The 144,179-nt window shown below is 42.0% G+C and overlaps 3 protein-coding genes across 3 annotated transcripts; 2 read left to right on the forward strand and 1 right to left on the reverse strand.

The window, feature by feature from the left end:
• Positions 1 to 1,531: 1,531 nt before the first annotated feature.
• pcmtd1 (protein-L-isoaspartate (D-aspartate) O-methyltransferase domain containing 1) lies at positions 1,532 to 26,580 on the forward strand. The gene is made up of 7 exons (XM_021589230.3): positions 1,532 to 1,708; positions 20,265 to 20,580; positions 20,737 to 20,903; positions 21,169 to 21,271; positions 21,546 to 21,717; positions 22,611 to 22,734; positions 23,441 to 26,580. Exons 2-7 carry the CDS (start codon positions 20,441 to 20,443, stop codon positions 23,818 to 23,820), a joined length of 1,086 nt encoding a protein of 361 aa, XP_021444905.2. The 5' UTR covers positions 1,532 to 1,708; positions 20,265 to 20,440; the 3' UTR covers positions 23,821 to 26,580.
• Positions 26,581 to 29,231: 2,651 nt separating this feature from the next.
• Positions 29,232 to 86,030, reverse strand: LOC110508596 (gamma-1-syntrophin). Its single transcript, XM_021589231.3, is given in 20 exon segments — positions 29,232 to 29,402; positions 29,404 to 29,529; positions 29,730 to 29,840; positions 30,820 to 30,912; positions 31,278 to 31,430; positions 33,854 to 33,925; positions 43,106 to 43,222; positions 45,280 to 45,318; positions 47,399 to 47,528; positions 47,834 to 47,964; positions 48,318 to 48,400; positions 48,721 to 48,823; positions 49,146 to 49,187; positions 49,595 to 49,638; positions 49,733 to 49,790; positions 50,021 to 50,077; positions 51,182 to 51,316; positions 55,354 to 55,408; positions 56,452 to 56,782; positions 85,259 to 86,030. Coding segments are annotated over 18 exon segments (1,584 nt in total). The 5' UTR covers positions 55,381 to 55,408; positions 56,452 to 56,782; positions 85,259 to 86,030; the 3' UTR covers positions 29,232 to 29,339.
• A 2,110-nt stretch (positions 86,031 to 88,140) lies between these two features.
• snai2 (snail family zinc finger 2) lies at positions 88,141 to 90,720 on the forward strand. The gene is made up of 3 exons (XM_021589232.3): positions 88,141 to 88,381; positions 88,712 to 89,233; positions 89,769 to 90,720. Exons 1-3 carry the CDS (start codon positions 88,303 to 88,305, stop codon positions 89,948 to 89,950), a joined length of 783 nt encoding a protein of 260 aa, XP_021444907.1. The 5' UTR covers positions 88,141 to 88,302; the 3' UTR covers positions 89,951 to 90,720.
• The last annotated feature ends 53,459 nt before the right edge of the window (positions 90,721 to 144,179 follow it).

Genomic DNA, 144,179 nt, shown 5'->3' on the forward strand with positions numbered 1-144,179 from the left:
GCCTGGTATTCATGGATGACTTTGAAAGGCCTTTGATAAAGTACAACTGGAATTTATACATAAATGCATGGACTATTTTAATTTAGGAGAATGAGTTAAAGTTATGTACAGTAACCCCAGGTGTAAAATAGTAAATAATGGCTACTTCTCAGAAAGTATTAAATTGTCAAGAGGAGTAAAACAAGGTTGTCCACTATCGACATATCTATTTATTTTGACCATTGATATGTTAGCTATTAAAATGAGATTCAACAATAATATCAAGGGGCAAAAGATCCAGGACAAAGGTGTCATTGTACGCTGACGATTAATGTTTTCTTTTAAATCTGCATGTTGGATCCCTGCACAACCTCATAGATTATCTAGATAATGTATCTAACCTCTCTGGATTACAACTGAATTATGATAAATGCAGTATGCAGTAAAAACAACACATTTCCAATATCCTCGCCCTCACTGAAATTCTGTAATTATTTGATGGTCCGACCCCCTATCAACACTCTAACTTTTGAGCCTTGATTGAGCCTTGAATGAGCCTTGATTGAGCCTCCACCATGAATACTTATGTAAAGGTAATATTTCCTTTTTTTATATATATATATATAAATTAGCAGACATTTCTAAAAACCTGTTGTTGATTTGTCATTATGGGGTATTGTGTGTAGAAAATGTGGAAAAAGTCAAGGTGTCTGAATAATTTCCAAATGCACTGTACACTAGGATCAAATAGCCACAGTAACATACTTGGCCACTGGTAAAACTATAACTTAAAGTGGATACAGCCTCAGTGCTCACAGTAGACAAGCGCTGGAAGTTGCACAGAACTTTCACAATTTTCAAGTTTTCGCTCAACAGACCTGAAATTCTCCCAGTGACAAAATAAATTAGAGGGAACATTGCCCATTAGGTTTGCCGCCTTCTCTAAAAGTTGGCGTCTTATAGTAGAGAAATTAACATTAAAATCTCTGGCAACAGCTCTGGTGAACATTCCTGCAGTCAGCATGCCAATTGCACACTCCCTCAAAACTTGAGACATCTGTGGCATTATGTTGTGTGAAAAAAAATCACATTTTAGAGTGGCTTTATATTATCCCCAGCACAAGGTGGACCTGTGTAAGTATCATGCTGTTTAATCACCTTCTTGATATGCCACACCTGTCAGGTGGATGGATTATCTTGGCAAACAAGAAATGGTCACTAACAGGGATGTAAAAAATGAGTGTACAAAATTTGAGAGAAATAAGCTTTCTGGGATATTTAATTTCAGCTCATGAAACATGGGACCAACTACATGTTGCGTTTATATTTTTGTTCAGTATAATTGAAAAGCCCAGAATGTCCTCTCAAAGGGAGAACAGGACTTCATACAGTGGCTTTTATGCCCTCAGAGATAAAGACCAATAACTAATGTCCACTAGAGAGGACAGCAATGCATTGCTGGGTCTCAGGGGGATATGTCTTAGATGTTTTACCCTGGTTCAAATTTTCCCCTTGGGGCAATCATTAGGCTGTTGCACACGTCTGTCTGCCTACAGCACGTGACATGTGTTTACATCCTCTCAGCTGTGTTCCTTCGGAGTGAAGAACTTGCTGGTAGGCTAGTCACCACTTCACAAACTACAGCTCGTTAAACTAACTGACCTTGTTTTTTTTCCCCTTTGAAGTGCATCCACCCCTGGGACTGAGTTGATTCATTTGACTCGGCGCTGTGAGTATTTTCCAATCTAAAGTGCAATGTCAACGTTTTGTATGTTGTTAGAAAGTGGCTACTCGATAATGGTAGCTGACCAGCTCTAGCTCGTTAGCTACCACTGCTTTGTCTGAGTTGGTGACGCACAGACTTTGTTTGGGCCCGCATAATTAGCAATGTGCTAAACCTAATTTCAAGAGACTGTTGACATCTTTTTACAACAATGACTAGCTGTCACCTCGACTTAACCAACCCTTCCACCATGAATCGCAATGCATTTCTTTGCCGATTATTTCGTCAAGACTTCACTAGCTATTTTAGTTAACTAAGTTAGTTGATCATGGCCATCATTCGACTGAAAAGCAGCCATCGAGCAAGCTAGCTAGCGTTGGCAACGTTCACGATGTGACATGCTATTTGGTCCACATTTTCTAACGTTAACCTGCAATGCTGGTAGATATTAGCTATGGCCCTAACGTTGTGTGAAATGTGTTTTGTCACACTTTGCTTACATAACAATTACTAACCTGAAATGTTAGTTAGGGTAACTAAAATGTGTTGTCTGTCTTTCATGCATGATTAAAATAACGCATCACAACAACACGTACAGTAGGTTTAACCTAACGTTGGGTAACGCGTCGTTAGCAGATGCAATTTAGATAGTCAGCGGGCTACATTATGAAGCTAAATTCAATGTTATCAATGTGATAGTTATTAACCATAAATTATATCCTGCCCATTTCCTGTTATTGTTTTTCGGCCCCACCACACACAGTGCTGATATAGCTAACATGGTACACTCGTAAGATGATTGGCTAGAAAACGTTCACCCTGTGTCTGTACTAGAAAGCGGCTGATTGGTTTCAAATGTGTTATGTCAGACATGGATGCGAACTAGCCAATTAATACATTGTATCATCAGACTACAGTAGCTGCCTACAGAGGCTAAATTGTAATGTATCTGACAAAAACTCGCTGAGTTTTTTTCCCCCTCTAGATGTAGCTAGGCATATTCGTTTTAGCAAAATCCCATAGCTAGTTTGGAGAGCTACGTGAACAAACTAACATTAGGGTAGAGGACAGCCTACTGTCAAGTGTTCATTGACAAATTACTCTGTAGTACCAGGGGAAATAAAATTATATTTAAATTTCTACTGTCCCTGAATGACCCCTGACTTATCTTTTAATCATAATTTATTTACTATTTTCCCCCATCCGCACTTTCAGTAACACTGTACAACCTAGCAGCCTACATCTTGGCCCCATCCAGATAGAGCATGGCATTGTGTATAGATAGTTTCACTGAGCATGTTATTGGGTTGTCCCAGGATCGGTTACATGTTTCATCACCCTGCTCAGCCGGTTGTCCCTGTCTCGTTCTTAGATAGGCACATGACATGTCACTGCATGCTCTCTCCAGGGGTGATTCTCGAATTTGAAGACATTTGGGGCTTAGCCCAAAGCCATTAGGGGGGTCTGGGGGCATTCTTCCCCAGAAAAAAAAGGAATTTCAACAGCTAAATGCATGAATTTAGGGCACTTGGAGATGAACATTGAGAGATTAGATCTTCCCTCCTCCCAAAGCAGACACTGCCAATACTCAATTACAGTAGCAACTGTGAGACTCTGGAACACTCTCTACTTTGGAACACATATAGTGCATTTGGAAAGTATTCATACCCCTTTACTTTTTACACATTTTGTTACGTTACAGCCTTATTCTAAAATGTATCATTTTTTTCATTTTGTTTTATCTCTCATTGATCTATACACTACATAATACCCCATAATGACAAAGCGAAAATAGGTTTTTAGAACAGTGCATGTCAGAGCAAAAACCAAGCCATGATGTTGAAGGATTGTTCATAGAGCTCCGAGACAGGATTGCGTTCAGGCACAGATCTGGGGAAGGGTACCAAAACAATTCTGCAGCATTGAAGGTCCCCAAGAAGACAGTGGCCTCCATCATTCTTAAATGGAAGAAGTTTGGAACCACCAAGACTCTTCCTAGAGCTGGCCACACGGCCAAACTGAGCAATTGGGGGAGAAGGGCCAGGGAGGTGACCAAGAACCCAATAAAAGAGCTCCAAAGTTCCTCTGTGGAGATGGGAAAACCTTCCAGAAGGACAACCATCTCTGCAGAACTCCACCAATCTGGCCTTTGTGGTAGCGTGGCCAGGCTGAAGCCACTCCTCAGTAAAAGTTACATGACAGCCTGCTTGAAGGCATGTAAAGGACTGGGAGACTACTCAGGATCAAGGGAAAGATTAACAGAGCAAAGTGCAGAGAGATCCTTGATGAAAACCTGCTCCAGAGTGCTCAGGACCTCAGACTGGGGTGAAGGATGACCTTCCAACAGGACAATGACCCTAAGCAGACAGCCAAGACAATGTAGGAGTGGCTTCGTCTAAGCCTCTGAATGTCCTTGAGTGGCCCAGCCAGAGCCAGGATTTGAACCCATCGAACATCTCTGGGGAGACCTGAAAATAGCTGTGCAGCGACGCTCCCCATCCAACCTGACCGAGCTTGAGAGGATCTGCAGAGAAGAATGGTAGAAACTCCCCAAATACAGGTGTTCCAAGCTTGTAGCGTCATACCCAAGAAGACTTGAGGCTGTTATCGCTGCCAAAGGTGCTATAAATTTGCTAACATTTCTAATTGGGTTCAAGTTATTATGGGGTGTTGTGTATAGATTGAGGGGAAAAAAACGATTTAATACATCTTATAATAAGGCATTAACGTAACAAAATGTGGAAAAATTCAAGGGGTCTGAATACTTTCCGAATGTGCTGTACGTCAACAGTGTATTGCCCAAAACCCTTCAACTTCAAACAGACTCTGACCTGTCCAATGAGTATCTCTCTGTGCAGTAATTAGAATGCATAGAGCAGCTTTAGGTGATACACCCTCCTCTGCCTTTCTCCATCGCATTCTCTGTCTGTTGCTGTCTCTTGTCTGCCCTCCTCTCTTGTCTGCCCTCCGCTGTCTCTTTATAATGTCTGTTTTTATAGTTCACTCCGTTTTCTACTTGAGTCATCTCTCTCTCTCTCCCCCCCTGCGGCTGCATGCAGCTAACCACACCAAGCCCGGCCCCCTGTCACTCAAGGAGAGAGCAGTTGCTCAACCATGGAGTTACGAGTACTTTCTTGCCTTTAACCCTGCATGGTCAGATGAATGCAACAATTTTGGTGACCTGTATTATTTCACAATAGAGGTCGACCGATTAATCGTAATGGCCGATTAATTAGGGCCGATTTCAAGTTTTCATAACAATCGGAAATCTGTATTTTTGGGCGCCGATTAAATTATTATTTTTTTTTTTTTATGTTTTTGTTTACACCTTTATTTAATCTTTATTTAACTAGACAAGTCAGTTAAGAACACATTCTTATTTTCAATGTCGGCCTAGGTGGGTTAACTGCCTCGTTCAGTGGCTGAAAGACAGATTTTCACCTTGTCAGCTCGGGGGATCCAATCTTGCAACCTTACAGTTAACTAGTCCAACGCAATAACGACCTGCCTCTCTCGTTGCACTCCACAAGGAGACTGACTGCCTGTTACGCAAATGCAGTAAACCAAGGTAAGTTGATAGCTAGCATTTAAACATATCTTATAAAAAACAATCAATCATAATCACTAGTTAACTACACATGGTTGATGATATTACTAGATATTATCTAGCATGTCCTGTGTTGCATATAATCTGACTGAGCATACAAGTATCTGACTGAGCAGTGGTAGGCAGAAACAGGCGCGTAAACATTCATTCAAACAGCACTTTCGTGCGTTTTGCCAGCAGCTCTTCGTTGTGCGTCAAGCATTGCGCTGTTTAACTTCAAACCTATCAACTCCCGAGATGAGGCTCGTGTAACCGAAGTGAAATGGCAGGCTAGTTAGCGCGCGCTAATAAGGTTTCAAACTTCACTTGCTCTGAGCCTTGAGGTGGTTGTTTCCCTTGCTCTGCATGGGTAACGCTGCTTCGATGTGGTGGCTGTTGTCGTTGTGTTGCTGGTTCGAGCCTAAGGAGGAGCGAGGAGAGGGACGGAAGCTATACAGTTACACTGGCAATACTAAAGTGCCTATAAGAATATCCAATAGTCAAAGGTTAATGAAATACAAATGGTATAGAGGGAAATAGTCCTATAATAACTACAACCTAAAACTTCTTACCTGGGAATATTGAAGACTCATGTTAAAAGGAACCACCAGCTTTCATATGTTCTCATGTTCTGAGTAAGGAACTGAAACGTTAGCTTTCTTACATAGCACATATTGCACTTTTACGTTCTTCTCCAACACTTTGTTTTTGCATTATTTAAACCAAATTTAACATGTTTCATTATCTACTTGAGGCTAAATTGATTTATTGATGTATTTTATTAAGTTAAAATAAGTGTTAATTCAGTATTGTTGTAATTGTCATCATTACAAATATTTTTTTTTATATAAATCGGGCCGATTAATCGGTATCGGCTTTTTTGGTCCTCCAATAATCGGTATCGGCGTTGAAAAATCATAATCGGTCGACCTCTATTTCACAAGCGTTCTATACACTATTAGTTTGTGTATCTTACAGTCTGCAAACTATCTGATAGTTTATTTTCTTAGCAACCATGCTATTTTGTTTGTTTTTTCACGTTGTTCGTAACTTGTTTTGTACGTAATGTTTCTGCTACCGTCTCTTATGACCGAAAAGAGCTTCTGCACATCAGAACTGCGATTACTCATCTCAGGTTAGACAGAGTTTTTCTTCAATGAGTCGGACGGGAGGGATATACTACAGACACCCGACTGGGGCCAGATCCTCGCTGTAAACTGAGGAAAAAGATCAGGGTGCCTTGGCAGGATCAGGCGACGAGTGGCTAATCTGCCTTTGCCTTCTGTCCTGCTAGCTAACGTTCAATCGCTGGAAGATAAATGGGATGAACTGAAAGCACTTATATCCTACCAACTAAATACTGTAATGGCTTGTGTTTCACCGAGTCGTGGCTGAATGACAACATTAAGAACATACAGCTGGCTGGTTATACACTCTATCGGCAGGATAAAACAGCAGCCTCTGGTAAGACACAGGGCAGGGGCCTATGCATATATGTAAACAACAGCTGGTGCACAATCTCTATAAGGAAGTCTCAAGGTTTTGCTCGCCTGAGGTAGAGTATCTCATGATAAACTGGAGACCACACTATCTACCTAGAGAGTTTTCATCTGTATTTTTTTGTAGTGGTCCACATACCACCTCAGACCGATGCTGAAACTAAAACCGCACTCAATGAGCGATTGCTAGCACAGACTGGAATATGTTCTGGGATTCTTCCAATGGCATTGAGGAGTACACCAAATCAGTCACTGGCTTTATCAATAAGTGCATCGAGGACGTCATCCCCACAGTGACTGTACGTACATACCCCAACCAGAAGCCATGGATTACAGGCAACATTCACACTGAGCTAGAGGTTAGAGCTGCCGCTTTCAAGGAGCGGGACTCTAACCCAGAAGCTTATAAGAAACCCCGCTATGCCCCCGAAGAACCATCAAACAGGAAGCGTCAACACAGGACTAAGATCGAATCATACTACACCGGATCCGATGCTCGTCGGATGTGGTATGGCTTGCAAACTATTACTGACTACAAAGGGAAGCAACAATGAAACACGCATGAGTGTATCAGCTGTTCCGGACGACTGTGTGATCACGCTCTCCGCAGCCGATGTAAGACCTTTTAAAGAGGTCAACATTTAAAAGGCTGCAGGGCCAGACAGATTACTAGGACGTGTATTGCGAGCATGCACTGACCAACTGGCAAGTGTCTTCACTGACATTTTCAACCTCTCCCTGTCTGAGTCTATAATAGCAACATGTTTCAAGCAGACCACCATAGTTCCTGTGCCCAAGAACACCAAGGTAACCTGCCTAAATGACTAGCGGCCCGTAGCACTCACGTCTGAGGCCATGAAGTGCTTTAAAGGCTGGTCATGGCTCACATCAACACCATTATTCCAGAAACCCTAGACCCACTCCAATTTCCATACCGCATCAACAGATCCACAGATGATGCAATCTCTATTGCACTCCACACTGCCTTTTCACATCTGTACAAAAGGAACACCTACGTGAGAATGCTGTTTATTGATTACAGCTCAGTGTTCAACACCATAGTGCCCTCGAAGCTCATCGCTAAGGACCTTGACACTGAACACCTCCCTCTGCAACTGGATCCTGGAATTCCTGACAGGCCACCCCCAGGTGGTAAGGGGAGGTAACAATACATCTGCCACGCTGATCCTAAACACGGGGGCCCCTCCGGGGTGCGTGCTCAGTCCCCTCCTGTTCACTCATGACTGCACGGCCAGGCATGACTCCAACACCATCATTAAGTTTGCTGATGACACAACAGTGGTAATAGGCCTGATCACAGACAATGATGAGACAGCCTATAGGGAGGAGGTCAGATACCTGACTGTGTGGTGCAAGGACAACAACATCTCCCTCAACGTGATCAAGACAAAGGAGATGATTGTGGACTACAGGAAAAGGAGAACCAAACACTCGCCCATTCTCTTCGACGGGGCTGTAGTGGAGCAGGTTGAGAGCTTCAAGTTCCTTGGCCTCCACATCACCAACAAACTAACATGGTCCAACACACCACGACAATCGTGAAGAGGGCACGACAAAATCTACTCCTCCTCAGGAGACTGAAAATATTTGGCATGGGTCCTCAGATCCTCAAAGTTCTACAGCTGAACCATCGAGAGCATCCTGACGCGTTGTGTCACTGCCTGGTATGGCAACTGCTCAGCCTCCGATCGCAAGGCACTACATAATCTAGTGAGTACAGCCCAGTATATCACTTGGGCCAAGCTTCCTGCCATCCAGGACCTCTATACCAGGCAGTGTCAGAGGAAGTCCCTAAAAATTGTCAAAGACTCCAACCACCCTAGTCATAGACTGTTCTCTCTGCTACTGAACGGAAAGTGGTACCGGAGTGCCAAGTTACTTTAATAACTACCTACATGTACATATTACCTCAACACCGGTGCCCCCTCACATTGACTCTCTACCGGTACCACCTGTATATAGCCCCGCTATTGTTATTTACTGCTGCTCTTTAATTATTTGTTATTCTTATATTTTTGTTTTGTTGGTATTGTTTACCTGCATTGTTGGTTAAGGGCTTGTAAGCATTTCGCCTGTTTTATTTGGCGCATGTGACAATTAAAATTTTATTTTAAAATAATTTGTTCTAGCCGCTAATCGCTAGTTGGCTAGCTTGCTAAATGTACTAAGAGTCAGAGCAAACGTAGCTAGCTAATTCTGCCTGGTACCAGTGCTAGTGTAGGCCTAGATACGCATGTTTGAGCAATGTTATCTTATCAGAGAGGAATAGGCGAAGTATGAACATGTTGGCTAGCTAGGTACATGAAGTAAAAAGAACAATGTAAAAGTAGTGTAGCATCTAATTAGTGTCACCTGGAAACACTGAACAACACTTTGGTTCATACCCTGTTAATAATTCCTCCCTGGTTAATTCCTTCGTTGTCATGTCAAAACAACAATCTATTGAAGGTGCTGCCCGCTATATTCCAACTCTACAATTAGAATAATCATTATTTCCATGATTCCAACTAGAGGTTGACCGATTAATAGGAATGGCCGAATAATTAAGGCCGATTTCAAGTTTTCATAACAAACGGAAATCGGTGTTTTTGGACGCCGATTTTGCCAATTTAAAAAAAAAAACATACACTGCTCAAAAAACTAAAGGGAACACTTAAACAACACAATGTAACTCCAAGTCAATCACACTTCTGTGAAATCAAACTGTCCACTTAGGAAGCAACACTGATTGACAGTAAATGTCACATGCTGTTGTGCAAATAGAATAGACAACAGGTGGAAATTATAGGCAATTAGCAAGACACCCCCAATAAAGGAGTGGTTCTGCAGGTGGTGACCACAGACCACTTCTCAGTTAATATGCTTCCTGGCTGATGTTTTGGTCACTTTTGAATGCTGGCGGTGCTTTCACTCTAGTGGTAGCATGAGACGGAGTCTACAACCCACACAAGTGGCTCAGGTAGTGCAGCTCATCCAGGATGGAACATCAATGCGAGCTGTGGCAAGAAGGTTTGCTGTGTCTGTCAGCGTAGTGTCCAGAGCATGGAGGCGCTACCAGGAGACAGTCCAGTACATCAGGAGACGTGGAGGAGGCCATAGGAGGGCAACAACCCAGCAGCAGGACCGCTACCTCCGCCTTTGTGCAAGGAGGAGCACTGCCAGAGCCCTGCAAAATGACCTCCAGCAGGCCACAAATGTGCATTTGTCTGCTCAAATGGTCAGAAACAGACTCCATGAGGGTGGTATGAGGGCCCGACGTCCACAGGTTGGGTTTGTGCTTACAGCCCAACACCGTGCAGGACGTTTGGCATTTGCCAGAGAACACGAAGATTGGCAAATTCGTCACTGGCACCCTGTGCTCTTCACAGATGAAAGTCTGGAGACGCCGTGGAGAACGTTCTGCTGCCTGCAACATCCTCCAGCATGACCGGTTTGGCGGTGGGTCAGTCATGGTGTGGGGTGGCATTTCTTTGGGGGGCTGCACAGCCCTCCATGTGCTCGCTAGAGGTAGCCTGACTGCCATTAGGTACCGAGATGAGATCCTCAGACCCCTTGTGAGACCATATGCTGGTGCAGTTGGCCCTGGGTTCCTCCTAATGCAAGACAATGCTAGACCTCATGTGGCTGGAGTGTGTCAGCAGTTCCTGCAAGAGGAAGGCATTGATGCTATGGACTGGCCCGCCCGTTCCCCAGACCTGAATCCAATTGAGCACATCTGGGACATCATGTCTCGCTCCATCCACCAATGCCACGTTGCACCACAGACTGTCCAGGAGTTGGCGGATGCTTTAGTCCAGGTCTGGGAGGAGATCCCTCAGGAGACCATCCGCCACCTCATCAGGAGCATGCCCGGGCATTGTAGGGAGGTCATACAGGCACGTGGAGGCCACACACACTACTGAGCCTCATTTTGACTTGTTTTAAGGACATTATATCAAAGTTGGATGAGCCTGTAGTGTGGTTTTCCACTTTAATTTTGAGTGTGACTCCAAATCCAGACCTCCATGGGTTGATAAATTTGATTTCTATTGATAATTTTTGTGTGATTTTGTTGTCAGCACATCCAACTATGTAAAGAAAAAAGTATTTAATAAGAATATTTCATTCATTCAGATCTAGGATGTGTTATTTTAGTGTTCCCTTTTTTGAGCAGTATATATATTTTTTTATACCTTTATTTAACTAGGCAAGTCAGTTAAGAACACATTCTTATTTTCAATGATGGCCTAGGAACGGTGGGTTAACTGCCTTGTTCAGGGGCAGAACGACAGATTTTCACCTTGTCTGCTCGGGGGATCCAATCTTGCAACCTTACAGTTAACTAGTCCAATGCTCTAACCACCTGCCACCACTCTTGCACTCCACGAGGAGCCTGCCTGTTACTCGAATGCAGTAGAAGTCACGGTAAGTTGCTAGCTAGCATTTAAACTTATCAATCATAATCACTAGTTATAACTACACATGGTTGATGATATTACAATTTTATCTAGCGTGTCCTGCGTTGCATATAATCGATGCAACGCTGTGGGATGATTTAACAAAAGCGCATTTGCGAAAAAAGCACAATCGTTGGATGACTGTACCTAACCATAAACACCAATGCCTTTCTTAAAATCAATACACAGAAGTATATATTTTTAAACCTGCTTATTTAGCTAAAAGAAATCCAGGTTAGCAGGCAATATTGACCAGGTGAAATTGTGTCGTTTCTCTTGCGTTCGTTGCACGCAGAGTCAGGGTATATGCAACAGTTTGGGCAGCCTGGCTCATTGTGAACTAATTTGCCAGAACTTTACGTAATTATGACATAACATTGAAGGTTGTAACAAGAATATTTAGACTTAGGGATGCCACCCGTTAGATAAAATACCGAAAGGTTCTGTATTTCACTGAAATAATAAATAGTTTCCGGATTCGACCATATTAATGACCAAAGGCTCATATTTCTGTGTGTTATGTTATAATTAAGTCTATGATTTGATAGAGCAGTCTGACTGAGCGATGGTAGGCAGCAGCAGGCTCGTAAGCATTCATTCACACAGCACTTTCGTGCGTTATGCCAGCAGCTCTTCGCAAGCACAGCGCTGTTTATGACTTCAGCCTAATGGCTGGTGTAACCGATGTGAAATGGCTAGCTAGTTAGCGGGGTGCGCGCTAGTAGCGTTTCAAACGTCACTCGCTCTGAGACTTGGAGTAGTTGTTCCCCTTGTTCTGCATGGGCAACGCTGCTTCGAGTGTGGCTGTTGTCAATGTGTTCCTGGTTCGAGCCCAGGTAGGGGCGAGGAGAAGAATGGAAGCTATACTGTTACACTGGCAATACTATAGTGCCTATAAGAACATCCAATAGTCAAAGGTATATGAAATACAAATGGTAATGGAGAGAAATAGTCCTATAAATACTACATGAACTACAACCTAACACCTCTTACCTTGGAATATTGAAGTCTTATGTTAAAAGGAGCCACCAACTTTCATATGTTCTCATGTTCTGAGCAAGGAACTCAATCGTTAGCTTTTTTTTACATGGCACATATTGCACTTTTACTTCTCCGACACTTTGTTTTTGCATTATTTAAACAAATTAAACATGTTTCATTATTTATTTGAGGCTAAATTGATTTTTATTGATGTATTATATTAAGTTAAAATAAGTGTTCATTCAGTATTGTTGTGTTGTAATTGTCATTATTACAAAAAAAATAATAAAAAATAAGTAAAAAATCGGTAGATTAATCGGTATCGGCTTTTTTTGGTCCTCCAATAATTGGTATTGAAAAATCAAAGTCGGTCGTCCTCTAATTTCAACAGTTCACTAATTAACTAAGGCTATATTTCTTTGGCCCGCTGCGTGGCACAGTGTTACAATTTTAATAAAAGTGCATAAATTGATGAATGCAGATTTGAGTTTTTTATGTATGTGTATATATATATATATTTTTGGGGGTTGGGGGGGGGGGGGGGGGGGGTAGATTTAACAGTATAAATGGAGAAAGCCCAATTGTGGAGAAAGCCTAATTGAAATTGCATATACTTTGTGTTGCTACCCTAGGGTCATGAACTACTCATAAAGCAGCAGTGCTAGCTGTGCCACCAGAGACTGGGTTCGCGCCCAGGCTCTGTTGCAGCCGGCCGTGACCGGGAGGTCCGTCGGGCGACGCACAATTGGCCTAGCGTTGTCCGGGTTGGGGAGGGTTTGGCCGGTAGGGATATCCTTGTCTCATCACGCTCTAGTGACTCCTGTGGCGGGCCGGACGCAGTGCACTCTAACCAGGTCACCAGGTGCACAGTGTTTCCTCCGACACATTGGTGCAGCTGGCTTCAGGGTTGGATGCGTGCTGTGTTAAGAAGCAGTGCGGCTTGGTTGGGTTGTGTTTCGGAGGACGCATGGCTTTCGACCTTCGTCTCTCCCGAGCCCGTACAAGATAGTAACTTTTAACAATTGGATACCACGAAAAGGGGGTTAATTGTTTTGTTGTTTTTATAAAAAAATGCAAGTGTCCACATGACAGTGCAACACAACTCCAAACATGACTGACAAGAAGCTATTCTTCAAGAATCAATATGTACATATCATTCATTTATAAGTCCAAAAATGGATGTAGCAACTGCTGATTGCTCCTCTAAGGGACTATGCATTTTCAATGTTTTGTTCACCTACAATCTAACCACAAAGCTGTTCAAAGTTTATTTGTCATATATACATGGAGTATATAGTACAGTGAAATGTTTACTTGCAGGTTAACCTCTCGACAATGCAAAACAATAGAACAAGTAGCTAAGTGAATAAAGAGAAATAAACACTCAAGTAGTGACAGCCTATATAAAAAAAATATCAGACATGAGCCAAGCATGTTTACATGTAGAATGGAATAGGTTATGATTCATTTAATTTTGTTAGTTCTACCACCTCAACATAGCTCATTTTAAACTGGGTTAAATATTGTCTGTGTGTGTGTGGTAAAGTTCAGCTTCAGTCCACAGGGGGGCACAGTGGCACTGTCGGAAGATACTTTTGGTCATGTAGTGCATGTGGACACCTGCTCATAGAACATCTCATTCCAAAGTCATGGGCATTAATAGGGAGTTGGTCCCCCTTTGCTGCCTGCACTCTTCTGGGAAGGCTTTCCGCTAGATGTTGGAATGTTGCTTGGAGGACTTGCTTCCATTCAGCCACGAGCATTAGTGAGGTCGGGCACTGATGTTGGGTGATTAGGTCTGGCTAGCCGTTTGGCGTTCCAATTCGTCCCAAAGGTATTCGATGGGGTTGAGGTCAGGGCTCTGCAGGCCTGTCAAGTTCTTCCACACCAATCTCACCAAACCATTTCTGTATGGACCTTGCTTTGCTCACAGGGGCATTGTCATGCTGAAACAGGAAAGGGCTTTCTCCAAGCTCTTGTCACAAAGTTGGAAGCATAAAATCGTCTAGAATGTAATTGTATGCTGTAGCGTTAAGATTTCCCTTCACTGGAACTAAGGGGCCTAGCCCGAACCATGAAAAACAGCCCCAGACCATTATTCCTTCTCCACCAATCTTTACAGTTGGCACTATGCAATGGGGCAGGTAGTGTTCTCCTGGCATCCGCCAAACCCAGATTCGTCTGTCAGACTACCAGCAGGTGAAGCGTGATTCATCACTCCAGAGAACGCGTTTCCACTGCTCCGGAATACAATGGCTTTACAACTCTCTAGCTGATGCTTGGTATTGCACATGGTGATCTTACATGCTGAACACACCACCTGTGTTGCGTGTGTTGCAATTTTTTTTTACACATACATGTTATTCAATCATTGCACCCACACTGCTCGCCCATGTCAACAAGCGTCTGAGTAGCCAGGCGCTAAAATAGATCTTGTTTCTGCTAAGCCTGCTTCTCCCTTCTCCTCATTGGTTTTTAGGAGCATATACCCACGTGGGTGATTTGAAAGATGGTCCACACTCCAGTTGTGGTAATGCACCTTTTAAAGCTGTTGCCAACTGCCATATTAAGTCCAAAGAAGAATAAACCTGAAGGATGAGAGATTACTAGAAAACAAACATTTACCCTTCTATCTGTGGATTAATTGTCAGAGTAGAGGACCTTGTGCATTTCAGGTGAAATAACAACCCAATGTTTATATCTCCAGGACAAATTATCTAGCAACAGAAAGCTAACTAGCTAAATTGTCATAAATGTTTAATGCTTTTTGACCTGTCCCCTAAACAAGGCAGTTAACCCACTGTTCCTAGGCCGTCATTGTAAATAAGAATTTGTTCTTAACTGACTTGCCTAGTTAAATAAAGGTTAAAAAAAAAAAAAATACAAATATGGCTGGTTCAGAGTTCGTTTTGATATTTCAACCTGCGTGTCCTGATCGCGTCTGATGTGGGTGAACAAAATCCACATGCTCGCCCGGCCTAGTCAGCATGTTACGCTTGTGTGCGACTGCTCGGCCATGGAAACCCATTTCATGAAGCTCCAGATGAACAGTTCTTGTGCTGACGTTGCTTCCAGAGGCAGTTTGGAACTCTGTATTGAGTGTTGGAACCGAGGACAGACGATGGTGGTCCCATTCTGTGAGCTTGTGTGGTCTACCACTTCGTGGCTGAGCCATTGTTGCTCCTAGATGTTTCCACTTCACAATAACAGCGCTAGTTAGCTGGCTAGTTAATGTAGCCAAAGATTATAGGGTCCCCTAGGAAACACTGAACATCACTTTGGTTCCTACCCTGTCACAATAACGCGTCATTCGTTGTTCAACACTATGCAAAGTGCCCACTGTTATTTACATTACAAGTATAGAATCGGAATAAACATTCTATTTCCATGATTTCAAAAGTTCACCCAAGTGTTTTGATCTAAATCGCAATTGAAACATTTGGTTAAAAATAAAGCCTAATATTTTTGCCCATATCTTGGCAGTGTGGAAATTATCTGAAATGAGTGCAGGAAATGCAGAAATTGATGGAAATACAGGAAATAATTTTAGGTTGAAGTTGAATTGAACAGTATTAACCAATCAAAATGGAGAAAGACCCATTGAAATAGTTTAGAATATATGTGTTGCCACCCTAGAGTCATGCACTACTTATAAAGCAAATGTATAACTTTTATTAGTCAAAACATAAGACCAATTTGAAAAATACCATTATGATATTTTGGCCATATCGCCCAGCCCTACTCTAGCAGGGAGGATATTTGACAAACTGACTTGTTGGAAAGGTGGCATCCTGTGATGGTCCCATGTTGAAATCCACTGAGCTCTTCAGTAAGGCCATTCTACTGCCAATGTTTGTCTATGGAGATTTGCATGGCTGTGTGCTTTATTTTATACACCTGTCAGCAACCGGTGTAGCTGAAATAGCCAAATCCACTCATTTGAAGTGATGTCCATATACTTATAGATATATCATACATATGATAGAGATATCTCTATATCTAAAGGTTCAAGGCTGAATCAAAAACATGTAGGGATGAAGCCCAGGCCTAATGATGCCACTGGCTCTCTTGACTTCACTAAAAGCCCAGTAGGTCAACTCAGGCACACATTCTGTTTAACCATGTCAAATGATCACGATTTGTCGTTAAATCTGGGTCACGTTATGTAGGCAAATGTTAGTTTTGCCGATTTTAGAAATGTATCTTAATAGAGCTGACTATTAACTTCTACCTGTTATAGTCCACAACTTTGTGCCCTGCTGAATGTTTAGATAGTTCCGCAGCCAGTCCACAAGGTGGCGCAGCACCACTCTTACTCTTTGTGGTGCACCCTGCATGGCTATGCATTTCAGGGAGGGTTTAAAGAGCAAGGACAAAAAGCTGCTTCTGTAACACCGTACGGTACTATCACATGTCGGTGAGAATGAAGCAATTATTTATTTTTCCAGTGTGTGAACGAACAGCCAATGGAAAATGACCTCTCCACAAGGCCTAGCCTGCTAGCTGCTACTTCTACAATGTCACCTCCGAATGTAATCTTTATTAGCTGACTCGGGATATGTCAGGTGGAGATGCTGAGAAAGCAAGTAGAGAATTCAAGACGTTTCTTCTTCCTCTGCTGCATCTCTCATAAATGGGCATTATAACTTCAATTATTAGTTGCTCCCTGTCCTGTAGTGATTTTCATGCTTCATCATAAGACTATACTTACGTTTTATGGTATTATGAATGAATATCTCATTGTGGTTAACATGCATGAACTCATGAGGATTTTGGATACATTTTGCCTCTACCGTTTAATGTGCTTACGAGGTAGTTCACTAGATATCAAAGACTGAGCACCAAAGGGACATAACTGACGATATCTGAATTGAAGTAGAGTTTGAAAAACGTATATAAGTGTCACTCCACAATAATTGACAATACAAAATACAGTTAACACACACACATTGTGGACCACTCAAATAGGGTTTTGAAATGCACACAAAAATCTGTCAAACATGGTACAGTATTTCCTTTGGCATCATCTATAAAACTCACCTCAATGCACATGTATGTATAAACAAAGTACAGTAGATGAAAAGATATTTAGGCACTTTAAAAAGAAAGGGTGTTGTTACCTGATGAAATGCCGCACTTTGTTTTAATCTAGACTGTTAAAATGATTGTTTTGGCTGGGCAGCTGATGAAAAATACATTCCCTAATGTCATTGTATAACCCACAGTAAAGCAAGGCATGGGCTTCCAATACATTTGATTTATCATTTTATTTAACATGGCAAGTCAGTTAAGAACAAAATCTTATTTACAATGACGGCTTACCAAAAGGCGAAAGGCCTCCTGTGGGGACAGGGGTTGGGTTAAAAATACATTTTTAATAAAAAATATATGACAAAACACACTTCACGACAAGAGAGACAACACTACATAAAGAGAGACCTAAGACGACAACACATGGTAGCAGCACAAAACAGGGTACACTCATTATTGGGCACAGACAACCGCACAAGAGGTTAGTGACAACAATACATCACGCAAAGCAGCCACAACTGTCAGTAAGAGTGTTCCATGATTGAGTCTTTGAATGAAGAGATTGAGATTAAACTGTCCAGTTTGAGTGTTTGTTGCAGCTCGTTCCAGTCGCTAGCAGCAGCGAACTGAAAAGACAAGCGACCCAGGGATGTGTGTGCTTTGGGGACTTTTAACATAACGTGACTGGCAGAATGGGTGTTGTATGTGGAGGATGAGGGCTGCAGTAGATATCTCAGATAAGGGGGAGTGAGGCCTAAGAGGATTTTATAAATAAGCATCAACCACTGGGTCTTGCGACAGGTATACAGAGATGACCAGTTTACAGAGGAGTACAGAATGCATTGATGTGTCGTATAAGGAGCATTGGTGGCAAATCTGATGGCCGAATGGTAAAGAACATCTAGCCGCTCGAGAGCACCCTTACCTGCCGATCTATTAATTACGTCTCCGTAATCTGGCATGGGTAGGATGGTCATGTGAATCAGGGTTAGTTTGGCACCTGGGGTGAAAGAGGAGAGATTACGATAGAGGAAACCAAGTCTAGATTTAACTTTAGCCTGCGGCTTTGATATGTGCTGTGAGGACAGTGTACTGTCTAGCCATACTCCCAAGTACTTGTATGAGATGACTACCTCAAGCTCTAAACCCCAAGAGGTAGTAATCACACCTGTGGGAGAGGGGCATTCTTCTTACCAATCCACATTACTTTTGTTTTGGCGGTGTTCAGAACAAGGTTAAGGGTAGAGAACATCTTGTTGCACACCCTAAGAAAGCTTTATTGTAGAGCGTTTAACACAAAATCTGGGGAGGGGCCAGCTGAGTATAAGACTGTATCATCTGCATATAAATGGATGAGAGAGCTTCCTACTGCCTGTTCTATGTTGTTAATGTAAATTGAGAAGAGCGTGGGGCGTAAGTTTGAGCCTTGGTGTACACCCTTGGTGACAGGCAGTGGCTGAGACAGCAGATGTTCTAACTTTATACACTGCACTCTTTGAGAGAGGTAGTTAGCAAACCAGGTCAAAGACCCCTAAGAAACACCAATACTCCTTAGCCGGCACACAAGAATGGAATGTTCTACCGTATCAAAAGCTTGGGCCAAGTCAACATTGCTTAGAATCAAGGGCAATGGTGACATCATTGAGGACCTTTAAGGTTGCAGTGACACATCCATAACCTGAGTGTAGACCAGATTGCATACCAGAGAGAAAGCCAGTCAGTTTATTATTGACATGTTTTTCCAACACTTTTGATAAAAAGGGCCGAATAGAAATAGGCCTTTTAATAGTTAGGATCAGCTTGTTCTCCCCACCTTTTAAATAAAGGATGAACCGTGGCTGCCTTCCAAACAATGGGAACCTCCCCGGAGAGGAGATACAGGCTTGGCGATTTATAGGGGCAGCAACCTTAAAGAAGACAGGGAGAAACTTTGTAGTAGGGCAGTGGAAAAAGAGGTCAGTGTAATTGAGAGTCAGAATCCCAAGTGTGGGAACCGTCTGTCCCACGGTTGGGTAAACAAGAAAGTTCATAGTCAACAAAGCATGCAGGAGTTATGAGGCAAAATGCACAGGGAAAAAAAATATAACGACTTGGGGCTAGCCATTGTAAGTTCAGAGTCACTCGCCCCAACAGTGTCTGTGTGCTTGGCAGAGAGGGGGGAGTGTGGTGGGGGTACCTGTACCAGACAGGGGGAGACAACCAGGGAAGACGGTGAACAGATCACCAGGTGGAATCCAAGCAGCAGCGCAGCAGGCAACGGGAGTAGGTGTCACACCCACTTGGGAGAAGCTTTTATTACAGTAGATGATCTCTGAACAGCAGGAGGGGGGCTTCAAGGCCTCCGGATTTGGGTGGGGTAGCCTGCGATTTGTTGGGCTCAAAGGCTTCGACATTTGAAGTTGTATTTGGTCTGTCTCAGTTCCAGGTTGGATGGTGTATTAATCATTCCAGGTCATTTTTTCCAAAATTAGGTTGTAGTTTTGTAGTTTAGACCTGGAGTGAAGGTTATGCTGTGGAGGGTAGCATCCTGTATTTGTCCCTGCCGAAGAATCCAAGTTGATCTATCTTTTTGTAAAAAAAACATGTTGAATAATGTGAGCTCACATGCAGCTGTGTCTCTCTCTTTCTCTCTCTCCCTCCACTTCTACAGTTAAAATGGATGCATAGTTACAAAAGGTACAGACACATTTATCTAGAGGAATGTTTGTGTATCGACCAGTCTCAATAGTGAAAGGGACCACTCCACATCAACATTTAGCAAAAGAGCTTTGATATTGCTTGGATAAATCTCTATGCACATATGGTTCTGTCCCAAAAGTGCATTTAAAAAGGATTGTTTCTTCCGGGTATTGACCAGTTGAATAGCATGCCTATGCATTTCTCTGCGTAGTTTCCATCTGTAACTACATGGATCATTCCTTCTGGGTCTATCCACAGACTGACATCCCCTGCTATCTTCTAATCTTACACCTCTCAACATTGTCTCCCTCTCTCTCTCAATTCCCTAGAGTTAGCCTGTCTTCATATGACGATGGTGTGAAGTGGCCCCAAGGGAAGAAGAAGAACACAATCCCTCAGGTGTCCTCTTCATCTTTCCATGCCACATTAAGACAACAACCCAGCGCTCCACTTGTGGAAAGAAGAGTTTTGCACCTGCTTTTTGTTCTACGGTTTCTTTTTCGCCATGGGGGGTGCGGTGAGTGCCGGGGAGGACAACGATGATCTGATTGACAACCTGAAGGAGGCACAGTACATCCGTTCGGGCTACGTGGAGCAGGCCTTCAGGGCCATCGACCGCGGGGACTACTACCTGGTTGGCTGCAGGTACTACAGTACCCATAATGCTCTGCACAGCATATTCAGTTTTGTCTTGGGGGAGAATCCTAACTTGCATTGATGTACATTGAAGAATTGAGTGGAAGTTACGATTTGCCTCTTAGTAAAGATGTTCCTGAAGCTAACACTTTATCAATACTGCAGGGACAATGCCTACAAGGACCTGGCTTGGAAGCATGGCAACATTCACCTGTCTGCCCCCTGTATCTACTCTGAGGTGATGGAGGCGCTGAAGCTGCAGCAGGGACTGTCCTTCCTCAACCTGGGCAGTGGGACTGGGTACCTCAGCACCATGGTGGGACTCATCATAGGTAATGATGCTGCTGTCCCCCCCCCCCCCCCCCCCCCCAAATTTAACCTATGCTTTCAGGGAAATCTTGATTTGATTATTATATAGTGATGATATACATTGATGCTCTAGCCCTAATGAGTTAACCTATGCTTAAATAACACACATGAACAGCATATGAAGTCAACCACAGACTCACATCTTCTTTCATAAATGATATGTAATTACTGATAATGACATTTAAAAATGCTGATTATTATTATTATTTTTTTTTTTTTAATGTGTAGGTCCATTTGGAGTGAACCATGGAGTTGAGCTCCACAGGGATGTGGTGGATTACGCCAAGGAGAAACTGGATAACTTCATCAAGAATAATGACAGCTTTGATAAGTGAGTTGGATGCTTAATCAAAGTGTTACAAATGTTATGTAGCGTGTAATGGTGCATGCAGTGAAACTCTAGTTAAATAACTAGCTGCAGTTCAGTTAGTATTTATGTGCCTGCCAATTCCCAAACATGGAAATTGCCGCCTTAAGATTGTGTCTTGCAAATGGAATGCATTTGAAAGTGTTCAAATCTGTTTGTTTATTTTTACACTTCTTCTCAGACTGATAGAAAAACGAGTTGGCTTACTTGTATTACTTTTTTGTTTTGTTTTTGTCAGGTTTGAGTTCTGTGAACCCATCTTCACAGTGGGCAACTGTCTGGAGATCTCGTCAGACAGTCGCCAATACGACCGTATCTACTGTGGTGCGGGGGTGCAGAAGGATCATGAAAATTACATGAAGATCCTGCTCAAAGTGGGGGGTATTCTAGTGATGCCTATAGAAGATCAGGTAAGCGGTAGAGAACGCCTCTGAATATTGCAGATGCTGATGATGATGATGATGATGCCGCCCCCATCGGGAATCACTTCATCTGCATCCGAAATGGCAACCTATTCGCTGTAGTGTACTATTTTTGGCCCTGTTCAAAAGAAGTGCACTATTTGGACTAGTGTGCCGTTTCGGACGCAGATGAAGTGAAATCGCCGTGGCCTGCAATGACCAATGATGTTATGATTCCCAACTATCGTTATTGTGCATCAGAAGCCCCTGAACGGGGACTTTCACCATCAGTCTTCTCTATTTTGTCCTCCACGAAATTGGTAAATAGCAACAACACTTGAAAAATAATGACGTTGTGTGGCACTCAAGCAGGGAAGGGAACCCAAAACGTGTTTTTAAGGGCTTGCAGAAGCCCACACAGTCCTCCATCCTGTGAATTGAAAAGTCAAGCTGCTTATGTTGTTTTTCTGAAAACGGCTGAAACTCCTACGTTGCCAGGTTGGTTTGGTGGTTCAATAAGGAGATACAAGGTTTTGATGAGGAGAAATTGAGGCCAAAGGGCTGTGGCAGCTTAAGAAGCTTAGGTCCACCACAGTTCCTCTGGATCAACGCCTCTACATCACGGCCAAAACCAGCTTTTTGTCAATTAGACATTTGATTTGAAAGCACCAATGTCCCTTTCTGGTGTGGAACTAAAAATGCATATAATACATGTGATGTTGTCCCTCTGTTGTCATGGTTATCGACTGTGTTGTTATCATGGCTGGTATAAGTTCCCCATTAGCTAGTGGAATGGTGGTGTTATTGTGGTTGGTATAACTTCTCTGTTGTCTCAATGGACTGATGCTGTTGTTATCGTGGTCGCTATACAGTAACTGTCACTCTTTTGTCTCTTGTTGCAGCTGACCCAGATCACCAGGACTGGTCAGTGTTCCTGGGAGAGTAAGAATATCCTGGCTGTGTCGTTCGCTCCTCTGGTCCAGCAGAACAGAGCTGATGGAAGCAAGCCTGATGCAGTAGAACTGCGTGAGTCCTCTACTCTATCCCCTGTTCTCTACTCTAACCCCCGGGTCTTATTCACTAGGCACCAAAAGGAAAATAACTGAAACGGGGACAGAGTACCTGAATTCGCCCCCCCCCCCCCCCCCCCCCCCCAAAAAATACTTGTTTTCATTTTCCCTTTGCCACATTTTGCTACGGTGTGCATTAGTGAATATGAACCTGTTATTTTCTGTTCTGTTCTCTGTGAAAAGCCACATTAGAACAATTCCCCCTTTGTTTAGTTTTTCTATCTTTTGAAGTGTAAAGTAATTTATTTAAAGTTAAAAGATGGATGTTTCAAAAAAGAAATTAATTAATAATAATAATAATATCTTTGCTTTGACTCTAGAGGCCTCACTGCCCTGCAGGTTGGATACATAATACTACAAATTTCAAGCACTAATGGATTTTTCCATTACTTATTTTTCTGTAAATGAAGATGAAGTTTGTGCATTGATGTGTATTATTGATGTTTATATTCATTTTTTTTGTGTTTGTTGTTGTGAATGCAGGGCTCTTTTGAGAACGAGACTTTGGTCTCACCATGATTCCCTGTCGAAATAAAGGTTAAATAAGTATTGTCCCCAAATGACCAGACAATATCTGGAGCTCTTGTGTGCTGAATCGTAATAGAGAATTATATTTTGGTTAATGTGATTTGACCTGCCATCTTTTCCCCTCGTCTCCTCAGCCCCGGTGACGGTCAGGAGTCTTCAGGACCTGTCTCGCATCTACATCCGCCGCACCCTCCGAGATCTGACCAACGAGGAGAGCCCTGACAAAGGCCTGGTGCAGAGGGCGCCCCAGAAACGCAAGCGCAGGCGTTGCCGGCGGCGACGTATTAACACTTACGTCTTTGTGGGCAACCAGCTGATCCCCCAAGCCGTGGAGAGCGAGGAGGACGAACGGATCGAGGAGGAGCAGCACAAGGAGGTGCAGGAGAAGGAGGAGGAGAGAGACATTGGCAGCATTGAGATACTGAAGGCAGTAAATGTACTGCGAGATAAAATCATGACTTTACCTCTGCCTGAATCGCTGAAGGCCTATCTGTTACACTACCGAGACAAATGACTGATGGCTCAACCTGCTGGCATCCATTCTAATGGATGCAATGCCTGCTGAGATGCTTTTCCTCACTTTCCTGTGTTCTTTTTTTCAGTGCAGAATGATGTAGCATTATTTTTAATTTCTCTTAAAGGTGAACCTGGAATGGAGACCGAGAGACTTCCTGCTTGTCTTGGATACTATGATCTGTTTTTTTTATGTTGTCTATTGTTTTTGATTTTTGGATTTGTATATCAAAGCTTTATTTAAAAGCCTACTGAACGTTTTTCAAAGATTATATTTTGAGGATGTAGATTTTATCACATGTTAATATTCCAGCAAATTGTCACTAAATAAAATTGTATAAAATAAAAAATGCTAACTATATTTGTTAAGAATATGATAATGAAAATATCCATAATTTTACTGCAACTTTTTCTAGAAGCTTTAAAGAACTTATTACGGAATAAAGATGTACAATTACTGAATGGAAGAACCAGTGACAAATGCATGTACACCTCATATTATTTGAATCAAAGACTATTATGGAACATTTTATGAAACATTTTTTCTCATGAATCTTTGAAGGGGCAATTCTTTCATTGTTCTTTCCTCACACTGTTATGTTTGAGTAGAGTGATTTTTTTTTTAATGCTGCGTGATGACGAGAGATCAGTGGGACTCGGACTAGATTGCTTTGTGATTTCACCTAGAGGGCATTCGTAAATCTATCAGAAGTGTTACTTTTAGAATGGTTATATCCTCATATTTTATCTCACTTTGCTCTTAAGTAACATACATTAGGCTTTTATATGACTAGGCATTTTCATTTGGTGATACATTTTTATAGCCTTGAGTGATTTGTCCGGCAGACTTCTTTCCCCATATTTTTTTGCTGACTTGCAGAAGGGTTTATAATCATCATGCCAGCGGTTAGGCTACTGGGAAATCTAATTAATGAACATTTCTCTAATGGTGAATGAAAATGGCCTTCTCATAAATGTCTTGATCCGAGAATCTATTTTTCCCCCCGGCACAGCATCTCTAGTTCTTTATCATGACCTTTAGCACTTACAGTACTTCAGAACAAACAAGAACCCGCTTTGAACTCACAGGGGTATATGAGTCATATAATAATATTGTGCGGTGATAAGTGGTATGGATTCTCTTAAAGGTCATGTTTGTCATCTTTGGCCCACAAGACATCCACTCATGATCATTTGGAGGTGATGTCCAACATGATCAAAGGTGTACTATTACTTTCTATATTAAAAGAGGTGGTGTGTTTTTAAACCACAAAGAATGACCCGAGGCGGGTCATGGCACAAAAACCCACAGTACGTTCTTTGTACTGCATTTTCTATTTGCAGCAGTGCAAAATCACAACGATGGGAGATTTTTGTCATCCTTTCTCTGTACTGTTGGTGTATTCAACATAGCAAGCACCTTTTATTCTGTTGTCCTAAATCATGAAAAGAGAGTTGTCATCCTTGGGTTGATGTATGTGTTTTTACTGTGGACTGGATCAAATGACAAGACACATGGTATTTGAGTCAGGTAGCTGTACGTGTATCAATTACCATTTTATTGTGAGACTCCCAGTTTAAGAGATGGCTTTTAAAATGCCAAAACACCCCATCACATCCGCTCCTTCTCAAGTGATTCTTGTTTTATGGCAAAGTAAAAAGGGGACATTCTGACCACAGTGGCGTGCGTCTAAGAATGATTGGGTGCTTCTACAGTGCATTCCAGAAATGCTTGAAAAAGAATAGCATGCTCAATACCCATTGGTAGATGTCACGTTTGTATTAATATTTGACAGTTGTGTCACATTACTTGGAAATTCCTGATTGATCTGGCTTTGAAAGCATTTTTTATATTTCAATAGCTGAAATGATAGTTGTTGATTTATTATTGAGGTGAAATGTTGTATGAACATGACAACAGTACAGTAGCTGGTTATGATACGTTTGGTTATAAAATCATTTGGATTAGGTTTGCTTTGTTTGTTGTTGTAGCGCCTTCTTGCTGTCACAAGGCACTGCGGAGTCTTCTTGTATGTAGATCCAAACTCCACTTGTGTTAGTTCTATGGCTAAACAGGCATGTGCTCAAAGCCTTCCATCTTGTTCTGGTGTAGTGTATACTATTTGGGTTTAACATGGGGTTAGTTGATTTCTATATATTGGTTATTGTATTTTGTGAAGATCCTGTAGACCTTTTTCCATCATGACCTGAGCAGTGTTCGTATTGCCAGGAAAACATTTGAATTGTAAGCAATAATACATAAATGACTTTAACTACAAAAAAAGAGGAAGCAGCAGAACCGTATGGCTCTGATTGGCAAAAACAACACATTTTTTATAGTCATCCTTTTGAAAAATCAAATCTCTGAAAAATGCAGAGATGCTAAATTATGTACACATGAAACTGTTGAAATCATTATTTACAATTGGTAAAACGGCAAAGTTATGGTTGGACATAGTTCAGGAGTCATATTACCCCCATGTACCAGAGGTGATGCGTTATCATATGTACAGTAATACTTGATAGGATTGTTTGGTTCCCCAAATGGTCCCCACAGTAAAGACCCAATTCCAAGCCTATGTTTTGGTCTTGCCCTCAATCTATTTGTAGTAAGGCAGAACTATTGTTCTGTTTTTTTTCTCCTTATCAGGCTCTTGTTGATATCTCAAAGTGTGATTGATGGCAGTTCATTGTTGAAATGGTGTCAGTTGTTCCCTCTGTACATGTTTCGGCATACACAAAATAAAGGTCACAGACTTCATATTTTGCCTCTGTTTAAATCATTAATGCCTTCCCACTGTCATCGAGTCCCACAGCTACTTCTGTAGCGCCATGCTTTTCTCACCCTAAGTATTTCAGTTTCAATTCTTCCTCTTTGCCAAGGACTCAGTGAGTCGGGGTTTAATCTTTGTCTAATTTCTGTCTACAGAAGTAGCATAGCAACAGCCTTAACCCAGCACTAGCCCAGCACTGACTGTAACCCAAAAAATAGTCAATTGTGGTCATAAAATACATTATTCACAGGTATGTGGCTTTACATCTTTGACTTTACTGTCAAACAATGTGTCTATTAGCTCAAGTTAGGATCAAAATGTTATTCACATGTCGGCCACATGTCATAAAATGTTTTATTTATAAAAACATTTAATCAATCTCTTGTTTTGAAGTGTTCCAAGCCAAAGGGTATGTGAAAGAGATAAGTTACGACGCCGAACTGCAGTCAGGTCAAGACCCTGGTGAAGACGACGAGCACGCAGATGAGCTTCCCTGAGACGGTTTGTGACAGTTTGCGCAGAAATACTTTGCAAACCCACAGTTTCATCAGCTATCCGGGTGGCTGGTCTCAAACGATCCCGCAGGTGAAGAAGCTAGATGTGGAGGTCCTGGGCTGGTGTGGTTACGCGTGGTTACACGTGGTCTGCGGTTGTGAGGCCGGTTGGACGTACTGCCAAATTCTCTAAAACAACGTTGGAGGCAACTTATGGTAGAGAAATTAACATTAGATTTTCTTGCAACATCTCTGGTGGACATTCCTGCAGTCAGCATGCCAATTGCACGCTCCCTCAAAACTTGAGACATCTGTGGCATTGTGTTGAGTGACAAAACTTCACATTTTAGAGTGGCCTTTTATTGTCCCCAGCACAAGGTGCACCTGTGTAATGATCATGCTGTTTAATCAGCTTCTTGATATGCCACACCTGTCAGGTGGATGGATTATCTTTGTCAAAGGAGAAATGTTCACTAACAGGGATGTAAACAAATGTGTGCACAAAATTTGAAAGAAATACACTTTTTTGCGCATATGGAACATTACTGGGATCTTTTATTTCAGCTCATGAAACATGTTACCAACACTACATGTTCAGTATATTATAGAAAATATATATTCAAAATTCACCATGGGTCATCATCATTGGTCACTTGGTAAACAGAGCATAAAGGTGCCAACTATTTAGTCTCTGTTGAAGACATCCAATTAATAAATGTCTTAATCCTTTCAAGTAATATTATACATAGTCCTTACTTTCTTTTTATTCATTTGGATGTCAACCTTTATTTACATCTTAAAGAAAGATAACGAAAGAAAAACATTACAGAAAGGGTTTATTCAGTTTTTGCAGGTTGTACTAAGAGTAATATCTTCCAGTGAGTATAGGTAAAGACATTTTCACACAACCACATGTTCTGAATCTGGCTGACTGTGTTGGCTGTAGCTAGCACTTAGTCTGAATCCTTCTCAGTGATTCAATTGACTTAATGATTGTGAATCCGCCCTTAAAACGAGTCCTGACCAGGTTGGGTGTGTTAGAGATTACTCTTCGCTGAATGCCTTGATTAAAAAACACCTCTCGGCTGCCCCTCATCCTGACAGACTCACCATAGCAGCGCTCATCCCTTTCCTCTCCTCCACATCATTAAAAAAGCTGTGCTTACATCCAAAACCTGAGCCATTTCTTCTCTGCAATTCTCCATTCATTTCTGTTCTGTTGAAAGGGAACTTGTATATAATTTGACATGATTGTGATTTATAGCATATCGGAACTACCTCAGGGGCAACAAAAATAATCTATATGACAAGAACACAGAATTAAAAGGTGCCATAGGGTTGATTAGTGTATACATGTGTGTATAATCCATAATGCGCACACATTTCACCGTTTATTTGTTGAATTAAAAGGATGTTTTCAGATAAATCAAATAACATAGACTGGAGAAAACTAAGTGCTTTCAACTTCACCATACAACCGCACAATAAAAAATATTAAGTTATGTAACACTGTAGTTTTACATTCCCATCTTTTCAATAATCATGAATCTAATAATTATTCATGATTATTAGGAAATCAATCGGTTTAAGTGATGAAAAAAATTACTAACATTTCTGTATGACTAATTAACACTTCCCGTGATAAATGTTGGCAATATTAACTTAGTGACTGTCCTTAAAATTGCTATAATAATCAGAATTCAAATTGTCTTGAAATCTTTTTTTGTCAGGAAGAAGATAACAATTTGTTCATAGTCCTCACCTTCAAGAAAATGACACAATATTGTAGAAAACAGTTGGAAATAAGATTGTGGAAATAAGATTGCGTTATCAGCAGTGTGAACAACACGTGTGAATCATTGTGAATTATGTCCGAGGTCCTACCCAAAGACAAAAAAACTCAATTGAGAATTGTTTTGTCATCCATTCTCCATTCATTGGTTCTGCGTTCACTCCCCCGTATTAGAAAGTCATTTGAAGTACAGTGCAATGTACAGGTCCTAAAGTGCACACAGTTATCATCCCTTTCTCTGATAAAATATAAAATGTGTCTTTCTTGGAAGAAAAGAAAGAGGTCTGCCAATAATAGTTCCATTTACATGTGGGATTCACATGTCTTTGTTCGCTGGATGACCGTAGAACATACTCGTTTGTTTCGTCTCCTCCTTCTCTCTGGTCCACCATGTAGTGAAAGTGCAGTGTCAAGAGGGAGTGCTCAGGGGAAGGGAAGGAGAGGGGGTGTACAGGCTTTGTCAGGTAGAGTATTTGATTTGGGATGTCTGTGTGTTACAGGAGACACTGGTGAGAGTGGGAACCCACCCCCCCCGTGGTCGTCGCAGCACCTTGGCTCTCCAGAAACATTGGATCCAGGCAAGCAACTTTGGCAGCGAAGAACGCATGGATACAGTGAAGCACGGCAAAGAGGTTTGAAAATTCCAGCTCCTGGGAAACAAAAGATAGACAGTAAGTATTTCATTGTTTTGGTATAATAATACAAAAAAAATTGTATGAATGCACAATACAGTACATCGTTGTTCACATTGGTATCAGGTGATAATGGCTAGGAAAACATGATACAAATATGATATCTGTATTGGCTGATTTCACAGAGAGGATTTTACAGAGTCAGGGAGGTTTGTTACCTTGGCTTCAATAGCTTTATTGTCCTGATTTTGGAACAGAAATTTGATCTTGCTCTTCCCATCATCAGAGGACCCTTTCAGTTGGGAAAACTTATATCTCCATAGCACTGCCTATATAGGGGAAGGAAGTAAATGTGGTTGGACTTGGTTTATAAAGAAGCTTATCTTCTCCAACTAAGATGGAGTCAAGCGTTACGGTAAACTAGCTGTTTATCTATCTATTTGATCCTGATTAGTCCTCTTAAATTAGCTACCTATACTTATCATATAACTGAATTGCAAAGCTAAATGGTTCCCATAATGTTTTTCCACCTAACATTTGAAAATGTACCAGACAGTGCACTTATAAGTCATAACCTCAGCAGGAAACACAGTGTGGATTGTAGAGACACCTGGAAGATGACATCCTGTTGTGAATGACGATTGGAATCTACCACAGAGTGACGATAAACTTCCTCCTAATTGTCAATCATTTTGTTTGGCCTGTCTAGAGAACGTGAAAGCGTCCACGCCACCTTGTTCTAAACCAGTAGCCTGACTTTTCAACATTGGGTAGGTCGGTTTTAATGTGTGTCAATAGAGATCGAGCTCTCCCTCTGTAGCACTGTCTGTCTTTTGAATAGAATGTATGTTTGAGTCAAATATGCTAATTCATTTATTCACATTCCATACAAAACAAGATATACATGTACAAAACACAATAGGAAGCAACAATCTTCCCCCTAGGGGCTCCACACAGATCTGAATCCTGTGAGTACAGAACAAGGCCGGTCTCCTATCTGATTCAATTATTAAACATTCCCCACCATGTGTATAGTTTTACAATTGCCGTTTAAATACGAATTGTAATTTCATGCTTGTTTTGATAAACAATACCCTGCCTAGCAGCAGTAGCCTAGGCTACCGCAAGACTCTCTGGGGAGAGAAAAATAATATGCCTCGCTGTGTAGGAATTAGGCCAAGAAACACAGAGAACAACATAGCTGTCGATGTGTCCTGTTTGTCCACATTATGTATTCTAGTGGAGTAGTTCTGGTGGCTCTCAGACTTGGTAAATGTCCAAAGTTGATGTACCAGCAATGTAACTTACCTTTGAAGCAGCATCGAAGCAGACAAAGCCCATACTGAAGTCTACGGTCAGTCCCATCAGGTGGCTCTCCATGATGCAAGCGTATGTTTTACACTGTGGAGGGGAAACAACGCAAGACGCTAGTCACTAGAGGCATATATAATAGACAGCATAATCTTCCACAGCTAAACGCACATAAATCAGTTGTTGTGAGAGGATGAGAAGGCTTGGCCTGTATAGTAGAGTATGCCACTGGTTCTCTTTATCACTTATCGGTTTATCTCCTACCATTGTTTAAGCAGGATGAGCCCTCCAACATAGCTCTGCCTCACTCCCCACCCCTACCTAAAAGAGTTTGGTTTTGATTGGTTTCAAGTGACAATTTTGATGACAGAGAGCTTGGATGTTGCTTTGGGGGGCATTGAAACCTGCCTGGAAATTGATTTATGAAAAAGTTCTGCCTCTCATCTATTGTGTACCTGTATTCTCTCCACCTCCAGGAAGGTAGCCATCTGAAAGGCCTTCTCCCAGATGAGCAGCTCACACTCCAGCTCTACGCTGTAGAACATGTCCTCCCCACACTCCGTTTGGACACTGAAGCAGTGCTTCCGCTTGTCCAAGAGGTCACTGTCCTGAGAGAACCATGTTAGTCATGCCTGTGTTCAATGCCAGTCACACATGGGTTCAATTGGTATTTGTTTTCTTTTAAATGCTTTGAGTGGTTTCATTGAGCCTGCCTGGAATGCCAGATGGGCGGGGTTTCTGCATTTGGGACAATTCTATTGGTTCCGATGCTCCTGACAAGCTCAATCATAATCAAGTACAGTATTTTAAATGTTTCAAATATTATTTGAACCCATGTCTTGATATCATGCTGATAATGTGCATAATGTGCACTCATACAGTGGTTTGCAAAAGTATTCACCCCCTTGGCATTTTTCCTATTTTGTTGCCTTACAACCTGGAATTATTATTATTTATTTATTTATTTATTTTGGGGGGGGGGGTGTTGTACCATTTGATTTACACTACATGCCTACCACTTTGAAGATCCAAAATATTTTTGGGATGTTGGATGGGTTCCGCTGGTGTACAGAAATCTTTAAGTCATACCACAGATTCTCAATTGGATTGAGGTCTGGGATTTGACTAGGCCATTCCAAGACATTTAAATGTTTCTCCTTAAACCACTCAAGTGTTCCTTTAGCAGTATGCTTAGGGTTATTGTCCTGCTGGAAGGTGAACTTCCCTCCCAGTCTCATATCTCTGGAAGACTGAAACAGGTTTCCCTCAAGAATTTCCCTGTATTTAGCGCCATCCATCATTCCTTCAATTCTGACCAGTTTCCCACCCAGACCCTGCCGATGTAAAACATCCCCACAGCATGATGCTGCCACCACAATGCTTCACTGGGGGGGATGATGTTCTCGAGGTGATGGGAGGTGTTGAGTTTGCACCAGACATTTTCCTTGATGGCCAAAAAGGTCAATTTTAGTCTCATCTGACCAGAGTACCTTCTTCCATATGTTTGGGGAGTCTCCCACATGCCTTTTGGTGAACATCAAATGTTTTAGCTTATTTCTTTCTTTAAGCAATGCTTTTTTTCTGGCCACTCTTCCGTAAAGCCCAGCACTGTGGAGTGCACGGCTTAAAGGGGTCCTATGGACAGATACTCCAATCTACGCTGTGGAGCTTTGCAGCTCATTTAGAGTTATCTTTGGTCTCTTTGTTGCCTCTCTGATTAATTCACTCCTTGCCTGGTCTGTGAGTTTTGGTAGGCGGCCCTCTCTTGGCAGGTTTGTTGTGGTGCCATATTCTTTCCATTTTTAAATAATGGATTTAATGATGCTCCGTGGGATGTTCAAAGTTTCTGATATTTTTTTTTATAACCCAACCCTGATCTGTACTTCTCCAAAACTTTGTCCCTGACCTGTTTGGAGAGCTCATTTGGTCTTCACGGTGCCACTTGCTTGGTGGTGTTGCAGACTCTGGGGCCTTTCAGAACAGGTGTATATATCCTGAGATCATGTGACACTTAGATTGCATACAGGTGGACTTTATTTAACTAATTATGTGACTTCTGAAGGGGCTTATTTAAGGGCTTCATAGCAAAGGGGGTGAATACACATGCAGGCACCACTTTTCAGTTTTTCATTTTTTATATATTTTTTTATATATATTATATATTATATTATATATATATTTTTAAAATTTCACCTCACCAATTTGGACTACTTTTGTGCATGTCCATTAAATGCAATCCAAATGAAAAAGCTATTTAAATTACAGGTTGTAATGCAACAAAATAGGAACAATATCAAGGGGGATGAATACTTTTGAAGGCACTGTATACTGTACTGTATGCAGATAAGAAACCCAGTGATACCCTAAGAGGATGTGACAGACATTGGCTGGAATTCAATCAACATGCATTTTAGGATTTCAGAAAATCTGTTTCACATGTTGAGAAATGCTGTATCACATTTGTAATTCAATGTGTTATCGGCGGACGGACATAGCTGACAATACATATAGAAATAACCAGTTATGTGCACGGCGCAAATGACCAGCTCACTCAGTATGTGACGACGAACCTGGCTGAGTGAGAAATGAATAAGCGGAGCTGCTGTTGCTGCTGTGAGGATTTCAAAATCAAGTGTCAACTCCCTCGTCCCAGCCGAGACATGCTGCTGTGCATACCAAACGCACTCGTGAAAGAGCATTGCAGAAAATTTCAATGATACCAGCCAGAGTTTCAGAAAGTATAACTGTTTCCAATAGCAGCATTTTGAGTTTTACTGTTTTGCACTGTCATATGAAAGCGAAACCAGTGGTCAAGAAATTGATCAACTCTAGCCTTGCAAAGACGCAATGTGCGTAGAAATTGTGCAATATCCACACATTCTACGTCACAACTCTTTCCATTAAAATGACAAAGGACACATAGCACAGATCTCTTCTCTTTTTTCATGTCATCTTTCAAACACAGACCCTGACATTTGCTACTCAGCACTTTCTAAATACAGTACCTCAGGCGTAAAAGTTGTTGACATACCTTTAAAACTTTACACATGATCTCATACACAGTGTAGCTTTTCTCTGCCCTCGTCCAGTCCCATGTAGTCACCTGCAACATTACACATTAAATACCCTTTAGTCATATATTCAGATGGGTCCCTTCGAAATCTTTTTGAAGTGTAATTACATTGGTCTGTTTCAGTTTCCTTCACTTTAATCTTTTATGTCCTACTTGCACACTCTGTGTTCCCATTTTCACACTTGTTACGGGTTTGATTTTTCTCTCCACTTCGATGTTGGTTAGCATGTTAGCACGATAGCTGAGGTGCGCACTGATAGGAGTCACCTCGTTAGCCACCTGTGCTGGACCAGCTGGTTTTTAAGAGCTGCTGACCCAGTGCATCAGGGGAAAGGAGATGTTGAGAGAGCTAAACCTGAGGTAAGATTTCCAGCTCAACCACTTTAGTTAAGAAAGAAGCCTGAGTTTTGATGTTTCCCCTGTTTGTTTTGCTCTATATTCTCTTTACAGGTACGGTGTAAGCTGCAATCTGTATTGAAAAGTGCTTACGTGCTCCAACAGATTTGTTTTCATGTTTGAGGTGTTGTCCTCCAACAACCTCTCTCTCAGCAAGGTCAATGGACCTCTGACCAGGTCATGACCATGGCCTTATTTCTATTACAACATGACTGTCATTCAGATTCCATTCACCCAGTTAAATGGAACAGCGATAGGCTTAGGCTACTACATGATACTCTAATTTTCCCTACACCCATCATGAGGTTGCTACAACCTAGTCCCCCATACTTATCTGGTGGACCTCAGACCAGATTCAGATGCAGAACGGGCTCAATACGGACAGCGGGTCCCCCCAAAAAACTAGTTCGGGCATCGACCCCTGGTATCATATAAACACACATAAGACATGGAAGAATGCATAGAATTGCAGGAAATAAGCTGCAATAAAACAGCAAAAAAATCTCAACTACTCACTATATTTTATGCATCGCAGTGCTAACTAGCTGTAGCTTATGCTTTCAGTCCTAGATGTATTATCTGATCCTTTGATAGGGTGGACAATGTCAGTTCATGCTGAAACAGCTCTGGTTGGTTGGAGGACGTCCTCCGGAAGTTGTCATAATTACTGTGTAAGTCTATGGAAGGGGGTGAGAACCACGAGCCTCCTAGGTTTTGTATTGAAGTCGATGTACACGGAGGAGGACGGAAGCTCGCTGTCTCCCGGCTACACCATGGTACTACCCTACAGAGTACTGTTGAGGCTACTGTAGACCATCATTGCAAAATACTGTGTTTTCATCAATTATTTGGTGAAGTGATTATATTAAGTATAGTTTTATCTAAAAAGATAACTTTTTAAATGTTTGCATTTGTATTTTTATGAAATTTAGTGAGGAGGATGGTCCTCCCCTTCCTACTCTGAGGAGCCTCACTGCTTCTCACATAAAGTCCAAACACTAGCTTGTTCGGACTGAAACCGAGAGACTCCTGAACAACCTCCTGTGCTGCAAATAGCACTAGAGGCATCCCTTCATCCCAGTCTTTCTCGAACTCAAAGTAGTAAGCTCTCAACATTGACTGCAAAGTTTGATGAAATCTCTCAAGAGCGCCTTGTGACTGGATGATATGCACCGGAGGGGCAATGGGTAACACCCAACTTCTGTAGCACTTGCTGGAAGATCTTTGACATTACATTTGAACCTTATTCAGACACTATCTGAGGATATAAACGTTGAAAAGGTTTCACAAGGCCCTTAACAATACTGGGAGCCATGATGTTGCTCAGTGGAATGGCCTTGGGGAAACGAATGGCAGCACACACGATGGTTAAGAGAAAATGGTTACTACTCGTTGCTTTGGGCAAAGGACCAACACAGTCCACCAGAACCCTGCTAAAAGGTTTGTCAAAAGCAGGTATAGGCTGCAAAGGTGCCACAGGCAGAGTTTTGTTCGGTTTAACAGTCAGCTGGCAAACGCTACAGGATTTACAGTAAACCACAACATTATGTTTCAGACCAGGCCAGAAGAAGTTACGCAGGATACAATCACCCATCTTGTTCACCCCAAAATGGTCTACCATACTTCCATCGTGAGCCAACCTCTGTATCTCTTGTCAGAGTGTAACTGGAACGACAATTTGAGATACACTGGGACTATCGTTTGGACCAGAAGTGGCTTGAGAATGCCATTTCCTCATCAGAACACCATCTCTGTCAAAATGACCCATGAGAACTTCATCAAACTCCTCCTCTGCATGTATCTCAACAAAAAGACGGGAGAGGGAAGCATATTTTCTCTGTTCAGCAATTAGCTGCTTCCTAATTCAACTGTAGGGAACCTATCTTCTTTCAGCGGTCCTACTAACTCGCTCACCTTAGGGGTTTTCAAAGGAGAGGTCAACTCAGGAGGTTTAATGAAATCAGGACCACACAAAGGTCTCAGACAGATTAAACATGGTGGGATCGCTGACATTCCCGAACACTAGACTTGCTCTCTGCAATCTTCTTAAACATAGCACGTGTAACAGCAAAAACTGGGAACTGGGAACACAGACAAAAGGCAAAACACCCTCCAAACTGAAGGATTGGGCTGCCCCAGTGTCTCGCAGTATTTTCACCGGCTGCTTAACATCATCGCCACTCTGAAGAGACACAAACCCATCAGAAACAAAAGGTTCATACGCAACTGATAAAAGGTCTTGCTGCACACTCTTCTTGTTCTTTTCTGTATTCTAACTCAAGTTCCCTTTTCTTGGACTCAAACTTACATTTCTGTTGCTCTAATTTTGCCTTTTAGTTCCTACTCCCGCAGTGGCACGTCTTCAGGGTTTATTCTACCACCCGTATCACCCTTTTCATCAGCCTCTCTCTGAGAGTATTTCCTTCAGCGCCAAAGCAGCATTGAGTACATTTTTGACCACTACTTCTGGATGGACAGATAACACACTGATGTCATAATGCTTTGCAATGATGATCAGATTCGCCTTCGTACAGTTATATTTTATTTCCCAAGTTGGGTCTTTCACAATGCTTCCGAATCAAAGTCACTGGTTTTCTTTTTTTCATGTGTGTTTATGCAACTTTCACACCGATTTCACCAATCTTATAACACCTATGTTGGTTGTCAGTGACAGAAAGTCTACAACAAAAAGTTATATTCTATTGGGCTGTTGAAGGTAGGTGCACCCGAATCAGCTGCCCTGCGCACCGGATAGGCAACTTTTGCAATTTTTAACAATTTCATGTTTCTGAAGGTACAAACGTTGCCTTGACTGTCAATGAATACAGCAAAGGGCTGCTGTTTTTATGAGTGAGTTCATGCTTAAGTTCAATACTTTAGATTGAACACTTTAATAAGCCACAAATTTGAGCGTTCTTCCTATTTCCACTCAGCGCTAAAACAAGCACAGTAATGAATGAGTAGGTAAGTGTATCTATAGGCTTGCTCTTTTTTAATATCGAGGAATATTTCACTTTCTCTGTTCATAGGAGTAACAACATGAATTTGTGCATGAGGCAGAAATAATGTGGTGCGCCTGGATAATGTGGTCCACCATTAGCTGAAAGACGATGTCCCTTTTTGGTCAGTGTCAGTGGAGGAAATGGAGAGTGGAGGGATGTTGAGAGGTGGACCCTCAGTCTGCTGCTCTCTCCCTCCACTGAGACTGACCATCAGATGAAGGCACCATCAGCCCTGTAAAATGTAATTAAAATGTAAATATTTAAATTCTCACTCAGCTGTGCCTCACAGGTAATACAACAAAGGATCTATTACCAGTGTGATCATATTGTTTACCTCAAATGTTGAAATATAATTATTTTAAATGGCCCGAACAACAATATATTGGCAGACAATATGGGGTGATAACACATACATATCCCAACCAGAAGCCATGGATTACAGGCAACATCCGCATCGAGCTAAAAGATAGAGATGCCGCTTTCAAGGAGCGGGAAACTATTCCGGGCGTAATAGGAAATCCCACAATTCCCTCAGACGAACCATCGAACAAGCAATGCGTCAATTCAGGATTAAGATTGAATCCTACTACACCGGCTCTGACGCTCGTCGGATGTGGCAGGGCACAAAAACTATTACGGACTAGAAAGGGAAACCCAGATGCGAGCTGCTCAGTGACGCGAGCCTACCAGACGAGCTAAATGCCTTTTATGCGAGCTTCGAGGCAAGCAACACTGAAGCATACACGAGAGCACCAGCTGTTCTGGATGACTTTGTGATAACACTCTCGGTAGTCGATGTGAACAAAACCTTTAAACAGGTCAACATTACACGGACCAACTGTCAAGTGACATTTTCACCTCTCCCTGACCGAGTCTGTAATACCTACATGTTTCAAGCAGACCACCATAGTCCCTGTGCTCAAGGAAGCGAAAGTAACCTGCTTAAATGAGTACTGCCCCGTGGCACTCACATCGGTCGCCATGAAGTGCTTTGAAAGGCTGGTCATGGCTCACATCAACAGCATCCCCCCGGACACCTTAGACCCACTCCAATTCGCATTACGCACCAACAGATCCACAGATGACGCAATCTCAATCGCACTCCACACCGCCCTTTCTCATCTGGACAATTGGAAAACCTATGTGAGAATGCTGTTCATCGGCTACAGCTCAGCGTTCAACACCAGAGTGCCCACAAAGTCATCACTAAGCTAAGGACTCTGGGACTAAACACCTCCCTCTGCAATTGGATCCTGGACTTCCTGACGGGCCGCCCCCAGGTGGTAAGAGTAGGCAACAACACGTCTGCCATGCTGATCCTTAACATTGGTGCCCCTCAGGGGTGTGTACTTAGTCCCTTCCTGTATTCCCAGTTCACTGACGACTGCATGGCCAAACACAACTCCAATTATTCCAGTTATTCTTATTGTGTTACTTTTCAGTCCCCTCAAGAGACTGAAAAGATTTGGCATGGTCCCCCAGATCCTCAAAAGGTTCTACAGCTGCACCATCGAGAGCATCCTGACAAGTTGCATCCCCGTCTGATATGTCAACTGGTCGGCATCTAACCGTAAGGCGCTACAGAGGGTAATGCGAACGGCCCAGTACATCACTGGGGCCAAGCTTCCTGCCATCAAGGACCTATATAATAGGCGGTGTCAGAGGAAAGCCAATAAAATTGTCAGAGACTCCAGTCACCCAAGTTATAGACTGTTTTCTTTGCTACCGCACGGCAATCGGTACCAGAGCGCCAAGTCTAGGACCAAAAGGCTCCTCAACAGCTTCTACCCCCAAGCCATTAGACTGCTGAACAATTCATAAAAATCGCCACCAGACAATTTACATTGACCCCCCCCTCTTGTACACTGCTGCTACTCGCTGTTTGTTTGTTACCTATGCATAGTCACTTTGCCCCCACCTACATGTACAGATTACCTCAACTAGCCTGTACCCCTGCACACTGACTCGGTACCGGTGCCCCCTGTATATAGCCTTGTTATTGTTATTCTTATTGTGTTACTTTTTATGATTTGCTTTTTATTTTAGCCTACTTGGTAAATATTTCCTTCTTCTTGAACTGCACTGTTGGTTAAGGGCTTGTAAGTAAGCATTTCAAGGTAAAGTCTACACTTGTTGTATTCGGCGCATGTGGCAAATCAAGTTAGATTTGATAATGTATTGGGCCTATAGCTTACTGCACAAACCTCATTGACACAGTACTGTTTTTAAATGCTAATGTTGCAATTAAAAATAAAATCTCAGCAGTAAATCCCGGCTTGCATTTTAACACAATGTGATCGTGACTCAGAAAAGGTTGATGACCACTGTTCTAGAGTTTTCCCTGTTAACACTATCAACGGTTCCCTTTACTGTTGCAATTGTGATCTAATCAACGCAATATTAGCCACTTTCAATACTGAAAGATCCCTCTCGTAGGCCTACGTTGCATTCAGAAAGTATTCAGACCCCCTTGACGTTTTCCACATATTGTTACGTTACAGCCTTATTCTAAAATCAATGAAACTATTTTTCCCCCTCGTCAGTCTACACACAGTACCCAATAATGACAAAGAGAAAACAGGTACATGTATGTAGACATTTTTGCAAATGTATAAAAAATAAAAAACTGAAATATCGTATTTACATAAGTATTCAGACCCTTTGTATGAGACTCGAAATTGAGCTCAGGTGCATCCTGTTTCCATGGATCATCCTTGAGATGTTTCTACAACTTGATTGGAGTTCACCTGTGGTAAATTGAATTGATTGGACATGATTTGGAAAGGCACACACCTGTCTATATAAGGTTAACAATGCATGTTAGATAAAAAAGCAAGGAATTGTCCGTAGAGCTCCGAGACAGGATTGTGTAGAGGGACAGATCTGGAGAAGGGTAGCAAAAAATGTCTGCAGCATTGAAGGTCCCCAAGAACACAGTGGTTTCCATCATTCTTAAATGGAAGAAGTTTGGAACCATCAAGACTCTTCCTAGAACTGTCCGCCCGGTCAAACTGAGCAATAGAGGGAGAAGGGCCTTGGTCAGGGAAGTGACCAATAACCCGATGTTCACTCTGACAGAGCTCCAGAGATCCTCTGTGGAGGTGGGAGAACCTTCCAGAAGGACAACCAGCAGCACTCCGCCAATCAGGCCTTTATGGTAGAGTAGCCAGACGGAAGCCACTCCTCAGTAAAAGGCACATGATAGCTCGCTTGGAGTTTGCCAAAAGGCACCTTAAGGACTCAGACCATGAGAAACAAGAATCTCTGGTCTGATGAAACCAAGATTGAAATCTTTGGCCTGAAATCCAAGCGTCATATCTAGAGCTAAACTGGCACCATCCCTACGGTGAAGCATGGCTGTGGCAGCATCATGCTGTGGTGTTGTTTTTCAGCGGCAGGGACTGGGAGAATAGTCAGGATCGATGGAAAGATGAACCGAGCAAAGTACAGAGAGATTCTTGATTAAATTCTGCTCCAGAGCGCTCAGGACCTCAGACTGGGGTGAAGGTTCACCTTCCAACAGGACAATGACCCTAAGCACACAGCCAACACAGCATAGTAGTGGCTTCAGGTCAAGTCTCTGAATGTCCTTGAGTGGTTCAGCAAGAGCCCGGACTTGAACCCGATTTGAACATCTCTGAAGAGACCTGAAAATTGCTGTGCAGCGACGCTCCTCATCCAACTTGACAGAGCTTGAGATGATCTGCAGAGAAGAATGGGAGAAACTCCCCAAATACAAGCTTGTTCCGTCATACCGAAGAAGACTCAAGGCTGTAATTGCTGCCAAAGGTGCTTCAACAAAGTGCAGAGTAAAGGGTCTGAATACTTATGTAAATGTGATATTTCATTTTTTTGCTTTGTCATTATGGGGTATTGTGTGTAGATTGATTAGGGGAAAAAACTATTTAATCGATTTTAGAATAAAGCTGTAATGTAACAAATTGTGGAAAAAGTCAAGGGGTCTGAATACTTTCCGAATGCACTGTACATTAGGATCAAATAGCCACACTAGCCACGGTTAAAACTGTAACTTAAAGCAGGTACAGGCTGGAAGTTGCACAGAATTTTCAGAACTTTCAAGCTCAGAAAACCTGAAATTCGCTCAGTGCCCCAGAAATGAGAAGGATCATTGCCCACTAGGTTTACCTCCGAAAAGACAAACTAAAAGAAAAACCCACAGCAACTTATTATAGGGAGCACAAACAGAATATGGAACAAAACAAAATGAGGGAAAAACCTAAACTCACTAATGTGGTTGAGCTAGAAATTGGACCTCAACTGATGTAAGGGGTAGCTGGGGGCTCCTCTGAGATAAACCTACATCTATCTCAACATCAATCTCACTTTATATTTTAGTTTAATACCAACAAAACAATTGTCATAATAACTAATATTCTGAGTTGTGGATATATATAAACACAAGTACTGATATGGTTGGCATAACATAATAATACTGATGTGGTAATAATTATCAATCAAATGAAAAGCAAGGGGCCACAGACATCAATCAGGTGTGGAATTATAATTGTTGTCCAGCTGGATACATGTACGGTTTAATAGACAATAACAAAGGTGGAAAATGTGTGTAGGACTCATTATAGGCTGGACAACAATGTACACATTTTCAAAAACATTTGACACATATTTTCAGAAACTAGTTTAGATACATTTAAGTGATAACCTTTTTTTTTACAGCCCGGTATTTAGCAGGTAGTTAGCTGGTACTGTAAGTACCAGTACCAGAAAGTATCCATTGTTGACACATAGTTTCAAAGTGAAGTAACAGGTAACAGAGAATTTGTATTCTTGTGAGTAAAATAATTAGTTGTAATGGATAAGGAATATAGGAATTTTATATGTATTTTATAGCTATGAAGATATATTTACCGTATTTATTTTTGATGGGTTAATTGTATGTTACCTCCTGGTGGTACCTACCAGTGGTGGAAAAAATACCCAATTGTCCTACTTGAGTAAAAGTAAAGATACCTTAATAAAAAATGACTCAAGTAAAAGAGAAAGTCACTGAATTAAAGACTACTTGAGTAAAAGTCTAAAAGTGTTTCGTTTGATATATACTTAAGTATCAAAAGTGCGGCAGGTAGCCTAGTGGTTAGAGTTGGGCCAATAACCGAAAAGTTGCTAGATCGAATCCCCGAGCTGACAAGGTAGAAATCTGTCCCTGAACAAGGCAGTTAACCCACTGTTCCTAGGCCATCATTATAAATAAGAATTTGTTCTTAACTGACTTGCCTAGTTAAATGTAAAAGTATAAATAATTTCAAACTCCTTATATTAAGCAAACCAGATGGCAAGATGTTCTTGTTTTTTAAATTTATGGACAGCCAGGGTCACACTCCAACACTCAGACATAATTTACAAACAAAGCAATTGTGTATAGTGAGTTTGCCAGATCAGAGGACGTAGGGATGAACAGGGATGCTCTCTTGATAAGTGCCTGAATGGGACTATTTTATTGTCCTACTAAGCATTCAAAATATAACTTTTTGTACTTTTGGGTATCAGGGAAAATGTATGAAGTAACAAGTACATTATTTTATTTTGGAATGTAGTGAAGTTGTCAAAAATATCAATAGAAAAGTACAGATACCTAAAAAAAATTACTTAAGTAGTACTTTAAAGTATTTTTTACTTAAGTACTTTATGCCACTGGTTAGTACCAGCTTAAAACAGACTGTAAAATGAAGTGTTACTTAAGTACTTTACACCACTGGTTAGTACCAGCTTAAAACAGACTGTAAAATGAAGTGTTACTGTTGCTACTAAAGGGAAATTAGGATATAAAACGTACAGGAGGTGCTGAGAACTTGAAGAGTGAGGAACCCCTCAAGGCAAGGAACTGTGATGAATACATTCGGTCCTGAACGGAGTCCTGCTCCTTCTCATCTACCCAGCCCATGTAGATAATCTATCAGAGAAAGAGAGAGATGGAGGGAGAAAGAGAGGGAGAGAAGGAGTGGAAGAAATGGAAATGGTGAGGGAGAAAAACACTTTTTAGGGAAAAGGGAAGGCAGCAGACATCAAGTCTTTCTGCACTTATCTCAGTCAGGAGAATTGCAGCGAGCCACAGTGGAAATGTTTGCTTGCATTTCTCTCTCTCTATGGACATCTTGATGGATGAAAACACTGAGTGAAAGATTCAGGACCAGCATGAGCAGTCGGTCTCTTCTAATGTACTTTAATTGCCATGACGATACGGGATGTCAAATGATTTCATGCTTTTGTCATTTGGGGGCTGGAGATGGATTAATTATAAAAACAGTTAATTCACTATCCATGTCTAGGCTGATGGAGGGATTGTTGCTGAAGTGAGGACCAAGGGAACTTGTGTTGTCCTCTCTTCCTGATGATTTCTCTTTGCTTTGAATTTATGATGCAAACATTCTCCCTCCATCTGCAATAGTTGCCACTGGCACAGCCAGTCACCCATGGCCTTTCTGTGGACTCTCAAACCTGGTTGGAATGAATGAATTAATGAATGAATGAATGAATGAATTACATTTTATTTTCATGTCAAATCGCCAGTTGGCAACCGATACCTTACGGGATTAATTGACAAACAAACATTTCTTTCACAGTGATAATTCTTCCAGTGTTCTGTGCATTCAGGTTGGATTGACATTCAGAGAGCCTTCTAGAACAGTAAACCGTGTAGAGTGGAGACGAATTGGATGAAGCATCTTTCGGGCATAGTCTGTCATTTCTTTTAACCTTGAAACTGTGCTTTAAAAAAATGCATTGAATAAAAGACCATGTCATGACAATTTCATATCAATGGTGAGGATTATTTTGTAAGGTATAAATAGTAGTATTAGCAGCAGGGGTGAAAGTATATTTCATTTCTTACCGGTACGGAACACCCAAGTGTACCACAAAAATTACAGGGTAGCCTACTCTGGAGGATATGGCCGATGTTCTCCTCTGGTGCCAGTAAGATAGGCTACTGTTTGCTCAATTAAGTTCATTTTGATAACTAAAAGACAGATTGGATCTCTTTACAGCAATAGCGATTTTGCTTTCCAAACAGTTGTTCCACAATTGTATTTTTAAATGTTGCAATATTCCTTGGCTGGGTCTCTCTGCTCTTCACTGACAGTCACAGCGCACACTGGCCAAATTGTGGGCCCTTCCAACTGTAGGCTATGCGATTTAAAACAATCAACAGCTCTTTTTTTCGTCTTTTTTTTAAGCGAATGATTCTCTGTGGCAAAATCATGCTTTCTGGTATAGTTGCCCATTTTGAATAACGTGATATTAATTTCTGTATAGAAAGGAGTAAGCTAATTAGGCTATACAATTTGGGCAATTTCATTTAAAGCTTAGCTTCCCCTAGCCTTATGGACACAACGCCTACCGTATGCCTTTTTAACGTGGCTTAAACATAGCCAGTCACTTAACAAAGGCACTCATGTAGGCTACCCGTGCACATTCGTTCACTCACAAAATAATTACAGCATCCAAAACCCAACAGTGCACTTTGCACTTGCAATTTGATGAACGGAAAGAGATATCTGTTACAAAACACCTACGTGTAGTGTAATGAAATTCTGCGATTGTCATTAGGCCTACACTTAGCCTGAATTGATACATCATCCACTGTTGTCCACGTGCGTCTCGATCTCGGCAACTTATCTCCGCCTTGTCACAAGCGCCTCAGCCACTCAAGATGTAAGTGTTCTCCTTAAACCACAACGCAATTTGGAGTGTATACCACCCGGTTTCCAGTCAATTCACAAATTGTTAGTGTGTCTAATATGCAGTAATGTTAACTAATAGGGTAATAGCCTATAGTTTTTGGGCATGTTGTATTAATTGTGATAGGCTCATGTTTTACTGGTCAGGTACCCCCACTATTTATTTTACTGGGATGATGTACCGGACCATACTGCCTTACTACTACTAGTAGTAGGCCTAGTAGTAGTAGGAGTAGTAGTAGGAGTAGTAGTAGTAGTAGTAGCTGCTTACCTGTTGATTAACTGGGAAGTTTCTGTTTATCTTCTTCACCTGTAAAATCAAACATTAAACTCATTGCCACATAATACACAAAGATTACATTTGGTTGCACTTGATTTTATAATCCAGAGACTATTATTTATGTTGCGTATTTAATACTATGGAAATAGTAACCTCTTACTCACTGGTTAGTTTACCTGAAACACCATTTGTTGGCTGTATAACATTTCATTAAGTATCATCATACCAGTATAATATGCTCCTCTTTGAGAAGCACACACACTCAGTCTAGCATGGGCCCACCAAAACCAACGACTAACTCTCTATTTACAACATTCTTATGTTATCCCCACAGACATAAAAGAACACTGTTGAAGTGAAACTACTTAATGTATTCAATGTACAGTAGGTCAGATCAGGTTTGCAATGAATAACTTCAATCAGACCCCCTCTCAACCGCAGAGGGGGAGGAAAGAACTAATGCTGATTGACAACTCATGTCTTGTAAATCAAGGGGAGAAGATGCAGGTATCCCTCTCCAAATTTACCAAAAGAATGTGCTTTGTCTCAACAGACCTTTTTTCTGCTGAAACTCTAACACGTTCAAAAGCAACTACTGAAACAATATTTCTAACATAGAACGTGGGGAATGGTCAGAGGCGATTTCTATAGAAAACTAATGTTATTTTGTTTGTTATTTTGTGATGTCATTAAAAATGTTTAAAAAGGAAAGACTGTAACGTAGTGTATATGCTTTCTAAATGTACAAAGTTTCCATTCTATGCATTGTGCATGTAACATGAACAATTGTGAAAGTGTTTTTGTTAAGAAAGGGATGTGATTTGAGATATATGTTTGTTATAACTGTGCAGAGTAAGTAGTCACCGCCCCTGAGTGAGTTCAGAGAGCGTGTCATCTTGATGGAACTGTCCATTTCGAACAAACTGTATAACATGATGGGTTAAGAAATTGACATACTAGACCACAAAAGCGTCAAACTGCAGCTGCACGTTTTAAGTGGTTGAACAGTGAATCTCAATACGAGGTAGAGACGATAAACTCACCTCCTGGACAATCACTGGTACGTCTGATTAGCTGTCCCAAGTAAAGTATCTTCAAAAGCGAATTTAAGTGGGGCCATTCTACTACTCCGCTCAAACCATCGTATTACGCGACTCTCATCACACCACTTGGAACCATCGACACGGCTGGCTAGCCTATCTTCAAAGAAGCATCTTCGAGAGCGAATGGAAAGAAAATAAACTCTGTAGTTTTGTACTTCCTCGCCTGATCTTTACCAGGTCCACTTACTCATTAAATACTAATGGACGACATGGTATTCATTTGGAAAAATCTTCTTTGGTGCTCAGAGGTAGCAACACTAAAAAACAAAACCTCTAATTTGCTTTCTGTCAGGAGGATGCAAAGTGAGGACAGTCCAACCAGTAAGATACAGAGCTGACTGGTACACACACATTCCTGGCCCTGTTTGTTGAGCACTATCCATCTGGAAGTAAAACAAAGCACTAACTTGTTCCCCACACACCCAGCGAGAGAAAGCTTTTTCCAAGATGTCCAAACAGAGAAATGGAGCATAGGACACAGTTGCTATCTCCAGAGTTCTTTTCAATTTGCTTGCCACCTCTCGGCATTATTATTATTGCATAATGCATCATTCTGAATTATAGATGATACAAATGCCTAGTTAGCTTGGGGTTATAAGTGTATGCCGTTGCTGTCTCTAAGAGACAACTCTGATATTGTGACCTACGGCTCTAAAAAATAAGTGGATGTTTTCATGCCCCATAGTATTAAATGACATTCATATATATAGAGTATGTGACTTATATGATACATCTGACACATTTATTGATACAGTTAGCTGTTTTTCCTCAATTACAATCTTGTCTCATTGCTGCAACTCCCCAACAGGCTCGGGAGAAGTGAAGGTCGAGTCATGCATCCTCCGAAACGTGACCACTAAATCACTTTAACAGCCAAACGCAATCCATATTACTGTAGTAATACAGTGCTCTATTGTATTTTTCAAAACCAAACCTGTTGATATTGAAGGCTATGGAAAATCTACCTATCTTACTCATGTTTCTGCCTTCAGTTTGATTGTACTCACATTGTGCTTGGTGAGAGCTGATATGTTAGTTGTGATTGATTGGAGCCAATCTAGGCAGTCTTCAGCAGCGGGGCACGTGATAACTCCACTGCAAACCCCATCCACAGCTATGACTTGAAATGCATTTCTCCTATAGAAATCAGAATCACTATACATTCAAGAGAAATAAGTAACAGTCAAGCCAGCTTTGCAGCAAAACTGCCAGTGTCTGACTTCTTAATTTGAATAATCGCAAGGTATTTACAGGAGACAAGTCATCTTAACACAGAGTCACCAAAGTCCCTTACCAGGGGACCCCTCTCAAATAGCAGAGGCACCGGGGTCACTGAACCTTCAGCAGCAGTGACAGTGTGCCAGAAAATGGACCATGACTGCATTTTTACAACAAGTGGTCTCCGGTCCCCCTGCTACAGCACAGCACTCAGCTTACTGTACCTGCAGACGTCAGAGCCGGGGACGTGCTGTGACAGACGAGAGTGGAGGAGAGGAATAAGGCGCAGGTCCACCCATCTCTTCTCCCACCGGAGCCCAGGGGATGTGGGCCAAGATGAGCAGGACAGTGTGTCCTGCAGGAGTTTATACACACAGAGAATGGAACACCTCATCGTTTGGCACTTCATATAGTATCTCCCATGGCTTACTAAGATGTCAACAGCCCAGGCCTGTTCATGATTCATACGGGTAGATGTAGATGCAGCAGAGGCTGTATAAGTACAAGCCATTGTGGAACTACTGAATAATTGTTTTTTTCTTTTCTCTGGCCCAAGTGAAAGTGTGAGAAAGAGTTAGAGCACCCGGACTGTCACCGTCTGCCTGTGAATACCACTGTGGAATAACAGCCTACTGGCCATGTTTCAAGAATTGCAGAGAGAAGAGATATGGCTGAAAGTTATGTAGAAATGAGAATGTTGAACTGTACCGTGTTGTTAGGATGATAGTTCAGGTGTAAGCCACTGTCGCATAGAGGGGAGGACGTTCCACTGCTCTGGTCACTTGGAACACCTGGGAGTAGAATGACATTCAGAAGTTATTAAAAAAAGTCATATTATCGCTTCTTCAGCCTTGGTACAATATTCACTGGAACTTTTCTATCTAGCTCTATTTCAGGAAATAACAATATTCAAAACAACTTTTATTTCCAGCTCTATTTCCATAATATACCAAATAACAGTCCGACGATGCATGAATCATCATATAATCCATGTGTAGATGGAGAAGGTTCTTTCTCTAATCTTGTTCTCATTTCCTCTCATCACATCCTTGGTGAAAATAACACAATTTCAGCTCTGATATTTCTTTGGAAGTTTCTAAGATAGGCGTACATGTGCAGTCTTCACAGAGGGGCAGTTTCAGAAAAGCTGGCGTCTTCTTCAAGAAAGAAACAGTCAGAGTGACATCCTCTCCGGCATTTCGCAAAACCTGCACCTGGAAAGGGAAATGAGGAGAATTGTCAACACTGCCGTTGGACTTCTTAAAGTCTTAAACTCATTTCAAACACGTACTTGGATGACGGATGTAGTGCAAATTCCCTTCTTAGAACAAGTAGATTAGATATTGGTTGAAAACCTGGGAGATTTATGCAGCCTCGCGCATTTGGGAGGTTTGAAACATACAAACTGGGAAAAAGGTATAAAACAGATCTTAGGGGTCCCACAGATGAGGTCGAAAAAGTGAAACAAGATAAGGTGGCGTTCCAAGTGTTGCAGCTTGCAGTGAAATATGAGATATTAAGTTGGCAGCTTCTTACCACTTCCTCGTGGCGATAGCTTCGAACATTGATTCCATTTATCTAAAAACAAACAGTCTTGTGGTTAGTAACAATAATATCAGATCCATTAAACTGAGGATGTGCATAATATGCTTTTATTTTTAACATCATTGAAGTGTGTTTGAAAACGGGGTCCTTGATTCGTAGGACAGCAATCAAGTGCGTTTACATATCTGTAGTCCGTGCTCAAAAATAGCATTGCTGCAAAACGATGAAAGCTGACAGTGACAGTTGCAACGAAGATCTCTATTGCAAATGTACACTACGTTCTTCCTGGCCATGCCAACACATAGCTCAGTGCACTCGTATATCGCATAGTGATCCATCAGCGGAGTTTGAAGGGGTTAGAATTCAACCAGACCTGTAGTACAAACACTGAACGACACCAGGCGGAAGAAACTGTCACGATACTCATCATCATCGCTTACCTGGAGGATCCCATCTCCGATAAACAGCAACCCAGACAGTTCAGCTGCAGACAATACATTATATATTATGTTTGGGCGAAGAAATAATAATTGGTAAGGCATAATGAAATGGATACATAGAACTAAAAAAGACCTTACCTTTTTGCTCTTTTGATATTTTTGATATCACAACAGGGATTTTGTGTTCCGCGCCTCCCTAGGGGGGTGATTTACATAGTTATGTAGTTTGTTGCACAAACAAATAGAGGAAGAGAAAGAAACAGAGGAAAAAAGAGAGAAACTATTGTGTCTTCCCGCATAGGCTACTCCATTAGTCTACTGTTGATATGAATCAATTGTGGTTTTAAAAGATCAATTGCATTAGGTGAAAGTCATTTAAAAGATAGAATAGGGAGAAAACAACAAATCAATGGCAATCTAAATTACCTTAATGCTCAAGCCAAAACCTCCAATCGTTTGTCTTCTGATGGTTACAGTTCTCTCCTGCAAGGAATCAGATAGATTAAAGAGACCGTGTTTATTATGGCGATACTTAGAGTTTCATTTGACTTTACTTTAAGTTTTACCGTAGATGCAAATTAAAGAATAACAGAGCTGACTGATACACCGTATATATCGGGGCCGCAGGTAGCCTAGTGGTTTGAGCGTTGGACTTGTAACCGAAAGGTTGCAAGGTCGAATCCCTGAGCTGACAAGGTAAAAAATCTGTCGTTCTGCCCCTGGACAAGGCAGTTAAACCACTGTTCCTAGGCTGTCGTTGAAAATAAGAATTTGTTCTTACTTGAGTTGCCTCATTAAATAGGAAAGTAATAAAGGAAAGGTCCCTTTTAAATGGTGCTTGATATGAGACATGGGTGTTGTCTCCTGTTTCTGTGCATTCAGTACGTATCATTACACACTTAATGTAAGTACATCAACTTACTGTAAGGGCCAGAGCACGTTTGAGTACAACCAGGGTGTGTATGCTGGACCAATGAGGTTGAGACATGCTTAGGCATGGACCAATGAGGTTGAGTGTCTGGCTCTTGTTCTGTTTATTGTATAATCTCATCAGTCATGCTCACACCTCACTCTCATGGTTCCAAATATACAGTAATTCTCGCCTGACATGACGTTGTTCTTGTAATTGAAACACCCTTTAATTTGAATATTGATTTATGGTTTTACAATTGTTTTACAATTGACTGAAGTAGCTCTTCCATGCGCATATGGTCATTCACACCCTGTACCATTGTCAATATCTTTATATTGTTACCCCAGATATACTGTGTGTGTGTGTGTGTGTGTGTGTGTGTGTGTGTGTGTGTGTGTGTGTGTGTGTGTGTGTGTGTGTGTGTGTGTGTGTGTGTGTGTGTGTGTGTGTGTGTGTCACCATCTACAGAAGGTATGGGCAACTTTGATGAGGGTGGGGGCCACAAAAAAATCTGAACTCATGATGAGGGGCTGCAGAGGCTCACAGGTCAGCGTATCCACATTCATACCCACACATACAGTCAATGCCGGCCCTAGCCTTTTGGAGTGTCTGTAAAAGAGCCGTATGATGTCAATGCGTGGTATTTTATGTGACAGGCACGGCAGGTTACTTACACTCGAATAAAATGGTTCTCCTGACACGCAGATGACATCTTGCTCTTGAATTGTCAGAATGTCTTTAGCCAAGTGCAGTCGAATACTGAAAGGCTCCTCCTTACCATCTTGCAGCAGATAAACCCCAGTCTTCGTCTGCAAAGTAAATCAGTGGAAAAATAATTTCTCATTCTCCTATGTCCGAATGAACTGGCCATGAAATGAAATTAAAATGTCATCGAATTGGAAAGACATTGTAGAGACTTTTGGCAGAGTGACACGGAGAACGCCCTATGGACATTTTACAATGGGCTAGGAAAAGATCATCATTCATGATCAATTCAGGGAAACCTTTTTTGACCCACTAATGTTTTGCATACATCTTCCATATTATGTTGCAATTCCGTTAAAGGAAGACCAGATAAATATGGACTCACTGATTAAGGTTAGTTCTCAGTCAAATATGTGCTGAACTGGCAGGGTGAGATATTGGTGTTGAACTTTATCTTAGGCCTGGACATGTTTCAATGTATTCAGCTCCACTAATTAGTGTGAATTGCATAAATGTTTTATGCACTGTGCTATAACATTAATCTGAGCGAACTGTATTGTCGTTTAAGCCCTGAAAATTAAACCAGATAACTGCAATGATATGCCTCTTAATAACAGACAAAATAAAACATTCGTTACAATGGTCTAATTTAATATATCTCCAATGAAATCATTCAGAATCATTTTAATCTATGCATCTAAGATTCTAACATAACGCTCAGTCACCAGATATGCATTTCTCAGTGTTGCGCAAAAGAAATGGATGAGAGAAATCATCATCATATCCCGTGATCCATTTAAAACATGATAATCTGCATACATTTTGTATTCTGCATAGCCAATTCCCCACCAGCTATTTGGAACGCCTGTCCTGTCCTTGAGACTACGGTTAAGTCTAAATATCTAAATAAGAGAAGCACCTTCACCTGACATGATTACTAATGTAGAGCCAAGCGGGCCAATGTCACTGAGCATCCTTGACAACACACGCAGTGGTGTCACCGAAGGACACATTAGTCACCAGTTTGCATTCGTCACATTAGTCACTAGTATTTTTAGTCAGAAATGTCAGCTCGATTACAGGTAAGGCATCTCAAATAATGTTATTTACATGTACTGTATCTAACTCTGTGTAAAGAAATCATGGCAGCTCAACTGCCGGCATGGCAACTCATAGAATGACATTTACTTGTACTGTACACAACCTGGATGAGTATTATTGAGAGAGAGAGAGAGAGAGAGCTCCACCCTGCTACCACACTATTTCCTGTGACTGTGCCTCGAAACCAAATGTTTACCTGGCCCACCACTCTACCATGGACTTGAACAGCCTTTATGACCAGTTCCACCTATACAAGGCAGCATTGCCCACCTTCGCCTGGACCCTAAAGGACCCCCCCCCCCCCCCCCCCCCCCCCCGGACCTACACATAGAGGACCCAGGCCGAGAGGACCTACATTCAGACCACAACACCACCAGCCACATCCACACCCCCACCGCAACCAATCAACACCCCCCCAGGTCAACCATATCCACACACATTTAGGCCCCCTCAGATCAGACCTATGCCCCTCCTGCCCACCCAATGCACCCCATCTTGCCTATGCCGTTTTGTACCATCACTCATTCATATATCTTTATGTACATATTCTTTTTCCCTTTACACTTGTGTGTATAAGTTAGTAGTTGTGGAATTGTTAGGTTAGATTACTCGTTGGTTATTACTGATTGTCTGATTACTGATTATTACTGAAGCATTTCGCTACACTCGCATTAACATCTGCTAACCATGTGTATGCGACAAATAACATTTGATTTGATTTGACCCCACCCCCGCAAAGAGGACCTCAACAAGGGAGTCACACATACGCCCAAGCTAAAATCACACACGAAGTCACACACAAGCCCAAGCTAAAGTCTTTGAAAGCCAAGTTAATAAACAGATCACTGATCATTTCGAATCCCACGGTACCTTCTCTGCTGTGCAATCCGGTTTCCAAGCTGGTCATGGGTGCACCACAGCCACGCTCAAGGCACTAAACGATATCATAACTGCCATAGATAAAAGACAGTACTGTGCAACAGTCTTCATCGACCTGGCCAAGGCTTTCGACTCTGTCAATCACCGCATTATTATTGGCAGACTCAAGAGCCTTAGTTTCTCAAATGACTGCCTCGCCTGGTTCACCAACTACTTCGCAGACAGAGCTCAGTGTGTCAAATCGGAGGGCCTGTTGAATGGACCTCTGGCAGTCTACATGGGGTACCACAGGGTTCAATTTTCGGGCCTACTCTTTTCTCTGTATACATCAACGATGTCGCTCTTGCTGCGGGTGATTCCCTGATCCACCTCTACGCAGACGACGCCATTCTGTATACATCTGGCCCTTCTTTGGACACTGTGTTAACTAACCTCCAAACGAGCTTCAATGCCATACAACACTCCTTCCGTGGCCTCCAACTGCTCTTAAACACTAGCAAAACCAAATGTATGCTTTTCAACCGTTCGCTGCCCTCACCTGCCTGCCCAACTAGACTCACTACTCTGGACGGTTATGACCTAGAATACGTGGACAACTACAAATACCTAGGTGTCTGGCTAGACTGTAAACTCTCCTTCCAGACTCATATAAAACACCTCAATCCAAAATCAAATCTAGAATCGGCTTTCTATTTCACAACAAAGCCTCCTTCACTCACGCTGCCAAACTTACCCTAGTAAAACTGAGTATCTTACCAATCCTACCGACTTTGGCGATGTCATTTACAAAATAGCCTCCAACACTCTACTCAGCAAACTGGATGCAGTCTATCACAGTGCCATCTGTTTTGTCACCAAAGCCCCATATACCACCCACCACTGCGACCTGTATGCTCTAGTCGGCTGGCCCTCGCTACCTATTCGTTGCCAAACCCACTCGCTCCAGGTCATCTATAAGTCTATGCTAGGTAAAGCTCCGCCTTATCTCAGCTCACTGGTCACGATAACAAGACCCACCCATAGCACACGCTCCAGCAGGTATATCTCACTGGTCATCCCCAAAGCCATCACCTCCTTTGGCCGCCTTTCCATCCAGTTCTCTGCTGCCAGTGACCGGAACAAATTGCAAAAATCGCTGAAGCTGGAGACTTACATTTCCCTCACTAACTTTAAACATCAACTATCTGAGCAGCTAACTGATCGCTGCAGCTGTACATAGTCCATCTGTAAATAGCCCACCCAATCTACCTACAGTACCTCATCCCCATATTGTTTTTTATTTACTTTGCTGCTCTTTTGCACACCAGTATCACTACTTACACACAATCATCTGCTCATCTATCACTCCAGTGTTAATCTGCTAAATTGTAATTACTTTGCTACTATGGCCTATTTATTGCCTTACCTCCTCATGCCATTTGCACACACTGTATATAGACTTTATTTTTTTTCTATTGTGTTATTGACTGTACACTTGCTTATTCCATGTGTAACTCTATGTTGTTGTTTCTGTCACACTGCTTTGCTTTATCTTGGCCAGGTCGCAGTTGTAAATGAGAACTTGTTCTCAACTAGCTTACAACTAGCTTACCATATACTCTAACCACTTCTGGGAAAATTGGAAAACACTAAACAAACAACAACACAAAGAATGATCTATCCAAAATGGAGATGTATGGGTAAACCACTTCTCTAATCTTTTTGGCTCTATAACAAAGAACAAACAGCAAAAACATATACATGATCGAATACAAATCTTAGAATCAACTTTTAAAGACTACCAGAACCCACTGGACGATACATACCTTGACCTAAACATCAGCGCTAAAATGTAAGGTAAGCTTTGACTATGTACAGACTCAGTGAGCATTGCCTTGCTATTGAGAAAGGCCGCCGTAGGCAGACCTGGCTCTCAAGAGTAGACAGGCTATATGCACACTGCCCACAAAACAGGTGGAAACTGAGCTGCACTTCCTAACCGCCATCACAGCAGCAAGATTTCTGACCTCTTGTTGTGTTCCAAAGGTTAACACGTGTCAGCTGTTGAGTACACTGTCAAGTAAAAATACATAACACTAGTCACCATGGCAGACCAATTTGCTCCAATTATCTTTGCAAAATGCTGAGGGATTGAAAGCTATTCAACTCAAATTGTAGCTACCTCTTCATTTGAAGTCTTGAAATCCATGTGCTATGGCACAGTGAGGGAATCTGCCCTGGAAAAAGAAAGAAGAAAGGAAATTGAATTGGCTTCCTGAACAAAATACCTAGCAGTTAGTCAGGGACATGGTTCTTCTCATTTGTAGTAATAACACAGATTGACCAAGCTCTTCGTGATGGTGTATCCCTTTCCACTTAATATAAACACAAAACCCACCGGCATGGTCTGCCTATTTTCATTAATGTCATGTCATCCTTATAGGAATGAACAATTTGAATCCAGAGTAATAGATTTGCATTGCAATTTCACTTCTTTCTAGCAGACTCCTGTGCAGAACCCCATGGATTAATCATGGAGGAAACCAAAGACCATTAAATGTCTATGAATAATTCATAAGCTGAAGGTGAGAACCTAAGTATCTACAGATGTAAGATCTTAATTTGATTACCCTGTTGCAGGAGAATTGTCCATCAATGCAAGAAATGCTATGTATTTGAGGTTTAAAAAGTCTTCTGAAGTTTGTAATTTGACATTTCAGACTTGATTTCCCCTTAGGAACAATGTATCAACTGCCCCAAAAATGTCCATTCATTATAATCCACATAATAATTCACATTTCCTGCTGCTGCATGATTATGTTCCTGCTGTAGAAAACTGGCTCAAATTAAGGTCTTAATCTGTACCCTGATTAAGGTTTGAATATGGAATCCATTGCTCCTGACTGACTGTGTTACCATATCTGTTACTGTGTTACAGCAGGGCTAATAATTAAAACAGTGAGACACGCGACAACCAAAGCTGATGGACACATGTCTCTGCAGTAACCCAGTAGTACTGCAGTATTAAAACATGCTACAGCTGAAGCTGTTGAAGACAAGTCACAGATGAAGGCGTAGCACAGTTCTGTTCTTTAGTTGTAAAAGAGGTGGTTTGAGACGGAGCCATAAATAAATGGCTCTGGTTTGGGATGAGGATAAATATAAACATGTGCTTCCCTTGTCCTCAACTTTGTAATAAACAAACTGCTGTCCTTGAAAATGAATGAATTATACTAAAACAACATTGTGCTAGTGATTTTAGTATATATTCATGTCTCACCTCAGTAGAAAGGCCTCCGGCTCTTTGTCTGTAGAGGTCTAGCCATCAATCAGGCAGGTGAGCACTGATTCTACCTGTGGCAGAGGAGCTTCCCTGGGCATGGCTGTGGGGGGACTCAGGCTCTCACCTGGAGCTGGTGATGGAGCCTAGCCTATGGTGGGCTTGGTTTTGGACCACTCTGGGCACTGACTGGCCTGGTGTATGGGCTGTTGTTATGGCCAGGTTGTTGTGGCCAAGGTGCTGTCCCAATCCTTATGTTGGTTAGGGAGTGTGTCTGATGGCAGACTCAGGAGCAGTTCCACTCAGATCCAGACTCAAAGGACCACAAGAGCTGAGATTAGAAAAATACATAACATTTGAGTCAGTCTGCGAGGTAGTGGGAAACTAGACCATGAGGCTATAAAGGGCTTATCCCCCAAAAGTATATCACAGTAATAACCCATAGGGTTTGTGTTTTTTAATGCAAGCCTCTCAAACATAATCCAGGTAGAAGCAGGAATTCCCCAGGGTATCCGTTTCGGCGCCTCAATATTTACTAACGACATGCCACTGGCTTTGAGTAAGGCCAGTGTGTCTATCTATGACTCAACACTATACACGTCAGCTACTACAGCAACTGAAATGACTGAAACACTTAACAAAGAGTTGCAGTTAGTTTCGGAATAGGTAGCAAGGAATAAGTTAGACCTAAATATTTCCAAAAGTAAAAGCATTTTATTTGAGACAAATCATTCACTAAACGCTAAACCTCAACTACATCTTGTAATGAATAATGTGGAAATTGAGCAAGTTGAGGTGACTAAACTGCTTGGAATAACCCTGGATTGTAAACTATCATGGTCAAAACATATTGATACAACAGTAGCTAAAATGGGGAGAAGTCTGTCCATAATAAAGTGCTACTCTACCTTCTTAACAGCACTATCAACAAGGCAGGTACTACAGGCCCTGGTTTTGTTGCACCTAGACTACTGTTCAGTCGTGTGGTCAGGTGCCACAAAGAGGAACTTGGGGAAATTGCAGTTGCCTCAGAACAGGGCAGCATGGCCGGCCCTTAAAAGTACATGGAGAGCTAACATTAATGACATGCCTGTCAATCTCTCATGGCTCAAAGTGGAAGAGAGATTGACGTCCTCATTACTTGTTTTTGTAAGAGGTGTTGAATGGACACCCATGCAAACCCCACAAGACATGCCACCAGAGGTCTCTTCATAGTCGCCAAGTCCAGAACAGACTATGGGAGGCGCACAGTACTACATACCTGTAGATCCATAACTACATGGAACGCTGTTCCACATCAGGTAACTGATGCAAGCAGTAAAATCAGATTTTAAAAGCAGGTAAAAATACACCTTATGGAAGAGCGGGGATTGTGAAGTAACACAAACATAGGCACAGACACATGCATACAAACACATGATAACATATACACTATATACACACGTACACATGGATTTTGTGTTGTAGGTATGTGGTAGTGGAGTAGGGGCCTGAGGGAACACACTTAGTGTGTTGTGAATTCTGTAATGAATGTATTGTAATGTTTTTAAAATTGTATAACTGGATTAATTTTGCCGGACCCCAGGAAGAGTAGCTGCTGACTTGGCAACAGCTAATGGGGATCCAGAATAAATACAAATACAGATGATATTTCATATTTAGAGAAGCCCCCCAATCATGGCCCAAAAACACTTCACAGCACAAAAATACTGATGACGACAAATTCTCGGTGTGATCTAATGGTTTTGTATTCCAGACTTGTTTGACAAGCGCAGAGGTTGAATTTCAGAAAACAGTTTGCTACAAAGCGACCTGTGGGTCTAATATAAATACCTTGCAGCAACTAGATGGCAATTTTACATGAAGTAAAATTGTGGGACTTGCTTTGCCTGTTTAAAATGATTTTTGTAGTAGTTGAAGAAGTACATTTAAAAAAAAACTTAAAGCAGTTAAATATAGTCCAAGTTAAATGTAATGAAATAATTGGTCATATTACTTTGATATACTACTATATCAACCTTATTACTTTGGAGTGTGGGGCAGTTGGATCACACATTTCATCATAAATAACACCACTCGGACTACTACACTGTTATAGACTCTCCTACTGGAATACCACAGTATATGCATTGTCAAAGTTTTAAATAAATAAAATAGCTTTTCACAACATATTTGGACGACAGCGGGATGTTCATGAAGTCCTCTCTGGGCTTGAGGGGGATCCGTGGGAAGAAGGACCCACTGATCGGAAAGGTGGAACTACTTCCCTCGGAGCACCTCTGCCCCAAGGAGGGACACAGAAGTTAACTGAGCATAGCATACAGTGCAGACCCCTTGAGTGTTTCCACATTTTGTTACGTTACAGCCTTATTCTAAAATGGAATAAATGTTTTTTTCCCGTCATCAATCTACACACAATACCCCGTTTAGTTTTTCCATGTTTCAGTTTGTCCCTATCTTTTCAGGTTTTAGCAGTCAAAATCACCCTTTACACCATTTACACGTATACGGGTTGAAAATGGCAGATTTAGACACCGATAAAAGCCTAAATTGGAACGCAGAGGCTGTACAATAACATGCTATATGACTTCAGACCTTAGGCTCTGCGCTTCACAGCGCTAAACTATATGGAGTGTAACTTACAGTCAGTCGTTCTGAACTTGAGAAGTTGGCCCCATCCCTCCCATTAATTGGGCAACTTTTGCACATTTTTGTTGACCGAGTGAGGGAAATGCTGTAAATGAAAAGGACTCTATGTATTTTTATAGATGAGACGTTGAAGATTATTGAAAATACAACTTTGATGTCATACAAGCAAGCCAAACACCTGTGAGTCCAAATGTGCACTTCACATTTCCATATCATAAAGCTCACGTCATACACAGTGTCAGTGTTTATGATGACTATCTTTGGCGTCATACCCTGGGTTATTCTGAACAGAATGAGCATGTGAAGTGTGACTGTGAAGTGTCAACTGTGAAGAAAATTCACGGCAGCACATGCACCTGAATGCACTCATGACTCCTTTCTATGCACACCAAAATGATGATCTGTTTCCCTGAATTGCATCGCATTTTATAACTTAGCTTGTCATGTTGGCAATAGAGCTAGCAACATGCATGCCCCTCCGAACTGAGGATCTGTGTTTTTCAGCCATCTATTTCCTGTGTTTGAGGTGTGCAAAATCCAATTGTCACTTAAATCTCCCTGGATTGATTGCTTTCATTTCACTCCTGCAACTCTTTCATACTCTTTCTTGTTACTGTCGTTTTTTTCTGTTCATGTTTTCACCACAGAAATGTTTGTAAATACCTGTCAAACACACCTCGGCAATGGCTGAAAAGGGCTCAATGGGATACTGTATATTGTCTTTTCGTTAAAGCTATAAGAACGTTAACGCTTAGTCTGGGATTCAACCAATGTTCCCTCAAATTTATTTTAGACACAGCAAATTTCAGGTCTTGTGAACAGAAACTTGAACATTGTCACGACTTCCGCCGAAGTCGGTCCCTCTCCTTGTTCGGGCGGCGTTCGGCTGTCGACGTCACCGGCCTTCTAGCCATCGCCGATCCACTTTTCATTTTCCATTTGTTTTGTCTTTGTCTTACACACCTGGTTTCAATTCCCCAATTACCTGTTCATTATTTAACCCTCTGTTCCCCCATGTTTGTTTGTTTGAGTGATTGTTTCTATGTAGGATGGTCCGTTATTGTGGGCTCTGTTTTTGTATTGCATTTATATTATGTTGAGTAAAATATGTTTATTTACTCATATCTGCTGTCCAGCTACACATAGACCTCCTGACAAACATTGTGATAATTCTGTGCAACTTCCAGCTCACATAAACAGTTTTAGACTGTAGCCAATAGGCTATTGTGTCTATTTGAGCATAATGTAGGCCTATCAGAATGGCCTACCAACAAAGCCAATGGAGCAAATCCCATAACATTTTCACATGGAAATAGCTTTTGATTTTTAATGATATAGTCTACAGTAGCCTACATATGTGGTGTTGTAGATTTATTTGATCAAATTAATAAGTTAGCTGTCTACCTTTGATAAGCAGCAAGCTAGCTATAGCTAGCTGGTGGCTTGCTAGCTAGTTAGCTCCCATGCCAAAGTGTTTCTAAACTAATATCTGACTAACTCGGAAATATGAAGCTATTTCAGAATGAAAGTTAACTGGCTAGCGTATCATGCTTTGTGACATTATGTTAGCTAGCTATGCACTAGTTCTTTCGTGAGCTGGCTACTCATTCTAAATAGTACAATCTAATCTGTCAAAAACAGTGGCAGCATGTGCAGCAGTGGTCATTTGGTTTTTGACATGAAAAGTAAAATAGGTGGTAAAGTAAAGCAAATGAGATGGCTCCGACAGAGAGGGCTACCTCACTTCCAGTCCTTAGGAAACTTTGCAATGTACACTACCGTTCAAAATTTTGGCGTCACTTAGAAATGTCCTTGTTTTTGAAAGAAAAGCACATTTTTTGTCAATTGAAATAACATCAAATTGATCAGAAATACAGTGGAGACATTGTTAATGGTGTAAATGACTATTGTAGCTGGAAACGGCAGACTTTTTATGGAATAACTACATATCTGCCTAGAATGCCAGCATCCCGGAATCGACTCTTCACTGTCGATGTTGAGACTGGTGTTTTGCGGGTACTATTTAATGAAGCTGGCAGTTGAGGACTTGTGAGGTGTCTGTTTCTCAAACTAGACACTCTAGTGTACTTGTCCTCTTGCTCAGTTGTGCACCGGGGCCGCCCACTCCTTTTTCTATTCTGGTTAGAGACAGTTTGCGCTGTTCTGTGAAGGGAGTGGTACACATCGTTGTACGAGATCTTCAGTTTCTTGGAAATTTCATGGAATAGCTTTAATTTCTCAGAACAAGAATAGACTGACGAGTTTCAGAAGAGAGTTCTTTGTTTCTGGTCATTTTGAGCCTGTAATCGAACCCACAAATGCTGATGCTCCAGATACTCAACCAGTCTAAAGAAGGCCAGTTTCATTGCTTCTTTCAGAACAGCAGTTTTCAGCTGTGCTAACATAATTGCAAAAGGGTTTTCTAATTATCAATTATTATCCTTTTAAAATGATAAACTTGGATTAGCTAACACAACATGCCATTGGAACACAGGAGTGATGGTTGCTGATAATGGGCCTCTGTAAGCCTATGTAGATATTCCATAAAATAACAGACATTTCCAGCTACAATAGTCATTTACAACATTAAGAATGTCTAAACTGTATTTCGGATCAATTTGATGTTATTTTAATGGACAAAAAATGTGCTTTTCTTTCAAAAACAAGGACATTTCTAAGTGACCCCAAACTTTTGAACGGTAGTGTATATATTCTTATTCCATTCATTTATTTCGATTTGTTTGTATTAGGTAGTTGTTGTGGAATTGTTAGATTACATGTTAGATATTGCTGCACTGTCGCTACACTCGCAATAACATCTGCTAACCGTGTGTATGTGACCCCTACAATTTGATTTGATGTGTATTTATGCTGTTGTTCAAATGCACAGATCAGTTTATATATCTTCTCAAAGAAACCATGGGTAGTTCAATAACTTGACATCATATTTCTGTTATGCTGCTTTGTTGACAACTCCAACCACCTCGCGCCCCGGGTATTCAGCCAATCAGGGGTCGCTGTTGGTTGTGTTCTAAACAAAACAACTACAAGTGTGCTTGCTCTAGTTCCTCAATGGCACAGCTAGAAGAGCTCAAAAAAGCACCTTGTAGTTGAAGACTCTTTTTTGAGTCATAAAAGTGCATTGAAATTACTTAGGAACTGTGCACACTTTGGAGACAACAGTTAGTCCTCTCAATCTTTTTTTGTCTTACGTTGCAACTACAGCATATTTTCCAGGAATATTCTTATCATGTCACTGAATGTATCCAGAGTATATTCAGATTTTGTTATCAACAAATGCAGCGAAAAGTACAATAAACGTAAAATGCACATAAAATACATAGTGTAATGTTTGGATTCAGTCTTGTGTCACAGTGAAGTGTTGTGTCCTCACTTTGGTCTAATCAATTTCCAATCATCTCCAAACTGTTCCCTTTCAATTGCTACCATGGTTATGCATATGTTTTTAACATTTCTTCTGTAAGAAACATTTTCATTTAGCACTAAAACATACAGCCCACTACAAGTGTAAATGGTTAAACCACATCAGGAGACCACTCTTGAGGTCTGTGAAAAATAGAAGACATGTGGATTTATGGTGTAGTTACTCTTTAATGCAAGTGTGCACCAGCAAGAGAGCATTGTTTGGTTAGCAATGTTTCTGTAGCGCTCATGTGGTTGCAGAGTTCGCAAAACAAATGGCCACTGGATTGATGCAAATAATCATATCATTCTGCCAGGTTGGCATAGCTTACATTTTTTGGGGGGGAAGCCTTTGAATCTCTACCAGAAGGTCACCATTAGCATAATCGCTAACAGCTACACAAAGTGTAGACATACGCACCAACTACACTCACACACACAGGGGCATTCCTGTGCTGTTTCAAGAAAAATGAAGGAAAATAGATACAACTGTCTTATGATTAACATGGGCAAACTAATTTAGTTGATTTCCTTTCCTTTTTGGCATATTTCTGAATTCGGTTGAACATTTTCACACGTACCAACACACCCGGTGTGATCATTCTACAGTGGTCCCTGTAGTGGACGATCAAACCAGTGTGATTAGAACACGTATTTAGGACATCCAGTTTCGAATGACACAACAGCCAGCACTTGAGCTGGCCACACTGTTTTATCAGAAACATGTTGCACAAACACAGTCCTTACAAAGTTATGTCCAGAATGTGAGCAGTTTATTTTTGGATGCAATGTTCAGACATTCACAAAAGTAGCGACAGTATAACACAATCATCCAATGCGGAAAAATGTAGGCTATATTTGTCCTAGCGCTAACTGAGGAAGGATCGACAAAACACAAGCGGTCATATTTTTATAACTGACAGAAACAACAATATTAATTAGCTAGTAGCAATTACTATTTAAAATTAATCACATCAGGGGTAAGCTCATCATTGATCGAAATAATTGAGTAAAACATTTTCTAGAAATCAAAAATGTAATCCAACGATGGGTAGTTTGTGCGCACCGCCATGCTTGTTTTTTTTCTCTCGCATCAACCAAAGACAATAAGAGGAGATTAGAAGAGTTTGGTCTGTTTATAGAATGCGTGTTGAAGGGGGGGTGTCGTATACGATCATCCACTTCCCTTCATTCACTTCCGAAAGTTTCCCCGAAAGATGAGTGAACCATTCATTCACCTCATTATAACATTTTTGGTCTGGCAGATTACGTGACACCCAGAATGCATTGTCAACAAACATGGCGCCACACATAGCTGGCAAATAGCTTAACTCATTGTAATCAGTACAACCTTCAAAAAAGTATTTTAAATCTATAATCTATAATGTAGTTATTTTGTTAGATACTTTTCCCTATTAGCTGAAATATGTTTTTCAAAGCCATTTTAGCGGTCCGAACCGTCAAAATGGCAGTTGTTTCAAAACGTTAGGAAGAAAAGTAATTTATGTGATTACTAAAATAGCTGTACTATTTGATTGGTATATTTTGATCTGATTTCAGATTTCAATAGCAGAGTAGAGGAGGATTTCAGACGCTCTAACTTTTTGTTCAACATTTCAGTTGTTTATAAAGGAAACGTCATTGATGCGGTTCATAAAACAGCTGTATAATAGAATATGTTCTTGTTCTGATTTCAGGTTTGAATAGCAGAGAAGTAGAGGAATTTTTAATATGCTCTAATGTTTTGTCTAAATTGTTGTCAGTCGCCAAAGTAGCTGATTTGAGCAAAAGTTACATTGTTTACAGTTACTAGAACAGAATGTTGGGACTTATGGTGTCCCAATGGCCCTTTTAGAATGCTGAGGAAATCCCATTAAAGTGGATGGAGGACAAAAATAAGGACAAAAAGCGTAGCTTACTAGTTTTAAAAGTATAGAAGATATCAAAACGTTGTATACAAGCACACCCCACGGGGCACAGACATCAGTTAAAAGTCTAGTTTTGATTTACATTTGGATGAGTTGTCAACTACGGTGAATTCAACGTGAAATCAACAAAAAATGACACCATGTCATTGGATTTAGGTTAAAAGTTGGGTGAAAGAACGACAAAATGCACATACGTTGATTACTTTTTGAAAATCCAATCGGTTTTCTTCGTTGATTCAACGTCATTGTATAGATTTTTTTTGGTTGATGTGGAAACTGCGTAGATGAAACCAGTTTTTGACAAGTGGGACTATTCCAGACGGACCTGCACGTTTTAAAGTTTGAATGACGTTTCTAGCTTAAACGGTGTACGAGGAGTAGAAGAAGTCTGACAAAGATTTTGAATGGGACATTTGCTTTGCAAGTCCCATTCATTAATTCATGTTCTTCTGTGTCCTTGTCATTTGTATGCCAAGCACAAACATTTCTGCAGAGGTGTTTTGTTGTGTTGCAATCGAAACCTCGGGAGAAATTCTGCTCATTAGCGTGCCTTTCTTGACACGATATCGCTGAGCTGTCGTGGCAAGCTGCCTCTGTGATCATTGTTTTAAGACTTTTTCACTCGCTTCATTCACATTTGAAACTATACCTCATCATGTTATGTCAATCTTTTCCCTCTGCATCCAAGACTATACTAAATGAACAATTTAAAAACCTTTATTTAAAACATAGACTTTGGAATGTCTCTCAATACTGTAGCATTCCATCTGGAGCCTGCCAACTGATTGAGTGATGTCTACTGACACCATTTTAGATCATCTTTAACAATGAATGTCTACATCTGACCTTCTAAGTCCTAAAATGTTCATCTAAAATAGGAATTGTTTTACATACCATATGTATTGTCTGTTGGAAGACAAACGTAGGCCTGCTTCCAGCAGGTGCCCTCAAGAACATACTGACAAGGGCAAGCAGTTGACTTCACTGCGTGAATCCGAGTAAGATACACTGAGCTGAACCTTTTGTACAATTTAAGTTGAGTCAGCGCAACTTACAGGCACGCTATCAGATATTTCTCCCGAAACCAATTTATTGCACAGTGTTTCTCTCGAATGGCACTATTGGCTTTGAAACAATAGCAGGGGAAAGTTTGCATAGAGTAGAGAGGAGTTAAAACGCTTAATTCGCTTGGAAGATGTTGGCTGATGGAGACAACGCCTTGCATAGGACCTGAAGACAGCCGGTGTCGCCCCTCGAGGAATAGACCAGCCATTTAGCCTACTGGCTACAATGGTGAAGTGACCTGAATCTAAGGGAGGTGGATATAATAGTTGTAGGCTTAAGCTTTAGTAGTCTTATGGAAGCAGACAAGTATGTCTCTGGATATGGAATACACTCTGACCTACTGTTTATTTAGACATCTCTGTCAAATCTGACATGTGAGATTAAAGCTGACGACCCAGGTGAGAGTCCCATTATCGCTTATTAGTTGAAATTAACAAATACAGAAGGCTCCAAAAGTATTGGGACAGTGACACATTTTTTGTTGTTTTGGCTCTGTATGGAAATAATAACATGACTACGAGGTTAAAGTGCCAACTTTCAGCTTTAATTTGATGGTATTTTCATCCATTTCGGGTGAACCGTTTAGAAATTACAGCACTTTTTGTATATAGTCCCCCCATTTAAGGGGACAAAATGTATTGGAACAATTTAACTTAGATGTGTATTAAAGTAGTCAAACGTTTAGTATTTGGTCCCATATTCCTAGCACGCAATGACTACACCAAGCTTGTGACTCTACAAACTTGTTGGATGCATTTACTGTTTGTTTTGGTTGTGTTTCAGACTATTTTGAACCCAATAGAAAGTAATGGTGAATAATGAATTGTGTCATTTTGGAGTCATTTTTATTGATGTGGATGCTACCATGATCATGGATAGCTCTGAATGAACCGTGAATAATGATGAGTGAGAAAGTAAAAAAAAAAAAAATTGTCACTGTCCCAATACTTTTGGAGCTCACTGTAGGCTCAGGAAGAAAACTTAACTCAATCAGATGACAATACATTTTCAACTCTGCCTACCCTTCCACCTACACGTTAATATAAACAGCGACAAATGTCACAATGGTGTGCTGGCTGATTTCTGCATCCCACCTTCACCACCGTCCATCTCCATTCCTTCCTCTCTCTGGGTGGATTCTTCCATTGAGATATATGATATGAAACTACCAGATCTATCTCTATGTGTCATGTTGTCTTGTCTCTGTCCTTTCCCTTCACCCTGTCTCCCTCTGCTGGTCGTGTTAGGTTACCTTTTCTCCCCCGCTTTCCCCCAGCTGTCCCTTGTCTCCTCTAACTACCCATTCACCCCGTTCCCCACCTGTTCCCTTTTTTCCCTCTGATTAGGTCCCTATATCTCTCTCTGTTTCTGCCCCTGTCCTTGTCGGATTCTTGTTTGTTTGTCATTCATGCCTGAACCAGACTGTCGTCATGTTTGCTGTAACCTTGTCCTGTCCTGTCGGAATCTGCCGGTCCATCTGAGCCTACCTATGTTTGGTAATTAAAGAAGCTCTGTTTAAGTTGATTCGCTTTTGGGTCCTCATTCACGCACCGTAACAGAAGAATCCGACCAAGAATGGACCCAGCGACTTCGGATCCTCTCCACTCAGCCGTCGAGATCCAGGGAGCGATGCTAGGCAGACACAAGCAGGAATTGTCTGCTGCTCGACATGCCGTTGAGACCCTGGCCACCCAAGTCTCCAACCTCACAGAACAGGTTCACCATCTCCGCCTCGATCCACCGGCCACTTCCAGGGCTTTCGAATCTCCGGAGCCCAGAATCAATAACCCGCCGTGTTACTCTGGGGAGCCCACTGAATGCCGCTCGTTCCTCACCCAGTGTGATATTGTGTTTTCTCTCCAGCCCAACACTTACTCCAGGAGCACTGCTCGTGTCGCCTACGTCATATCTCTCCTTATTGGACGGGCTCGTGAGTGGGGCACGGCAATCTGGGAGGCAAGGGCTGAGTGTACTAACCAGTATCAAGACTTTAAGGAGGAGATGATACGGGTTTTTGATCGATCTGTTTTTGGGGAGGAGGCTTCCAGGGCCCTGTCTTCCCTATGTCAAGGCAATCGATCCATAACAGACTACTCTATTGAGTTTCGCACTCTTGCTGTCTCCAGTGGCTGGAACGAGCCGGCCTTGCTCGCTCGTCTTCTGGAGGGTTTCCGCGCAGAGGTAAAGGATGAGATTCTCTCCCGGGAGGTTCCTTCCAGCGTGGATTCCTTGATTGAACTCGCTATTCGCATTGAGCGACGGGTTGATCTTCGTCACCGAGCTCGTGGAAAGGAGCTCGCGCTCTCCGTCGCCTCCCTCTCCGCATCACTACCATCTTCCTCTGCCGGCTCGGGTGCTGAGCCCATGCAGCTGGGAGGTATCCGCATCTCGACTGAGGAGAGGGAACGGAGAATCACCAACCGCCTCTGTCTCTATTGCGGTTCCGCTGGTCATTTTGTCACTTCATGTCCAGTAAAAGGCCAGAGCTCGTCAGTAAGCGGAGGGCTACTGGTGAGCGCTACTACTCCTGTCTCTCCTTCAAGATCCTGCACTACCTTGTCGGTCCATCTACGCTGGACCGGTTCGTCAGCTTCCTGCAGTGCCTTAATAGACTCTGGGGCGGAGGGCTGTTTTATGGACGAGACCTGGGCTCGGGAACATGACATTCCTCTCAGACAGTTAAAGGAGCCCACGGCCTTGTTCGCCCTGGATGGTAGTCCTCTCCCCAGGATTCAGCGTGAGACGCTACCTTTAACCCTCACTGTTTCTGGTAATCATAGTGAAACCATTTCTTTTTTAATTTTTCGTTCACCTTTTACACCTGTTGTTTTGGGCCATCCCTGGCTAGTTTGTCATAATCCTTCCATTAATTGGTCTAGTAATTCTATCCTCTCCTGGAACGTCTCTTGTCATGTGAAATGTTTAATGTCTGCTATCCCTCCTGTTTCCTCTGTCTCTTCTTCACAGGAGGAGCCTGGTGATTTGACAGGGGTGCCGGAGGAATATCACGATCTGCGCACGGTGTTCAGTCGGTCCAGGGCCACCTCTCTTCCTCCACACCGGTCGTATGATTGTAGTATTGATCTCCTTCCGGGAACCACCCCCCCCCGGGGTAGACTATACTCTCTGTCGGCTCCCGAACGTAAGGCTCTCGAAGATTATTTGTCTGTAGCTCTTGACGCCGGTACCATAGTCCCCTCCTCCTCTCCCGCCGGAGCGGGGTTTTTTTTTTGTCAAGAAGAAGGACGGGTCTCTGCGCCCCTGCATAGATTATCGAGGGCTGAATGACATAACAGTGAAGAATCGTTATCCGCTTCCTCTTATGTCTTCAGCCTTCGAGATCCTGCAGGGAGCCAGGTTTTTCACTAAGTTGGACCTTCGTAACGCTTACCATCTCGTGCGCATCAGGGAGGGGGACGAGTGGAAGACGGCGTTTAACACTCCGTTAGGGCACTTTGAATACCGGGTTCTTCCTTTCGGCCTCGCTAACGCTCCAGCTGTCTTTCAGGCATTAGTCAATGATGTCCTGAGAGACATGCTGAACATCTTTGTTTTCGTTTACCTTGACGATATCCTGATTTTTTCACCGTCACTCCAGATTCATGTTCAGCACGTTCGACGTGTCCTCCAGCGCCTTTTAGAGAATTGTCTTTTTGTGAAGGCTGAGAAGTGCACTTTTCATGCCTCCTCCGTCACATTTCTCGGTTCTGTTATTTCCGCTGAAGGCATTAAGATGGATCCCGCTAAGGTCCAAGCTGTCATTGATTGGCCCGTCCCTAAGTCACGCGTCGAGCTGCAGCGCTTTCTCGGCTTCGCGAACTTCTATCGTCGTTTCATCCGTAATTTCGGTCAGGTGGCAGCTCCTCTCACAGCCCTTACTTCTGTCAAGACGTGCTTTAAGTGGTCCGTTTCCGCCCAGGGAGCTTTTGATCTCCTCAAGAATCGTTTTACATCCGCTCCTATCCTTGTTACACCTGACGTCTCTAGACAGTTCGTTGTCGAGGTTGACGCGTCAGAGGTGGGAGTGGGAGCCATCCTTTCTCAGCGCTCCCTCTCTGACGACAAGGTCCACCCATGCGCGTATTTTTCTCATCGCCTGTCGCCGTCGGAACGTAACTATGATGTGGGTAACCGCGAACTGCTCGCCATCCGGTTAGCCCTAGGCGAATGGCGACAGTGGTTGGAGGGGGCGACCGTTCCTTTTGTCGTTTGGACTGACCATAGGAACCTTGAGTACATCCGTTCTGCCAAACGACTTAATGCGCGTCAGGCGCGTTGGGCGCTGTTTTTCGCTCGTTTCGAGTTCGTGATTTCTTATCGTCCGGGCTCTAAGAACACCAAGCCTGATGCTTTGTCTCGTCTCTTCAGTTCTTCAGTAGCCTCCACTGACCCCGAGGGGATTCTCCCTGAGGGGCGTGTTGTCGGGTTGACTGTCTGGGGAATTGAGAGGCAGGTAAAGCAAGCACTCACTCAAACTCCGTCGCCGCGCGCTTGTCCTAGGAACCTTCTTTTCGTTCCCGTTCCTACTCGTCTGGCCGTTCTTCAGTGGGCTCACTCTGCCAAGTTAGCCGGCCACCCTGGCGTTCGGGGTACGCTTGCTTCCATTCGCCAGCGTTTCTGGTGGCCCACCCGGGAGCATGACACGCGTCGTTTCGTGGCTGCTTGTTCGGTCTGCGCGCAGACTAAGTACGGTAACTCTCCTCCTGCCGGCCGTCTCAGGCCGCTTCCTATTCCCTCTCGACCGTGGTCTCACATCGCCTTAGATTTTGTCACCGGACTGCCTTCGTCAGCGGGGAAGACTGTTATTCTTACGGTTGTCGATAGGTTCTCTAAGGCGGCTCATTTCATTCCCCTTGCTAAGCTTCCTTCTGCTAAAGAGACGGCACAAATCATCATCGAGAATGTTTTCAGAATTCATGGCCTTCCGTCAGACGTCGTTTCGGACAGAGGTCCGCAATTCACGTCTCAATTTTGGAGGGAGTTTTGCCGTTTGATTGGGGCTTCCGTCAGTCTCTCTTCCGGCTTTCACCCCCAGTCTAACGGTCAAGCAGAACGGGCCAATCAGACTATTGGTCGCATCTTACGCAGTCTTTCTTTTCGCAACCCTGCGTCTTGGTCAGAACAGCTCCCCTGGGCAGAATACGCCCACAACTCGCTTCCTTCGTCTGCGACCGGGCTATCTCCTTTTCAGAGTAGCCTCGGGTACCAGCCTCCGTTGTTCTCATCTCAGTTCGCCGAGTCCAGCGTCCCCTCCGCTCAGGCTTTTGTCCAACGTTGCGAGCGCACCTGGAAGAGGGTCAGGTCTGCACTTTGCCGTTATAGGGCGCAGACTGTGAGAGCTGCTAATAAGCGTAGAACTAAGAGCCCTAGGTATTGTCGCGGTCAGAGAGTTTGGCTCTCCACTCAGAACCTTCCCCTTAAGACGGCTTCTCGCAAGTTGACCCCGCGGTTCATTGGTCCATTCCGTATCTCTCAGGTCATTAATCCTGTCGCAGTGCGACTTCTTCTTCCGCGATATCTTCGTCGCGTCCACCCGGTCTTCCATGTCTCCTGTGTTAAGCCCGTTCTTCGCGCCCCCGCTCGTCTTCCCCCCCCCCCCCCCATCCTTGTCGAGGGCGCACCTATCTACAGGGTACGTAAGATCTTGGACATGCGTCCTCGGGGCCGTGGTCATCAGTACCTAGTTGACTGGGAGGGGTACGGTCCTGAGGAGAGGAGTTGGGTTCCCTCTCGGGACGTGCTGGACCGTGCGCTGATTGATGATTTCCTCCGTTGCCGCCAGGTTTCCTCCTCGAGTGCGCCAGGAGGCGCTCGGTGAGTGGGGGGGTACTGTCATGTTGTCTTGTCTCTGTCCTTTCCCTTCACCCTGTCTCCCTCTGCTGGTCGTGTTAGGTTACCTTTTCTCCCCCGCTTTCCCCCAGCTGTCCCTTGTCTCCTCTAACTACCCATTCACCCCGTTCCCCACCTGTTCCCTTTTTTCCCTCTGATTAGGTCCCTATATCTCTCTCTGTTTCTGCCCCTGTCCTTGTCGGATTCTTGTTTGTTTGTCATTCATGCCTGAACCAGACTGTCGTCATGTTTGCTGTAACCTTGTCCTGTCCTGTCGGAATCTGCCGGTCCATCTGAGCCTACCTATGTTTGGTAATTAAAGAAGCTCTGTTTAAGTTGATTCGCTTTTGGGTCCTCATTCACGCACCGTAACACTATGGGTTCTTATCTACCTCAGTCTTTGACCAGGAGCCAAACAGACCAGAGGCCTTATCCAAACCAAAGTAACTACAGTATTTTCATAGTCTAAACCATGGCTATTGTATAGCCTCATGGCCAAACCTACACAGTCATCAGGTAAATGGAATAATAAGCAAATGCACAAACTTGGTTAATTTAGAGAAATCAATCTACAGTGCCTTGCGAAAGTATTCGGCCCCCTTGAACTTTGCGACCTTTTGCCACATTTCAGGCTTCAAACATAAAGATATAAAACTGTATTTTTTTGTGAAGAATCAACAACAAGTGGGACACAATCATGAAGTGGAACGACATTTATTGGATATTTCAAACTTTTTTAACAAATCAAAAACTTAAAAATTGGGCGTGCAAAATTATTCAGCCCCCTTAAGTTAATGCTTTGTAGCGCCACCTTTTGCTGCGATTACAGCTGTAAGTCGCTTGGGGTATGTCTCTATCAGTTTTGCACATCGAGAGACTGACATTTTTTCCCATTCCTCCTTGCAAAACAGCTCGAGCTCAGTGAGGTTGGATGGAGAGCATTTGTGAACAGCAGTTTTCAGTTCTTTCCACAGATTCTCGATTGGATTCAGGTCTGGACTTTGACTTGGCCATTCTAACACCTGGATATGTTTATTTTTGAACCATTCCATTGTAGATTTTGCTTTATGTTTTGGATCATTGTCTTGTTGGAAGACAAATCTCCGTCCCAGTCTCAGGTCTTTTGCAGAATCCATCAGGTTTTCTTCCAGAATGGTCCTGTATTTGGCTCCATCCATCTTCCCATCAATTTTAACCATCTTCCCTGTCCCTGCTGAAGAAAAGCAGGCCCAAACCATGATGCTGCCACCACCATGTTTGACAGTGGGGATGGTGTGTTCAGGGTGATGAGCTGTGTTGCTTTTACGCCAAACATAACGTTTTGCATTGTTGCCAAAAAGTTCAATTTTGGTTTCATCTGACCAGAGCACCTTCTTCCACATGTTTGGTGTGTCTCCCAGGTGGCTTGTGGCAAACTTTAAACAACACTTTTTATGGATATCTTTAAGAAATGGCTTTCTCTTGCCACTCTTCCATAAAGGCGAGATTTGTGCAATATATGACTGATTGTTGTCCTATGGACAGAGTCTCCCATCTCAGCTGTAGATCTCTGCAGTTCATCCAGAGTGATCATGGGCCTCTTGGCTGCATCTCTGATCAGTCTTCTCCTTGTTTGAGCTGAAAGTTTAGAGGGACGGCCAGGTCTTGGTAGATTTGCAGTGGTCTGATACTCCTTCCATTTCAATATTATCGCTTGCACAGTGCTCCTTGGGATGTTTAAAGCTTGGGAAATCTTTTTGTATCCAAATCCGGCTTTAAACTTCTTCACAACAGTATCTCGGACCTGCCTGGTGTGTTCCTTGTTCTTCATGGACCTCTGAGACTATCACAGTGCAGGTGCATTTATACAGAGACTTGATTACACACAGGTGGATTGTATTTATCATCATTAGTCATTTAGGTCAACATTGGATCATTCAGAGATCCTCACTGAACTTCTGGAGAGAGTTTGCTGCACTGAAAGTAAAGGGGCTGAATAATTTTGCACGCCCAATTTTTCAGTTTTTGATTTGTTAAAAAAGTTTGAAATATCCAATAAATGTCGTTCCACTTCATGATTGTGTCCCACTTGTTGTTGATTCTTCACAAAAAAATACAGTTTTATATCTTTATGTTTGAAGCCTGAAATGTGGCAAAAGGTCGCAAAGTTCAAGGGGGCCGAATACTTTCGCAAGGCACTGTAAATGAATTGGTGACCAAATAAGCATGAGCAGTCTTATGATACAGCAGTGAGTTGAATCTCTCAAATTAAACAGTTTAAGTCTATCTCATTGCATAGCCCTTGCCATGCAGTTTGATTATAATGAACAGTTATGTTCTTATATTGTACGGGCTCGATTTCTACAGATTTTTTCTCTAAGAAAAATGAATCACATTTTATCTCTAAGAAAAACCACGCTTGATCTTCGCACTGATTTCCAAAGGCTAACCTCGGCAAGCGACCAATTATTTGCTCAGTATTTACAGAGAAGCTCTCAGATTCAAGAGCACCCTAATTCGTATACTGTTTTCAAATACTATTTACAGTAGGTCTATGCTTGGCTGTGAGTGTGTGATGGCTTTGTGTATTCTGCTAGGTCCTGAGTTCTTGTCATTTGTATAAAGGGACTGTCAAACCTCTCCCAGCATTACCCCCGGTAGCTTTCCTTATTCTGTCAATCTTATAAGGAGTGGATAGGTAAGAGGAAGACATTGTCATTACTTCTTGAGATTAGAAGTTAGCTAATACCTGAGCCACAACAGTCTGTGTGAGGACTGGCCCTTTTTCCATGTTGATGCTGAGTGATTGTGAGTTGAACACATTCTCTCACATCATCTGATCATACTAACTGTAAATCGCTATGGATTAGATCGTCTGCTAAATGACAAAAAAATGTTTTAAATGACTGCTCAGACCTGCAATTCATCTGCACCTTAGAGACTATTGGCACACATTCAACTCTACATCACACACACACACACGCACGCACGCAAACACACACACACACACACACAAACACACACACACACACACACACACACACACACACACACACACACACACATACATACATACATACATACATACATACACACACTGTCAACGCTGCTGTACTATTTATATACTTTTTATTCAACTGCTCAACCAAGACACTATTGACTTTATTACTTCATACTTTATACTGTATATCCTATTGTGTATACTACTACGTGTATACTATATTGTGTATACAACTATGTATACCATTTTTTAATTACTTGTTATATTTTTTATTTGACTTTGATTATTATTGATATTGATATTTGTACTGCATTGTTGAGGAGAGCTTGCAAGTAAGCATTTCACTGTACCGTTTATACCTGGTCTATTCAGGCCAGGTCCATTCAGCAGTAAGAGTGAGGGAGCAGAGGTAAATTAGTGACGGACACATTTATGGACCCGCTTCCTGACCTTCTTGATTGTGATGAATGGTTTTTGGCATGGCACAGCCTAGAACTATCCGGTGGGTGTCAACTTAAATCCAAAAGGAGCATTTCTCAAACTGGTGCTGCCCCATTAAAGAGCAGAATAACCAGGAATGGATAATTATGACCAAATATTGTGTTGTGGGGATAAACAGTTGTGTAAACATACAATTTATAGCTTCAACATGTTTTTAAAATCTTTTATGACAAACTCATGGACTGTCGGTCCTTGCGTCCATGGCTCTGTTAATGAATTTGAGAGTTCTGCTTACGTTTCCCCAGCCCCAATCCTCAGAAATATACCAAACCAAGTGGCTGGGCTTAAACACTAACTCTGGATTGTGGTTTTAAAGAGGTGTAATTGATTGTTTAGAGTTCAACTGTTTACCCCCTGGTGGGTTTCATATTTTTTCTCCAGTGAGTTTCTTAATTGAAATGAATTGATTGTGTTGTATTAAGAACAGAGGATAATATACCAATATATAAGTTAATGGCTTGAGTGAAGTGAAGCAGATAATCGGACACGGTTGTCTCAATTAACATTAATGCATTCATTTAACTCATAGTTATCCATGTACATTACAGTGCCTCGTATAATGAATTGTTAATTTCGGAGAAAAATAACATGAAGTACAACATAAAAATCAAGTAGCAGCCATATATAGCAGTGTAACAAGCTAGTCCTACATGAGGGAGCTTTGGGGGGTGGATATAATACCATGCTGTGAGGATACGCAGACATGAAAGATAAATAACCCAAGTGTATTGCAGTAAGCATCGGCCTGATAGAAACAGCTTTCCACTGTCAGAGGACATTGCCTATTATTTTTTCTAAAACAGACTGTATCTATGGGGGGAGGGTGGGGAGGGGAGGGGAGGGGGGGGGGGGTGAAATCATCAAAAGACTTGAAATTGCTAAGGGTAATGGTTGTACTGTAAAGCAATTCGTAGACTGGTGGCATAGTGTCTGAAGGATAAATAGCACCAGAAATAATGCACCAAAATAATATATATATTACAATAAATAATAGTATTTAGCCTACAAAGGAGAAGGTATTCTTATTACTCCTCACTTCAGTTTGAGAGAAATCTGACAGAACTCTCCTTTTGTACATTTATTCCAGATGAATTGTGTAAGTATGTGGAGTTGTTCCCAAATCGTTGGCTACTCCTAGAGATTTTGCAATTTCATGACAAATTGGAAAACATATTTCACATCTGCAGCTATTAACAGTCACCAAACAACGATTCAAGACCCTGTGTGGCATTTACCTGGCGTCTAATATATATCTGACAAAATTGCCCTTCTAAGGCAAATGATAAAGTCATTACTTACTGTCTGTAATAAACAAACATTAGAACTTGTATTTTCTAAAATACATGACTAATTTGAGCCAAACCAAACCTAACCAAACCTTGTGCATTTTAACTCATTCCCACAAAACACAGCTGAAAATTATTTATATTTTTAAGTTGCAAAACAGCACAAAGGTAATTAAGAAACAAGACAACAGTAAACATGTCGTCCCCGACAAATGATGCATCGCCCCCCTTGGGCTAATCAGTGTAATTTTGTAAATGCCGCATCTCTATGGCAAGACACATCATTCACCAAAGTTTCATCAAAATCGGGGCAGTAGTGTCTGAGATATTGCGTGGGTTATTTAGACTCATATCCCTGAGCATGTGTGCCAAATTTCAGCACTCTGAGTCAAACAGATCAAGAGATATAAACATGTGCCCATTATAGCACCACTGTGTGGTTGATATGAATGTTCTTGCATATGTTGAGTCTTGACACTGTTTGCAACATGTGTACCAAATTGTATTAGAATACGAATATCCTTTACTGATTTATATTCATTTATATGCCAGACCACACCTACCTGAATGTTTATTGGTCAATGTTTATTGGTCAGTGCAGCCATGTTTTAGGTGCTAGTCTGGAAAATATTGTGTTGCGAAACCTTTGTCCATAAATGCCACATATCAAGTTTGGTGCAGATCGGTCATTCGGTGCCAGAAGAGTAGCCTTTTAAATGTTTATCACAAATTAATCATGGCAAACCTTATGCGTCCTTGAGGGAAATGTGTTCCTTGTGAGGAGAGGGACCTGTGTACCAGATTTCATGACTTTTGGTCAAACGGGGTGAGGGGCATGACCTTTCAAAGTTTTCATTTTCAATCTCTTGTTTGTAAATTCCGGAACTCTATGGCAAGACGCAACATTCACCCAAGTATCGTCAAAATCGGGCCAGTTCTAAAATAAATAAAAAATATTTAACTTGGTCAGTCAGTTAAGAACAAATTCTTATTAACAATGATGGCCTACACAGGCCAAACCCGGACGACGCTGGGCTAATTGTGCGCCCCGACAAATGATGCATCGCCCCCCTTGGGCTAATCAGTGTAATTTTGTAAATGCCGGATCTCGACGGCAAGACACATCATTCACCCAAGTTTCGTCAAAACTGGGCCAGTGCTGTCTGAGATATCATGTGAGATTAAAGTACAAACTAACGTACATACGGACAGACAGAGACCGATCCACAGTCCCCTCTCCAATCGCAAAAAATAATAGCACCAGACTTCCATGCAGTTTATGGCAGAGATATGCTAGCTAATCTTTAAGTCCATGCCTCGTTTGTTGCTACCTTTTGTATCTTACATGCTAAACAAATTGTTAAACAGAAAGAGAGAGATTGCAGACCAGCTAGGGCTGGGCAATATGGGCAAAATATTTTATTTAACTTTTTTTGACAGTATGGTAATTGACATTATTTTATGTTTTTGAATATTACAAATTGTTCATTTGCATTAGAACTAGTGCATGACCCTAGTGTGGTAACACATGAATTCTAACAGATTTCAATGTGTCTTTCTCCATTCTGATTGTTTTATACTGTTGAATTAAACTTCAACCCCAAAACATTTTCTACATTTTCATCCATTTCTGCATTTCCTGCACTCATTTGAGATCATTTACACACTGCCACGTAGGGCTGCACGATATGGGCAAAAAAATCTAGGCCTTATTTTTAACCAAATGTTACAATTACGATTTGACTAGCAATTTAGATAAAACCACGTGGGGAAACTGTTGGAATCATGGAAATAGAATGATTATTCGAATTCTATAGTTAGAATATAATAGTGGGCACCTTGAATACAGTGTTTGACATGACAACATATGAAAATGCCAGGGAGGAGTTATTTTGACATGGTAGGAACCAAAGTCTTGGTGGGTGTTTCCTAGGGGAACCTATAATATTTGGGTATATGAAATGTTTTTTCTTTGCTATTAGAAGATACTGTTGCACAAACAACATGATTTAGGCTTACACCATCACTGGTATCAGGCTGTATAGCTAGCTACGTTTGCTCTGACGGATTACATTTATTAGCTAGCTAGCTAGCCAGCTAACTAGCGATTGGCATTAGCGGTAACACAAACTAGCGATTAGCATTAGAGCTAACACGATTTAGCCACAACTTGTTAAGAAAAGACAAACTAGCTGTTTGCAGATGTCAGAAACAAACGAATAGTGTAATTATAGAACACTTGTGGGTTTATATTACGAAGCAAAGTGGAAACAGCATCATTGTCACCAACATTGTTGCATGACCATGCAGACTGAACGCAAGTGTCTTGTGGTCGAGCAACAACAAATGTACTCATTGAGTGACAGGGGCAGGGCTAGGTCTATGTGGAGAGAGATGATGGATGTTACACGCGGTGTATCACATTTGACAAACCAACGGTATATATATTAACGGTATATAGTAAAATACGGTATACCGCCCAACCTTAGACCAGCCATGGTACTGACATTTTAGATGACTCAGAATCAACAACAATAGTAGAATTTCTTCCAGAGTATTCTGAGTCAGAGACCACTACATCAGTTAAGCATATTAAATGAGTGTTGTGTGTTTTGTGTTATGAGAGTTGGTGAGGATTGACTTGAATACTCATCGCTCTGCACTGCCTGGGCCAGAGGACTACAGCAACTATATTTTATTTTTGCACAACAGTGACTCTGCAGAAAACAGAGAGATAACACTCTGAGGTACACTGACTGAATGATTGACTGAAGCATCTACAGTAAAATCTCTTTGCGCTACTGTGTATTCATCACACAAACCCTTATAGCATACCTCCACAGTGAAATCCAGTCAACATCTGGGACAATTCATACAGATGGATGGACGACCAAACAGTCCCTCTCCAGAGTGTACTGAAATATGAGGTTTGACATAGTCTTCCTCTTTCCCCCGCTCAGTTCTGGGACTACAGTAAATTGGGATGAAGATGTGCATGGCCACAACCTCACCATGACATCCAGCCTTTCTATACCCTCTTCATCTTTCCTTCAGAGGCAGCGCAGCAGCCATAGCTAAAGGGCAACATCAGGATCAGTGCTTCTCATTTGTCTTTTCACAGTGGAATTGGCTTTCATTTGGCACAATTTAGCAGACATGAAAACATCAGTAGTTTGCAAATCAGCATGAATAAATATTTGACATTATCAAATAATCTTGTAGCCTAGCAGTTAAGAGCATTGGGCCAGTAACTGAAAGGTTGCCGCTTCAAATCCCCCGAGCCAGTAAAGTGGAAAAATTTGAGCAAGGAAGTTAACCCCCAACAATTGCTCCCCAGGCACAGATGATATCCATTAAGGCAGCCACCTGCACCACTTTGAGTCAGAGGGGTTTGGTTAAATGCATTCATTTGTGCAACTGACGAGGTATCCTCTTCCCCACATCAATTATTGGCTTTCTAGCTCTACAGACTTTTTTTCTCAAACTTTCAACGGTTACATTGTTGAATCAAAACACCAAGGTGAAATCGAAAACAAACGTATGAATTGAATGTTAAAGAGATGTGGGACCAACTGGTGGACAACTCTCTAAAACAAGTGTGAAGTGCAAAGCGAGCTAAATCCTATAGGACCGTACACACACACACACACAGAGAGAGAGAGAGAGAGAGAGAGAGAGAGAGAGAGAGAGAGAGAGAGAGAGAGAGAGAGAGAGAGAGAGAGAGAGAGAGAGAGAGAGAGAGAGAGAGAGAGAGAGAGAGAGAGAGAGAGAGAGAGAGAGAGAGAGAGAGAGAGAGAGAGAGAGAGAGAGAGAGAGAGAGAGAGAGAGAGAGAGAGAGAGAGAGAGAGAGAGAGAGAGAGAGAGAGAGAGAGAGAGAGAGAGAGAGAGAGAGAGAGAGAGAGAGAGAGAGAGAGAGAGACTGAGTGTGTGTGCTTCTCAAAGAGGAGCATATTATACTGGTATGATGATACTTAATGAAATGTTATACAGCCAACAAATGGTGTTTCAGTGAAACTACCCAGTGAGTAAGAAGTTATTATTTCTGTAGTAATAAATACACAACATAAATAATAGTCTCTGGACTATAAAATTAAGTGCTACCAAATGTAATGTAATCTTTGTGTATTATGTGGCAATGAGTTTAATGTTTGATTTTAAAGGTGAAGAAGATAAACAGAAACTTCCCTGTTAATCAACAGGTAGGCAGCTACTACTACTCCTACTACTACTAATAGGCCTACTACTAGTAGTAGTAAGGCAGTACGGTCCGGTACATCATCCCAGTAAAATAAATAGTGGGGGTACCTGACCAGTAAAACATGAGCATATCACAATTAATACAACATGCCCAAAAAAAACTATAGGCTATGAGAACAGTCTATGACTAGTGTGGCTGGAGTCTTTGACAATTTTTGGGCCTTCCTCTGACACCGCCTGGTATAGAGGTCCTGGATGGCAGGAAGCTTGGCCCAAGTGATGTACCGGGCTGTACGCACTACCCTCTGTAGTGCCTTTGCTGTCAGAGGAGGAGCAGTTGCCATACCAGACAGTGATGCTCTCGATGGTGCAGCTGTAGAACTTTTTGAGGATCTGAGGACCCATGCCAAATCTTTTCAGTCTCCTGGGGTGGAATAGGCTTTGTCGTGCCCTCTTTACAACTGTCTTAGTGTGTTTGGAACATGATAGTTTGTTGGTGATGTGGACTCCAAGGAACTTGAAGCTCTTAACATGCTCCACTACAGCCCTGACAATGAGAATGTGGGCATGCTCGGTCCTCCTATTCCTGTAGTCCACAATCATCTCCTTTGTCTTGATCACGTTGAGGGAGAGGTTGTTATCCTGGCACCACACGGCCCTATAGGCTGTCTCATCGTTGTCGGTGATCAGGCCTACTACTATTGTGTCATCGACAAACTTAATGATGGTGTTGGAATCGTGTCTGGGCATGCAGTCGTGGGTGAGCAGAGAGTACAGGATGGGACTGAGCACGCACCCCTTAGGGGCCCCTGTGTTGAGGATCAGCATGGCGGATGTGTAGTTACCTACCCTTACCACCTGGGGGCGGTCCGTCTGGAAGTCTAGGATCCAGTTGCAGAGGGAGGTGTTTAGTCCCAGGGTCCTTAACTTAGTGATGAGCTTTGTGGGCACTATGGTGTTGAAACAGCAAGTAATGCAGATGTAGAAGCACAGTGGCTAGGAAAAAGTGGCTCTGAAGGGTGGCCAGTCCTCTTCTGGCTGTGCTGGGTGGAAATTATAACAGTACATGGACAAGATGTTCAAACGTTCAAAGATGACCAGCAGGGTCAAATAATAATAATCACAGTGGTTGTAGAGGGTGCAACAGGTCAGCACCTCAGGAGTAAATGTCAGTTGGCTTTTCATAGCTGATCAATACAGCTCATTGAGCATTGAGTGCAGTCTTAGTGCCAGCATCGGTTTGTGGTGGCAAAGTCAGTCCCACTTTAAACTTTAGGTCACCGTTTACTTTGTGTGCTAAACGTGAATTGTTTTTTTTACAATGGGAAGTAATAGTTGTACATTTCGATTGGGTAATACTTAATGGTTCTGTTTTTCTATTCTTATGATTGGGACCTACTGGCTTATTATGTCAGAGTTGATGAACTGCTTATCCTTTAACATCATGCTGTGTGTGACTGCTGTCTTTCCATCGGTCCTATGCAGTGGTGTAGTGGTACCTGGAGAAATGGGTATACTCTAATTTTGCCCAAAAGTTCCCAAACAGCCAGCCTAAGCGAAGGAAAGGCTCCCTGTATGAAAAATCTGTTTGTTACTGTTGAAATGTCTTTCCTACCCTACCGGCTACCGATGTCATTCTTCTGTGAGCTACTCCATGCCAAAACCAGTTGAGAACTGCACACTCTTGCTGCCCGCTGAAACTAGACTATGTGTGCGGCGTGCATGTGTAAATATTTCACGTGCTTTGCGTTTGTGTAGGCTACTTTGTGCTTGATTTTTCTATTAATTGATAAGTCGTATACCTCCACTACACTACTTTGATATGCATCAGTAGGGGTTAAGAAGTGAGTATATGCAATGGCCACTGAAAAAATGCTGGGTATATGGCTTGCCTGCGTATACCCTACACTTCACAACTGGCCCTTTGTGTTTTACAAAAGGTGCACTCTCCTATATGAATGCGCTGGTATTACAGTTGCTGTCCTTTCAGAATCACAAACCTGTCTCACACACTCAAGGCCTATAGGTTCGCCACTGTACAAACATGTGTATAAAAGTTATAAATGCTGTTAAGATATTCATGTTTCAAGAAAAGAGTGTATATATTTGGCCTTGCGAAGCGGTTTTATGGGCTGGCTGAATGGAAAAGGATAATTATGACTTTTGTACTCCTCTGGTCTCTGAAAGAAATTCCAAGTCCCCACTCTCCGAGACAGAGTCAAGACGAAATACATATGTGGGCTAGTGATAAAGAAATCTCAATTTAATCAATATTAAAATCAGGCTGTAACACAACAAAATGTGGAAAAAAAACTTTTTCCGTGATATCCAATTGGTAGTTACAGTCTTGTCCCATCGCTGCAACTCCCCTACGGACTCGGGAGAGGCGAAGGTCAAGATCCATGCATCCTCCAAAACATGACCCTGCCAAACCACACAAACTGGAAGCCAGCCGCACCAATGTGTCAGAGGAAACACCATCCAGCTGAAGTACACGATGGGACAAGGAAATCCCAGCAGGCCAAACCCTCCCCTAACCATTGTGCACCGCCTCATGGGTGTCCCGGTCACAGCCAGCAATTGAACCCAGGTATGTTGTGATGCTTCAAGCACTGCGATGCAGTGCCTTAGACCACTGTGCCACTCGGTAGGCCTCGGGTGTGAATACTTTCTGAAGGTACTTTTTGATTGGTTGATTATGCTACACAAAGATAAATAATTTAAATGTGTTAATATTTTGATTTATTGCACCTGTTACTGAGATGGTTGTTCCAGTTTATATGATTTATGTAGTCTCTTTAATGAATTCATTTCCCCTACCCTGGCAGTCATTCTGAATGCAGGTTGCAGTTGACTAAAAGTGACAATTGTTAGATATCCTTACTTTGTCTGGATTCCAATAGGAATTACACATCACTTTGCAAGCATGCATAATGTGACTAGCAGGCCTGATGTGGCCAGTAAAGCAGGAGTTTCAGACCACGGTGTTAGGGTATAACTAGGCTCTCAAAGAAATGCTTCATGATATACGTTATGTATTGTCAAAAATAGTTTAATTTGAAAGTAACAACATAAGATAAAAGTGTTATAGCACATTAGAACCATTCATGCAGGGTTCTAGGTATAGAACCCTTCTTTGAGGATTCTATGAAGAACCACTTACAGAAGGTTCTACCTAGCACCGAAAAGGGTTCCCCTATGGGGACAAGCTGAAGAACCCTATTGGGTTCTATTTGGCATCTATTTTTCTATGAGTGTACTTCATGGCATTACAATGTGACACTGTAGACAGGAGAGTCATGCCTGGTTGACACCTGGTCACAGTACCCTATTGGCCAATTTCCCTCAAGCCTGATGTTCTTGACAAAGAGATCTTTGATTTATAGTATGAGCTGTATGGGGAGAGGGGGTATAGTCAGAACATAAACATGTCAATGACATGTCACCACCTTTTCATTCCATAGGAACAAGGATCTGACACTATACTGTACATCAACCAAATTGCTACCTTTGACCATTGACCTAGACTGCTCTGTAATCCTTTCTGAAGAATTTGTAAGAATTACAGCATATTGATGATAAGGCCATGATACAGACCTAACAGGTATAGCCTATCCTATGGTTTGATTGAGCTCAGCAAGCAGCTTACATTGAATACAAATTAAGAGTGTGTCAATCAAATCTAGCTAGGTTTTAACCTCCATCTTAAAGCCAATGGATGGTAGCACAACGTCGGGTAGCCTAGCAGCTAGAGTTTTGGGCCAGTAACCAGAAGGTCACTAGTTCAAATCCCTGAGCTGACAAGGTGAAAAATCTGTAGATGGGGCCCATAAGCAAGGCACTTAACCCTAATTGCTCCAGGATCACTGTTGATAATGGCTATCCCTGGCTGTTGCCCCACTTTCTGAGGGTGTCTCAAAGAGAATTGGGATATGCAACAACAAAAAATACATTTCTAATTAACACATGCTGTATGTATTCATATGGACTTGTACATGTGTGAAATAGCACAAATATAATCACCCACCAAATGATTATAAGGCATACACCAACTGACCCCTCAAGTTATTGAGTTGATTTGTCTTTACTTTAACAAACATTACTGTAAGAAGAGTGGAAATGTTAAATATATATTCATAATAGATAATAAAATATTCAGGAGGGGCTTTCAAGTAAATCTATATACCTTCCTAAAAAGTATTAAAACCAGAATAGAGACTATAGTTTGGTTGCCATTGGGCTGGTGATATATTACGCCAGGCTGGTATTGCACGTATTCCACATTATTAGCTCCAGAAGACGAACAATCAATAGGCTGTACAACCAGGTAAATCATTGGAATACGATTAATACCAGAAACTGCCTTACCGTGGCAGCAGAATTCCATCATCTACAAGTCTATATCATACTAAACTGACCATGTCGATAATATGGGCAGTGTATAGCCTTGCACTTCAACCTTGTTTAACGTCATTGTGGATAGAAAGAGGACTGACACGGCACTAGCTGAAGGAACTGCGTGTGCCTATACATTTGGACACGTCAGACGGCAAAAGAGGCTACTGCATGTTGCAACATAAATTCCTCTCATGTTTTACACTTAATGGGTTTTCTATCATAATCTGAATGAACGGTTCCCCTTCGTAGGCTACATTACGCATATGTGAGAGCCAATGATCATAGATTCTTAGGCTACCTATTAGATATTAGATAGATCATGAAGAGCATAGCCTACTGGCTTCTGAATTAGGCTTTATGAAAGTGATAAGTCTACAAATGGCGTTTTTAATAAAAGTGAACGTTTTTAAAGGTACAATTAATACATTATATTGTCTCATATACTAGTGGGCTATATCCCACTACAGTGAATTACCATCTTAAATGCAAATTACATTGTATTATACAATATAAATCGAGAAGTTGACTTGGAATATTTATATATAGCTTACCTGATTTTCTGGTAACAGGTGGTGATGATATTGGATCCAGTCGGCCCCTTACATCAATCCCTGCTGACTGTCAAGGCTGCAGATTCTAAAGAATCTATGTGAATCTAAAAAATCTATTAGAAATCGTAGCCTACCTATCCTTGTGCCACCGTCGCCCACGATATCCACACACGGAGGCAGTGTGCGAAACCGCTAAGCATCCCACACTTAGCCTAGGCTACACGAAAAACGTGTATTTTTTCTCTCCATATTTCTCCAGCAGAAACGAGACAGGGCATCCTTTCCTTCGACAGTCGTCGCCAGCAAGGCATGGGATAGATACAGTTTCACATTTTCCCTTACCATGCGCCCTGGTGCCAAAATGACTGGCTAAAAATCGCATGCGATTTGTTTTAACTCACGTCAATCGATTCAGTTGTTAATTTTACTCACGGACCACTCACATTTCTCCCAATGGGGAAATTACTGTGAATGTACGTTCACCGTTGATTAAGAAAATCAATTATGCACATAGCCTAAGATAAGTACAAGCAAAATGTCCGGTCCAAGGAGCGCTTTAAAAGACAATTATCGGCGAGCACTGCGGTATGGGTTGGTTGGGGAATGCGTCCTGAAGAAAATTACCGCAAAAGGAGATTCAAAGGAGCCAGTTCAATGTGTATCTCACATCAGATCAGGGAACCCAGTTTCAGCTCCTCAATACATTAACAGACAGCTGGGTTCAGTGCCGTAAGATCCTCTACCCTGCAGCCCTTATTGGGTGAGCAGCTGTGCAGGTTTTCCAGTTGCAGGTGTATTACAATCAGAGCTATGTATAGCCATAAAGAGAGTAGGTCTACATATGTATATGATTGAAATAGTGTCTTTTTTCTACACAACACACTGTCCCAAAGTCTAACACTTTACATGAAGTTGCTCTTATACCTGTGTAGTAACTCTGTCATTGTAATAACATTAAGTTGTTACATAGGACTTCCCCTTTGTAAGTGCATTGAATTACCATCTTAACTACCAATTTTATACACAGTTGATTAAAGTGGGACCAATTTGAGCATCATAGACCTGAGAGATAAAATGGCCCTTATAAAAGAGTTAAATAAAGGTTAAATAACCAAATAAAATAAAATAAATAAATGAATTTGAATGCTATTAACACTTGCACCACATAAGGCTTCTTCGTCATGAATTCATCTCACAGGCATTTTATCCTCTTTTCACCAATTAGTTATTGTCGTTTCAGGTGATTTTCTAATGATTGTTGATCTTATTTATAGAACATTTCACCAAATGAACACTTTGCTGCCCTGGACATGACCTGATTAGATTAAAGACGATGCACACCCATCTGCTTCAGCATCAAATCCCTATGCAGTACTACAGTGGCTTGCAAAAGTATTCACCCCCTTGGCATTTTTCCTATTCTGCTGCCCTACAATGTGGAATTTACTCCAAAGGGGGATGAATCGTTTTGCAAGGCACTGTACCTTGTGAGTAACCCCTATATATTGGGTATCCATGTTGATTTAGATGCGGAAAGCTGTAGTATTGACTTGTGTTTTCACAATAAAGGTGTGTTTTAAGTGCGGTATAGCTCATCCAAAATTTCAGTTAGTGCACACAGACTATCTTTGTGAAACATTGATGCTTTCTCACCGTGGAAAACTTACGCACATTTACTTTGTGTTTTTTGTTTGTTGTTTATTTCGAAAAACCAATATAACAGAAAGTACAACACAACACTAACATTCAAACATTCAAAAACACAAACATAAACAAACATATGAGCTGCACATTCATTCCACAGTGTGTTGTCAGACAAATTATCTAACGTCCTGGAACATTAGGTCACACCCATCAAAAATGGAGCCATCCAACTAATTATACACAGACACCCCCCCCCCCCCCCCCAGATACCCTTATAATTTAGCCAGGAAAGAAGGACATTATTTATTGTCTCCAATTAGGTTTTGGAGATAAGATAACCAGTTCACAATTAACTTTAAGTTAGCAACACAATAATATTCAAAAATGTGCCAATCTTATTATGGGAACTATTCAAATTCATCCTTTGTTTCATTAATTTTGCCATATAATGCCATTGCGAAGATTTAACTGGACACAAGGGGGCGTAAAGTGATACATTTCCTTCTCCTTTGCAGGCTCCGCTCAGCAGGCTCAGCAGACAGAGGTAAATGTAATTATGCTGTTCAGACTGACCTTGAAAGTCAACTAGTTAGATTGACATTTGAAGGACGAATACTTTATTGGATTATTGACAAGGAAATGTATGATTTACTACCTGCATTCACGCTGACATCAGAGGAAGCTTCGTTGAGGACAATCCCATTCAGTGACAATGTGAACAGTAATGGAGGTGGTTTCCACTATCCCCCTTTTATATTACATGTCGCTGGATTGGGGAAAGGGTATTCATCAATAAATAATCAAACATGTGTGTATGCTGTGTAGCACATAGGAAGCAATATCATTTAATACCATGCAGATGTGTTTTTACAATTATATCCCTCATTAAATTAGTCCTCCATGCCATTGAACAGGCTATCGACTTTCATGCCTTCTGAGCTATGCAGCACACAACGCTCATTACCAACAACCTGCACATTCCGCTGATTGCACTGGTATGCATCCTTATTTCACAGCTGTCTCCAGCTACAAACTCAAACACCATCGCCACCACCACCACTAGTCCACAAATCACCCCACTCCACACACAAATACACCTGTCCACCAAGAGGGTGGGTCTTGACTCCGCCCATTACACATTTACGTGGTTTTAATTGGTTTGAAGACGCCTGACATGTAAATTAGTCTTGGGAGACTCCTCCCATGCACCTGATAGGGAGTATTTACAGCTCTTTACTGCTGCCTGCTGTACTGTTACAACAGCGCTCTCTGCACTACAATGACACTTCACTGGCGTATGCAATAAGGATTTCCGTCTCTGCAGTGATTTGTCGCGCCCTGAGGGGACCGTTACCAAAAAAGTTTTATACCAAAGTTTCAGTCACATTTATTTTTCCAAGATGCCACGATCGTTTCTTGTCAAGAAACATATTAACTCCTCTAAGAAGCCAAATTATAGCGAGCTGGAAAGCCCTACAGGTAAAGCAAATAAGTTTTCTAAATCCATCGCTCAACAGATGCGTGGATTACACTGACATGCAACTAAATTGTTACAAGTTTACAAATTGACAGCGGCCGGGCTATTATCCGAATACATAGTTGAAATGTATCCGGATGCATACATTCATTGCATCTCCATGTCAAAGTTATTGCTACTTTGTAACTTTCTAATCTGTGCTCTTCAATGAGGGGGGATGTTATTCAGCTCTTTTTAAAATAAATAATACATGGACATATATAGGCATATTATTACTATACAGTGAAGTTATTTTTAATCACCTAAATTTATGATTTTGTTTCTATTTTCAGTATTTATTTCACCGTATCTCTACAAAGGCCTCCCATTGCCTGTCATTCCTCAACCGGAGATCCTTAGCTCGGTCGCATACAACCCTATCACAGTATGGACTACGAGCAGTTTTCCGTTATCTCCGCTTCCAAGTGACCTCTCTCCCATTTCTGGATACCCCTCGTCGCTCTCTGACACCTCATCCAAAGACCACAGCGGCTCCGAGAGCCCCAGGAGCGATGAAGACGACCGGATGCTTACCAAACTTACAGATCCTCATGGAGTGGAGGCAGAGCAATTCCAATGTAGTTTGTGTAACAAATCCTATTCCACGTATTCTGGACTGCTGAAGCATAAGCAACTGCACTGCGACGCACAGACGAGGAAATCTTTCAGTTGTAAATATTGCGAAAAGGAGTACGTCAGTCTTGGAGCCCTAAAAATGCACATTAGAACTCACACTTTGCCTTGTGTCTGTAAAATATGTGGCAAAGCTTTCTCAAGACCGTGGTTGCTTCAGGGACACATCAGAACGCACACTGGTGAGTAGCTATAAAGGTTTGGAGTGTCATTACTTTACAGTAGTCTACTTGGAAATATTGAAGATTGCTGCATGGTGGGCTATTTTGTTTTAGGATAACTATGTGCAACAGTTTATGGAATATATAATTTATGATAACTGGTTTAAACTGTTTTTTAAATTAAATGTATGTATCATATACATATTGCAAAGTGCATTGCAATGCCTGTGTGAAACAGTTATATGTTATGTGGTAACTTATGTTAAAGGTGTGGTTTTCAGACTATGAAGTTCCATGATGTACAACATTTTATGTTCTGGTTTATACTTTTCACAAAGTAAAATACTTGGACTTTTATGTCAAGCCATATCTCATGCTTGACATAATGTCAGGGAAGAACGATTTTGACTCTAGTGTTTCCTAACCTTTACAGTGCAACATAAGAGTAACCGTTGATTATGGAGCAAATAGCCCTACATTATTAGGCCTATGTCAGTTTGTATCTTTTATCCGCCTGTGAATACTGACACATTTCTTCCCCTTTCCCCTCTTACAGGAGAAAAGCCCTTCTCCTGCCCCCATTGCAGTAGGGCTTTTGCGGACAGGTCCAACCTCAGGGCTCACCTACAAACCCATTCGGATGTGAAAAAATACCAATGCAAGAACTGTTCCAAAACCTTCTCCAGAATGTCTCTTCTGCACAAGCATGAGGAATCTGGTTGTTGTGTAGTACATTGAGACTGCTGGGCTGGGAGACAGTGCCACCACCAGAGACCTCTGGTACTTTCCAGTCCTCAAGAACTGTTCAGGGGATATTGCATACTGAGGCATTGTAACCAAATATGCAAGACACTCTTTTACTGACTGACCAACAATCCATTTCATTTCAGTGTAAAAACAAATCCTCTGTCTGTCATGTGCTTTTCATTTTAAGCAGTATCTTTCTGCCATCGCAACCAGTGTTGAGCTTTATGTTTGTTATACCATGTACCTTACGGTCATTGCTTTTCATGTACTTTTGAGAAGTGGAGAGATTTGAAATAATGTGCCTTCTCAAACATTTTGATGTTCTGACCAATATCTCTCATAGGATATATTTCCAGGTATGTCATAATATTTTTCTTTTTTCTAAGAAACCACATAGGTATTCCACATGGTGTATGGTAACAAACGATAGAGACGGACTGTGCACAGTCAATGGAATATTTAAAGCCATCATAACTTAAGGAACAAGTGGAGAGACAATTTTTAGGGTGACAGTATTACAACTCAATCAATAAGTAACTGTTTTGCCAGCAGATAACAATACTTTTACCAAGTGCCTCACTTTGAGTTGGCAATTAACTATTTTTTCGTAAACAATTGTTTTCATTTATATTTTTATATATTTGAATGTAAGTGGGACTGAGATGATTGTATTTCTGACCGTGTGAATTGTGATACTGAATAAATGATTTTAATATTTTTGAGATGCTTTTAAAATAAAGATTCATAAAATGTTTGTAAAATGCTTGACTTTATTTTTCTGTGCAAGGACTGTGGATATCAGGGTAATGGCATGATGACGTACGCTTGCTGGGTATTCTAGAAAAGGAGTCATGAAACATCTTCTTAATTCAACTTTATGAGATTAGTAATCAAATAAATATACTAAGATCCATCACATCATGTATCATGTGCAGACTTTAGATTTATCATTATACAAGCTGCAATGTTTTTACTACTTTCTCTTGAAACTACTTGCCTGACATTACTATGATAACAACCTGTCTGTGGAGTTGTAGTCCGTCAACTTCATATAGTAACTTTCAAACTGCTTCAAAGTGAAACATACAACACAGCAGAAGTCAGATTCCTGCTCCAGTCCACTTTCATGCTTTCATTCCGTGGTAGAGGTGTAGAAAGAACGAAGGATGACTCGACCCAGACTCAAGGCTGAACCTGCTCCTTGTGAACCTGTCCAGACATCAAACAAACTTGAAATTTAACACATGCTGGCTATATTGATCAGCACTCACTTGCTACACCCTTTGAGGGAGCACGGCCCTTTATTTGCCTGCCTGCAGCCAATCTTACTTTTGAAATGGAAGAGCTTATTTCTTGTGGGCAGCTATCTATTGTAATCCTAATCGACCAATCCCTCAGAGGTCTGTCTGTCTCTCTAGCCCTGTTTATACCTGGTTCTAACATGCGTCCTTCATCCATATCTTGTCCACATTCTGATTGTGCCCACATTTTTAGGCAGGTGTAGATGATTAAATTACTAATTGTGAACTGATTTTGATCAGATCTTAGAAGTGCAAGAGCAGGACAAGATCAGGAGGAAGGATGCATGTTAATGGCAGGTATAAACAGGGCTTCTGTACGTGTGGTGAATGCTCCCAGGCAGTAAACTGATTAAATCCGTCTTCCTTCTAATGCATAAGTTGAGGTCTGATACTGAATGGTTAATTCACAGCAATCACTGCAGAGGCACTGGAATAAGTTATAGTTCTACCCTCTAATATGTTTCCACCCAATCCCCGGATTTGCATTGCTTTGACAACCTGCAAGGATTCTGGGATGTGTGCCATCAAGAATTAAAACTGACTTCCTCAGGCTACATCTTGTTGTCTTTTCTACTATGTTGTACAATAGGCTTAAATGTTGTTTTTTAAATCACTCCAAAAAGTTCAATGCCTTAAAGGATACAGTAGAAGGCAAACTATTTCTAACAAACAGTGTGGTATAATCTAGACTAGAGACAATGTTCCGTAATGCCCAAAAGCTGCTGACCTGAGTGATCTGACTTGACAAACAGACACTTGTGTTCCTTCCTGGCTCATTCTGAAGGGCTCCTGAGCTGATCTTCCCTGTAGGTAGATTCTAGATCCGTACATATGAGTCATCGTCAAGCTATTTCAGGTGCTCTCTCCTTGGATTTCTGATTGGACCAGGTGGCTCCGGGCTTTTCTGTCAGACCTCACCATGAGAGAGGCAGGTGCAGGCACATACATAAACCACATATGACTCTCTTATAGCTATGTGAACCATATAGTCATGATTTCATGTTAAAATATCACTAATGTACTGTATATGAAAGGTTTGGAGGAAGGTGTGTCCCCAAGGAATTTTCATGAATCAGCTGCTTTTGGTTGTAGTCGAAATGCACCCATAAGATAAGAACTTTGTTAGTTTCTTTTCAGAGATTCATGAGGTTTCTATCTACTTAACGCAATGCCAATGTTGTATTTCCATAACTTGCCATCTCCTTCTCTTGTGAAATAGTGCCTTCCATTTATTTTTATTACAATGATTATTAAAAGCCTGGCAGATTTGCTCCGATTTGAAAAGGACATGCAATGATTTTCATCCTGGCATGAATATTTCATTTAGCAGTGATGGTGGTAGTAAGAGGAGGAGAAGGAGGGAGAAGAAGAGGTGTCTCATTTGTTTGGCTTCATATGGCTACTATATTATGAGAACTTGTGAAATCAAATATTTGTGTGACGTGGCAAAACTGCTAATCGTTATCCTGTTGTGTATAATTACCAAACCTGAAGATATAAACACCAGGAGTGCTTTATGGATCTTTTCTAACAGACAATAGTGAAGAAAATGGACAATCCATGCTCTCTGAATGATAAGTTTGAATCCATTTGATTTGAGGTGTTTTCTAAATAACTTCTGAACTACCATTGTTCGTTTGGACATCCATCTACAGTATATTATTTGTTTGTTCTGGTAGGTAGGTTATACAATAAAACATGAATGTCATTTTCTTAAACATAACACTTATTAGACACACAAAAAAATATAGATATATCTGACACCACACAAGAACTAGAAACTGTATTCACTGTCTTTAGTATTGCCACGGACATACACATAATGTAGAGCACTGACTGCTGGGGATAGTCAAATACATGTAGATGTGAGGGGGGCACACTCTTTGAAACCTGCTGACTTAACAGTGAATGTGGAGTATGGTTCCTCTATGACTGTCAAGTGGAACAAACTAAGTTAAGGGTGTCTCTGAGGCCTGATTGTCCCGCCAGCCACAGCGTGATCCACCAGCTCCTCTCCAAACCCTGGCTCAGGAGAATGGCCTGATTGTCTTTCCTCTGATCCCTATGACCGCCTACAGGGATGCCTCCCTGGCCTGTTTATAGACCTCACACATCTTGTTAAAGATGATTCTCTAACCCCCCCCCCCCCCCCTCCCCCTCCCCCTATACACACGCTCTCTCTTTTTATTTCAAATTCCACTATCTTCTCCAAATGACCGGATGGATAACTTGGTTGTGCTAGATTTGAGTTCTTCCTGCTTAAAGTGGTCCACATGTCTTAGTTCCTCAGACTGTTCGACCACCAGAAATGTAGTAGGCTAGGTGTTCATGAGTTTGATTCACTGTGGACATACACACCAAGTTAGGGCTGTGAAATAGGTGAAAACTTTTGAAATATTCTGTATTTTGGCTGTATTAGCCATTCATTTTGTTGGTGTACAAACACTCAAGAAACAAAAGAACAAACACATTTGACCTGCATGTGCACATCCCTGATTGTGAAAGGAGAGTGATGCACTTTACAACCAGGGTCAAGGAATAATTTGGGTCAACATGTCATTAGAGAAGCGCTAAGGGAACACTTGGAAGCGAAGAAAGAGCAAGGCTGTGTTGTTCAAATCAATAGTCGTCCACTCTGGTATTTCCAAGTTGCAGTTTAGTCGAACAGAGGTCAGCTGTCAAAAGATCTTGTGATCATACTTAGCTAGTTGATTGTATTTCCTCCTCGATGTGCAAGTCGTAACATCTCATGACTACAGCAAGATAAGACAACATTTCAGTAAACAACATGTCCCTTTGTGACCTTGGTGTATTTGGCAGAGCTGAAACATGCCCTAAGTTAACCAACACTTGTTCTTCAATGTTATAGCTATAGATTATATGGGTAGTGGTGTTTCGATAAGGACCTTGTGCGATGGATTCTCATATCTATTTTAGGTTCTAAATGTTAAATGGGTCGAATTACAAATTACAACTACCAAGGCTTAATGAAGCCTTCATAAACCCTTTATGAGACCTGTATAGATGATTCAGAAATAATTCATAAGCAAATGTTGGGCTGTATAAAGGGTGATACAAGGGTCAGTGTGATGACGATAAGGTATCTGACAATACTGTTAAAACGTTTGGTTGTGACAAAAGTTCTTATCTCTTCCGTCTTGTAAACTTCTGTGTTTCTGTGCCCAGTCTGATATTTTACAGTGAGACAGACTTGTCAAACATCCGTAACCCCCCCACCCCCCCCCCAACCATGCCAAATTGGTCTGATCAACATGTGATCATGTGACTGTGACAACCGGAATCACATGCCGCTCAATCAATTAGAATTAATATCATCAGAATGACACGGGGATTCTCTCAATTGCATACGCCTCGTTTCCTCTCTCCTCTCAGAGAAGGAGGCGAGGAGAGAGGATGCAAAGGTATGCAATTGATATTCTCCCAGTATCTTCTCCTGTAGGACATACCATCCCCTCTCAATGGTAAATCCTGAATTGCACACAATACCCAAGAGCAGCTGATTCATTAGTATTCCTTGTGTTTTGTTGATAAAGTTTACTTTTAGATCAAAGGCCACACAATCATTTTTATTCTGGGATCTTTCAAGGTGAACTTCATCCAACTCCAATCAATGTTTTTGGTAGGCCATTCCACAGTATGCCTATACACTATTTAAATACTGACAATCAGAGCCATTAGACAGGCTAGAGTAAATGTTGCTTCACAATGATGTATTCTCCACAGGTAGGTGATACAGTATGCCTGCTAATTGTATGTATGTATGCTAGTTCAGTACCCACAGGGGACGACACCACCAGCTGTTGTGACTTTTACCACTATAATTGCATCAGCTCATTTCCAAATGTAAAATGAAAACTAATTGTGAGACATAGACAGTCTTACTCTCAATACATCTGCTATGTTGTTTATAGAGTAGTTCTGTTGTTTATAGAGAAGTTCGGCCATTTCCCAGGAAAATATGTCAGGTCATTTTGTGAAACAAATTATTCTTGAGGTGTTTACATCCGTCTGCTGCTGCGGTGAAGCAATAGACATGATTTCTGAGCACGTCTCTGGGTCCATCATCATTATTTTCAAGCGGTGATTATGTTGGTAACTGCTTGAACACAAACCTGACCATACATTTTCAGGGGCACAGGGGTGGGGCTGGGGCACTGTGGAGTATGTGAAAGCTTCCCTAGGGAGGGAGGGGAGGGAGGCCAAGCCAGTGACCTAATTATGATGAATCAGGGCTAGGGAGAACTGCCTGAATGCCTGACTGCCTTGCTGCCTGGCCACTAACCACTTGATAAGTGGTGCTCCACTCCATTCCACAGCAACAGCATGCACAGCTTCACTACAGCAAAACATTGGCTGGGAATGTGTTTAGATTTAGATTCACAATGAGCTAATGTTACCTAGAGATATTCATTTTAAAAAGGTGAATGAATGTCATAGCCTATCAGACGTAGGCTAAACAGTTACTAAAGCTTTCCAAACACAACATAGCATATGGGCGGTAGGCAATTTATCATTGTTTAAGTATAAGTGTGGATATGGATGAAATGTAAATGCAGAGTGACTCTTGCTAGTCTATAGAAATAGCAGGATCAAAACCCTGTGGAGATCCCCTGGGGATAGGTCCCAGTCCCCGGCTCCCCGGCCAAGTCCCAGGTACCACCATCAAAGAACAGCTGTTCAGAGACACACGTGTTACAGCGTAACCTCTCTTGACTTCATGTGTAAATAGTGAAACAGAATAGTGCGGGAGCTTGAGAATCGCCAGCCCTGGAGACCAGCATGAAATCATTGGATCTTCGAATTTAATCAGGTGCCAAGAGCTTTGGATTGTGATTCTTACATAACATATTTTTGAGATTTAAAAATCATGCATGTTCCTGGATGTTTTTAACATGGGGCTCATTGGTTGTTTTACATTTACCATTTATGAAGTTAACTTGGCTGTCCATTTTGTTAGCTGGACATATGAGTTTCCTAGAAGAGATTATGCCTAGTCATGGACTGTAAATGTCCGGCAAACGGTCTACATCCACCTGTCCCAAGGCCGTGCATAGACCTTTATGCTCTTACAAAAAAAAGGGCGCTCCTTGAGCAATTAGTACAGGAAGAACAATCTGATGACAAAAGTATTTTAGAAAACTATTTTGAACTGGAATAAATGCTGCACTTATTAACAATGACCAACATAATTCCAGTCAAAGTAGAAGATTGCAAGAAATACTGTACAGATGTAGGATCTTAATTTGATTCCCATGTTGCAGGATAGCTTTCCTGCAAAGCAGAAAATGTCATGCTTGTACTGTATTTGAGGTTTAAAAAGGCTTCTGAAGTTTGTAATTTCCACTTAGAAATTTCAGTCTTCATTTTCTCTTACGATAAATGTATCAACCTCTATTAAAATGTCCATTAATTAAAATTCACATAACACTTTTCCTGTCAGTGCAGGATTATTTTTCTACTGTAGCAAAATGGCTCAAATTAAGTTCACAATCACTGTGGAAATGTAGTCTGCCATTACAGCCATAAACAGCCTGGTCTCATAGGCCAGCAGACGTCTAGCAACCCAATGGTATTGAGTTCGAATCTCATCACGGACAATTTTAGCTAATTAGCAACTTTTCAACAACTTACTACTTTTTAGATACTTTGCAACTGCTTAGCATGTTAGCTAACCCTTCCCTTAACCGTAATCTTAACGTTCGCCCTTTTTGTTAACCCTTCCCCCAATCCTAACCCTTTTTGCTAACCCTTCCCCTAACACCAACCCTTTAATCTAACTTCTAAACTTAACCCTAACCTTAACCCTAACTCCTAACCCTACCCCTAGCCTAGCTAATGTTAGCCAGCTAGCTAACGTTAGCCACCTAGACACTTAGCTAGAAGTTGTAATCATACTTTTAGCAAAATTCATAACATATCATTCAAATTGTAATATGTAACATATCACACGAAATGGATGATTTCATCCACAAATAATACATACCATACAAAATGTAACATATCATACAAACTGGGTATATTTGATTTACGTACAAAACAACACAAACTGTTATGAGACCAGGTTGCACCAGCCAAATGGTAACCCATTTTCAAAATGCAAGATAGGTTACAGAAATAAACTGTTTTACACCTGCATTTGGAGTTGAAAATCAGTCATGTTAGCAACCAATATCAACTAGGGATACAGTGCACTCGGTAACTATTCAGACCCATTGACTTTTTCCACATTTTGTTACGTTACAGTCTTATTCTAAAATGGATAAAAATCAGTCTACACACAATACCGCATAATGAAGAAGCAAAAACAGGTTTTTAGAAATGTTTTCAAATGTTAAAAAAATATACATAAGTATTCAGACCCTTGGCTATGAGACTCAAAATTGAGCTCAGGTGCATCCTGTTTCCATTGATCATCCTTGAGATGTTTCAACAACTTGATTGGATTCCACCTGTGGTATATTCAATTGATTGGACATGATTTGGAAAGGCACACACCTGTCTACAGTATATAAGGTCCCACAGTTGACAGTGCATGTCAGAACAAATACCAAGCCATGAGGTTGAAGGAATTGTCCGTTGAGCTCCGAGACAGAATTGTGTCGAGGCACATATCTGGGGAAGGGTATCAAAACATTTCAGCGGCATTGAAGGTCCACAACAACACAGTGGCCTCCATCATTCTTAAATGGAAGTATGAAAATGTATGCACTCACTACTTAAATTAAGTCGCTCTGGATAAGAGTGTCTGCTAAATGACTCAAATGTTCTTCCTAGAGCTGGCCACCCAGCCAAACTAAGCAATCGGGGGAGAAGGGCCTTGGTCAGGGAGGTGACCAAGAACCCGTTGGTCACTCTGACAGAGCTCCAGAGTTCCTCTGTGGAGAGGGGAGAGCCTTCCAGAAGGACAACCATCTTTGCAGCACATCACCAATCAGGCCTTTGTGGTAGAGTGGCCAGACGGAAGCCACTCCTTCGTAAAAGGCACATGACAACCTGCTTGGAGTTCTTCACATTGTCTCTGGTAAACACACTATATCAAATCATATCAAACCACCCCCAGACACATCTAGCTTAATGGATGGGTCTTTATTCAATCAATCAATCATACTTATTTATATATCCCTTTTTAAATCCGCCGATGTCACAAAGTGCTATACAGAGTTCCTCTGTGGAGAGGGGAGAGCCTTCCAGAAGGACAACCATCTTTGCAGCACATCACCAATCAGGCCTTTGTGGTAGAGTGGCCAGACGGAAGCCACTCCTTCGTAAAAGGCACATGACAACCTGCTTGGAGTTCTTCACATTGTCTCTGGTAACGCTATATATCACTATATATCAAATCATATCAAACCACCCCCAGACACATCTAGCTTAATGGATGGGTCTTTATTCAATCAATCAATCATACTTATTTATATATCCCTTTTTAAATCCGCCGATGTCACAAAGTGCTATACAGAAACCCAGCCTAAAACCCTAAAGAGTAAGCAATGCTGTATAAGCATGGTAGCTAGGAAGAACTCCCTAGAAAGGCAGGAACCTAGGAAGAAACCTAGAGAGGAACCAGGCTCTGAGGGGTGGTCAGTCCTTTTCTGGCTGTACCTGGCAAAGATTATAACAGTACAGTTTCTTGCAAAGGTTCTCATCCCCCTTGGCGTTTTGTTGCATTACAACCTGTAATTTAAATAGATTTTTATTTGGATTGCATGTAATCAACATACACAAAATAGTCCATTCCATATTGGTGAAGTGGAATGAAAAAATAACTTGTTTAAAAAATAAAAAAAACTGAAAAGTGGTATGTGCGTATATTCACACCCTTTGCTATGAAGCCCCTAAATAAGATCTGGTGCAACCAATTACCTTCAGAAGTCACATTATTAGTTAAATAAAGTCCACCTGTGTGCAATCTAAGTGTCACATGATCTGTCACATGATCTCAGTATATATACACATGTTCTGAAAGGCCCCAGAGTCTGCAACACCACTAAGCAAGGGACACCACAAAGCAAGCGGCACCATGAAGACCAAGGAGCTCTCCAAACAGGTCAGGGAAAAAGTTGTGGAGAAGTACAGATCAGGGTTGGGTCATAAAAAATATCAGAAACTTTGGACATTCCACGGAGCACCATTAAATCCATTATTAACTTGTTATGGCTGCATCCCTTGTTATCAATTTCCACTTGAAGACATACCCTTATCTAACTGCCTGTAGCTCAGCCCCAGAGGCAAGGATATGCATATTCTTGGTATCATTTGAATGGAAACATTCTGACGTTTGTGGAAATGTTAATTGAATGTAGGAGAATATAACACAGTAGATCTGATGGAAGAAAAGAGAAAGAAAGAGCATACGTTTATTTATTGTTGTAGCATCATCTTTCACATGTACTAGAATAGCCACACAGTCAGATAGGATGCTGGAGATCATTTTGATGGATAACACAAGAGGGCAACGGTAGGTGTGCAAAGTTTCAGACTGATAACTTAAGGAATGGGTGAGCTACATGACATTTAGCATGAAGTCACCCAGGTGTCCCACACAAGTTGCCCAAATGTCCCCAAGTGGCCAAATTGGTGAAATGATCTATAACTATATACAACAGTGCAAATAACTATATACAACATATCAAAAAGCAATTCTAACACACCAAAAAATATATTAAAATGTTTTTAAAAATATTGGAAAAAAACATTTTACAAAAAAACAGGGGTAGAGCCTAGTCCACTACACAATATTTTGCCGCCTGTGCCATGTCCCATAGCAGTCTCTTTCTGCTGTAAAGCAGAGGCAAACTGAACAAGTGGTGCAGGTGCTGGAGGACTTCATTCGACACAGAACACAACGACGCCTCCATGCTGTGCCCTTTTGGCCCTGAGGCACAGTCATGCCTGCAGTAATGAACTTTGGCATATGAACACCACTGGAGGCAGGAGTAGAGGGGGCAGAGGTAGAGGGGGCAGAGGTAGAGCGGGCGGAGGTAGAGGGGGCAGAATGTGATGCAGTGGACTTTTTGCTATTGCCAGCAAGCCCCCGGATGAGCAGCTCCCTGAATGCTAGCTGTGAGATGGGGGGCTGTACACAGCTCTTCGCCATTTCCTTCTGCGGGATGAAGGAATTCACCACAGCAATGTCAATGAAATGGTAAAACAATGTCTTGTACCATTTCTTTGTCTTATGGAGAACATTGTAGTACCCTATCAGTGCGTCTGATAGGTCTATACCTCCCATGCTCTTGTTGTAGTCCTTGATGGCTGCAGGAATGGGGACATTTTTGGTGGTCCATGCCCCAGTAGCGTCCTTCACATGCCTGACGACGTGATCGCCACTGAAGGACTTGTGGATAGTGGAGCACATCACCACCTCTCTGGTATTCATCCACTTTACAAACAGCAGGCCATCTTCACGGATCCATCGCATGGTACCCCGCTCAGCCCGCTTAGGCATGTCATTTACCTTGGTCTTTGGAAAGCCCACTCTGTTGGTCCGAATGGTGCCACAAGCCCACACCTCCAGCTTCCTCAGGTCTGCAAACAGGGTAGGGCTTGTGTAAAAGTTGTCCACAAAGAGTTTGTAGCCCTTCCCCAGCAGTTGAAAATCCAATAACTCTATTACAGAGTCATAGCTAAGTCCTTTACCAGTCGCACAAGTGTTCTTCCCCTCATAGACAAAAAAATTGCATGTGTATGCACACACAGAATCAGCCAAAACAAACAGCTTGTAAACCCCACTTAGTTGGTTTGTTACGCATGTATTGTTTTAGGCCAATTCTGGCCTTTGAGGCTACCATCCTCTCATCTATGGACAAGTTCTGGGTGGGCTGAAAATGGATCTTGCAGGCCTCAACCATGCTGGGGTAGAGAGGTTTGACTTTGCAGAGCCTGTCAAACCTTGCGGTGCCTCTCCTCCTGTCATCCTCCTCATCAACTTCTGGGTCACTGATGTGAAGCGCCCGTGAGATATTTAGGAACCTTGTAGAGGACATGACAGTGGGGGGGAAAGGCAGTTGATAGAGTGGGGATGTTTTTTTTTTTTAACTCCACCAGCCCCATGTAAATTACCAGTGAAAGGTAGCAGAAAAGGTCTGACCATTGTTGTGGGCCTGCTCTCCCCCCAACAGCACCCAATGGCTATTTCATATGGAAATGGAGAGGAGTAGCAGGCGCAGTGGCCATGTGTGTGTTTGCAGTTCTACTCCATTCCATTTTAATAAAAAATGGAAAATACTGTATCTGACATGGAATATATATATATATATATATATTTGAATATACACACCCAAACAAACAAACAAACAAACAAACAAACAAACACACACACACACACACACACACACACACACACACACACACACACACACAAACAAACAAACAAACAAACAAACAAACAACACACACACACACACACACTATGTATAGCCAATGTGTACTTTACACATTTCATCACACATTTCATTGCAAATTGCAAAATATAGATATATATATATATTTTTGCAATAAATAAATATATATATATTTATATTTCAAACAACGGCATTAGCACTTACCAGTCCAGAATTACGTCCTGTCCTTGCAGAAACATCTCCTCAATGTTTGAATCATGACTGTGTTCACTCAAAGATTTTTCAAACAAAAAAATCTGTCTCACTTTCTCGATCAATCTCTTCTATAATCTGGTGCAAATCTGTATACTTAGACTTGGACTTCGCTTTTCCTGATTTATTCGCCATGATTTCTTCAATGAAATCGTTGAAAAAACACTTTCCAAAATGCTGCTTCCAAAATACTACTTTCCAAAACACTGCTATGCGTAACGAGCGTGACTGCAACTAGTCTGATGGTCAATGGCGAATGAAGTTCGTTACACGTGCGTTTACAAACAAGGGATGGTGGTCCAACCCATAACCATCACATACTGGTGTTTACCTCAGCTCATTAGCTATCTATTCATTGGGCAGAAATACAGTCAATCAATGAAACTTCGCTAATATTATTGGTTCGCAATGAGGTCATTGCTCGTGGTCTTCAAATCAGTTCACTTCGGTCAATACTCCCCGCAAAAAAAACAATCAAGTTTGGCTGTGTTGCAAACATCCAGAGGATTGCAATGAAACTAACTAGATAAACAATTGTCTACTGTGTGTAATTACGTCGAATGCTTCGTCAAAAATTGATAGAGATGGAATTCACGACACAAGCGATTTACAAAATGTTTCATTTTAGGCTATAAAAATGGATTTAATCAAAGAAAACGGCGATTCATTTGATCACTGGGACCCTCAGGAGGAGAAATAAGAGAAAGATATCAGAATGTAGTCATAATTTTACCTTCAGATGTGAATGTGTCAAAACTGTCATGGCGGAAAAAGTTTGTTGTTGTTGATCGCTCTTCTCAAACAAATGCATGGCATTTGTTTTCTGTAATAGCTATTTTAAAATCGGAAAATGTAGTTTGATTACCAAGAGTCTAATCTTTGAAGGATGTAAGACACTTGCATTTTCAAGAATGTTTAATGTTACGACATTGTATTTTTAGTTAGTTAGTTAGTTAGTTAGTTAGTCACTCGGAAATTTCCCCGGATGTTGATCCCGGTAATGGGATCGCAGCCATAAAAGGTTAAAAAATGGAAAGAATATGGCACAAACCTGCCAAGAGAGGGCCGCCCACCAAAACTTAATGCAAGGAGAGCATTAATCAGAGAGGCAACAAAGAGACCAAAGATAGCCCTGAAGGAACTGCAAAGCTCCAGAGCAGAGATTGGAGTATCTGTCCATAGGACCACTTTAAGCTGGGGCGGCAGGATAGCCTAGTAGTTAGAGCGTTGGACTAGCAACTGGAAGGTTGCAAGTTCAAATCCCTGAGGTGACAAGGTACAAATCTGCCTGCCCCTGAACAGGCAGTTAACCCACTGTTCCTAGGCTGTCATTGAAAATAAGAATTTGTTCTTAACTGACTTGCCTAGTTAAATAAAGGTAAAATACATTTTTTAAAAGCCTTACACTCCACAGAGCTGGGCTTTACGGAAGAGTGGCCAGAAAAAAAGCCATTGCTTAAGAAGAAAATAAGAAAACACATTTGGTGTTCGCCAAAAGGCATGTGAAAGACTCCCCAAGCATATGTAAGAAGGTACTCAGATGAGACTAAAATTGAGCTTTTCGGCAATCAAGGAAAACGCTATGTCTGGCGCAAACCCAACATCTCTCATCACCCCGTGAACACCATCCCCTCAGTGAAGCATGGTGGTGGCAGCATCATGCTGTGGGCATGTTTTTCATTGGCAGGGACTGGGAAACTGGTCAGAATTGAAGGAATGATGGTGCTACAGTGCCTTGCGAAAGTATTCGTCCCCCTTGAACTTTGCGACCTTTAGCCACATTTCAGGCTTCAAACATAAAGATATAAAACTGTATTTTTTTGTGAAGAATCAACAACAAGTGGGACACAATCATGAAGTGGAACGACATTTATTGAATATTTCAAACTTTTTTAACAAATCAAAAACTGAAAAATTGGGCGTGCAAAATTATTCAGCCCCCTTAAGTTAATACTTTGTAGCGCCACCTTTTGCTGCGATTACAGCTGTAAGTCGCTTGGGGTATGTCTCTATCAGTTTTGCACATCGAGAGACTGACATTTTTTCCCATTCCTCCTTGCAAAACAGCTCGAGCTCAGTGAGGTTGGATGGAGAGCATTTGTGAACAGCAGTTTTCAGTTCTTTCCACAGATTCTCGATTGGATTCAGGTCTGGACTTTGACTTGGCCATTCTAACACCTGGATATGTTTATTTTTGAACCATTCCATTGTAGATTTTGCTTTATGTTTTGGATCATTGTCTTGTTGGAAGACAAATCTCCGTCCCAGTCTCAGGTCTTTTGCAGACTCCATCAGGTTTTCTTCCAGAATGGTCCTGTATTTGGCTCCATCCATCTTCCCATCAATTTTAACCATCTACCCTGTCCCTGCTGAAGAAAAGCAGGCCCAAACCATGATGCTGCCACCACCATGTTTGACAGTGGGGATGGTGTGTTCAGGGTGATGAGCTGTGTTGCTTTTACGCCAAACATAACGTTTTGCATTGTTGCCAAAAAGTTCAATTTTGGTTTCATCTGACCAGAGCACCTTCTTCCACATGTTTGGTGTGTCTCCCAGGTGGCTTGTGGCAAACTTTAAACGACACTTTTTATGGATATCTTTAATAAATGGCTTTCTTCTTGCCACTCTTCCATAAAGGCCAGATTTGTGCAATATACGACTGATTGTTGTCCTATGGACAGAGTCTCCCACCTCAGCTGTAGATCTCTGCAGTTCATCCAGAGTGATCATGGGCCTCTTGGCTGCATCTTTGATCAGTCTTCTCCTTGTATGAGCTGAAAGTTTAGAGGGACGGCCAGGTCTTGGTAGATTTGCAGTGGTCTGATACTCCTTCCATTTCAATATTATCGCTTGCACAGTGCTCCTTGGGATGATTAAAGCTTGGGAAATCTTTTTGTATCCAAATCCGGCTTTAAACTTCTTCACAACAGTATCTCGGACCTGCCTGGTGTGTTCCTTGTTCTTCATGATGCTCTCTGCGCTTTTAACGGACCTCTGAGACTATCACAGTGCAGGTGCATTTATACGGAGACTTGATTACACACAGGTGGATTGTATTTATCATCATTAGTCATTTAGGTCAACATTGGATCATTCAGAGATCCTCACTGAACTTCTGGAGAGAGTTTGCTGCACTGAAAGTAAAGGGGCTGAATAATTTTGCACGCCCAATTTTTCAGTTTTTGATTTGTTAAAAAAGTTTGAAATATCCAATAAATGTCGTTCCACTTCATGATTGTGTCCCACTTGTTGTTGATTCTTCACAAAAAAATACAGTTTTATATCTTTATGTTTGAAGCCTGAAATGTGGCAAAAGGTCGCAAAGTTCAAGGGGGCCGAATACTTTCGCAAGGCACTGTAAATACAGGGAAATTCTTGAGGGAAACATGTTTCAGTCTTCCAGAGATTTGAGAATGGGAAGGAGGTTCACCTTCCAGCAGGACAATGACCCTAAGCATACTGCTAAAGCAACACTCAGGTGGTTTAAGGGGAAACATTTAAATGTCTTGGAATGGCCTAGTCAAAGCCCAGACCTCAATCCAATTGAGAATCTGTGGTATGACTTAAAGATTGCTGTACACCAGCGGAACCCATCCAACTTGAAGGAGCTTGAGCAGTTTTGCCTTGAAGTATGGACACAAATCCCAGTGGCTAGATGTTCCAAGCTTATAGAGACATACCCCAAGAGACTTGCAGCTGTAATTGCTGCAAAAGATGGCTCTAGAAAGTATTGACTTTGCAGGGGTGAGAAGTTATGCACGCTCTCAAGTTTTCTGTTTTTCTGTATTATGTCTTGTTTGTTTCACAATAAAACATATTTTGGATCTTCAAAGTGGTAGGCATGTTGTGTAAACCAAATGATACAAACCTTCAAAAAATACATTTTAATTCCAGATTGTAAGGCAAAAAAGTAGAAAAATGCCAAGGGGGTGAATACTTCCGCAAGCCACCGTACATGTCCAAGATGTTCAAACGATCATAAATGACCAGCAGGGTCAAATAATAATAATCACATTACTACCCCGAGACAAGGCTGAGTATAGCCCACAAAGATTTTCCCCACGGCACGAACCCAAGGGGGCCCCAACCTGGACAGGAAGATCAAGTCATTGACTCAACCCACTCAAGGGGCGCACCCCTCCTAAGGACAGTATGGAAGAGCACTAGTAAGCCAGTGACTCAGTACCCGTAATAGGGCCAGAGGCAGAGAATCGCAGTGGAGAGTGGGGAACCGGCCAGGCAGAGACAGCAAGGGCGGTTCGTCACTCCAGTGCTTTTCCGTTCACCTTCACACTCCTGGGCTAGACTACATTCAATGTTAGGACCTACTGAAGAGATGTCTTCAATAAAGACTTAAAGGTCGAGACCGTGTCTGCGTCTGTCACATGGATAGGCAGACCTTACCATAAAAATGGAGCTCTATAAAGCCCTGCCTCCAGCTGTTTGCTTAGAAATTTGAGGGCCAATAAGGAGGCCTGCATCTTGTGAACGTAGCATACGTGTGGGTATGCCAAATCGGAGAAATAGGAAGGCGCAAGCCCATGTAATGCTTTGTAAATTAGCAGTATAACATTGAAATCAGCCCTAGCCTTAATAGAAAGCCAGTGTAGAGACTCCACTGGAGTTATAGGATCACATTTTTGGGTTCTAGTCAAGATTCTAGCAGCCGGGTATAGCACTAACTGTAGTTTAATTAGTGCTTTATCCGGGTAGCCGGAAATTAGAACATTGCAGTAGTCTAATCTAGAAGTGACAAAAGCATGGATTGGCTTTTCTGCATCATTCTTGGTCAAAAAGTTTCTGATTTTTGCAATGTTACGAAGAAAGCTGTCCTTGAAATATTCTTGATGTGTTCGTCAAAAGAGAGATCATGGTCCAGAGTAACGCTGAGGTCATTGACAGTTTTATTTGAGACGACTGTACAACCATCAAGATTAATTATCAGATCTAACAGAATATCTCTTCATTTGTTGGGACTTAGAACAAGCGTCTCTGATTTGTCTGAGTTTAAAAGTAAAACATTTGCTGCCATCCACTTCCTTATGTCTGAAACACAGGCTTCCAGAGAGAGCAATTTTAGAGCTTCACCATGTTTCATTGAAATGTACAACTGTGTATCGTCCGCATAGCAGTGAAAGTTAACATTATGTTTCCAATGACATCACCAAGAGGTAAAATATTTAGTGAAAACAATTGTGGTCCTCAAACGGAACCTTGAGGAACACCCAAAACTTACAATTGATTTGTCAGATGACAAATCATCCACAGAGACGAACTGATATCTTTCCAACAGATAAGATCTAAACTAGGCCAGAACTTTTCCATGTAGACCAATTAGGGTTTTCAATCTCTCCAAAAGAATGTGGTGATTGATGGTGTCAAAAGATCTAAACTAGGCCAGAACTTTTCCATGTAGACCAATTAGGGTTTTCAATCTCTCCAAAAGAATGTGGTGATTGATGGTGTCAAAAGCAGCACTAAGATCTAGGAGCATGAGGACAGCGATGCTCCTCATCCAACCTGACAGAGGATCTGCAGAGAAGGATGGGAGAAACTCCCAAAATACAGGTGAGCCAAGCTTGTAGTGTCATACCCAAGAAGACTTGAGGCTGTAATCGCTGCCAAATGTGCTTCAACAAAATACTGAGTAAAGGGTCTAAATACTTACAGTATGTAAATGTCATATTTCAGTTCTTAATTTTTTATACATTTGTAAACATTTCTTTGTCATTATGGGGTATTGTGTGTAGATTGATGAGTGAAACGATTTAAACAACTTCTTAGGGCTAGGCCCCTTTTTTCTCAATTTCCACCTGAATGACGTGCCCAAAGTAATACTACCTGTTGTTCAGGCCCTGAAGCCAGGATGTGCAAATAATTGGCACCATTGGAAAGAAAACACTTCGAAGTTTGTGGAAATGTTAAAATAATGTAGGAGAATATAGCACAATAGATATGGTAGGAGAAAAGCCAAAGAAAAACCAACCAGAATTGTTTTTGAGAGACCATGCTCTTACAATGGCAAGTATAAGGGCAAACTTAAGTCTAGATCCCAGGAGGCAATTCCTATGGCTTCCACAGGGTGTCAGCAGTCTATGTTCAAGGTTTCAGGCTTGTAACATCCAAAGCGAATAAGAAATATCACTTTTAGTAAAGGGACACAGTCTTGGAAATGTGTGTTTGTGCGCGCCATGATGACGCACCTGCTAAAATTGGTTTCCTATTGAACATACTTTTATCTGTAAGAAATATTATAGTTTGATTACATTTTAGGATATCTGAGGAGTAAATAGAAACATATTTTGACTTGTTGAAACAAAGTTTAGGGGTAGATTTTCGGATTCCTTTCTCTGCATGTAGAACGAGTGGATTACTCAAATCTATGGCGCTAACTATACTGACTTTTTGGGTTATAAAGAAGGATTTTATCTAACAAAACGACACTACATGTTATAGCTGGGACCCTTTGGATGACAAATCAGGGGAAGATTGTGAATATTTCATTGTTATTTGTGAATTTATGAAACCTGTGCCGGTGGAAAATTATTTTGATGTGGGGCGCCGTCAATAGCATGGTATGCTTTCGCTGTAACAGCTACTGTAAATCGGTCAGTGCAGTTTGATTAACAAGAATTTAAGCTTTCAACCGATGTAAGACACTTGTATGTACCTAAATGTTTAATAGCCATAATTATTATGATTATTTATTTGAATTGCGCTCCCTCCAGTTTCACCAGAAGTTGTCCCACTGGAAGGATGCCTAGCCCTATTAATCAATTTTAGAATAAGGCTGTAACGTAACAAAATGTGGAAAAAATGAAGGGGTCTGAAAACTTTCCGAATGTACTGTATACCATGTCACTTTTCTGGAGTCCAGAGCAAGCAAAATCATACAGTCGGAAGGGAAGCATGTTCTCTCTGCACGGAGCCATCACTTCGGAGGGCAGCCTGCCTGCAGAGTGCTCGTGGCCAGCTGGGTAGCCCTGTTCTTCCTGACAAATATCATAATAAATTTGCCAGAATATGTTACATCTTCATCCCATAATATTAAACTCAGTGCGATGTTACAGCTGCATATATTTTAACATGATGCCAGTAGCCACCCAAACTAGGCCTATCTGAAATAAGAAAATTATCAATCCATTCGTCAGATAGCCAATTGTTCTGTCAAAAATGAGTCAGTAGTAGATTGCTAAACTGTGTTTTGTATGTCTGTCTGTCTGTCTGTCTGTCTGTCTGTCTGTCTGTCTGTCTGTCTGTCTGTCTGTCTGGTGTCCACTAACAGTTACGACCTGGTCTAGGACCTGTCTGAGACAGAACCTGTCCTATAGCCTGGCTTTTGTCTTAAATTGATTTTTTTCCCTCAGTTTGTCAGTCCGTCTGTTCAGTGGTTATCTGATCGTCAGTGGTGTCGCCATGTCGGAGGGAAAACGTGATTTGGGTGAGCAAACAAAAGGTGCTTGAATAAACTAGCTCCCGGCCACATTATACCATATATTGTGTTGAGCAGACAAGCCTCAACAGGACAGAGGCCTCCAGAGGAGATGCCTCTAGTAGGGCTTGGCATGGCAGGACACATGCACCATGCCCATGCTTCTTCAGGAACAACTAAGTCACAAGTAATGTAATCATCAAGCATTCAGGGCCATTGTAATTAGGACAGTAATATCTATACTGTATGTTTCGATGCTATAGGATAGTGCACATAGTATAGCATTGATTGTAGCACCTGTGTGTTTCCACATTCAAGGCAACCAGGGGTAGACAAAATAGTAAATGTAAATCTGTCTCCCTTTGTAAATCTGTCTCCCTCCATTTATGTTACGTTTTGCATGGTATGTCCAACATATGATATGTTATTAATTACAACTCATATGATATGTTAAGAATTGCAATTCGTACAATATGTTACATATTTGAGATACGTATGGTATGTTACAAATTCCAATTTGTTGTGGATAATGTTAGCTAGGTGACTAATGTGGGCTAGGGTTAGTGTTAGGTTTAGGGCTAGACTTTTTTAAGATTAAACCTACACTCTTAGAAAAAAAAGGTACGGTATTGTTCCCTTGGATACAAAAATATAAAAATACACAATGTACCATCAGAGGTACACATATGATTGCACATGGTACTGTTTGGTAACTTTTAGGGCACATGTGCAGATTAGAGCTCTGCTACCCGACTCGAGTCCGATGGGACCCAACATACACTGAGTCAGGGCCGGGAAGGGTCTGTTTTATCATCAATAAGTAGGGTACGGGTAGGATTTGGGTATCACTATTCATCCGATGGCATTGAGGAGTTTACCAAATCAGTCACCAGCTTAATTAATAAGTGCATTGACGATGTCGTCCCCACAGTGACCATACGTACAAATCCCAACCAGAAGCCATTGATTACAGGCAACATCCGCACTAAACTTAAGGATAGAGCTGCTGTTTCAAGGAGCGGGACACTAACCCGCTACTTGAAAGCGGGTTAATCCCATAACGCCCTCCAACAAACCATCAAAAGGCAAAGCTTCAGTACAGAACTAAGATTGAAACGTACTACACCGGCTCCGACACTCGCCGGATGTGGCAGGGCCAACAAACTATTAAAGACTACAAAGGGAAGCACAGCCGAGAACTGCCCAGTGACACAAGCCTACCAGACGAGCTAAATAACTTCTATGCTCGCTTCGAGGCAAGTTACACTGAAACGTGCATGAGAGCATCAGCTGTTCTTGACGACTGTGTGATCACGCTCTCCGCAGCCGATGTGAGTAAGACCTTTAAACAGGTCAACATTCACAAGGCCGCAGGGCCAGACGGATTACCAGGATGTGTACTCCGAGCATGCACTGTACAGCTGGCAAGTGTCTTCACTGACATTTTCAACCTCTCCCTGTCTGAATCTGTAATACCTGCATGTTTCAAGCAGACCACCATAGTCCCTGGGCCCAAGAACACTAAGATAACCTGCCTAAAGGACTACCGACCCGTAGCACTCACATCTGTAGCCATGAAATGCTTTGAAAGGCTGGGGATGGCTCACAAAACCATCATCCCAGAAACCCTAGACCCACTCCAATTTGCATACCGCACCAACAGATCCACAGATGATGCAATCTCTGTTGCACTCCACACTGCCCTTTCACACCTGGACAAAAGGAGCACCTATGTGAGAATGCTATTCATTGACTACAGCACAGCATTCAACACCATATTGCCCTCAAAGCTCATCACTAAACTGAGGACCCTGGGACTAAACACCTCCCTCTGCAACTGCGTTCTGGACTTCCTGATGGGTTGGCCCCAGGTTGTAAGGGTAGGTAACAACACATCCGCCACGCTGATCCTCAACATGGCGCCCCTCAGGGGTGCGTGCTCAGTCCCCTCCTGTACTCCATGTTCACTCATGACTGCACAGCCTGCCAGACTCCAACACCATCATTAAGTTTGCTGATGACACAACAGTGGTAGGCCTGATCACCGACAACGATGAGACAGCCTATAGGGAGGAGGTCAGAGACCTGACCGTGTGATGCCAGGACAACAACCTCTCCCTCAACAAGATAATTGTGGACTACAGGAAAAGGAGGACCAAGCACACCCCCATTCTCATCGATGGGGCTGTCGTGGAGCAGGTTGAGAGCTTCCCGTTCATTTGCATCTACATCACCAAAAAACTAACATGGTCCAAGCACACCAAGACAGTCGTGAAGAGGGCACGACAACATCTTTTCCCCCTCAGGAGACTGAAAAGATTTGACATTGGTTCTCAGATCCTCAAAAAGTTTTACAGCTGCATCATCGAGAGCATCCTGACGGGTTGCATCACTGCCTGGTATGGCAACTGCTCGGCCTCCAACCACAAGGCACGACAGCGCGTAGTGCGTACGGCCCAATACATCACCGGGGCCAAGCTTCCTGCCATCCAGGACCTCTATTCCAGGCAGTGTCAGAGGAAGGCCCTAAAAATTGTCAAAGACTCCAGCTAGTCATAGACTGTTCTCTCTGCTACCGCACTGCAAGTGGGGGTATTTTCTTAAAACTGCATTGTTGGTTAAGGGCTTGTAAAGTAAGTATTTCACTGTAAGGTCTACACTTCTTGTATTCGGCACATGTGACAAATTTGACTTGATTTGATTTGCAATGCCTTGAAAAACTGGCCACGGCTCGCATCAACAGCATCATCCCAGACACCCCTGGACCCACTGCAATTTGCATACCACCCCAACAGATCCACAGATGACGCAATCTTCATTGCACTCCACACTGCCCTTTCACGCGTGGACAAAAGGAACACCTACGTGCGAATGCTGTTTATTGACTACAGCTCAGCGTTCAACACGATAGTGCTCTTGAAGCTCATAACTAAGGGATTGAACACCTCCCGCTGCAACTGGATTCTGGACTTCCTGACGGGCTGTCCTCAGGTAGCGAGGGAAGGCAACACCACATCATCCACGCTGACCCTCCAAAAATAAGACCAGAACACTGTCCGAGTCCACAGGAGAGATTATTTTACTGAAAATAACCATGTTCTTTGAGTTTTTTCAGAGTTTAGAGTGACAAATAGTAACTAGTTTATTGCCAACTGCTCTCTGTCTCGCCATTGAGCTGAACAGCAAGCCGAGGCGTTGCTATGAATATTCACACAAGCAGAGCCATGCACAGGGAGCGACGGACAGACTGATGAGCAGCTAATTTATACTAAAGGAGGAATTTATTTCTGATTTCGGGTTCGGCAGGGCGGGGCCTTAAATTTGGCAATCATGCCTGGGTAGAGTAGGGTAGGGCATGAACATTGCGGGCATGGGTAGTGCTTTAAATGCATGCCCATGCAGGGTTCTAGTGTGGATAAAAAGTGTGAGGTGCATTTTTGTTTGAGCATGTGATGATAAGACCTGAGAGATTAACTGGGAGATTTCTAACCCGCATGCTGGTTTTGAAATTCAAAGATAAAGTGAAAACCAACCGACATGAAATCACATGAATATAAATGAACTTCTAAGCCACATTATTTTCTCTTCCCTCGGGGCACCTGTGGAGAACTTGTTGGATTTAATTAGTAGACCTGTCATTGTTGTCTTACAGCCCTATTCTTAAAAAACTAAAAAAGTTCACACATACTATAAATGTAAACTTGTTGTTGAATAAAGAAAAGGAATCTTAAAGACTGAAGCCAGTGTCCACTACTCTCCCTTCCCTTCCCTTCCCCTGCTCTGTTGACTTAGGCTCAAGGAAAATTAGATCCACCACCATTATGTAGTCAGAACAGATTAGCAGCACGGTCCATCTCCCGGGCTTCACAAAATAAAATCACTGTTAAAAGCAGGAGATGTCACTCAGTCTCTCAGGACGTGTACGGATGACTGAAGAACTGAAGCACATGTACGAATGACTGAAGCACTCTGACAGCTGGAAACTACCAGCGCAAACAGACTAGAGGAAGTTTGAACTGAATCAAAACTGCCAACAAAGTATTTGTAACAAAGTTAAAACACATTTCGAAAAATAAATATTAGTCACGACACTGATGACTTTTCATTCAAATAAAAAAATAAAGTTCCACCATAACCGTAGCTTCATGCCCCGACTTCGACTCAACCCTAGACATAACCCTAAACCTAACCCTAACCCAAAAACAACTAGCCTGGTCTGGCAAAAAAACTGGTTGACAATAGCTTCATAACCCAAAGACCATCCCACAGCTCATATAAAATAAGACAGTATTATGAGCTGTGAGTGTACAGTAACACCTTATGAATCACACCGATGCTTCTTCAAAAAGATTACAAACATTCCTCGTTTAACCTTTTCACTTTGTTTCCAGCCCTCAGAGAGCCAGCTCCATACAGATCATTACTGTCAGACTGTGACTACAGGAATCCCTCCCAACATGACGAGGCATGCTTGCTTACATAGCTGTGAGGTTTAGTGCACTGCCCGCGTCCCAACAGGTACAGGTGCCTGCCTTTCAAAGCACAGTAACCACAGTCAGAGATGGCAGGATTATTTTAATCATTTATTTACAATATGTTGGGTATTCAAAGCTGAATGAATATATTAGATTAACGAAAATATAATGGATATACTGTACTGTATGTGACTGGTGGTGTGGTTTGAGATACAGTGGACCAACATAGCTGCAATGGCCCTTTTGTGAACTGGATCAGTGAAGGTCCTTAAAGTCCTACTAGTCTCCTTTTCACCTCATTTAACATCTGATTTACTTAACAAAAGGCACATCCCAATAGGTGGTCCAGGTAACCTCGTGACACGGCACAAGTTTGGAGGTTGGCCTTTCCTCTTTTGTCCTCCTTGGATACCCTACTCCTTGAATACCTTACTCCTTGAATATCCTACTCCTTGAATACCCTACTCCTTGAAGTTTGCAGTGGTGTCGAAAGAACCATATTTTGCCGAAAACATATATATTTTTACCCTTTAGTGTACTCTTACTGTATTTATACTTGGCATATCACTTTTCAACAGGAAAAGTTCAAGAATACCCGGAGGACGTCCACGATGCTCTTTCGGCTTTCCTGTTGGACTTTTGTCTCCTGTTAATTTGTTTTGTATCCAAAAGGTGTATCATTGGAATTGTTAATTGAGCCAAATGAGTACCTGACACAAAATAAGTAAGATGTTACTTTCTAATGGGCGTGGATGTAGACTCTTCCTCACTGTTGAGGAGCTCCTTATAAAAGCATTTTCAGACAATGTAATTACTACTATGATGTGTTATTTATTCACATTACATAACGACTATCAAATAAGAAAAATATTCAAGGTGAAGTTAAACGTCCTAGGATTTTCCCATTCTTATTGCTGAAGCTTGAAAGTGCACGTCACAATGTGCTGAATCTATGGCCTTTTTTTTAAACAGGGTGGTTGCAGTCTCTAACTTGTCCTGACAATTCGACAGGTTGGGTACCTCCTAATAGGAACAGATCAGCGCCTCAGCTTCATCATGTCTGCTCCCTGCACCTGCCACAGGCAAGTGCCTTAGCCTTTACAAAGGCATAACTTAATGCCGGTACAGGTCTCAGCCTGCATCCTCAGGCACTCCATCCTCTTACTTGTTGTTCCTTGAATGTCCCATTGTCAACAGGCTAGGGTATAGAAAAGAGCCTACTTGACCTTCTTTTGAGGGCGTTTCTATGGTATTGCAATAACTTTCAGGGGAATATGTAGTTTGCCCCTGGTCTGGAAGACATGGAGCTTTTCCAGGAGGACTCGGTTGGTTGAGAAGTTGTTCTCGTAGCTCAGCTGGTGCTACAGAGTTAATTAATTTATTAGTTTATTTCCAAAACACTATACCTCCCATAAACGTTTCATCGGCCCGCTCCCCATCTCTACAGTCATTAGCCCCACTACTGTTTGTCCATATTTACCCTACTTTCCATGTGTCTAGGATTAAGCCTGTGTCTTACAGCTCTTTGTCTTCTGTTTCCAGGCCCACCTCTCTTCCCCATGTCATTGATGGCCATCCGGGCGTACACGGTGAGACGCCTCCTGAGAGTTTGACCACGGGGCAGGGGTTTCCAGTACCTGGTTGACTGGGAGGGTTATGGCCTGGAGGAGAAGTGCTGGGTCCCCACTAGAGACATCCTGGACCAAGCCCTCATTGCCGACTTCCACCGCCGGCACCCCGGTCAACCAGGTATGCGCCCAGGTAGAATGCCAGGTGAGGCGGGAGGGGGGCGGGGGGGGGGGGGGGGGGGGGGTACTATCACACCTTGATCTTTTTCACCTGTCTTTGTGATTATCTCCACCCCCCTCCAGGTGTTGCCCATCTTCCCCATTATCCCCTGTGTATTTATACCTGTGTTCTCTGTTTGTCTGTTGCCAGTTCGTCTGTTTGTCAAGTCAACCAGCGTTTTTGTGTCTCAGCTCCTGCTTTCCCCAGTCTCTCTTTTTCTCGCCCTCCTGGTTTTGACCCTTGCCTGTCCTGACTCTGAGCCCGCCTGCCTGACCACTCTGCCTGCCCCTGAGCCTGCCTGCCGACCTGTACCTTTGGATTATTGACCTCTGCCTGCCTTGTCCTGTCTATTGTCTGCCCCTGTTGGATTATTAAACCATTGTTAATTTGACACCTTGATCTTTTTCACCTGTCTTTGTGATTATCTCCACCCCCCTCCAGGTGTTGCCCATCTTCCCCATTATCCCCTGTGTATTTATACCTGTGTTCTCTGTTTGTCTGTTGCCAGTTCGTCTGTTTGTCAAGTCAACCAGCGTTTTTGTGTCTCAGCTCCTGCTTTCCCCAGTCTCTCTTTTTCTCGCCCTCCTGGTTTTGACCCTTGCCTGTCCTGACTCTGAGCCCGCCTGCCTGACCACTCTGCCTGCCCCTGAGCCTGCCTGCCGACCTGTACCTTTGGATTATTGACCTCTGCCTGCCTTGTCCTGTCTATTGTCTGCCCCTGTTGGATTATTAAACCATTGTTAATTTGACGTTGTCTGCATCTGGGTCTTACCTACATACCTGATAGGTTGTCTCACCTAGCTATCTTAAGATGAATGCACTTAAGTCACTCTGGATGTCACGCCCTGACCTTAGAGAGCCTTTTTATTTCTCTATTTGGTTAGGTCAGGGTGTGATTTGGGTGGGCATTCTATGTTTTCTGTTTCTTTGTTGGCCTGGTATGGTTCCCAATCAGAGGCAGCTGTCTATCGTTGTCTCTGATGGGGAATCATACTTAGGCAGCCTTTTTCCCACCTGTGTTTGTGGGTAATTATTTGTTTTCTGTGAGTGTTTGTGTGCGCCACGGTTGCGTCACGTTCGGTTTCTGTTTACCTGTTTTTTAGTGAAGGTTTCACTTTATTAAAGATGTGGAATTACATGCACGCTGCGCCTTGGCTCATTTATGACAGGGAGTTTGAAGACACGTGAACGTGACACTGGATAAGAGCATCTGGTAAATTACTCAAATGTAAGATCAGATCAGATCTCATATTACTGTATTTAATTATTTGTTCATTTTAAAAAAATATTTAAAATGTATCATTACATTCGGCGATTTAAAACCTGGCAGTACTATTTACTTCTCTGAGAGTGAGGCGGATATATAGCATTCTGCAACCAACAAAAATATGATTTGTCTCTCTGAAATGAAACCAGTGATAGATTTTACACAAATACATCTCTGTCATTGAACAACCCCATGCCATGATTAGATAGTGCGAAAGCACACAAATTCTTTTCATAATTTCTTTAAAACAATGAAAGCTAATTTATCAACATTTCTTAAAGTGGACGTATAGCGTTTCAGAATGTGTGAGCCACCATCAGGTGAAGATAATAATAATCAGGTGAACCATAATAAAAATCTTTCTCAAAAAGCCGTCTTCTTTTTTTATAGCAAGCCTCCATACTAGAACCGAGTTACTTTAATTTCAACAACACACCCTAGGCCAAGGTGTAATACATTGTATACATTTTTGGGGTAGTGAATTTTAGAGACGGAAGCCAGAGAAGAGTCCCCTTGCCGCTCCTGCCCTGACAGTCCCATGGTACATGCGCAAACAGATATTATTTTGCATTCCTCTTCCTTTATCTCCATCTTTCTTTCCATTTGATGCCAATTACGTCATCAAAATGCTCCAGTTCCTGAGATTTCCTCCTTCAATGGCTGAGTACACGGCATGGCGAGGGGATTCTTGAATCTATTGAGGGGGAAATGGAGGAGGAGGTGTGTGTGATGTATGAATGAACTAAGCAGAACAATTTAAGAGAGGCAGATTTCTGCCTGGAAGTTATGAGACCCTCTTTTTTTCTCATCTACTAGTCATCTGAGCCAGTGAGAGAACATTATTTCGCTTGGGTTAAATTAAATTAAAGCCAGATCCATACAAGGGATTGGGTAAAGTGTTCCCTTTTAAAATGACACATATTGTGTACTTTTATGCCTGTCCTCAAAATCCCATTGGAGACTTCAAATATATGTCAGTCTTACACACTGTATATATGTGCAGGCACTGTACAGTGGTATGCATTTGACATTTTCACCTGAAGCCCGAACCAGGGAAGTGAGACTGCATACTAGTGTATAGGGCAATTGTGGATTCACTTAAAATGTGATAGGATGGCAAGACTCCAATGTAGCTTAACCACAATGCTCAACGCACTGTGTACCACGCATACAATATCAATCTTGAATGAGCACTCTTGTGATGAAAAACAAATGGGGGGAAAAAAAGAATTGACATAGAAGCAAAAAAAAATAGAATCTCCTCTGGCTGTTCTTTTCCACATTGCTCCTTGAGGCGGAAAGGCCATTTGTCAGTGACTTCTTTATTTCTCTCCTTTCTTCTCTGTGATTAGCCAGAGTGCTCCTCGACTCTACGATGCCGCGCCCAGTCGCCTACCTCTGGGATAGTCAGAGAAAGGAGGGCAGCTACACCTGCGGATGGCTGACTGAACAAGTGTATCAGTGTCTGTGGGTGCTTGGTTTCGGCTTGTTTGGCCCTCTCGTCTGGAATGCGCCGATGAGATAATCAGGTGCAGGAGGCGCGTGGCAGCTTGCTGCTGGAGGAGATAACTGCTCTTAGACACGGGTGGGGAGGTAGCGAGGGAGTGCCGGACGATTCATAAACCAACTCTATTTAATCGCCCCAATCAACTCGTTATGCAAACTCAGAGAAGACATGTTAATGCTGAAATCAGTGCAGGTGACACTTGCGAAGGGGGTTGACTTCATAACATATTTTTTTTGTAAACTAGTGTGTCTAGCCAGAGTGACTCACCCTCTCATTGAGTATAGGGTGGAGTTTGAGGAGATTTTGTTTACCTTGAGCGGATGAAAAATTCATTGCTATTGACAAAAAAGGTAATGAGCAATGTTTCTGCTTAACAGGAAACAGGCACAGCATCAACACACATGACTGGATAACACATTTTTTTGTTGGTTGGTTAATGCACAGCCACCTTTTTGGTTTCCACAACAACAAAAATTGACCTTTCCAATATGTTGAATACATTTTACTTCTTATTTCCCTCTGTACAATTCTACTTCTCAATTTTCTTACAATTCTCTTTGAATTGTTGTTCTAGTGACATGCTCACATTCTATTATTTGACTGTGTGTTGTGGTCTCCAATTGGTATTTCTTCAAGCAAGCAGTAGCTAGCTAACCCCCATAGTTAAAGCACTTACAGTCCCAGTCAAAAATTTGGACACACCTACTCATTCCAGGGTTTTTTCTATATTTTTACTATTTTCTACATTGTAGAATAAAAGTGAATACATCAAAACTATGAAATAACACATATGGAATCATGTAGTAAGCAAAAAAGTATTTAACAAATTAAAATATATTTTATATTTGAGATTCTTCAAAGTAGCCACCCTTTGCCTTGATGACAGCTTTATACACTTGTGGTAAAAATAAAGAAAACCCTTGTGTAACGATGGGTGAGTGATGGGTGAGGAGTCAAATGCAGAGAGCAAAGTAAACGGGAAAAAACGCTTTAATGTCCTTAACCAAGTAACGGGTCCAAACATGGGTGAATGCCCTAAAACACAGGTGCAAAACAAACCCAAAACCTAGTTACACAAACCCGGACAGCGAAAACCCAAAACCGACGATACACCACAAAACGTAACAAACACAACAAGCCCGCACAAACACCAGCGGGCAAAACAAACTTAAATAACACCCACCCCAAAATCCCAACAAGGAACAGGTGAAAACAATTAGACAAAAACAAACAAAAAGGAAAAAGGGATCGGTGGCAGCTAGTAGACCGGCGACGACGACCGCCGAGCGCCACCCAAGCAGGAAGGGGAGCCACCTTCGGTGGTATTCGTGACACCTTGAATGAGTAGGTGTGTCCAATCTTTTGACTGGTACTGTATGTCTGGGGGTCACTATGTGGTTAGGTGGTTCCTTTTGCAATACCAAAACATTTCATTTTCTCAAGGCATGCCATGACATCATAACCGATTACCCCTGGCCGTGAACCTTGATTAATGGGTTTTTAAAGGCCCAGTGCATTCAAAAAACATGATTGTCCTGTGTTTAATATATATTTCCACACTATGAGGTTGGAAATCATACTGTAAATTGTGAAAAGGATGATAATGCTATTTTAGTGTAAGAGTAGTTGCAAAGACCACCTGAAATTTCAGCCTTTTTAAGAGAGTTCCCAATGTCTCTGCCAATAACAGCACATTTTCAATTTTCCCCTCCACACTCAAACCACTTCCAGACAGTCATAGCACAATTCTTGTTTGAGAAATGACTGCTAAGAAGCTATTTTTGTTTCCTTTGACCATTTTAATTGAAAACAATCACAGTAAGGTACGTAATTGATTTGATTTGATATTGAGATAAAAATCTGCATTGGACCTTTAACAACAGCCCCTGTTATCTCCAGCACAGGAGGTTGGTGGCACCTTAATTGGGGAGAACGGGCTCATGGTAATGGGTGGAGCGGAATGAGTGGAATGATATCAAATACATTAAACACATGGTTTCCATGTGTTTGATGCCATTCCATTAACTCCATTCCAGCCATTATTATGAGCCATCCTCCCCTCAGCAGCCTCTCCAGACATACTGTACACTGAGTAACACCTTCCTAACAGCTTCCTAATATTGAGTTACACCCCCCGCCTAAATTCGTGGGGGCAAGGACTCTACAAGGTGTCGAAAGCGTTCCACAGGGATGCTGGCCCATGTTGAATCCAATGCTTCTCACAGTTGTGTAAAGTTGGCTGGATGTCCTTTGGGTGGTGGACCATTCTTGATATACACAGGAAACTGTTGAGTGTGAAAAACCCAGCAGCGTTGCAGTTCTTGACACAAACCGGTGCACCCCATTCAAAGGCACTTAAATCTTTTGTCTTGCCCATTCACCCTCTGAATGGCACACATACACAATCCACATGTTAATTGTCTTTAGGCTTAAAAAAACTTATTGAAACTGTCTCCTCCCGTTCATCTACACTGAATGAAGTGGATTTAACAAGTGACATCAATAATGGATCATATTTTTTACTTGGATTCACCTGGTCAGTCTATGTCCTGGAAAGAGAAGGTGTTCTTAATGTATATTCAGTGTGCATTTCTCTGAAACTCCCACATTTTTCTCTTTCTAATGGGGGAATAATATTTACCTCTGAAGACCAAACTAAAGCACACTTTTTGAGGTGAAACTGGCCCTTCTCAAATTTTACATTTTCATTTTTCCAGAATGTGTGTGTTTTTGTTGTCTAAGGTTTTTGTTGGTGGCAGGGAACAAAGCATTCTAGTATGTAGTGGAGTTGATCGCAGACACAGTGTCTGTAATGGGAGTTCCTGTCTCTGGACCAAAACCCACAGAGAAGGACAAGGTCAGCTATTGCCTTTCTGCTGCAGCTACTTTCTCTTGACACGAACACACAGGAGATTTACCTGACTATAAAAGTCAAATCGCTAATGTTGTGTTTATTTATAGGTTAATCATTTTGCTTTCATTATGAAATGTTTAAATCGTAATGAAAAAACAAACTCATCAAAATGTTTTATTTTAAGTGCTGCATTATCAAATTCTGCTAAGTTAACCGTTTTCAACGGATTTCAGCAAACTACAGGTATATTCCCACATCGCTTTTCTTGCAGTAAATATTTTGTACTCCACACATTTCTGTCTGTTTGTTTAACTCTTTCCTCATATCACTACTAAATGAAGACATTCGTCAGCTGTTGGAATTCCAGATGTGTTGCAGGTGATAAGGGTGGCTAACATTTGTGGGAGATAAATGCAGAAACACTCACAAATGAAAACAGCACCAGTCTTATCAGACTGACATTAGGGCTTTGATGAGCTCTCCCTTTGAAATCCTCTTCACTGTCACTTTTACAAGCTCTGGGTTATATTGTTTTTCATCAGGCATAATTTGAAGGAAATTCACAATCCTTTGTTCTTTTCTTAATGGCAAAAAAAAGTATAATGTAAGGTTGTCTTGACAGTACTTAATTTTCAATTTAAAATGGATGATCTACTGTGTGTTATAAAATGAACATCAATTATTTTTGCAGCAGCAGCACATTACCTAAAGAACTAAATAAGAATACTCAAGCATTTAGATGCCAATTAAAATGTAGTTAGTAAAGCAAAGTGAAACTAGATTGCTTTTATTTACCGCAGCACTGCGGTAATGAATACGTATAGCATCAACAAATGGAAAATGAAAGCTTGATGTTAGCCTATATGACTGAAATACACAATCAGATGAGATACCACTCAGGATCTAGAATTGCTTCACGAGTTCAGACACATAACACAGGCCTTCCTATAGGCAAACTTGGCCTCCTTACTCTTGGCACCCAACTCGCCGAAGGCTTGCAGCACATCTGCAAAAGCAGCCGAAGTGAACAAGGCCTGGATGGCTTCTATGGTTCTATCTGGCCTTTGCAGTGCAACAACCTCCAGACCCCTAGATGACATCACTTTAGGTTACAGGGTCCATGCGTTGCGCTGGTATCTGGGGGAGGGTTGTGCATTCACAAGTCCTAATGACCAGGATGGAATGATGTGAAATCTGACCCTTAACCTCAGACTAGCTGTCTGACATCATCAAGCTGTGACTATGTCTGAACTGCAGCTATTCGAAGAATGTAAGTGTCTCGTTCCATGTTACAACAGTGAGTAGCTTGTAATTATTGATAACGGCGGAATTATAGCAATGTTGTAAAGATGAACCACTGACATTCTTCGATTAAAAAATAGATATTTTTGTTGCAGCCTCAAGGCTGCATGTCTCATGCACTCCCCAAGCGACAACAAAAATACTACATTTTGGCTGCTGAGCAGAGGGAGGGGGGGGGGGGGAATCGCATTATAAACCATCACTAGGGCCCTTGTGCCTTCTGCTTTTGGAATGCAGTGGATATAATCATATATTTTTTTCATATCCACCTCATTAAAAAGAATGTTACAAATTCTAAATCTATTTACCATGAGTATTATCAATATTGTATTGGATAAGTAAATATGACATGTTTGACTGACAAATGCCTACTACTGCACTGTGAAAGTATTGTTTGATTTCTTGGCTGCATTAAATAAGCTCACGGGCCACATTCGGTCCACCCTGACTTAGACACATAAGACTTATTAGAGTACATCGCTAACTCTTGAATCATAAGACAATCAGCAGCTTAAACCAGGACAGTTGCCAGATCCCTGTATACAACACCACCTTGTAGTTGGCATGATTTTTTATAAATCCTGTCCAAGTAGGCAACACTCCCCACTGTGAGCTCCCCTGCCTGTCTTTCTGTCTACACCACATCCTAGTGAGTAAGAGGTGCTCCAGACAGTACTTATCATGGCCCTGCCTGGTCCAGGGCCCATATTCACAGTGTCTCAAAGTAGGAGTGCTGATCTATGATCACGCCTCTGCTGCCCAGCTAATCTTATTCATTATGACCTAAAAGACGAAACTGGTCCTAGATCAATACTTCTATTTTGTGACGCTTTATGAATAAGGGCCCTGGTCTGTCCCCTCTCTCTCCTGTCCTACCTCAGCATGTCATTATCATCACTACAGACAGCCACAGCCAGGGCAACTTTACCACTCTGCCACGATTACCTCACACACAACAACAAGGGGATTCCTTCACTGCCTGCTATGCTTGCCTTCAAGTAAACACAGTCCAGATTCTGGCCGCTCGCTCACTTCAAAGCCGGAGCATGCTGATAACAAAGCAGAGGCCTGGAGAGTCCCTCTCCACCCCCTTCTCTGTCTCTACTCTCCCTCCTGCAGTGAGTGTGGCTGGTGGCTAGGATAGACACACAGGGGGTGTGAGCATAGAGAAAGGAGGGGAGGGGAGATGTAAAGTGACTTTTGACAGCCACAGCACCTGCTGCTTCCCCACCAGCACCAGCAGAAAACCCAGCCATTCGTTTTGGCTGACCAGAGAAGATAGCGCAGACCTGGGATTAGTAAAAGGACTCAGTAGAGAAGCATGGACGAGTTAGGAGAAGGAGGTGTGTGTGTGTGTGTGTGTGTGTGTGTGTGTGTGTGTGTGTGTGTGTGTGTGTGTGTGTGTGTGTGCATCTTCTCCTGTGTTCGGCCTGCCCGGCCACTCCCTCCGTCATCCTAGTGGAACATTCCTGTTATCTGTGGCAAGTAGCGCGACTGTTGTGGGATGATGATGTGTCTCTGCGTTCTACAAGCCCTTGTGTAGCTATCTTCTCCACTTCTGTACTCAGTGTAGAGTGACACAGAAGGAAGAAAAATCACATCTTCTCGATAAAGATCTCCAATGATACCTGGTTCCAGACAAGGAAATGAACAGGCTCGGTTAAGAGGCCTAAATGAGTATTAATCAGAAAGTCATTAACCTTATCTCCTAATACATTCCAAATGGCACTTGTTGTTGGCTTTAAAGCCACAGCTTATCCTACGTCAATCAGTGTCTTCCCCATATCCGTTATCAGCAGCTGTTTTTTCTGCAGCTCATGACACAATTTGATCAATTACCCTTCAGATCAGGGCAGTGGTGCAGAGACAGCAGACCAGACCAGACCAGGCCATCTCAAATCCTCAAAGGTTGTGGTAGGCCCAGGAATGCAGCAATGACATTATTTATGACAGTCGAGATTGTGACCACTAACTGGAAATGAACATAATCTCTTGAAAATGTATTGGTAAAGGTCATTTTGATTTTGAAGTGATGTTTATAAGTGTGTTGTAATTGCAACATATCCCCTCATAGAACATAAATATTTAACCCCCCTTTAGTTTATCATAAAAATCTAAGACACTTTTCTTGTGAAACAGGATATTAGCAATTGCAGTAAAAGCTCTGCTCTCTACTAATACACATATTATTCAGTCTAATTAACTTTCAATTTTAAAGGCATTTGTCAAACATGTTTAGCCTGACTAATAACTTGTAACCCCATTGAAAATTCATGTTTCCTTGAACAGCCTGGTCTCATAGACTAGACTATAGTTACATAAGACAGAAGGTGCTAAGTAGTTGTAGTAGGTAAAAAGTAGTTAGTAGATGCTAATTAGCAAAAAAGCTAACGTTGTCCGTGATGAGTTAAAAACGCAGCCTTTGGGTTGCTAGACATTCGCAAGCTGTATAATGTGAACGTCTAGCAACCCAATGGTTGCGTGTTCAAATCTCATCACTGACAAAATTAGCATTGTAGGTAATTAGCGACTACTTACTGTTTTTTAGCTACTTTGCAACTACTTTACATGTTAGCCAACCCTTCTCCTAACCCTAACCTTAACCCTTTAACCTAAACCCTAACCCTAACCTTAGCCCTTAGCCTAGCTAACACAATTGCATAGTGTACCATTAATAATTCAATGCACATGGTTTCCTCTCAGCCACACTGTGGTGCTTTCCAAAGCCATCTAATGTTGTCTTGTCCTCTGTTGTAGAAAGCTGTGCAGTGTTGAGTATAGACAGGTTGAACCAGCTCTTATCTTCAAGTCATCTCATTGTAGCCTCCGGCTATCTAGTGTTAGCGTTTTAGAATCAAAGCCTGTGGCGGAAAGAGAAAGGGTGGCTTATTTTCTAAATCCTTAAAGAATTTTCAACCAGTGTGACAAAGACAACAACAGGAAGTTATTTTGTAAACTGCCCCAAGGCAGGTGAAGAGTTCATATACACTACATGACCAAAAGTATCTGGAAACCTACTCGTCGAAACATCTCATTCCAAAATCATGGGCATTAATATGGAGTTGGTCCCCCCTTTGCTGCTATAACAGCCTCTACTCTTCTGGGAAGGCTTTACACTAGATGTTGGAACATTGCTGCAGGTACTTTCTTCCATTTAGCCAATGGAAGCTGGTTCTGAAGAGGATCAGCTCCGACAAACCATTTCTGTATGGACCTTGCTTTGTGCATGGGGACATTGTCATGCTGAAACAGGAAAGGGCCTTCTCCAAGCTTTTGTCATAAAGTTGGAAGCACAGCATCGTCTAGAATGTCATTGTATGCTGTAGCGTTAAGATTTCCCTTCACTGGAACTAAGGGGCCTGGCCCGAACCATGAAAAACAGCCCCAGACCATTATTCTTCCTCCACCAAACTATACAGTTGGCACTATACATTCAGGCAGGTAGTGTATGTATGACATGAATAGTACCTTGTCCTTGTGGGAATATTGTAATGTGCCCCATAACATGGATAGGCCCCTATAACCCATATCTAGCTGCAGTACCCTGACTACCCCCCTGGCTATGTTCTGATTCACTTATAGTGCCATTTATGATAAGTATTAAGTATATTATCCCCTCATACCCTGTCCCCAGTCTTCCTACTTAATACAGAGGATAGCACTTTATATTACTGCTCTACTATTAACATATTATTACCACTTCATTCCCTGCTGTAATGTTAAGCGCTTCCTGGATGGGGAATGGAAGGAGAGATGGGAGGATGTCTAAACTGCCAGGTAGCTCCTCTCGAGAAGTGGTTTAAAGCCAGGGGTGGTGACCTGAACCTGGGATTACCTGTCGTGGAGGAAGAATGGTGCTCACCTCACCTGACAGCCCGCAATGCAGATCCTCTTCAGTCAAAATGATCATGTCAAGGCTTTACACACTTGATCACACACAAATGCATGCGGTCAGCTTTTGAGGTCAGCTTTCGACTTGCTAGAGTAAAGTGCTCTTGTTTAGTTATACAGAATACATTCCCCCGCATTTTGATTACTGTAATGCTTTGATTACCTGCTTTGACAGTATAAATCATCACGAGTCCTGATTTATCATGATTCAATTATTTTCATATATTGTATCACAGGGTGATCTCAGAGCTTATTGTAAGCACAGGTGTGTGGTTTGAGGTAGACTACTGTAACTTTGTCATCATGAGTAGGAACTCTGTCCAAGTGCTTCATTCACTTAACTGTGTGACTACTGCAGTCATAATAATAGACTGACAGCCAGGAGAGGAGGAGAGGCAGGTAACACCACCTCTAACCAGATGGAAAGCCCTACATTCCAGGGCAGTGTGTTGTAAATCTGAGTAACACCCACAGCAAGTTAAAACACGCTGCTCACAGCACCATCACTGTTTCAGTAAATCATTTTACAACTAGTGATGTTTGGGACTGGAGTCATTGCTTTAGGACACAACGGTGGGTTTTGGTTTCCCAGACGTTTTGTTGCCCTGTAAACACTGATACACGTCTAAATTGGAATGCAGTGGGTGTGCATTAACATGCTATACACGACGTCAGACAGCAGGCTCTGCACTTCACAGCGCTGTATGGGATTTGACTGACAGACGTTCTGAACTTGAGCACCTCGCGGGACAACATGTTTTTGGAGGTCTGAGTGAGGGAAAAGCAGTAAATTAATAGCACTCAATATATTATGAAAGATTAGACGTTGAGGATTATAATATATGCTGATTTGAGGTCATACAAGCGAGCCAAACACCTGTGATTTCATTTTCTTACGTTACAGCCTCATTTTAAAAATTAATTTAAAAAATAAAGTTCCTCAGCAATCTCACCACAATACCCCATAATGACAAAGCAAAAACAGGTTGTTAGAGATGTTTGCAAATGTATTAAAAAACAGAAATACCTTATTTACATACAGTTGAAGTCAGACGTTTACATTCACTTAGGTTGGAGTCATTAAGGCTGGGTTTTTGTACAGCACTTTGAGATATCAGCTGATGTAAGAAGGGCTTCATAAATACATTTGATTTGATTTAAATTAGATTAAAACTCGTTTTTCAACCACTCCACAAATTTCTTGTTAACAAACTATAGTCGGTTAGGACGTCTACTTGTGCATGACACAAGTAATTTTTACAACAATTGTTTACAGACAGATTATTTCACATACAATTCACTGTGTCACAATTCCAGTGGGTCAGAGGTTTACATACACTAAGTTGACTGTGCCTTTAAACAGCTTGGAAAATTCCAGAAAATGTCGTCATGGCTCTAGAAACTTCTGATAGGCTAAATGACATCATCTCAGTCAATTGGAGGTGTACCTGTGAATGTATTTCAAGGCCTACCTTCAAACTCAGTGCCTCTTTACTTGACATCATGTGAAAATCAAAATAAATCAGCCAAGACCTAAAAAAAAAATTGTAGACCTCCACAGGTCTGGTTCATCATTGGAAGCAATTTCCAAACACCTGAAGGTACCACGTTCATCTGTACAAATAATAGTATGCAAGTATAAACACCATGGGACCACGCAGCTGTCATACCGCTCAGGAAGGAGAAGCGTTCTGTCTCCTAGAGATGAACATACTTTGGTGTGAAAAGTGCAAATCAATCCCAGAACAACAGCAAAGGACCTTGTGAAGATGATGGAGGAAACAGGTACGAAAGTATCTATATCCACAATAAAACGCTCAGCAAGGAAGAAGCCACTGCTCCAAAACCGCCATAAAAAAGCCAGACTATGGTTTGCAACTGCACATTGGGACAAAGATCGTATTTCTTAGAGAAATGTCCTCTGGTCTGACGAAAACAAAAATAGAACTGTTTGGCCATAATGACCATCATTATGTTTGGAGGAAAAGGGGGAGGCTTGCAAGCCGAAGAACACCATCCCAACCGTGAAGCACGGGCATACTTCCAAAGTTGTGACAAAATGGCTTAAGGACAACAAAGTCAAGATATTGGAGTGGCCATCACAAAGCCTTGACCTCAATCCCATAGAAAATGTGTGGGCAGAACTGAAAAAGTGTGTGCAAGCCTACAAACCTGACTCAGGTACACCAGCTCTGTCAGGAGGAATATTTGTATTTAGTTAATTAAGGTGTATGCAAACTTCTGATTTCAACTGTAAGTATTCAGATCCTTTGCTATGAGACTCAACATTGACCTCAGGTGCATCCTGTTTCCATTTCTCATCCTTGAGATGTTTCTACAACTTGATTGGAGTTCACCTGTGGTAAATTCAATTGATTGGACATGATTTGGAAAGGAACACACCTGTCTATATAAGGTCCCACAGTTGACAGTGCATATCAGTTTTAAAAAAACAAGCCATGAGGTCAAAGGAATTGTCCGTAGAGCTCAGAGGCAGGATTGTGTCGAGGCACAGATCTGGGGAAGGTCCCCAAGCACACAGTGGCCTCCATCATTCTTAAATGGAAGAAGTTTGGAAGCACCAAGACTGTTCCTAGAGCTGGCCACCCCCGGCCAAACTGAGCAATCGGGGGAGAAGTACCTTTGTCAGGGAGGTGACCAATGACCTGATGGTCACTCTGACAGAGCACTAGAGTTCCTCTGTGGAGATGGAAGAACCTTCCAGAAGGACAACCATCTCTGCAGCACTTCACCAATCAGGTCTTTAAGCCACTCTTCAATAAAAAGCACATGACAGCCTGCTTGGAGTTTGCCAAAAGGCACCTAAAGGACTCTCAGACCATGAGAAACAAGATTCTCTGGTCTGATTGACAAGTGTCATGTCTGGAGGAAACCTGGCACCATCCCTACGGTGAAGCATGGTGCTGGCAGCACCATTCTGTGGGGAAGTTTTTCAGCGGCAGGGACTGGGAGACTAGTCAGGATCGAGGGAAAGATGAACAATGCAAAGTACAGAGAGATCCTCAATTACAACCTGCTCCAGAGTGCCCAGGATCTCAAACTGGGCCGAAGGTTCACCTTCCAACAGGACAACAACCCTAAGCACACAGCCAAGACAATGCAAGAGTGGCTTCGGGACAAGTCTCTGAATGTTCATGGGAGAAACTCCCCAAATACATGTGTGCCAAGCTTGTAGCATCATACCCAAGAAGAATCAAGGCTGTAATCACTGCCAAAGGTGCTTCAACAAAGTCCTGAGTAAAGGGTCTGAATACTCATGTAAATTTGATATTTTAATTAGCTTAAATTAACTTTTAAAAAGTTTTTGCTTGTTATTATGGTGTATTGTGTGTAGATTGATGAGGGGAAAAAACGATTTAGTCAATTTTAGAATGAGGCCGTAACGTAACAAAATGTGGAAAAAGTAATGGGGTCTGAATAGTTTCCGAAAGGCACTGTACAGTGTCAACATTTATAATCACTATGTTTGATGTACAGTTAAAAGATGACATGGCGTTGTACCCTGGGTTGTTCTGAACAGAATGAGCCTGTTTGTCTACTGTGAAGAAAATGAGCCGCGGCATGCACCTGAATGCAGTAATGACTCCTTTCTATGCCCATCAAAATTATGATTTTACCTGAATTGCATTGTGAAAGCCTAATACTGTAATATCGTATTTTATAAATGAGCTAGTAATGTTGGCAATAGAACAAGCCTTCAAAATATGCCCACTTGACCCAGATTCTGATTTTAAATGGACCATTTTTGGATTGCGTGAACAATAACAGTACTTATGTGGGTAAAACAAAACGTAAATTAAAAGATACGAATCTCGGAGCCTCGTAGCACCATTAGGTGCAAAAACTCGACTTACCCAGTTGCGGCCCACTTTTTGGAAGCAAACCACTCGATTTTGTCTCTACATTATATTGGCATCGAACATGTCACCCTCCCTAGGAGAGGGGGTGACCTCGACAATTTATTGTTGACACGAGACCCTTGCTCCATTCGGTCTCAACGTAGACTTTGATCTAAAGCCATTCTCGTGATTATTGTGATTTTGCTATTGTAAATGTTTGTAGGCTTATGTAGCCAAATTGTATCTGTGATCGTACGCTATCAATTTATGTTTTTTGTATGCTATTTGAATATATGAGAATTAACCAATGATATCAGGCCACACCCGGCCATGATTACAGACCCCTGTCTTTTGACACTATATATACACGAGTCACCCCGCAGCGTTTGTCATTATACCCTGATGAAGACAGTTTGTCTGTCGAAATATTGGACATAAATATTTTTTGCATCTGAGCTCCTAGAGTGTGCGGCTCTCCTTTATTTTTTATGGATTCAGTCTTGTGTCACGGTGAACTCGTGTCCTCACCTTTGGTTTAATAATTTTCCCATAATCTCCAAACTGTTTCCTTTCATTTGCTACCATGGTTATGCATATGCTTTTCATATTTTGTCCGTAAGAAACGTTTCAATTTAGCCCTATCCCTAAAGGCCAATTACCACGAGTGTAAAGGGTTAATTCTGTTCAACTTCTATTGGTGGATGGGAATTGAAAAGTGCTGCTAAAGATCTTTCATAGCATCGTTAATAAAGTGAAGTCTATGTTCATTAGTTATGCAAAAATGTGGCTGCAGTTCAGTGCTATTTCAATTTGTGCACTATGCTTTCGGATAGGCGATTATGTTATTCTAAGTTCGATTCAATGACAAAGAAAACATGAACATTTCTTTGAATAGTGTAAAGAAAAATGGTTTTCCTTCTGTTAGGTCATCATCTAGATCTTCTATTGCTGTATTAGCTCAAAGGTTTGGCTTTTGAGACTGGGAGGATACAGAGACATTACAGACAGCCCAGCTATACCAACCATGCCACAGCAAGCACACTAGATACCACCTGTCATTCAAATTCAAAAACACCTGCTTCCTCAAGGGTGACCATCGCCAGCTGGCTGAGCTGAGGAAGAAAAAATATATTTCGCTGACTCAAACCAAAACTAACATTACACATTCCCACTGAACTGATGCGAAACACGTACCAGTATAAATGTTTATAGTATCTTACGTACCTCCCAATATTTCCCCAATTTGAGAGTTGTTTTCCCTTGCCACGCTGTGCTCCATTTTTATGTTCAATGCAGCTGTTCTGTTCAAGGCTGTGTTGAGCTGTGGGCCAACTGAATATTAATCCCACATAATGATTTCCTCAACTCATATCCAATAATCATAGTAAGAATGTATCCAATTCCACCTTCGTCCAGGGTCAATTTAGATTTACTTAGCTCCTCCTCCTAGCCGTTTCTCTGTGACATGCATTTCAATGACAGATTAGATTTTTTTACATGTAATATTCACAGAGATAGATAGACAGAGACAGAACCATTAAGACAGATGACTGACTTGTGATTGGTCAGCCTGTGTCCTCCAGTTCCAGGGAATAATGGTTCACAATACTAACCAATTCTAACTAATTCTCTCTCTGTGTGGGAATGTTTTCTGGCCTGGACATTCCAAACATCCATGGAGATTTTTGCCCTAACACTACACAGCTGATTCAAATTACCAAAGCTTGATGATTATTGGATTATTTTAATCAGCTGTGTAGAGCTAGGGCAAAAAACAAACGTGCACACCTTGGGGAAAGGACCGAGTATGGGAAATCCTGACCTAGAGGTTTATACTATACATGACAGAGAGTGTATATGACAGAGAGTGTATTGTTGAGTAGAATATTTTATTGGTACTTGTTTTATCAGGGAGTCATACTGAGGCCAAGGTTTCTTTTACAGATCAGCCCTAAATTACAGAAAATACACACTTCAAAATACAAAATGCAACCACATAGAAAAACATGATTTACCTAACTCAGTAGACACCAAAGGAATTTCCAGAGTTAACCATCGCTGAAACCGGGTGTTGGCCCAATGTCTTAAATATCCTCATTTGTTTTCTAATGATGTTAGGTACAGCGGGAGTTTTTGCAAAAGGGCTTTATAAATTAGAATTTAGCAATGTACGTATCAACCTACGTGACATCAAAGACGGCCAAGCAACTTTCTGGTAGAGAATGTAATGACGACAACTAAAACTGTAGCCCGTAATAAAGTGCAGTGTGCTTGTACAACACCACATTTTAGTCTTACTGAAACCCCAGCGTCTTTATCTGAATACTATTGGCTTGACTTAAAGGATAATAATGATCATTTGTGTCATAATCTGGCCATGTGCCGTCTTTATGTGTCACTTTATAATTTAAATATTTGCCATTTAAAATGTGTCTATAAAAGAGATTGGATTCGACTATAACTCATTTCGGATGGTTGAGATACAGACCTGTACCGAAGCCTAATATAATGACATATGTTTCAAATACATATATGTAAAATACTGAACAAAAAAATATAAACGCAACATGTAGTGTTTGTCCCATGTTTCATGAGCCGAAGCAAAAGATCACAAAATGTTCCATACGCAGAAAAAGCTTATTTCTCTCAAATTGTCTGCACAAATTTGTTTGCATTGCTGTTAGTGAGCATTTTTCCTTGCTAAAATAATCCATCTACCTGACAGGTGAAGCATATAGAGAAGCCGATTAAACAACATGATCATTACACCTTGTGCTGGGGACAATAAAAGGCCACTCTGAAATGTGCAGTTTTGTCACACATTTATCATTGACTGGTCAAGATCAGCTCAGTTAATCCCTACCATTGTGATATTGAGTCGTCATAATGCTGCATCAAATGTACATTATCCTAGGAGCATTGGCAAACACAATGTAAGTAACTTAATATATGTGCCCCTAATTGCACAGAATACTTCTGTTTATCCTACAGCTACCACTATTGTATGCTGTAATTATGAGCATATCAACCAGAATTACACTGTTAGCACTGAGGCAGTGTGCCCTAGTAAGAAGACCACTTTGTGCAGCTCACCCTGCACTATCAGCTCCAATATAAATAACATGAGTAAGTCTACTTCTGACAAGCTTCCCAGTAAAGCATTAAAAACAATCAAGCAACCCAGAAAAGTGCTAAAAATAGCCCATATTTACATATGCAGACTGAGAAACAAGGTCCATGAAGTCAATAACTTGCTTGTAATAGATGACATTCATATTCTGTCAATCTCTGAAACCCACTTAGATAATACCTTTGATGATACAGTGGTAGCAATACATGGTTATAACATCTACCGAAAAGACAGAAATGCCAACGGGGGCAGTGTTGCGGTCTATATTCAGAACCACATTTCTGTAAAGCTTGGAGACAATCAACATTTAAATACTGTTGAAGTAATATGGCTACAGGTTCATCTGCCTCACCTAAAGCCCATTCTAGTGGGAAGCTGCTATAGACCACCAAGTGCTAACAGTCAGTATCTGGATAATATGTGTGAAATGCTTGATAATGTATGTGATATCAACAGAGAAGTACATTTTCTGGGGGATTAAAATATTGACTGGTTAACAATCAAGCTGCCCACTCAGGAAAAAACGTCAAACTGTAACCAGTGCCTGCAACCTGGTTCGGGTTGTCAGTCAACCTACCAGGGTAGCTACAAACAGCACAGGAATTAAATCATCAACATGTATTGATCACATTTATACTAATGCTGCAGAAACTTGCTTTAAAGCAGTATCCAAATCCACAGGATGTAGTGATCAAAATATAATAGCCATATCTAGGAAAACCAAAGTTCCAGAGGCTGGGCCTAATATAGTGTACAAGAGGTCATACAAGAAGCTTTGTAGTGATTCATATTTTGTTGATGATGTAAAGAATATTTGCTGGTCTGTGGTGTGTAATGAGGAGCAACCAGACGCTGCACTTGACACATTTATGAAATTGCTTATTCTAGTTACTAATAAGCACGCACCCATTAAGAAAATGACTGTAAAAACTATTCAATTCCCTTGGATTGATGAGGAATTGAAAAATTGTGTGGTAGAGAGGGATGAGGCAAAAGGTATGAAAAATACGTCTGGCAGCCCAACTGATTGGAAAACGTACTGCAAATTAAGAAATAATGTGACTAAACTAAATGAAAATAAAATATACTATGAAACAAAGATAAATTATATAAAGAATGATAGTAAAAAGCTTTGGGGCACCTTAAATTACAAGTATTGTTGTCTATTAACAATGACAAGCCACCGGGATCTGACAATCTGGATGGAAAATTACTGAGGATAATAGCAGACAATATTGCCACTCCTATTTGCCACATCTTCAATATCGCCCCTGCGATAAGCAACTTTTCATGGAAGTCAGGAACCAATATACACAGTCAGTTAGGAAAGCAAAGGCTAGCTTTTTCACTAATTCCAAAAAGTTTGGGACACTAAACTCGATGGAGAATAAGAGCACCTCCTCCCTCCCAGCTGCCCACTGCACTGAGGCTAGGAAGCACTGTCACCACCGATAAATCTACGATAATTGAGAATTTCAATAAGCATTTTTCTACGGCTGGCCATGCTTTCCACCTGGCTACCCCTACCCCAACCAACAGATCTGCACCCAAGCCCCTCCTCGCTTCTCCTTCACCCAAATCCAGATAGCTGATGTTCTGAAAGAGCTGCAAAATCTGGACCCCTACAAATCAGCTGGGCAAGACAATCTGGACCCTCTCTTTCTAAAATGATCCGCTGAAGTTGTTGCGTTACTAGCCTGTTCAACCTCTTTCGTATAGTTTGAGATCCCTAAAGATTGAAAGCTGCTGCGTTCATCCCCCTCTTCAAAGGGGGAGAAACTCTAGACCCAAACTGTTACAGACCTATATCCATCCTGCCCTGCCTTTCTAAAGTCTTCGGAAGCCAAGTTAACAAACAGATCACAGACCATTTCGAATTATACGTACATTCTCAACTATGCAATCTGGTTTCCGAGCTGGTCATGGGTGCACCTCAGCTACGATCAAGGTCCTAAACGATATCATAACCCGCCATCGATAAAAGACAGTACTGTGCAACAGTCTTCATCGACCTGGCCAAGGCTTTCGACTCTGTCAATCGACGCATTCTTATCGGAAGACTCAGTAGTATTGTTTTCTCAAATGACTGCCTCGCCTGGTTCGCCAACTACTTCTCAGATAGTTCAGTGTGTCAAACCCTAGGGCCTGTTGTCCGAACCTCTGGCAGTCTCTATGGGGGTGCCACAGGGTTCAATTCTCAGGCTGACTCTTTTCTCTGTATATATCAATGATGTCCCTCTTGCTGCGGGTGATTCCCTGATCCACCTCTATGCAGACGACACCATTCTGTATATATCTGGCCCTTCTTTGGACAGTGTGTTGACAAACCTCCAAACGAGCTTCAATGCTCTACAACACTCTTCCGTGGCCTCCAACTGCTCTTAAATGCTAGTAAAGCTAAATGCATGCTCTTCACCCGATTGCTGCCCGAACCCACCTGCCCGACTAGCATCACTGCTCTGGACGGTTCTGACCTAGAATGTGTGGACAACTACAAATACCTAGGTGTCTGGTTAGACTGTAAACTCTACTTCCAGACTTATATTAAGTATGTCCAATCCAAAATTAAATCTAGAATTGGCTTCCTATTTCGCAACAAAGCCTCCTTCGCTCATGCTGCCAAACATACCCTTGTAAGACTGACTATCCTACCGATCCTTGACTTTGGCAATGTCATTTACAAAATAGCCTCCAACACTCTACTCAGCAAATTGGATGTAGTCTATCACAGCGCCATTCGTTTTGTCACCAAAGCCCCATATACTACCCACCACTGTGACCTGTATGCTCCTGTTGGCTGGCCCTCACTTCATATTCGTCGCCAAACCCACTGACTCCAGGTCATCTATAAGTCTTTGCTAGGTAAAGCCTTATCTTAGCTCACTGGTCACCATAGCAACACCCACCCGTAGCACACGCTCCAGCAGGTTTATTTCATTGGTCATCCCCAAAGCCAACACCTCCTTTGGCCGCCTTTCCTTCCAGTTCTCTGCTGCCAATGACTGGAATGAATTGCACAAATCCCTGAAGCTGAAGACTCATATCTCCCTCACTAACTTTAAGCATCAGCTGTCAGAGCAGCTTACCGATCACTGCACCTGTACACAGCCCATCTGTAAATAGCCCACCCAACATCCCCATTTTGTCATTTTTTGCACCCCTAGTATCTCTACTTGCACATCATCAACTGCACATTTATCACTCCAGTATTAATGATAAATTGTAATTATTTCGCCACTATGGCCTATTTATTGCCACAGTAATCTTACTACATTTGCACACACTGTACATAGATTTCTATATTGTGTTATTGACTGTATGTTTGTTTATCCCATGTGTAACTCTGTTGTTTTTGTCGCACTGCTTTGCTTTATCTTGGCCAGGTCACAGTTGTAAATGAGAACTTGTTCTCAACTGGTCTACCTGGTTAAATAAAGGTGAAATAAAATAAATAAAATAAAACATTTAAGCCTCCTAGAAAGTCTGTGCCCTTAGGCCTGGAGGGGAAGCTAAAGTCATTACGCTACCCAAGAATAGTAAAGCCCTCTTAAAACATCCTCAGCTTGCCAGCTGGCTGGTGTGTTAACGACATATTCAATCAATCCCTATCACAGTCTGCTGTGCCCACATGCTTCAAGATGGCCACCATTGTTCCTGTTCCCAAGAAAGGAAAGGTAACTGAACTAAATGACTATCGCCCCGTAGCACTCACTGTCATCATGAAGTGCTTTGAGAGACTAGTCAAGGATCACATCACCTCCACCCTACCTGATACCCTAGACCCACTAGAATTTGCTTACCGCCCCAATAGGTCCACAGACAACGCAATCGCCATCACACTGCACACTGCCCTATCCCACCTGAACAAGAGGAATACCTATGTAAGAATGCTGTTCATTGACTACAGCTCAGGATTTAACACCATAGTACCCTCCAAACTCGTCATTAAGCTTGAGAACCTGGGTCTTGACCCCGGCCTGTGCAACTGGGTCCTGGACTTTCTGACGGGTTGTGGTGAGAGTAGGAAACAACATCTGATCCTCAACACTGGGGCCCCACAAGGGTGCGTTCTCAGCCCTCTACTGTACTCCCGGTTCACCCATGACTGCGTGGCCATACACAACTAGTTGTCCACACTTTCTGTCGTTTCCCCAAGGTGTCTCCAGCATTGTGACGTATTTGTAGGCATATCATTGGAAGATTTACCATTTTACACTACATCTACCAGGTGCTCTCTTGGTGTCCTCCGTCGCAATTATTGCGTAATCTCCAGCTGCGTGTATTTTTCCGTTTGCGTCCAAGGAGAAACCCAACTGCCACGAATGATTTATCATCGAATAGATATGTGAAAAACACCTTGAGGATTGATTCTAAACAACGTTTGCCATGTTTCTGTCGATATTATGGAGTTAATTTGGAAAAAAGTTCGGCGTTGTAATGATTGAATTTTCGGGGGGTTTTCTTAGCCAAACGTGATGAACAAAACGGAGCGATTTCTCCTACACAAATAATATTTTTGGAAAAAAATGAACATTTGCTATCTAACTGAGAGTCTCCTCATTGAAAACATCCGAAGTTCTTCAAAGGTAAATGATTTTATTTGAATGCTTTTCTTGTTTTTGTGGAAATGTTGCCTGCTGAATGTTAGGCTTAATGCTATGCTAGCTATCAATACTCTTACACAAATGCTTGTGTAGCTATGGTTGAAAAGCATATTTTGAAAATCTGAGATGACAGTGTTGTTAACAAAAGGCTAAGCTTGTGAGTAAATATATTTATTTCATTTCATTTGCGATTTTCATGAATAGTTAACGTCGCGTTATGGTAATGAGCTTGAGGCTATGATTACGCTCCCGGATAAGGGATTGCTCGACGCAAGAAGTTAACCTTTTGCGTGTAGGGGGCAGTATTTTCGTTTTTTGGCAAAAAAAACGTACCCATTTGAAACTGCCTATTTCTCAGCCCAAGAAACTAGAATATGCATATAATTGTCCGATTGGGATAGAAAACTCTCTAAAGTTTCCAAAACTGTAAAAATATTGTCTGTGAGTATAACAGAACTGATATTGCAGGTAAAAGCCTGAGGAAAATCCAATCAGGAAGTGCCTCTTATTTTGAAACCTCTGTGTTCCTATGCATGCCTATCCTCCTGGGGTGGCAGGGCTTGCAAATGATTACGGACTACAAAGGGAAGCCCAGCCGCAAACTGCCCAGTGACACGAGTCAACCAGATGAGCTAAATTATTTTAATGCAAGCTTCAAGTTAAGCAACACTGAAGCATGCATGAGAGCACCAGCTGTTGCGGACTAATGTGTGATCACACTCTCCATAGCCTATGTGAGAAAGACCTTTAAACAGGTCAACATTCAAAAGGCCGCAGAGCCAGACAGATTACAAAGACATGTACTCAGTGCATGCCTTGACAAATTGGCAAGGGTCTTCACTGACATTTTCAACCTGTCCCTGACCGAGTCTGTAATACCTACATGTTTCAAACAGACCACCATAGTCCCTGTGCCCAAGAACACCATGATAACCTGCCTAAATGAACACCGACCCATAGCACTCACGTCTGTAGCCATGAAGTGCTTTGAAAGGCTGGTCATGGTTCACATCAACACTATCATCCGAGAAACCGATTCACCTGTCTCTACCTCTGAATGATCAGCTATGAAAAGCCAACAGATATTTATTCCTGAGGTGCTGACCTGTTGCACCCTCTACAACCACTGTGATTATTATTATCTGACCCAGCTGGTCATCTATCAACATTTGAACATCTTGGCCATGTTCTGTTATAATCTCCACACAGCACAGCCAGAAAAGGACTGGCCACCCCTCAGAACCTGGTTCCTCTCTAGGTTCCTTCCTAGGTTCCGGCCTTTCTATGGAGTTTTTCCTAGTCACCGTGATTCTACATCTGCATTGCTTGCTGTTTTGGGGTTTCAGGCTGGGATTCTGTACAGCACTTTGTGACATCGGCAGATGTAAAAAGAGCTTTAGAAATACATTTGATTGATTGCCCTTCTGGAAGATTCTCCCATTTCCACAGAGGAACTCTGGAGCTCTGTCTGAGTGACCATCGGGTTCTTGATCATCTTCCTGACCAAGGCCCTTCTCCCCCAATTGCTCAGTTTGGCCAGGCAGCCAGCTCTAGGAAGAGTCTTGATGGTTCCAAACTTCTTCCATTTCACAATGATGGAGGCCACTTTGTTCTTGGGGACCTACAATGCTGCAGACATTTCTTTCATACTCTTCCCCAGATCTGTGCCTTGACACAATCCTGTCTCGGAGCTCTACGGACAAGTTCTTCGACCTCATGGCTGGTTTTTGCTCTGACATGCACTGTCAACTGTGGGACCTGATATAGACAGGTGAGTGCCTTTCCAAATCATGTCCAATCAATTAGACTTACCACAGGTGGATCATCTCAAGGATGATCAATGGAAACAAGATGCACCTGAACTCAATTTCAATTCTCCTAGCAAAGAGTCTGAATACTTATGTAAATGTAATATTTCAGTTTTTTATTTTTAATGCATTTGCAAACATTTCTAAAAACCTGTTTTCTCTTTGTCATTGTGTGGTATTGTGTTTACATTGATGACTGATGAGGAAAAACATGAATAGCCTTTGAGAAAAAGGCTGTAACGTAACAAAATGTGGAAAAAGTCAAGGGGTCTGAATATTTTCCGAATGCACAGGTCATGACAAATGTTCATGAACATCAAATTGATACTTGCAATGCAGATTCCTTATTAACCTCCAGTGTCCATTTTCAGACTCACAAGTTGACAGTTACCCTGTGGATAATGTATCCAAGGAAGCATATGGTGGAACGATGGAACTCACATTTTTCGGCTTTGACAAACAGTTGGTTCTCCAGGAGATGCTGGAGGACTTGTCGGACGTGGAGAACGTGTTCTTGAGCCGAGTGGGAAAAGACAAGAATGTCGTCGAGGTAGACGAACACATACCGGTTCAACATATCCCGGAGAACGTCATTCACCAGGGCCTGGAACACAGCAGAAGCATCCGTCAAACCGAAGGGCATCACCAGGTATTCAAATCAAATCAAAGTTTATTTGTCACGTGAGCCGAATACAACATGTGTAGAACTTACAGTGAAATGCTTACTTCAGGCTCTAACCAATAGTGCAAAAAAAGGTATTAGGTGAACACTAGGTAGGTAATGAAATAAAACAACAGTAAAAAGACAGGCTATATACAGTAACGAGGCTATAAAAGTAGTGAGGCTACATATTCATGTACATACTACCTCAATTGGGCCGACCAACCAGTGCTCCCGCCCATTGGATAACCAGGCTATCTGCATTGTGTCCCACCCACCACCCGGCAACCCCTCTTTTACACTACTGCTACTCTCTGTTCATCATATACTATAACCATATCTACATGTACATACTACCTCAGTCAGCCTGACTAACCGGTATGTACATGTAGATATGGTTATAGCCTGGTTATCCAATGGGCGGGAGCACTGGTTGGTCGGCCCAATTGAGGTAGTATGTACATGAATGTATAGTTAAAGTGACTTTGCATATATAATAAACAGAGAGTAGCAGCAGTGTAAAAAGAAGGGTTGGGGGGGCACACAATGCAATAGTCCAGGTAGCCATTTGATTACCTGTTCAGGAGTCTTATGGCGTGAGGGTAAAAACTGTTGAGAAGCCTTTTTGTCCTAGACTTGGCACTCCGGTACCGCTTGCCATGTGGTAGTAGAGAGAATAGTTTATGACTGGGGTGGCTGGGGTCTTTGACAATTTTTAGGGCCTTCCTCTGACACCGCGTGGTGATCTATAACTTTTTTTCCCTCTGGTTGCAAATTTAACATGTTGATGGAAATTTGGTAGAACTGATTTAAGTTTCCCTGCATTAAAGTCTCCGGACACTAGGAGTGCCGCCTCTGGTGGTTTCCTGTTTGCTTATGTCCTTATACAGCTGACTGAGTGCGGTCTTAGTGCTAGCATCTGTCTGTGGTGGTAAATAAACAGCCACGAAAAGTATAGCTGAAAACTCTCTAGGTAAGTAGTGTGGCCTGCAATTTATCACAATATCCTCTACTTCAGGCGAGCAAAATCTAGACTTCCTTAGATTTTGTGCACCAGCTGTTGTTTACAAATATGCACAGACAGCCCCCCTCGTCTTACGAGGAGTGTGCTGTTCTCTATCTTGCAAGTGCAGCGTATATCCCGCTATCTGAATATCCATGTCGTCATTCAGCCACGATTCCGTGAAACATAGGATATTACAGTTTTTGATGTCCCGTTGGTAGCATATTCGTGATCGTACCTCGTCTAGTTTAATGTCCAATGATTGCACGTTGGCGAGTAGTATTGACGGTAATGGCAGCTTTCCACCCGCCTTTTTCGGGTCCTGACCAGGCATCCGACTCTTTGTCCTCTGTACCTGCGTCGTTTCCTCTTGCAAATAACAGGGATGTCGGTCCTGTGGGGTGTTTGGGTAATGTCCTGTGCGTCTTGCTTGTTGAAGAAAAAACCTTTGTCTAATCCGAGGTTAGTGATCGCTGTCCTGATATCCAGAAGCTCTTTTTTGACGTAAGATACGGTTGCAGAAACATTATGTACAAAATGAGTTACAAATAACGCAAACAAAAACACATAATAGCATAATTGGTTGGGCGCCCGTAAAACTGCTGCCATTTCTTCCGGCGCCATTTGATACCTTCACAGTACCTGAAAGCAGTGTTGTAGGCTGTATCCATACCAGGTGGTAGGCGTTCCGCAGCTCTAACTTAGAGAAGATAGTGGCCCCCTGGAGCGGCTCGAAAGCCGAGGCGATGAGTGGTAGAGGGTAACGGTTGAACCTTTTTGGGATAGGGGGCAGCATTTTCACTTTTGCATGAATAGCGTGCCCAGAGTGAACTGCCTCCTACTCTGTCCCAGATGCTAATATATGCAAACTGTTTGAATGTTGTCTGTGAGTATAACAGAACTCTGTTCTGGCCCTGTTCACTCACATCTTCCGGCACTACGGTGTGCCTGAGCACATAGTCTCTGATCGGGGTCCCCAGTTCAGGGTCTGGAGAGCGTTCATGGGGGTCTGGGGGTCTCGGTCAGCCTTACCTCAGGTTTTCACCCCGAGAGTAACGGGCAGGTGGAGAGAGTAAATCAGGATGTAGGTAGGTTTCTGTGGTCATATTGCCAGGACTGGCCGGGGGAGTGGGCGACGTTCATACCCTGGGAAGAGATGGTCCAAAACTCACTCCGCCACTCCTCCACTAACCTCTCTCCTTTCCAGTGCGTACTGGGGTATCAGCCGGTTCTGGCACTGTGGCATCAGAGCCAGATCGAAGCTCCTGCAGTGGACGAATGGTTCAAGCACTCGGAGGAGACCTGGGACGCCGCCCATGTGCACCTACAACGGGCCGCTAGGTGGCCATCCTGGACTCGAGGCGTCGGGCGAGGGGCCTTCAGTACCTCATGGAGTGGGAGGGGTACGGTTCGGAGGAGAGATGCTGGGTGCCGGTGGAGGACGCCCTGGACCCTTCGTTGCTGCGGGATTTCCACCGTCTCCATCCGGGTCGCCCTGCGCCTCGTCCTCCGGGTCATCCCAGAGGTCGGTGTCGGCGTGCTGCTGGAGCCGTGCGTCAAGGGGGGGGTACTGTCACGACTTCCGCCAAAGTCGGTCCCTCTCTTTGTTCGGGCGGCGTTCGGCGGTCGACGTCACCGGCTTTCTAGCCACCATTTTCCATTTGTTCTGTCTTTTTACACCTGGCTTCACTCAATCAATTACTTGTTTATTATTTAACCCTCTGTTCCCCATGTTGTATTTGTGAGTGATTGTTTATTGTATTTTCGGTCCGTCATTGTGTGCTCATGATGTTACTTTGTACATTTGTCATTTTGAGTAAAAGTACGTTGATTATTCATATTTGCTGTCCTGCGCCTGACTGCCTACACCAGCTCTACACACAGGACCCTTACACCCTTATACATGTACATACATTAAGTGCACAAAACATTTGGAACACTTTCCTAATATTGAGTTGCGCCCACCTTTTCCCCTCGGAACAGCCTCAATTCGTCGGGGCATGGACTCTACAAGGTGTTGAAAGCGTTCCACAGGGATGCTGGCCCATGTTGACTCGAATGCTTCCCACAGTTGTGTGAAGTTGGCTGGATGTGCTTTGGATCATGGACCATTCTTGATACATACGGGAATATGTTGAGCATGACAAACCCAACAGCGTTGCAGTTCTTGACACAAAGCATTGTCTTGCCCATTCACCGTCTGAATGGTACACATACACAATCCATGTCTCAATTGTCTCAAGGCTTAAAAATCCTTCCTTAACCTGTCCTCTCCCCTTCATCTACGTTGATTAAAGTTGATTTAACAGGTGATATCAATAAGCGATCATAGCTTTCACCTGGATTCACCTGGTCAGTCTACAGAATGTCATGGAAAGACCAGTTGTTTCTAATATTATAATACTTGAGTTTTCCGTATGGGGAAGATAAGAAAATATATTTAGCATGTTATTAACTTCACCAAACAGTGCACAAACCCGGTCAAAACAACAACAACTAGTCAGTAAGCTAAGACGACCAACAGGAGAGCTCCCCAGGGAGTAGGTGGGGGGTGTGATTGGTACCTGGATAGATAAGGTCTTATTGCCACCACCTGGAGCTGTGCTGTAGTACACTTTTCACCTGAGGAGAATATGTGTTGAAGGACTTTCTGAATGAGAAAAGAGAACTCCATTATGGTTCTTATTTTAGGGATGTAACGTTTTTCCTCCTCTTCCGAAG

Source organism: Oncorhynchus mykiss, chromosome 28 (genome assembly GCF_057628025.1).
Source record: "Oncorhynchus mykiss isolate SJ-2025 chromosome 28, ASM5762802v1, whole genome shotgun sequence".
In the NCBI taxonomy this organism is placed as follows: Eukaryota; Metazoa; Chordata; class Actinopteri; order Salmoniformes; family Salmonidae; genus Oncorhynchus; species Oncorhynchus mykiss.

Bases quoted from the DNA above. Each gene is read 5' to 3' on its own strand.
- snai2 (XM_021589232.3), top strand. From the start codon at position 88,303: ATGCCACGATCGTTTCTTGTCAAGAAACATATTAACTCCTCTAAGAAG. The intron at 88,382-88,711 runs GTAAAGCAAATA...TTCTATTTTCAG, and splicing joins CGAGCTGGAAAGCCCTACAG to TATTTATTTCACCGTATCTC. The intron at 89,234-89,768 runs GTGAGTAGCTAT...CCCCTCTTACAG, and splicing joins ACACATCAGAACGCACACTG to GAGAAAAGCCCTTCTCCTGC.
- pcmtd1 (XM_021589230.3), top strand. From the start codon at position 20,441: ATGGGGGGTGCGGTGAGTGCCGGGGAGGACAACGATGATCTGATTGAC. The intron at 21,272-21,545 runs GTGAGTTGGATG...TGTTTTTGTCAG, and splicing joins AATAATGACAGCTTTGATAA to GTTTGAGTTCTGTGAACCCA. The intron at 22,735-23,440 runs GTGAGTCCTCTA...TCGTCTCCTCAG, and splicing joins GCCTGATGCAGTAGAACTGC to CCCCGGTGACGGTCAGGAGT.